A 121896-nucleotide genomic window follows, 5' to 3' on the forward strand; every position below is an offset into this window, starting at 1 on the left:
TCACTCTCATTGTACCAATCAATTACTGGCAGATCTGAAATTTACACCAGAGGTTTCAAGGTTGATATTGCATGTGATTATAATGATATTTTGTATCATATTTATTGTATTATTGGCAGCACAAATACATATACTAGAGCAGATAAAGCAATTCCCAAGGAACTTTGATTTTTATTCATGTCAAATGGAGAACAAAAATTATTTAAAAAATAGTTGAATTGCTAAATATGGAGCCAGACAACCCACCAGCCCATTGGCAAGCACAACTGAAGTTCCATGCCACTTTTCAAGGTCTTTAAAGGGAGGATTTAGATAAGAGAGTACCAAGGACAATGTCTGGGATATGGGAAAGTACTGATAAATGTTAGTTGTTAGTCTCTGTAACTTTTTTTCAGTAGTCACAAAGATGATTTGAATAATGTGTGTTTCCTAATGGTTTTGAATTAGTTTTTGATATGCAGTACTACAATAAAAGAATAGAGGAAGAACACCACACGTCTTACTTCTGATCATTATTCAATAGAGTGGAAAGTCTTCTTCCTGAAAAGTCCCAGTTTATAATTTTTGCAGTGGGACTTAGTTAACCCCCAAATTTGAATCACAACCTAAATTTATTTCAATTTGTCTTCCTTGAACCCAAAATTATGATTTGGGATTTGGAATAGAGTATTATTTATCCTCAAAACATGTTCATGTGTTCCCGTCTAGTTAGAAAGCTGCATGTCAACTCCATTCTCCCCACTCAAACTCTAGCTTTTGTCATGTCCTCAGATGATCCTAAAATTCCGAAATTCTTAACTTTATTTTATCTTCTGGTATTTATCCTCTACACTTTGAACATGATGAACAAAAATTACATCTATATACTGTGTCAGTAAAAATTAATTCATTCTTCAGTAGAATTACTGAAATGTAGAGTGAAAAGAATTCTGAAGCAGTACATCCATGCTCACAAGTGTGCATAGACCTATTAGTGATAAGTTCCATGGGGCATTGGTTGCACCCACACAATGCAAACTCATCATTTTTGTTCCAGGAGTTTTTGATCTAAGAAAATTCTTTTATGAGAGCTAGAAAATATATTTTATTATAATCTATAATAAAATATCTATAAATCATTTTTAACAAATTTACTGTGGGTGTCGATCCCATCAACAAAAACAAGGTTTATTGTACATAGAAACTTAAAATCAGTGCACAGTGAGAAGTGAAGAATATACTTAGTAGCACATAGTCTTCAAGTCAATCAATTCTTTTAGCTACTTATAGAGAAGGAGTTATTTTTGATGGACAATCTACTAACCTGTACTGAAAAGGAAATCTTCAACTAATTAAATATATACTCCCAAAAACTCCAATCCTGTGAACATTTTTATTATATGAAGCCACTGTTTTAATGGGTTGCTTTAAAATTGTTCAGGATGAACAGAAAACATCAGAGATCTCCATGGATTACTCATCTTCAAGAAGTCCCAAGTATTATATTTTAGGAGAATTAACATAAGCATGATTGTAAGAGTGAAAATGCAAGGACAAAAGATACATAGAAGCCAAGGTCTAAACTGACCTTCTACAGTTGATATCTAATATTACAGAAAGGGGAGGTTGTAGATTGAATATATGATCTTTCTGACATTCTAATCAACATCTTGAGTAGATAATACTCAAAACAGTGACTGTAATAAAAGTCAGTATATCACATTTGTTAATAAAGCAATTTCCAAACCTGATGACTCAACTCACGTATAGGATAAAAAAAGTAATTTCATAACCCACATCTGATCTCATGGACCAGAAGTCACTGCCAATTAGCAACCAGTTAAAAGTTGAGAATTCATCAACTTATCCATAAATCCAGAAAAATAAGTAACACCATCATATGTCCTTTATATCTGTCAGTCCCAAGATAGTCATCACTTAAGGAAACTAAGATGGAGAATACATAATACAATTCCTTTCCTGTTCATCTTAAATTCTTTTGAAGAATCTTCTTCCTTTTGTTGATATAATGTGTTTGGAAACCAAAAGGAATGAATAGATGTGAGAATATAGTGGAGGCAGAAACCACATAATATAGCAAAAAATTGGGGGGGTTAAAGAATGTTAAAGAGGAATGTTTTTGGGGGGTTGGGTAGATGGGGAGGCCATTATTGCAATGAATCTCAGAATCGATCACAAGGTGATGATGCAACCATGGAAAATAATACAGAAAGGGGGAAATAAGGGATTAGAGATAGAACATCATCAAATACAGAGGAAAAAAGAAACTTATTTATAAGTTGGTGAATGGGTTTAGGAGAGGTTTTATTACAATAGTGGATGTAGAAACAAAATTGTAGTTGTTTGAAGAATAATGAATAATAAGAAAATAGAGGCTAATATTTCAAGAAATATAAACAAATAGGATGCAAAGGAAGCTTGAGTTTTTTTAATTTTTATCCTTATTGAAGCAGCCTTGTATATGTGTTGGAGTTTTAGGTTCACACCTTTACAAATGTAAGTTATCACACCATACCTACCACCAAAGCACCAATATTCTTCCACTAAATTCCAAGCCCCCACCCACATTTGCTGCCAAGCTCCAACCCACCCTTTTTGGTAACAACCCACCCAGTTCTATGGTCAGATTTCTAGGGTTTGGTTTGGTCTGTTCCTTCCCTTTGTTTTTTATATTCCACATGTGAGTGGAATTATCCAGTATTTTTATCTTTCTCCTTCTGACTTATTTTATTTAAGCATAATCCCTTCAGGTTCTATCCATCTTGTCATAAGTGGCTAGCTTCAGGGTTTTTTGAAGGAGAAATATCTAATCAAATTTGTACATGGAAAAAAGAGATGGTGGAGAGAAGAGTAAAAACGAGACAAACGTGATAGTAAATGGTAGGAAGTCTGAAAGAAGCAGGAGGCTAAAGGATAAAAGGCATGGATCTTTGGCATATCCTTCAAGAAGACATATATTCCTCAGACAGGAATGGAGGGGAAGAGAAAGGAAAGAATGCAAGATAGAGAAAAATAATAGAAGTTTTGTTAAACTGCCCCAATTAACTGGAATAACAGGTAATGTTGCCAGTAATAGTCAATTAAAATACAGAACACCTAGATGAATTTCAGAAAAATAGGGAATAATTTCAATTTTATTTGTATAGGTGTATTCCATGCAAATTTGGAACATACTTATAAAAATGTATTTGTTTTTGTATCAGAAATTCAGATTTTTGCATGGGAGCACACTTATGCTAAAAAGTCATTTTTCTGAAACAAACTTAAACAGACATCTGTGTTTTATCTAGAAAGCTTAAGTTAAGGTTACCTGCTGTGGAAAAAAAGAGTGGTAGGCTTATCAAACAGACACAGAGCCTTTCCACAAATATGAGTTCCCAAGAATACCCTTTAAAAGTAATGGAAAGAAAACCATATTTGGCTTATGTGAAATCTACTTCAGTATGTCTTCTAGTCCTTATGTTTGGGTACAGAGAATTGGCTGGGAAATAGTACAAAGTTCAGGCTTTGTCCCACCTCAAGGTTTTTGCAACTACATCTGTAACAAAGGGGCCATAACTGTAGTCAGTGTGGATTTGAATTCCAGTCCTGCCATTTCTGAACTTTGTAAACTTCAACAAGTTTAGTTTTCAGAAGGAATAAATGTATTTTACCTAAAGTACTATGCATAAAGGCCGCCACAGTTCAAGCAGTTGTAAATATTAGACACTGGTGCGGTGCATGGTGTTATAGTAACTGCAATGGTAGCAGTAAGTAGTTTTATTGATTGTAAATTTTATATAGTAGATAGCACTGTAAGAACTATTTGTAATAATATTGACAGTATCAGTTCAATTTCAGGCTGGTCAGTTCACATTTAAACTAGAAACAATATATTTATAACAAAATACGATAGTGCTTCCTGTGTGCCTTTTATGTGGTTCATGGACTGGTCCGCAGTAACTCTGTGAAGCAACAGTGTCACCTAGTGGTTGTCAAGTCAATAACTAACAATAAAGAACACCTGGAGAAAGGTTGCTAGGACTTCTACCTACAAAAAACTTAATTGAATTTCTATCTGTGATGATTATTGGTGGCAGTTATTATTTTCTATAATATACTACATCAATTTCTCACTATAATGATACATGCTTTCCTTACATGAGGGTATCTGCTCTCTGGGTTTTACCTACCTTCACCTGATGGCCTAACATCCTTTGTCAAAGAAATAAATTCCCACTGCCAAGGATTTTTAATTTTGAAATGACTCAATGGATTTTGGACTTTTCACAGCTTCTCCTAACTCTATTATTCCCTGGAAATCTTGGCAGAAGGGGAGGGGGAGTTAGGAGAGTTGGAAATATGAAGCTTGAGGCTTACTCAATTACCAGCTTCAAATGTTTTCCTTCTATTTAGGTTAAAGGTTTCTGTTTTCTTTCTCATACAATCTATGCTTTTCTTTGGGAAAATAAAAGAGTTATTTTCCCAAAACTCAAATTGAGATATAAATATTTGATTACAAAATTTGATTTTGTTTCTGTATTAATTGGCAACCAATGTCTACTCCAGATATATTCTATAGCTTCTCTCCTGAGGGCCTCTTAGATAAGAGATTTATAGCTCATAGAGTTGAGCAAGTAAGTAAAATTTTCAAAAAGTTATGAATAGTGCAGTTTTGTTCACTTTCAGAACTGTCCAGTGTCCAGAGAAATTAAGATTTCTAAGTAGCCTTTGGGGAAACTTTCACTGTGACCCCATTTAATCTATTTCCTATTAATCTATTTCCTATTAATCTATAGGAGCCTATTATAGAAGTCCCAAACCAGATTCCCATGCCCTGTGGTCAACAGATGGTTAAATTAAATAAACTGGTATTAAAACTGGAAATACATCAACACAGATATGACTCAAAAGTTATTAATCAATGACTGTCAAGATATATTTCCTGAGGGCCTCCTCTGGTGGCACAGGCAGTTGAGTGCTGCGCTGTGAAGCTGTCCGGAGCCTCTGCAGCGCCAGTTCGATCCTGGCCAGCCAGCGAGGGTCCCACATGGCATGGCAGACCTCTCCTGTCTCACCCGCTGCTCCCTTCAGCAGTGTATTTCATCAGTCTGCCTGTTCTGTTCCCTGCTCTGTCTCTGGTGAATCCTCTCACCCTCCCGTGCCTCTGGACTGTACCCCAGTTCTTAAATAAATAAATAAATAAATCTTTTTAAAAAAAGATATATTTCCTGAGTCCATGAGAAATATATATATATATATTTACACACACACATAGACATCAGTGAGGAATCGGTCCTTTTAAAGAACTGGCCTTCTTTTAGATAATTTTTTTTTTTTTTTAGATCTCCAGACAATAATTCTCAGTTACCAAACTACTGTGGCTCCCAGACTTTTCACAGTCCTGTCCTTCACAGTCTCTCCTTCACCCAAAATCTTTCACAAATATTTCATGGCTGTCACTGCTTCACAATGTTCCCCAGCTGGTGGGAATCTGACTTTCTCCTTTTCCTCCTGATAGGAAAGAGTAAGGGTGTGCACAGATGTGATGTCCTAAACATGGCTGAGAATGTATCTCCTAGAATGTTTTTTCCATCTTCTCTACTTCTCCTCCTGATGCTTATTTTTAGCACTTAGGGATCAAGCCCTCCATGACTTGAGATGGAATGTTTAGACAAAATTCTACCCTGCAGAAATGCCAGGCAAAGCAGTAGAAACAAGAGACCCCAGACCTCTGAGGGCCTCCAACTGCTGCCCACTGGGAACCTGCTCACTAACTCGTGCTATGTCTACCTGCGGGCATTAAAGATGCCAATGAACAGCAAAGCTAGTTTTGAAGTACGAGGAGATATTGCACAGTTCATTTGAACTCATTTATGTGATAAGTTCAATGAGAAAAAGAATAACACGCTTTTCCTTGAACTGACTGCTTATCTGAAAAATTAAGTAGCAATACCAATGACTGGCCACAATATATCTTTTGATTGAATGAAAGGATTGTTTTCAGTCACAATCATTTCCCATCTGAAAAAAAAAATAGGGTTCTTATCTAGGTTTGACTGTTCTTTTTTTAAAAAACATCAAATACTTTAAAACTTAGTTTCTTAATGCCATCTTTAGAATTCAGAAAGAGCTGGGTATTTTATGCAGAAGAAAAGAAAGAAAAAAAATCCATGCTTTTTATGGCCAAACTAATTAATGAGGCTTTGGGGTGGAAGGGATCACTCTGAAAAATAATGGATTTAACACTTTGAGTAAAAATGCATAGTGATATGAACAACAGGGTTTGTTAAAAACAATTGTATATATAAATCAATTTATATAAGCAAAATGTATTCTTAACTATCATCCTACACCGCGATATAGTCACTCTATGAAGAACAAGAAAAAAAAGATACCGAAACTTTCAGAGAATTGAGAATTAAACTAGTTGAAAAGAAAATAAGTTAAATACAAAAATGGATTCCAGATTCACAGCAAGCAAGTATTAAACCCATTCTTTTTATCCCAGTCTTCTTCATCTGCCATCTGATCTATTTCAAATAAGCAGATGTTTCCGAAAACTTGAATTTAGAATATTATCCTTAAGGGTTTTGGAGAAGAGAAGAGATAAAGAGGAGATGGGAGGAGAGTGACAGGGCTGGAAGGCAATAAATACATTTAAGTTTATAAAGAATAGTGCTGTGCGTAGCAACAAGGAAATTAAAAAGATAAGGGACTCTGGTTCTCTGGAAGACTCGATGGGCAAGGCATGGGCATAGTTGACATAAAAGACCCTGCACTAAGCAGAGAGCTGAGAATTTAGAATTTTTCACTGACATGCTATGTATGATTTTGCACAAGCTACTTTACCTTTCCAGGTTTTAGGACATACCTGTCTGGAAAATGAGAACATAAAAACATTAATTCTAAAGGACACCTGCATTCCTAAGTTTACTACGCCACTATTTACAATAGTCAAGCTAAGGAAACCACCTCAGTGCCCAAAAACAGAGGAGTAGACCTGTAGATGTCGTATAGCTACATGATGGAATATTAATCAGCAATCAAAAAAGATAAACTCATGCTCTTTGCAGTTACTTTGGTGAAGCTGGAAGGGATCATTGTAAGTGAAATAAGTCAGAAGGACAAAGATAAATACCAGATGGTATCACTTAGATGTGCAATATAGAGAAAACAAACAACAAGTCAGATAAAGAAAAACTTAAGTACTAACGCTGGAAAGCTAACTATCCATTGAGATATGGGGAGTGGAGCACAATGGACTGTGGGTGATGACTAAGGTGCTTTGGTAATTATACCTGAAGGAGGGGATCCTATTCCTCCTATTCCTCCAAGATCCCAACAACAATGTATGCTAATGTTACCTCAATTTATATTTATATATCTTGTGTCTGTTACATGAAAGATCTTCTCAGTTTCTCCAAATCCCTCTCTTAAACATAGTTTATCAAAATTCTGGTTCAAATCAAAACCTGATATAAAATATGTGAACAGATTCTCTTTGTTAGACATAAATAACCTCTGCAAATGCTTAGAGTGAATATAAATTTCATTCCATGCATATTACTATCAGAAAGGTAGTGCTTTATTTATTGCCCATATTACATATATATATATATATATATATATATATATATATATAATAAATCCAAAGGAAAATAACTAACTTCAAATCAGTTTCTTTTCTTTCTTAACTGGTAGTTCTATCCCAAAAGCACTTTTCAGCTTGGAAATCTTGGATAATTGTGTTTCAGTACACTCTTAAAAAATCATACCACATAAAAGGCAAAGATGATGTACACCTAATTTTCTAAAAGGTGGAACAAATATCCAGCACTATGACTAGAATATTTCTATTAGGTCAAAGGAAGGCCACTGTACTAATGCCAAATGCTTCTCTGATCTCCAGTTCCTGCCTAGAAGCCGAAAAAGAATCAAAACAACGAAGATGATGACAACAACACTACACACACACACACACACACACACACAAACTTCCTTGCAACATACAGTACTTGCCTCATGCCTTGAAATCAGGAACCTAGTGGTTACCTAGTGGCTCCATCTTTTCCTCACAGTTTTAAGATTTCAAGTAATCTACCCTAAGCTGCAAATTGAAAGTGCCAGAGTCTTAATCCTTTGGGAAAAAAAGAAAAGAAAGGCGATTTCATCACAACCACAGTCAGACCTTATAAGTGGTCTGCTTTTCAAAGGACTCCTCAGGCATGTCTTTGGCCCTCCTCCACTAAGAAAGCCTTCTCTGTGTGCTCTGTATTTTAGATGACTGTTTGTAATGTGTAAGGAACAGAGTTGTTTACTTCTTAGAATCCCATGGATGTCTAAAAAGATGACTGAGATTTGCAGAACAACAAAGTGCCACCTTTCTGTTGCTTTGAAAACATAGTTGTCAGGTGATAAAAGAATACCATTCATTCCTGATCAGAATCTTTGTCTTTGGTTATAGAGTAGATCGTACTGACAGAACTATATGTAATAATATTGACAATCAGTATCAGTTTGATTTCAGGGTGGTAAATTCAGATAAGATGGCTCCTGTGAAGACTGTGTTCCATGCCACCCCCGTCTGGCACTATCTGCTTCCAACCCAGGCACCAGCCACATTTAACTGCCGGGCTCCCTCACCTCTAGTCCACAGTGATGCTGACTAACCCCATCTCTCCCCTAATGCCCGGCACTTGCCCTTGAATATATATCAAATGTCTCAACTGCCCTTGCATAGCCTGACTTGAGATTACAGATCTGTTGTTTTCCTACCCCACCTGCTAAAGCAGACTTGCTTTCAGCTTTTGTAGTTCACTCACCCACCCCGACCACTTGTTTACTTGTAGTCGTCATATTAGCCATCTTCACTGGCTGCAATCCTACCTAGAATGGAGGATTCCCGTCTCACATGGTTTCTCGGGCCCCTCAGGAATGAAGTTATTGTGAAGGCCCCTCACTGCTGCTGGTGTGCCCAGGTCAGAAGAGAAGTCTCACTTCTGAAGTCCCCTTCTGAACTGCAGGTCAAGCACCCACCCTTTTGGGGTTTGGAGCCCTTGACCTACAGAGGCTCCCAAAGTTCAGGCAGCAGGTTTGCAGATTAAGCCGCCCAGGCATTTTCTCTGAGCCAAGAAGCAAAACAACTCTTTAGCAAGTGCTCGTGATTTCCAGCTATTTATTTTCTCACAGCTGTAGTCCAGAAAATAACCTAGACAACAAAGAACAGGCAAAGAGATATTTTATGAAGAAATGCCAATGTGAGTTCCAAGTTTTATTTTGGTGGTTTTAGGAGCTTTGTCGGGTGAAAAAAAAATTAAATAGACCTTCATTTAAAATGCTCTTATAAAACTCTTTTAACAAATATTAATGTAAATGGAATACTATTAAGCTATGAAAGAAAGATAAAATCTTACCATTTGTGACAATGTGGCTGGAACTGGAGGAAATAATGCTAAGTGAAATAAGTCCAAACAAGAAGGACAAACACCAGATAATGTCACTCCTATGTGGAATATGAAAAAAAACTAAGCAAAGGAATAGTCAAAAGATATAATAAACCCTTGGATTCTGACATCAGTATTGAGGTTACCAGAGGTGTGGGGGCAGGAGGGTGGGAGCAAAGTGTGGAGGCAATCAGTGGACTGTGGTGCAGGGTTATTGGTACTTTGATGGTGGGTGTGGTGTGGTGTGGTAACACACATTTGATGAAGTGTGAACCTGTACTCCTAAAACATATACAGTGTTGAAAACCAGCGCCTAGATCAATTTGTTTACAAGTCAGTGTAAAGTGTTTTTTAACAAAGAACAAAAAAGGCAAATATTCTTAATGGCCTACTACTTTGATTGCAGAAATATATTAGCTATATCTATCGATTATTATTTAGCCACTGGATTCAACTACTATAAGTGTGAAAGTTTGGAAATACTGAGTGAGTAAATGGAGAAAAATTCATCTTGGATTGTGTAAAAAAAGGAGGTACACAAATATAAGTAATCAGATATTATACTTGAAATAGTCATTGGAACTAGGGATATACAGAAAATTAATAGAATTAATGACTGGGAACAAATTAGCCACTGGGGACAAATAGAATTCCTTAATAATGATAAAATAATACATATTCTTCTATTTTAAACTACTTTCCTACAACACTAATGCGAATAGTTTACAAAAAAAAGGAGATTGGGCTTTCTTTTTTTATTCTTCTATGTCCTTCTGAGGCAAATGTGAGTAAATAACACAAATTTCAGAGAGCACCCACAGAAAAGAGAAAAAAGAAAAAAAACTGAATGTAGATAATTCACAAAAAGTTAATGTTCCGATGTTTCAACTTTGCCTAAATAAATAATCATTGGTTGTAACTGTTAGAAAATAAAAATATTTTGCAGTGGTTCAGATTCCAACCATGATGTTTCAGATGGATTACAGAATAGCAGAAGCCACATACAGCCTTGTCTACATGGAGTAAGATTAATTAAACTTCTGATTTAATTAGCCAATGATTCAGAATTTGGGGGCCCCACAGGGCAGTAGCAGATGCACTCTTCCCAGTCTGCTTCCCAGAGTAACACTTGGCTAGATCTCCTGACTTCAGAATCATGATTTTTCTTTAATACACATTTGGTTATTTGCTGCTTTCTAGCATCATCCTGGGCTTTCAGCTTTTCAAACATTCATCTGTTTCTTATTCATTACAACCATAGAGCTCATTCCCTAACTTACCTCAGATCTGCTCAAATATTACCTCCTCAGAAACAGCCCACCTATATAATATTCCTATCCTTTTTAGCTCCTGAATTCTATTTTACTTCTCTTCAAAGTAGGTCACCAAACTATTTGCCTGGGTTTTATTGTTTGTATCCCTGCCTGTTAGAAGGTCAGCTTCCTGAAAGCAACAGTCTTGTCAGCTTTGTTGCTAATAGTGCCCAGGAGATAGTAGTGCCTCAATAAGTATTTGTTTAGTCCATGAACAAGTGGGAAGACAACCATTTGTGCAGAAGAGAATCATCCTATTTTGTATACATTGAAGTTAAGCAGCTTGGAAACATGAGTTAAAAATGGAGAAAGATGTTTAGAAGCTACCCACCCAGGTGTGATAAATGAAGCAAGATGAAACTGTAGGGAGCAGATGTGTTCCTCAAGTAAAATGCACTAAGAAAGAACTAAGTAGAGAAGCTCGGAGATTGTTTTTGAAAGAAGGTATAGGAGAGAATTCACTTAAAAGTATTGGGAAGGGGTGATCAGAGTAAAAAAGAATAAGTCTAAAGCATATAGTTCCAATAGGCAAAAACTGGTCAATTGAGAGGAAAGTCTAGTTAGATGAGGGGTAGATCAAATGTAAGAAGTCACAGAGGACCTGTGAGAGATTAGTCATGGAATGAGGCAGAAATCTGGTTTTGGTACCTTGAGATATGAAGGGGTGAAGAGGTGGAGATAGGGAGTCAAAATTATCTTTTCATGTCACCTGACCTTTGAGTACATTAAATATTTAATGAATAAATGAGTACATAAATAAATGGATGTTCCCTAAAACCAAAATGGCACATAAATTGTGACTAAGGTAATGGGGTTTCAATGTTTAATAAAAAGGGGGGAGGGCGATAGGGGAAGGAAGGGGAATAGAGCATTGGCACAGGAGGTTGGTGGAGGGTGAGTGAAGCATGTGCACATATGGAGGAGTAAAAATGTAGCCCCAAAGTTATATAGACGTGTAAACAACTGACAGATTCAATTTAAAAATAAAATAAAATTGAGTGGAAAAAAAGAAAATGGTAAAAAAATAAAAGGGAGAAAAAAATCTCAACAATAATATTGGCTGCATAAAAATATTTCCCTAATCAAAATATCAGTTTATTGAATGACTTTCCCTCAGTAAATATAGTTTATTCTTGTAACTCATTTTTAAAGTGCTCCTATGACACATTTTGTACTTCATTTTTCATTTTTGTTTAAAATGTTTTCCTAGTTAATGGAGCCTTCACGATGTTACCTTGAGTCCCTGTCTCTATCTCAGTAGGTTCTAATCCTTGTATGCTTTGGAACTGAGGGCCTGTGGGCTATGCTCTATTGACTCAGCTACCCAGGAGTGCCTGAAGCAACTCAGATGCTTAAGGGAGTGTGTCCTGAGGTGAATTAATAAATGGCTTAGTTAGAAAGGTTAACAGATTTTAAGAAATTCATGGAAGATGAGAATTTGCTCAGCTTTCCACCAGAGGACCTTCAAAGTGTTACATAATGAATTGTATTTGGGGGACTTTAAATGTAAACTTATAATATCTTGTTTTACTGAAACCAGAGAAAATTTATCTTAGTGTATTCTTGCGCCCTCATACAAGGGTGTGGATCAAAATCACCAGAAAGATTTGTTAAACTAGACTGCCAGCTCATACTCCCCCAGTTTCTGATTGAAACTGGGACAAGCCCAAATAACTTGTATTCGTAACAAGTTCTCAAGTTAGGTAGAACCACACTTTCAGAACCAATGCTCTATACCCATGCAAGTCATACCATGCATTTTCACAACTTCTTAGTTTTCTGTTGCTCTTCAGAGAAAATGAGTCAAATTCTCATTTCAGCTCTGCTGTCCTGGCTACTTTATTTCTTTCATGAATAACAAAAAAGAAAAGAAAAAATGAACAAAGTAAGTGGTTGGAGTAATCAAGCCTGAGTAATCAAGTCTTCTGCTCATTTTTAAGTGGAATAAAGATTTTATTTTTGTCAAAAAGATGTTAGTGGCTCTTAAGTAGTAAGAACACAACTAAAATTATATAAACGTGATACAGCTGGCAGTGAAAAATGATCATCTTTCAATTGCAAAACATTCATAAAACAAATTTCTATCCCGATCAAAAGCCACTTAATACTTACATAAAAAAAGAGGGAGGTGTTCATAAAATGGCAGAGAAAAATAACACTCACCGCACTGATCTTTATTTTTCCACTTTTTTATTTTGTTTTTAAGTCAAAGGAAAAAAAAGCATACCTAGAGTCTAAAAATCTAAAGGTACATTATAGTGCTTTAATTAAGTTCTTTACCATTAATTTCTTTTTGTTCCTTTGTGTGATGTATTGACAGAGGAGAGACAGAGCATGGCACCAGAGTGGGGCAATACCTGACTGCATGTATCGTCATGCGAGGCTCTAAGTGCACTTCTGCCCTGCTCTACAGTTGAGCAATTCCAAAGAGGTTGGAGCCACGTTGACTGAAACATTTGTAAGAACAAATTAATACTTGAAGAGGTAACAGCTGTAGATTTTTGCTTATCTTCCAGTTCTATAAAGTAAAGATTAAAAATAAAATTAAGGCAGTGTTCAATAAATATTTTTAATAACATATATATGGAAAAATACTAGTTTTCTCAGATTTCCGTTTTCTGAAGGGCACACTGTTCTATTTATGCTTGATTTGTTCTTTCCTATTCCCAAATAAACAAATTACTAGCTAAGAAAAGCATATTAAACATTAAACAAAATCCAAATGATAAGCAATTTTCTATGTTTTTTACACACATATTATATTGTCTAACCATAAAATGTTTGCAAGGAATGTAAACAATCATACAAAATCCACACAAATATGGCCTCTGTGCTACAGAGATATTAACTTCATCAATTAGCAAACATATATTCAGTTCTCCAGTAGACATCTTGTTTTTGCCTGTCTAGCATTCATTTCCCATTGAAATAGAAATTAATCTTTTTAATATTCTTTGTTAACTATCTACAATGTTCATCAAGATCTTTCCTGGCAAGTTATCCAGTACATGATTTAAGTTTTAACACATCAAATATCTTTGATCTTACCTCTCAATGCATAAAATAGACAGTCAAAAATCCTGTTCCCAAACCTAGTACGTGTCCTGACCACTAGTATTTGAAATGATAGCAACTTCAAAAGCTTTATAAACAACTTCTGAAGTCAACACAGCTCTCAGTGAGTTTAATTCATTAATAATGCTACTTAGTTCTATCATGAACCGCTTTGGCCATCATCATCACAATCCACAATAATAGAGCTTTTATTTCTGGGACCTCCCTGGTGGTGCGAGGGGTCAAGTTACAGCACTATGAAGCTATCAGCAGCCACTGCAGCATGAGTTCAATCCCTAGCCAGGGTTGTGACCCACATGGCGCAGCAGACCTCTCCTGTCTCGCCTGCTGGTCCCATCAGCAGTGTATTTCAGTCAATCCTCCTGTTCTGCTCCCCACTCTGTCTCTGGTGAATCCTCTTACCTCCCGCATCTCTGGCCTGTACCCCAGTTCTTGTATGCATACATAAACAAATCTTTAAAAAAAAAAAGGAGAGAGAAAAAAAATTTTTAAATTAAAAAATTTAGAGAGAGAGCTTTTATTTCTTTTCGGTTCATTCTTCCACAAAAGAATTTTGAGGTCCCACTTAAAGTTTCAGGCACCTGAACACAGTTTACCAATCCATCCTTGAGCAAGTAATAGCCCTTCAACCTTGATAAATTAGTGGGGAGCAAAATCATATTTCATATCACCTTCCCATCTGCCTCCAATAGTCCGATGAAGGGCTCAAAGAATAGAAGGTGCTATTCTACCAATTAAGTATTTTGGATGAAGGTGGAAATGGTACAGAATCTTTATAAACTTGGCTTCTTTCCTAGAAGGAATTTATCTGATCAATCAGCAAACATTTACTGAATCCCCCAATGGCATGTTGGTTTTGCCTGACCAGCATCCATTTCCCATTCTGCTGGCACCAAAGCCCATCTCTTTAATTCAGTGCATATGTTATGAGAGAGAGAGAAAAATCCCAGCTCCTAGATCAAGACAGAACCATGTAACCCAGACCCAGTGCATGACCAAGACAGTCCAATAATGCCAATGAGCATCAGCCCCAGAGCATTGCCTGGATCCACTGAGAAACAGAAGCTCTCCCTCTACTGCCAGTGGGCACAATTTAAGGAGCTCCAACCTGAGAGCAAAGCCAAGACAAAGTAAATAGAGAAGGCCAGCTTCCAGATTACTGATGATAAATTTGGGTACCTGATCCAACCAAGATGAAATATTCAGCCAGACACATCCCTGAATCTTTTTCATTACTTGAGTTAATGAATTAGGTCTCTAACTTACAATCAAGATTGCTGACAAATTGAGCAACCTAAAACCTGCACCACATTAGTACCAAAACATGGAGATATATAGCAAACAATCCCTGCCTCTAAGAACCTTTTTAGCATAGAAAAGACATAAACACAATAAATAACTAGAAACATAAGGCCAACTTCATGATGTTTCTGTGTACATGGAGAGGTGGGAGATATCTCCATGGCTGCATGTAAGCCAGAATTCACAACATAAGAAATTGGTTAAGCTAGATTTGGAAGGATGACTAGGATGTGGGTGTCTCAAGTAGATGCAATAGGAAGAAAGGTGAACTATGAGAGCAGAAATTTAAGAATGTGCACATTGGATGGTGAACCAATGAACTGTTGGGGGAAATTCTATGGGGACTACACCTGGGTGGGGTGGGGAGCAAACATTATTTAAAAATGAACAATGATGTAAAATATATATATAAATAAATAAATTTAAAAAAGAATGTGCAGTTTGTATTTGGGAAACAATATAGTATAAATAATAAATAGGCCATAAAACATTGAATGATAGGCTATCAACAACAAATATGTTTGTTTGGGGTAAAAACAAGTCATAAATCATTCTCTAATGACAGGCACATTATGTATAACATTTGAAATTGAGTATGAGGTCACATTGATTAATTAGATATGATGATGGCATGTTCAAACTGTGCTAAAAGAACTAGTGGAGGGCCTCCCTTGGTGGTGCAGGCGATTGAGCGCAGCTCTGTGAAGCAGTCTGCAGCCTCTGCAGTGCCAGTTCAATCCCCACCAGCCGCAGAGCAACCCACATGGCGCAGTAGACCTCTCCTGTCTTGCCCACTGCTCCCCTCAGCAGTGTATTTCTTCAGTCTGCCTGTTCTGTTCCCTGCTCTGTCTCTGGTGAATCCTCTCACCCTCCCCAGCATCTCTCCTGTACCCCAGTTCTTGTATAAATAAATAAATAAATAAATCTTAAATAAAAGAAAAGAAAAGAACTAGTGGAAAAGGGTGTTTTCGCTTGCCTTACAATAGACAACCCTCTCAGCTCAGCTCTACCTACTTCTGTAATATATATCTCATCTAGAACTAGAGGAAAATTGAAAATTAAGCATGCTAATATAGTTCACTCAGCTCCTGTTTTCAAAAATTCAGAGCAAGTGTAGAGCTAGAAACCAAGAGGAAGATACAGAAAGACAAACACAAACCGAGGAAGCAAGTGGGGCATACAATTCTCTTGTTTGCTTAGTCTAGTTTCTCCATGAGGTGAAAAGTTTATAATCGAAACTATTAAAGGCATTTTGTATTTCCACTGTGGTTTTAGCCATCTCCCTTGTGTCATTAAGAAATTGCATGGCCAGAGTTTGGGTTGGCTCTCATTGCTAGCAGGAATGCACAGAGTCTCTGTCCCTTTCCCCTTCTTGGGGGCATGATTGTTTAGTTAATTAAAATAAAATGTTTTGTTTAACTTTTTAGGAACTTATTTTACTAAGGGCCATTATCAATTTTGTACTGAAAATGGAATTTTACTGGTGATTATTCTCTAACTTAATAATGACTATTCCTGATATAATTCTTGGGGCTATGAATTGTTTCCCGGAAATTTTAATGAGAAAAATGAACTCAACATAATTCCTTGGTAACACACTCTTCCAAGTAGAGTCATTGTCCTCAGTAATGTTTGCGTGAAAAAAGAAAGTCTTTAATACCTGGTCTCTTGATGGCCATTTAAATTGCTAGTTCCATTTGTGGCAGCATCACAACAGTTTCTACCAGTATGACATACGTCCATGGGAAATAAGCATGTTACAAAAGAATAATAATACACCCTCTTCTAGAGGACATCTCTTCACAAACCTCAATTAACAAAACCTCACGAATCTGTCAAAGATAATTATGGCTTAGGCCTTTGTTTACAGAAAGGAATTCAAACACAGAAAGAAAGAACTTTTTTGTCAAGTCAAATGCAGAGAAGCGAGTTGGTCTATGATTAGGCATGCTTTTATTTTTGAAAGTATACCTTTTTAGCAAAAAGCTTTAAAAAGTGAAATGCTATACTAAAGTCTAGTTTTGTACTCTATACTATTTACAGTGAAATGCATTATTTCCTAAAGCAATTTAACATATGATTATACCCTTTCCCTTTTTTGAGGAAAAAAATTGATTTCCACTAAGTTTAAATGTGTGTTGTTTACTAAGTTTCATATTTGTTTAATGATGTTTTTTAAAAAATCATTCAACATCATATCCCAGTGACACTCAAGGGCAGATTTTAAAATGTGAGAAATCAAAATTTATTACAACACATTTTTATATCTTCCAGTATAATGTAAGACTTTGAGTAAGTTTCAATATTACATGAAGCACAATAGGGAAAAAAGAATAAGATGGTTTGCTTTTGACTTGGGAAAAGATACAATGCAGGTAAAATGAGCCCCTTCCCTATCTATAAACTCTAAAGCCTGGGATCTGTGAATGTATGTTATCTTACATGGCAAAAGTGACTTTGCAGTTGTGACTAAATTAAGGATCTTGATGTGGAGAGTTTTCCTCAGATTATTCAGCTAGGTCCAAATGTAATCACAGGGAGCACTGACAGTAAAAGACAGCAGCTAAAGAGGGGTATGAATGAAGTGATGTGAGGACTGGATCTGTCAGTGCTGGAATTGAGAATGGAGGAAGGGACCGTGAGCCAGAGTGTGTGGGTGACCTTAAAAAACTGTCAAGAGGGCCTCCCTGGTGACACAAGGGGTTAAGATGCAACCTATGAAGCTCTCCACAGCCACTGCAGCACGGATCCCCGGCCGGCCAGGGAGCAACCCACATGGCGCAGCAGACCTCTCCTGACTTGCCCGCTGCTCCCCTCAGCAGTGTGTTTCAGTCAGTCTGCCTGTTCTGTTCCCCAATCTGTCTCTGGTGAATCCTCACACCCTCCGCACCTCTCTAGTCTGTACCACAGTTCTTGTATACATAAATAAATAAATCCTTAAAAAAAAAAACTGTCAAGGGCCTCCCCGGTGGCGCAGCGGTTGAGCGCTGGGTTGCGAAGCTGCCCGCAGCCTCTGCGACACTGGTTCGATCCCTGGCTGCTCCCCGGCCACCGGAGGAGGGTCCTACATGGCGCACAGACCTCTCCTGCCACCCGCTGCTCCCCTCAGCAGTGTACTTCGGTCCTTCCGCCTGCTCTGCTCCCTGCTCTGGCTCTGGTGAATTCTCTCACCCTCCTGCGCTTCTGACTGTACCCAATGCTTGAAGAAAGAAAGAAAGAAAGAAAGAAAGAAAGAAAGAAAGAAAGAAAGAAAGAAAGAAAGAAAGAAAGAAAGAAAGAAAGAAAGAAAGAAAGAAAGAAAGAAAGAAAGAAAGAAAGAAAGAAAGAAAGAAAGAAAGAAAGAAAGAAAGAAAGAAAGAAAGAAAGAAAGAAAGAAAGAAAGAAAGAAAGAAAGAAAGAAAGAAAGAAAGAAAGAAAGAAAGAAAGAAAGAAAGAAAGAGGAATATTTCATAGAGCCTCTAGAAAGAAGTACCACCCTGCTTGATTTGAGTTCAGCGAAACCCCTGTTGGACTTCTGATCTATTAAACTTTAAGACAATAAATGTTGTTAAGATACTGAGTTAATGGTCATTTGTTAGAGCAGCAATAGAAGACTAATACAGGTGCCATGTTCCAAATGAACTGGACCAGGAAAAGTAAGACTATGACAGTCCTCTCCCCCTTGTGGAATCAACGCACTATGGAGGAGAAGAGACATTAGTCTGATCACTTCGCTGTCCAAATGGAGACGCTAGTTTAGATATCGGGAGAGGGAGGGGATTTACCTTGGGTTTCCTAGTTCAAGGCAGTGACTTAGAACCTCGGTTCACTAAATTCTACATTAGTCAAGTATGCCCCCCGGCCTCTTTCATCAGTGTGAGGTTTTGATTATATTAATAGTTTAAAAATATTTTGCAGTTTTTTTGAAGAATGAACAGTTGTTGGAAAGTGCACATTTTATAATTATGCATACGTAAAAACTTAATAGATAAAAGCAGTTATTTACCAATGTGATTAATCTGTTTTCTTCGCCTCCATATCATTTTCTTCTCCTAAAATATCCTCTCTGCTTGATTCCCTTTCCATATAACTGAATTCTTCCTACTTCAAGGCCCTGTGCAATTTCCAGTGTCTTTCTGGCCCTTCCCAGGCCAGACAGTCCTCAGTGGTTTCCACTTCCACTTTGAAGCCCAAAAGCAATTGGTCTCAATCATTCATTTAACATTTAGCTTTTATTACTTGTGTCATTTACTTCTTTAGATTTTGAATTCTTTGTTTTTAAACCATTTAGGACAAATCAGATCCCCTATGTATTTGTACTGTATTCAGCACGCAGAGCTTTCTGATTTAAAAAAGGTTGTCAAATATTTTCGGAGTGGCTGAAAATAGTTTTTACAATCCAAGATGCACATTCAGATGACAACTACTCATGCCAGCAGTGATAAGTGCTAACATTTTTTCTCTAAAGTTAACTGCTCCATGTCAGGATAACCATACATTTAGATTTGCCCAGGAGAGTCCTGGTTTCCTACTGTTTTTCCAGCTATTAAAAATGTCCACTTTCACTTTCAAAAATATCTTGGCTTAGGTTTTTCTACCCATAGGGCATTTTGGACTGTGGTAAAGTAAGAAACCAGAAAGAAATTCTTGCTCACGTTCCAATCAGCCATCCAGCTAAAAAGCAATTCTCTCCTGTACAGAGTGACCCTGCTCTCTTACACCCTCTCCCACACACCCCTCCACAATCAACTTCCTTTGAATTTCTCATGGGATGTTCAAACATTTTAGTGATATATATCTTCAGATAAAGAACTCACGTGGAATACAAGTTAAGATTCTTTAGAAGAAAAAAAAAATCATAGATACTGAATACAATTGTGACTCTATCCAGCTGTTGAAGAACAAAAGGGAGCATTCTCTAAAGGGAAAAGTGAATTTAGTGAGTTCCCATAGGAACAGAAGTAATAAAGACACAGTGTGTGAGTTCATTTATACTATAATTGTTTTTGTTATATTCTGTTATATACTATAATTGTTTTGTTAAAATAATAAAGAACATTCATAGCATTTCAATTTTTTGAACAATAAATACATATTACTTTCATGACTGTTTAGAATTAGAAATGTGATGCCTTCTGATCCTCTTAGTGCCTAATGTACATTAAATTGACTAACCACTGCATAAATGTTTTAAAACCTACATTCATTTTCACAGTTGACTGGTTGAAATGATCAGTTTCATAAATGAATGTCAGTGGTATCTAAACAGTAATAACTTTTTACTGCAAAGTAAGATTTTGCCCTATAAGTAATGAGTAAAATTATTAAATGTAATCTTATGTTTCATTACTGGCAGCTTGTCATAAAAAAGGAATTAAGGTTGCAAATTTTCATAAAGTGGATCAGCATTTTCACTCATTTGTAGTGAAACCTACTCAATCTAATCTCTTTTGAGGCTAGTTTTAATTACATTACATCATTCAAATCAGGGTTGAGAGTTCATGTTCCAAACTGTTCCCTCCCTAAACTCTTCAACTTTAAAGGAATCTGGGGAGATGTTAAGTTCAACTAATGTAACTATACAAAATGAAAACTATCAAATGCATATCTTGGGCACAGGATCACTCAAGTGTTTAGAAAGGATTTTATGAGACAATTTAGATTACCTCTAAGTCACTAGTTTGAATATGGCCCAGGTTGGTAGTAACTAAAAAGGATTAAATTTTGTTGCTATTTCAAAGATTTATATCATTAGTAGTTAATACTTAAATATCAATTACACTGAAGTTTTTTATAATCTGTAATTACTAAGAACTAGCTGAACTCATATGGCAAGGAGTATAACACTTAGAGAAAGACAAAAATATAGGGGTGAATTATGATAAAGATAATTTCAAGACTGAGTAAATTATTCATGAACTATTTTTCAATCTTCACCTTGCTATTTTTCATATGAAAAGCATGACATAATTTTGCATTTGTCTAAAGAGAAGCAATTACAATTTGCTATTTGGTTGTTTCTAGTTGTTTTATGTCAAGAAGAAAGACCTATTTATCATGGAATGTCTCCCTCATTCAACCATGTATTCAAATGGTAAACCCCACTGGAGATAGAACAGTCTATAAAGTACAACCGGGTAACCAGACGTTGGCATTATCTAATGGGTTCTCCTTTTGAGATAAAGCCTTTACTCTAAATGTCAGCATTCTCTAAGTTTAGTTTCTGAAAAGGTAATTAAGAAAAATTTAATAGGCAAACCAGTGTTTTGTATACTCTCTTACCATGTAACTGATGAAAAAAAAAAACAACATAAAACCCTTAAAATAGATAAAAGCAACTGTTTACTGACATGATTAACCTCATTATCATCCCAATATATTTGGGGTGTGTTTTTACTCTGGAAATAGGAAACTAAAAAACTTTATTATTCAATTCCAAGCTCCTGGTAATATATATCCCATTGCAAATTTTCTTTACCAATTTTTAAATATCCTTTAACTTGCTTAGCATAAGCTATAAATTCATACTATACACTTATAATTCCATTGCTTTCTACTTTTTCATTATCATATGCTTCTAAGTAGTACTAGTTTAACTTTTTCAATTATTATAATAAGATTAGAATTTTCCCAAATTTTCCTTCTTACAATTTTCCAGCACTCTCATGTCTTCTGCCTACCAGTTTATCTAGCCATATATTCCAGATACTGAAGTATTTTCTCTTAGTGTTTTGAAGTTATTGTCATTTTTTTCTGTCTCTGTCTTCAGTCTATGATCATTTCCTTGTAGGAAAGTCATTTTCTTAACATTTTCTTTAGTTATTAATAGCGTTTCTTTGGTAGTTTTTTTTTTTTTTTTTAATACTCTAGTAGAGACTAGAGTATTTGCAAGTGTTGTAGTTTTTTTTTTTTTTAAGATTTGTTTATTTATGCATACAGGCCAGAGGTGTGGGGGTTGAGAGGATTCACCAGAAACAGAGTGGGGAACAGAGCAGCCAAATTGACTGGAATACACCGCTGAAGGGAGCAGCGGGCGAGTCGGGAGAGGTCTGCTGCCCCATGTTGGTGGGTTACTCCCTGGCCAGCCTGGGCTCTAACTCGTGCTGCAGAGGCTGCGACAGCTTCATAGGTTGAGTCTTTTTTTTTTTTTTTAAAGATTTATTTATTTATTTATGTATACAAGCACTGGGTACAGTCAGAAGCGCGGGAGGGTGAGAAAATTCACCCGAGCCAGAGCGGAGAGTAGACCAGGCAGAGTGACGAAGTACACTGCTGCGGGGAGCAGCGGGCAGCAGGAGAGGTCTGCGCGCCAAGTGGGACCCTCCTCCGGTGGCCGGGGAGCAGTCGGGGATGGAATCAGCGCTGCAGAGGCTGCGGGCAGCTTCGCAGCCCAGCGCTCAACCGCTGCGCCACCGGGGAGGCCCCATAGGTTGAGTCTTAACCCCTTGCGCCACCAGGGAGGCCCCACAATGTATTTTTTCAAGGTAAGGGATCATGACTTTCTCCAATATTTGAACATTTTCTGCAGTTAGCAAGGATTCACTCTCAAGTTCTATTTTGCTTTTTTAACCAAATATGATTTTAGTCCATGTATTTTATTATGACACAATTTTTTTAATTCCCTCCGATGTAATTATTAAAAGGTGTTCTTTCTTCCCTTTTACGTTTTTAAATGAAATGGTATAAATACAAAATCTCTTTATTCTTTTCTCTCCTTTCCATCCTTACTGTTTCTTTGGTTTTTTACTAATGTTAACACGTGCATGTGCGCGCGTGTGTGTATAAAGTCCTATAAGAAAATTCTTCCATTTATCTAGTGTGAATACTAAGGGTTCTGTGCTCTACTCAACAAATCAACAGAGCCTCATTTCTTTCCAGAAGACATGAGGAATACATGAAGGCAGGTGTTGTGAATAGTTATATCACCATCAATCATGAATTTATTTGCATGTTCTCTTACGTCTCAAAATGAAAATGTATACATTATAGTGCTGCAAAAAGAGAATTTGAAACCTGTGAACAAGCCACTAAACTTACTTAGTTGCCTCACCTGTGAATGGAGACAATAAAAACCAAATCACAAAGTTAATAGGGAAATTGGGAATTCTTGTTACACAATGTCACCTCTCCAGGAAAGTTTAGCTTGAGCTTGTGTCTTCCCATTTCAACCAAGAGGTTGAAATCCTCTTGCCTAATGTGATAGTTTTAGAATGGGTCCTTTGAGAGGTGATAAGGCACCACTGACATGATTGAGAATAATGCCCTTAATAAAAGAGAACTATAGAACCCCCTCGCCTCTTCCACCAAGTGAAGACACAACAGGAAGTGAATGAACTGAAAGAGGACCTTCACTCAACCATGCTGGCACCTGTCTCTCAGACATCCAGTCTCCAGAACTGTGAGAACTAAATTTTTGTTGCTTAAAAGCCACTCTGTCTGCGGTATTTCATTAACAGCAGCCCAAAGGTACCTCCTAAGTAGCTGTTTACTTTGTCTGTGACTCCCTAGCCATGTGTATATAATACCTTATTAAAATGCTTATAAAATCGTATCTTAATAAATAAACCATGGTCTCCCCAATGTCATCAGCAGTGTCATTCATCTTTGGATCCTGAGAGCCTAGAAAGTGTCTTGTAAGTACCATTAAATATATTGAAGGAGTATTTACATAAAAATCTTTTTGTAAGTGGAACAGTACTACAACTATCATTTTATGGTTCAAAAACCTTCACAGTTCTTCTTTCTGACCTCCTTAGCCCCTTCAGGTGATGGAAAAAATAAGTCTTATCATTGGATAAGAAAGTTCTAGACCTATTAATTCCTTAAGGTAAGTAATACATAATCAAAACATTTAATTCTTTCTGAATTGCTATGCAACACAGACTGATTTCAAGCTTCATCTTCTACTAGCTTCTTCTAAAGCCTACAATTGTGCACCTATTTCCCCATCCTCAAAATCTTCCCTCAAGCCAGCGAGGGTCCTACATGGCACAGCAGACCTCTCCTGTCGCTCCTGCTGCTCCCGCTGCTCCCCTCAGCAATGTATTTCAGTCTGCTGTTCTGTTCCCCACTCTGTCTCTGGTGAATCCTCTCACCTCCCGCACATCTGGCCTGTACCCCGGTTCTTGTATAAAATAAACAAATCTTTAAAAAAAAATGGAGAGCTAGTCCATGTACTGGATCAAAAAAATTTATATCTTCAAAATGCCCATAATGCCCACTATCATCTATATATGCAATGCAATTGAAAAATTCCAATGTTATTTTTCACAGAAATAGAAAATAAATGCAAAAATTTGTATAGAACTGCAAAATACCCCAAATAGCCAAAACAACCCAAAAAAGGAGGGTAAAGGAGGACACTTCAAATTTCCTGATTTTAAACTATACCACAAACTTTAGTAATCAAAACAATATGGTACTGGCAGAGAAACAGATATATAGACTAATAGAAAAGAATTGAGAACCTGGAAATAGACCTTCACACATTTGGCAAGGAAGCCAGGAATATTCAATGGGAAAAGGATAATCTCTTCACAATGGTGCTGTGAAAACTGAATTACCACAAGCAGAAGAATGAAATTAGATGTCTATACCATACACACAAACCAACTCAAAATTGATTAAAGTCTTAAATTCAAGACCTGAAGTGGTAAAACACAGAAGAAAGTGTAGGGGGAAAATTCCTTGACATTAGTCTTGGCAGTGATTTCCTGGGTGTGCTAGCATCAACATATTGTGCACCTTAAACTTATGCAATGTTGGGCCTCTCTGGTGGCACAAGGGGTTAAGACACAACCTATGAAGCTGTCCACAGCCTCTGCAGCACGAGTTTGATCCCCGGCCGGCCAGGGAGCAACCCACATGGCTCAGCAGACCTCTCCTATCTCGCCCACTGCTTCCCTCAGCAGTGTATTTCAGTCAGTCTGTCTGTTCTGTTCCCTACTCTGTCTCTGGTGAATCCTCTCACCCCAACACCTCTGGCCTGTACCCCAGCTCATGTATGCATAAATAAATAAACATTAAAAAAAACTTATGCAATGTTAAATTTCAATTAACATTATAGCAATGTGAAGTGTCAGTTGAATCTCAATAAAAATAATACTATCATTGAAGTCACTTCATGGATAAAAATCTAGTTAATTGATGTTCACAGGTTAGGATAAAGAATCAGAGGAGGTCTTATATGTTTGTATTCACACAGAAAATTACCATTTACCTTATGTGGAGGGACGAACTTTACACATTCCAGCCATACGGTCAAAAAGAACTCTCCACATATTGCACATTTTCTTGCCTTAGAGAGTATGTTCCTGATCTGTGGGTACCACTGAATGGCTTCCGTTAGGATAGGATTATTTCTTGCTAGCTCTTTCATTACATATCTTGATATTATCTCCTAGATTAAAACAAATATGGTGCCTCTGATTATTTTCAAAGTGAATGTTCTGCATTAATTGAACTCTTTCACAAATTTATAATTTTGATTTATTTCTCACAATTTTGTTATATTAATTTTCCATGATACATATTATGAATTATATTATCAATGATTGGCAATATAATTAAGTTTAATTTTCAATAATTTAAGAAAAGCAATTTACTTGTTTTATTATTTCTGTTTCTTACATATAGAAATCCAAGTCATAATAAATTTATGTTACATATTTTAGCAAATTAAATACAGTTTAGGTTAAAATTTTGTACACTTCATTACACTAAGCAAAGACTGCATAAACATTCAAAAACTGAATTTGTCACACTAATGTCTAAATCCTTACTATTTAAATGTTATTCATGGGCCCAGGAGAATCTGCATCACCTTGAAGCTTATTAGAAATGCAAACTCTCAGGTCCACCCGAGCCAACTGAGTCAGAATCTGCAACTTAACACATTTCCTCAGGTAATCTATACATAGGCTTATTAAAATTTGAGAAGCACTGGCCTTAGTTATCTACCACTTTAAGTACTTGAAGAAAGTCATTTTATCAAAAAGCAGTGATTTCCATGAACCAAATCTCTGAATTCAATCTCTATTAAATCCATTCACAGAGGTATGTCTAAAAACTTCATTTTAATAATAATTATTATTACATTATTAGAAGATGTAATGAAGAAATATAAGATGACTTTTAGCATAGACACCAACATCATCATCTTACAGTAAATAATATATATGTACATGTATGAAAAATGCATAAAAAACTTCACAGAACAAGCAAATAAAATAAGCAAAGTAAACTTCACTAAGTGCCCCCATTGTTTGTGCTGATATCACAGAAATTCTGTATAAACATCACACAAACACTACATGAATTTTCATAGTGCATGGGATTGATTTGTTTGGGGCCTTTTTTTCTGTCTAAAGTGAAAAAAATGTGATTAAAACAGTCCACATCAGTCTCTGATAAGAATCTTTGGGAATACACACACACGCACACACGCACACACACATAAATACATACATACATACATACACACACACATTCTCTTTTACTCATTCACAGCAAAATCTTACGAAATAAAAAATACTATAAAATTGCTGTCTCCCTTTTCTTTATTACTCTATCCCTGCCCCTTAACTAACATGCATATGGGAAAGTTGCCTTTATATAGCAAGCAGCACTATTTTCACATGTCTAATCCTTCAACAGTGATTTTATAAGTAAGCTTAATGATACCAGTGATAAGGTCTCACTATAAAGATTCAGAAAACTAATAGACAAAGATTTACTCCCCAAAATGCAGATGGTAAAAGAAATTGCTGAAATACATGGGACCTATAAACAAGTCAAATTCATACATCCACTTTTTCCATTTAAGACTTCTGGACTCAAACATGTTTGTAACACTTGGTATGTCTCTTGACAACTCTTACATTACCCATTATTTATATTCTCCTCCTTGCTGCCAATGTGTTACTTTGGAAGAATGACATATACCATTAAAACATAAGTTATTACTTGGAAATACAAGTATATATGAATGTACCACTGGCATGGTCAATAGAATCTTTTAGGACACCTCTTAGAGATGCAATACAGTCTTTGAAAAAAGTAAAAGTTGCCTTAATTCCAGCATTATTTAAAAGACAAAAAAAACCTATTATGGACAAATAGGTTGTTCCTTTTGAATAGTTTATGTGCTATTTTGTTGGAATATTTATTTGTCAGCTGATATTTGTAGGTCAGAGATTATTCCTATGCTTAATCCATTTTAATTTAACATTAGGGGCCTCCCCGGTGGCACAGTGGGTTGAACACAGTGCTGTGCAGCTGTCCGCAGCCTCTGCAGCGTGGGTTTGATTGATTCCCAGCCGGCCAGGGAGAAACCCACATGGCGTGGCAGACCTCTCCTGCCTTGCCCGCTGCTCCCCTCAGCAGTGTCTTCAGGCTATCTGCCTGTTCTGCCCCCGGTTCTGTCTCTGGTAAATTCTCTCACCCTCCTGCAACTCTGACTGTACCCCAGTTCTTGTATAAATAAAAATAAATCTTTAAAAAATTTTGTTCAAAAAATAATAAAATAAAATTAGCTTCAGGTACATTTTTCATTGCTCCTTATATATGATGACTTAATTTGGATTATAATTATCCACATACAAATTATATTTACAAATTGTTCAAAATTCTAAGTGTGAAAAGAAATATGAATCCCTAGAACGAATGATAAACTTAGAACTGTTATAGAGTCAACTGTTACTTTGTGTGATAAACTAAACATAGCATTAAAAGCAAGGATCATCAGTAGAAGTCAGATAGATAAAAGGTGCAAATTCAGGGCATATGAATTTTTAGCTGTGTGATCCTATTTGAACAAGTCCTTTACTTCTCTAATCTTAGACACCTCACCTGTGAAATAGGGGTTTTTATCATATTATCACCTAGAATTCGGAGAATTAAATTAGATAATACAGGAAAAGTGGTTAGGCTGGCATCTACTAGTGAAGTATATTCTGGCTAACATTTTATTATAATTTAGTTGTCAACATTAAATTTTAGTTCATAGATCTCTGAAGAATTTCTTTTTAATCTTAACCAAGGCATAGCCTGAGTCAAAGCCCTATAATTCCTTTGTAACCCAAACAATTTAATCAGTAATGTTAACCAGACATCCATAGAAATGACCTTTACATTAAATACAAATGTGAAACTTATTATCAATATAAGACAGATTTCAAAGAAAAACTCTTAGAGATACTTTCATAGTTAACCAAATCATTCCACGGTGATAGGAAAACTACTGGTACTACACCTGAAGGAGAAATCAATACTGTCCAAAAATTAACAATTACATAAAAAAAGAAATATAAAAAATTTTTAAAAACAAAAATTACCCAAATCATTTATATAAAAGATTTTTATATAAAAATCTTTAATTCTACTATGTATATAAAAAAATTCTTGTGTTTTTGGATAAAAGTAAGAAAAAAAAAATACTGCTCTTTCACCCTGTATTTTGGTCCCAGCACAGGGCAACAATCCTGCCCTCAAGGGTTTCTGTAAGCCCACTACCACACTGGTTTCATCACTCCCTCCTCCACAAGCCAGAATCTCCTCCAACCTGGGACCGACAACTCATCTTTCATGGAACCCTTATCTGAGGGAATATTACAACATAGAGTTTACTTAGATGGGCAACATCATCCCAACCCTTTTGTTCTGTGAATTTGACAAATTGTATAACTTTGCTGAATATCAATTTATCTATAAAAGGGAGAAATAATGGAGCCTACGTTTTTGGGGTTATTAGAGAACTAAATTAGTTCATTCCTGTTAAGCACTTAGAACAATGCCTTGCCCATAGCAAGTTTAGAAAGCCATAATTAATGTTGTTGTTGTTATTATTATGAAATGCTTGATTCAAGGAGAACAAATAGGCTTAAGGGATTAAACAAATTAAATGCTATAGTTTTTTTAAAGTCATTTATAATTAAATTTCAAATATGAATTATTTTCATAAAAGACTAGGAAAAAATACTGTTTGTGGAACTATAAGATTCATTCTCTGGAAGGGAATGTGGAAAGCGCAAATCAAATATCAAAAGATGCCAGTTCTTTGGCTCATGAATTTCAATAAAAAGGATAATAGGGACATGAGAAATTTGCTATGACAATCATCATTATAGCCTTGTCTTACAGGCCAAAAATCCAGAAAATTATTAGTAATCAAAACAGTCAAAAACAGAGAAGTTGTTAAAAATACAACATGTAATCATGTAACAGAATACCATGTGTTCAGCAAAAATGATGTCACAGGCTTACTTCTAATTGACTGGAAAGAGCTCCACAATATTTTGAGTGAAAAACCAACTCTCTAAATAGTGCATAGTTTGAAATCATCTTTAATTTTTAAAAAAACTGGTAGCATAGAATGTTCTAAAAGAATAAGTATCAATTTTATCGGCTTATTTGTTGCATTTATAATAAACTTTTTAAAATCAATATGGTAGTAAGATTTTTTTTAAAACACTTATTTATTTATGTATAGGAGAACTAAGGTGTAGGGCAGAGGTGTGGGAGGTGAGAGAATTCATCAGAGACGGAGTGGGGAGAAGAACAAATGGATTCACTGAAATACACTGCTAAGGGGAGCAAGAGGCGAGACAAGAGAAAGGTCTGCTCGCCATATGTAGGCTAATTCCCTGAGTGGGGGCCACAGCAGTGATAGAGCTGAAACAACACCTGGGCCACAAGGGAGTCCCTGATTTTTTCTTGCTCCTCTACATTTTTAGTTTTCTATAATTAAATCTATGTGTGCAATAAGAAAAAAAGTTATTTTAAAACAAACTAAACCATTGGATAATGCTGGTTGTCCACTGCATTGAAGCTTGAATCCGATGTGATTTTTGAAAGTCTTAAGACAAACCTGAATATTCAGTTATAGACCTAAATGCACATGAGAAGTTTAATTCATGACATAGACTCATACTCAAATGTGGTGTGATCTCTTTACCTCCTTTATCTCTGTGGGACACCAAAAGAGTCTTCTAATAAGTTTTTCCACTTCTAATACCATCAACTTGCTTGGCTAAAGTGAATATGATTTCTGAATCATATTTACTCATCCATTGGGAATAGAGGTAAATGAAACAGAAGTATAAAAGGCAAAAACCCTAGTAGAACAAGTAATATACATCCTCAGATAATTCTGAAAAAAAAAAAAAAAAAACAGCACGGAAGCATAAAGTGAAAAAAATTCCTCTCTTTTTCTACTCAATGAGATCTTTTCACTTCTCTGAATTTAGTCATTCTGGAAATTAGACAGGATTACATTAGATTTTGTAAGCAAGTCAAAGAGATTAAGTCTGGGACCCACATGCCAGAGGACTGGAGTTACATTAATCATTTGCTGGCTTGGCAAGAATGCTACGAAAAGAAACTCTTTAAAATTTAACTTATGTTATTTTACTCATGTGGGATATAAAGAAACAAAGAAAAAGGCACAAACAAAGCAAAACCAAAACAAAACCTGGGATTGTGACTTTAGAACTGAAGTTACCAGAGGGAAGGACAGATTGGGAAGCAAAGTGTGGAGGTGAACTGTCTTGGAGGGTAATTGATACTTTGGTGGTAAGTGTGATATGGTAACATACATTTGAAGAAGTATGAACCTGTATTCCTAAAACATATACAGTGATGAAACCAATTTTATGGGGAAAAAAAATAGTAAAAGTGAATAAATAGAAGCATAGTATGACATTTGGAAGGTTATTTCGTTAAGTGATAGGTTCCTATTTTAACAGGATATGAAAAAGTAGTGAATTTTCAATAACATTTATGTTGGAAAGATGCTCAAAACCAAGATTTCTGACACAATACCTTGCACGTGTTTTGAAATCAGTTGAAAGGCCTTTATATATTAAAGCAGTTTATCAAATAATGACAAATTCAGCGGGAAGAACGTTTTACCAGGTCCTGCATTTGTTTCAAAATGCACCATAAATATTTTTTTCTCCATCTTTTACTCTACTTATCTATACATTCCAGAGAGGTCTTAAAGTTTATCAATAAAGAATAACACCCATGCCAAATAAATGTTTTTGAAAAGATATTATATCCATTCTATAATAACTAAAAGTATTGTCTGACAAATACATGATGCTACTTTACTTTTGAAATCAAAATATAAATTAATTTTTAAAAACTAAATCATGGCTTTAGTTTGAAGACCTGTGTGGAGTATAGAAGCTTTCACCTGTAGACTCCAGACGGCATACTGGTTTACAGCTTTAACTGGCTCCTTCAGAAACAGTGGGTTTCCCTCACAGTAGAACTCCCTCAACTTTAGATTCTGAAACTTTCAAAATAAAATAAAAACTTTATTGCACAATAAAATAACAAACTTCACTTCTAAAGCTATTTCTTCAATAGAATTAGACTAAAATTGCTTTACGTAATTTTATCAATATTTAACAGCAGAACAAACTCTGGCTGTTGCAAGCATAAAAGCATCGTCATGTTGGTCTGAACGTTTATATCCTTAAGGTCACTGGTGGCATCACACATGCTGGACAGCTGAGAAAATTTGTTCAGGATTAAGGAACTGGTTAGTAATAGAACAAAGGATAAGTAAAATTATGGGAACATTATGCAAATCATATATTTGTTAGAAAATGAAAAATGATGAAAACATAACATCCTGGGCCTCTGAATCACATACAGTGTTAGAACAGTTTTTCTATGCATAAATAAATAAATCTTTTTTAAAAAGTTACCTCAAATAAATAAAAATAAATATTATAGCCCTTCCCAAATAAATGCACTCATATTTTAAACTTTATTTATATAATAATGTATTCTTAGAAACAACCGATTTTTTAACAATGGGATAATGTTTTGAAAATATATATATTTTTTAAAAAGCAACATTGGGGCCTCCCCTGGTGGCGCAGGCGGTTGAGCGCTGCACTCTGAAGCTGTCTGCAGCCTCTGCAGTGCTGGTTCGATCTCAGCCGGCAGGCGAGGGTCCCACATGGCGCAGCAGACCTCTCCTGCCTCGCCTGCTGCTCCCCTCAGCAGTGTATTTCATCAGTCTGCCTGTTTTGTTCCCCACTCTGTCTCTGGTGAGGACTCTCACCCTGCCGTGCATCTGGCCTGTACCCTGGTTCTTGTATAAATAAATAAATAAATCTTTTAAAAAATTAAAAAATAAAAATCAACATTGTACTATATACCAAAATGCAGGTTTCAAAGATTGCCTTAGGACTCATTTATGTTGTATGGAAGGTAAGAGAAACAAAAGAACATTAAAATGTTCCATTATAACCTGTGGTGCAGAGTGAAAATTTAAAAAGGAAAACATACAGTTCACAAGAATATTGAATCTCCTATAGAGAAAACACAGATTCACCTGGGGTATACCTTTTGAGTAGAGAAAATAGGAATTCTCTTTTATTTTATTTTATTTATATAATTCTTACATCATATTTCATTTTTGTACAATGTATGCATTTTCATTTTGGTTATATTCCCCATACAATTCCCACCTCCCTTATTTTGATGCTAACCCCTCCTCTCCTCCCCACCCCCACCCGTGTCTCTGGGTTATAATTGCTTGTTGATTTTGATTTTTTTCTTTATTATATTTAGTCTTTTCCTGGTCCCTTATTTAGGTTTTCTAAATTCCTGCTATGAGTGAGTCCATCCAGTATTTTTCTTCTTCTTCTTTTTTTTTTTTTTTAGAGGCATGTATTTTTATTTATTTATTTATTTGTTTGTTTGTACATGCACTGGGTACAGTCAGAAGCGCGGGAGGGTGAGAGAATTCACCAGAGCCAGAGCGGGGAGCAGAGCAGGCAGAAGGACCGAAGTACACTGCTGAGGGGAGCAGCGGGCGGCAGGAGAGGTCTGCGCGCCATGTGGGACCCTCCTCCGGTGGCCGGGGAGCAGCCGGGGATCGAACCGGCGCCGCAGAGGCCGCGGGCAGCTTCGCAACCCAGCGCTCAACCGCTGCGCCACTGGGGAGGCCCCAGTATTTTTCTTCTTTCTGGCTTATTTCGCTGAGCATGATCCCTTCCAGCTCCATCCATGTTGCTGCAAATGGCATGAGTTTATCTTTTTTGATTGCTGAGTAATATTCCATTGTGTATATATACCACCTCTTCTTGATCCAGTCATCTATTTTGGGGTATTTGGGTTGTTTCCATAGCTTAGCTATTGTAAATAGTGCTGCTATAAACATAGGACTACTGCCTCACAACATGCACAAAAACCAACTCAAAATGGATTAAAGAACTAGACATAAGACCTGAAATCATAAAATATACAGAAGGAAATATAGGCAAAACACTACATGACATGCACCTCAAAAACATTTTTACAGATATATCACCCAAAGCAGTGATAGTGAAGGCAAAGATAAACAGCTGGGACTATATCAAATTAAAGAGTTTCTGTACCGCATAAGAGACAATAACCAAAACAAAGGGAATTATCTTATATTATTATTATGCCACACCTCCAAAGAATGCATGTGATTTTCAAAGTTAAATTCATTTAGGAAGTTACTTGTGAGACTTGTTTCAACTGTTAAGTGGGGGAAACAGGACTTATTTCCAGTAGTGTGCTGGTAATACTGTTCTCTGGAGAGGAAAAAAACTTCTTGTTTGTGATGTGTTTTGATTTGATAGTGTGAATTCCTACCATGGTTGATTCCAGTCACTGAATACAGAGTTGGGAAGAGATATAGAAAACTGGCTGGAATGTGCCAGAGCAAGCTGGCACTATTGCACCACTGCATCTCACATTTATGGGATAATTAGAGATATATCTCTGATTTCATCCCAGAATTTGACACAGCTGGCACTTAACAAATTAAAAATAATTTATTTAATGCATACAGGACATCATGTAATTAACTCTCAAAGTCTCATGAAATTTCTCTAACATAGAGAAGATTCTAAAATAAAATACAGAGCTCAAGGGCCTCCCCTGGTGGAGCAGGCTTTTGAGCTCAGCGTTGTGAAGCTGTCCACAGCCTCAGCAGTGCTTGTTCGATCCCAGCCTGCCAGCGAGGGTCCCACATGGCGCAGCAGATCTCTCCTGTCCTGCCCGCTGCTTCCCTCAGCAGTGTATTTCATCAGACTGCCTGTTCTGTTCCCTGCTCTCTCTTTGGTGAATCCTCTCACTCTCCCACACATCTGGCCTGTACCCCAGTTCTTGTATAAATAAATAAATAAATAAATCTTTTTAAAAAATAAAATAAAATATGGAGCTCAAGCCCATGTTACAATCTCCTTGACTCATGTTCTCACAACAGACATTCTGATAGTCTTAATTCAATTTTCAACACTATCCATCAATGTAGCAACCTAAAGAATTAAGTCCAATGGTAGCCCCAAGTCAGTTCTGGGGTGTTGATGTGAAAAGTAGCATTTCTTATTCTTTATGGTCTATGGTAACATCACTTTTTCCTTTCTATCCTAAAAATGACATTCCATAATTTATATGTGAGTTCACAATCCTTTTTTTCCAAAATTGATAGAAATGTAAAATCATGGCATATGCAAATGCTATTAATATATATTAACCTCATTTCAAATTTGACTATGATTTAAAGGCCATACATTTCTCTTTAGGGGTTGTGTTTCTCTTCCTTCAAAACCTGTCATTATTCTTCCATCAGGACGGCAATTAATTCCCTAGTTTGTTAACTTACTCCATAAAATATATCAGAAAATAGTTATCCTAGTAGCATGAAATTAATTGATGAATGAAATTCAATAGCATGTATTTTGCAGGAGGGAAATTTCAATTCAACCTACAGTCACAATATCTCTCAACATTCATGCTAAACAGTCCCCAGAGCAGCATTTTTTCATATATCTCTATATGCAGGATTCTGCTTACTGTCAGTCTATCGTCTTGATAGAACAGTGTTCTTTGCTATCATCATCACTCCAGTAGCATAACCAGCTTTAGTCTCCTCTACTAGTAAATCATTGTTACAGCTTCTTAAAGTTTCTTGCACATGCCCATTTAAACAACCATTGTTTTGAGTGTTGTTTCAACTGGAACAATTTTGTCCATTTCCCTCCATCGGGGTTTACTGACATATTTGGTTGTCATAACTGTAGGAGGGGGGATCACTACCCGTACCTAATTAGTAAAGAGCACAGGTGCAGCTCAACAATGCATAGAACAGTCCCCCACAACAAAATGTTATCAAGCCCCAAGTAGTTTGAAGTTAGAATAACCTGTTCCTGAGGCACCAGATCAAAAATATTCATGGATGCATCTTAGGGGAGGTAAGGGGAGGGAATTGGTAGCTGGAAGAAAATAAAGGTTTAAATGAGGGTGATTTTTTTTAAGAGGAAGAAGATTCTAGTATGTAGAAGGTAAGTGCCAGGATGGAGAAATTAGGTAGAGGATAAGATAAAGAAATACAAAATGATCTTTGCATATTAATATCTTTCAATTCTTTTCATCTTTCAGGCTTTAATCTCTTTAAAAACTGTATCTTAAGTGACTATATAATACAAGTTCTAAATCTTGTACATGGCTGATGCTCAAATAATTGATAAATAAATAAAACCTCAGGCAGAAACCCCAGATACACATATCCCTTTAGGCACTCAAGATTCACAAGGCCTTCTTCTTTAGACCTGGTTATAAAAAATAAAACCTGTGATTTAGGAATAATGTATAAGTTTAGTAAATACTTCAGTTGTTTCAGCTTAGCCTAAAGTAATGAAGGAGATCAGAAAGGAGATAATTTAACAAGAACATTATTAACATAAACATTATAAATACACATTATTAATATAATATAAATATAAACTATATTAATACAAAGAAAAGAGGCTAAGATTTCACATAATTAAAAAAAGCAACTATAGCAAATCACCATTTACTTTTCAGACCATCTTAAAGCTCACAGGATTGCCCTTTAGCAAGAACTGGAATTTCTAAATAAGGTAAAGATTGACTATGAAGAGGTCAAGATTTTGATAGTGGGAGCTGTGGTATCAAAAACATATGTTAACAATGGGAAATTGAAGAAATTATATGATAAACTTGATATCTAATCAAAATTGTGAAGGGATTAGGCAGATGCTATCATTTGAGCATAAGAAAGCCAAAAACTCTGTTCTGGGAACCTCTCATACATCCTGCATGAGTGGGAGAGAAAATAGACTGAAAGTGATCAATAGAATCCTTCAGCTATCTGCTAGATACTTATCCCAATAGAAGAACTTTAGAGGGAGTAAAGAAAGGAGGCTAAGCACCAAGCCTGAAGAGAAGGCCATAACTGAGTCCCCAGGCTCTAAACACACACACACACACACACATGCACGCATGCATGCACGCACACGCACATACATACACTTCTTCCTCCTTCTGGCCAAGAATAAGCAGTTGAAGACCCCCAAGCCCAGGCCCCTTCCTGCCTTCAATATCCCAGGTCAATTAACTACTCAAAATATTCTCATGAATGTCTCAAATATACATAAAACATTGAACTCATGATCTGTCCTCTAAAGTTCCTTCCCACCCCCCAGTATTTTCTATCTAAGCCATAGAAAGTTTATAACCTATCACCATTTCCAGATTTATCCCTAAATATCACTTGAATTTGTCCAGGTCTTTCCACCCCTACTGTTATTACCTTATATGAAGATGCCATCATTTCTTATCTGGCTCCAGCAAAAAGTCTGCTAGAAGTCCTCCCCATTTCTAGTCTCCTCCCAGTACATCATCTACACTTCAGACAGAGTGATCTTTTCAAAGTACAAATTTGATTATCTCACCCACTACTTAAAGCCCTTTGAGGCTTGAGCTGATCTTCAAATAAAGATCAAAATCCTAAGCACATCATACTTTTCTTGGCAACAGCCCCCTCCACCCAAACTCTGAGTTCCAATCACATTGAAATTCCTTCCAGTTCTCTGAACATCCTTGTTCCCTCCACTACAGAGCTTTTCCAGGACTTTCTACCCTCTCTGGAAGGTGTCTTTCCCCTTTACCTAAATGATTCTTATTCATTATTTAGAACTTAACTTACATCACTTCCTCCAGGAAGCCTTCCCTAAACTACCAGTTTAGTTACGTTCCTATTCTCTTTCACAGACCAATGATCCTTTCTTTTAGTGTATGATTTTAGTTTGTGATTATACATTCATAATATCAATTATTTGACTAATACGTTTTTCCATTACAGTACAGCTCTGAGAAAGCAGACTTCCTCTCTGGTTTTCTCACCATTATAATTCTAGTTCTTAATGCAGGACTTAATATATAATATAAAATATATGGCTTTGGGAAGATAGATTTGGAAGTTGAATTGCCTTGTTATAATTCCAGTTCCAGTAGATATGTACTAAGACTGCCAAATTTTTCCTACTGATGCATCCCCACCAACACAGGGACTGTGCTACCTACAGATTTTATACAGTATGATTCTACTGCTTAGGCATTGAGCAAGGTCTTGATTCAGGCCAAAGAAGCTAATCACAGGCTGAGCCAATTATCTGAAATCCTATAGACTGGCCTAACCATAGACTTTTGGGGAATTTGAACCAAGAAATGTAGAAGTGACTTGCCATTTGCTTTTGGAAACTGAAATGGAACAATTATTGTGGGTTATGTGTATGCTGAAGTTATAGGGGAGCAGAAACAAGGTGTAAGTAGAATAAGCATTTGGAATATGGTGACTTGTCAATAGTACAACGAAATGTGATGTCCTAAAATTCATGCAACTGAGAGTTCCAAATCCTTAAACTGAAAGTTACATGCTAGTTCCAGTAGATCTAGGCTCTACTCAGCCTTACAACATCTCCTGCTTGAATCCCCATGAGATTCTCCTTACTCTCTGCCAAGTAACTTAAATTAAACTCCATTTATGTTGCAACAAAAGAAGCAGAATAAAACATGCATACCAATTTCAGCATGTCACAGAATTCTCTTGTCCATCATGAGTAGAAAGACAAGTTTCTCCAGTGTCTCTGAATTGCTCCAATAACACTTTTTTTTTTTTTAGATTTATTTATTTATTTATACAAGCACTGGGTATAGTCAGAAGTGCAGGAGGGTGAGAGAATTCACCAGAGCCAGAGCGGGGAGCAGAGCAGGCAGAAGGACTGAAGTACACTGCTGAGGGGAGCAGCGGGCGGCAGGAGAGGTCTGCGCGCCATGTGGGACCCTCCTCCGGTGGCCGGGGAGCAGCCAGGGATCGAACCGGCGCTGCAGAGGCTGCGGGCAGCTTCTCAACCCAGTGCTCAACCGCTGCGCCACGGGGGAGGCCCTCCAATAACATGCTTGAGGGTTTTTCTTTGAATCCTCCTTTTAAAACATAAAAATCTACTTCTCCCTTCTCTCAGTCTAAGACTTTCAAATCTTGGCCATACACTCTTTCAAAACTATTTTCAGGTTTTGAAAGCAAATAATATATGTAAGACCTCTCCATTGGACATATAACCAAAGATGCTCTTTCATCCATATTTCTGAACCTCATGGCCTGGTTCCAGAGAAAAGTAAGAATAACCACAGCCAAACTACAAAAAGTACCTTACTCAAGAATAACAAAGAAACCAAAGTCCCCAAACTCTGTCTGGGATAGTCTTCTTTGTAAAGTGAAGAAATTCATTTTAAAATTTATTCAGACCAGGCAACAGTTCAGAGCAGTGAACTAGAAGAAAGATATCCAAATGCTTTGTGAAAGCAATTTATCCTCTGAAAACTAATTGTGAGATTCTTTTTCATTCTGACAGGAAATTAAAATTTGTGCACTCAGATGCATGATGAGAAGTGCAGAAAGAATGCCAGTTTGTAGCTTCCGCCTTGGTTTCCACAACAAACCCCAATATGGCTTTAAATAAAGCATTTCAGAAGACAAAACACCTTTAACTTTACTCAATATATCTTTGTTCTTCTTTATCGAGATTAGATATCAATTTATCAAGAGTCTTGCTTTGCTTCATCTTCCTGAAGTCACTGATATTTTATACAAACACACTTTTAAAAATCTTTTCATGTAACTGAATCTATCTGTTAATAATAGGATAGAGAAAGTGCTGGGCTTCAAAACTAAGGATTGATTCAAATTTATTTCTTCCACACAACCTCTCTGATCATCTTATTTAAAATGCCTGCACCTGTTCTTCATGTTTAAGTGAAAATAATATCCATTTAACTGAATTTTGAGGTCAAACAAGGTATAAAGTATTAGTAAACTTTAAGGTGTTCTAGTTAAATAAGATACTACACCAATATATAGTCCATTGTTGAAAATAAGCAAGTCATATCTATTGTTTTTCTTAATATTCTTTTCTTAATATCTATTCTTTTCTTAATAGAAAAGATTTGTTGGGATCTACCTTTATTTTATCTTCCTTTTTTCCATCACTGCATTTGAGTTCTACCATAAAGGGTGAAGTTACTTTCCTATGCTATACATGTATTAGCAATTTTATACAAGTACTTCCAGTTCTAAGATGGTAAAACTAAGTACACTTAGCAGTCTACTGCTCACATGCCAAATTCTAGAAATAAGAAGATAACTTTAACAATAATAATAGTCACTTAAAAACATGAAGAGGAATCATCATGGGACTAGAAACACCTATAGTTGATATCAAGCAAAGAAGGAAGCATCAACCAAGGATGAATATGAAAGCTCAAGGAAGAATTCCCATAGCAAAAAGGAAGTATACAGAGGGGACTCAAAACACACAGGTAATAGAGCCTCCCTGGTGGCGCAGCGGTTGAGTGCTGGGCTGCGAAGCTGCCTGCAGCCTCTGCAGCGCCAGTTCGATCCCTGGCCTCCTCACATGGCGCGCAGACCTCTCTTGCCACTCCCGCTGCTCCCCTCAGCAGTGTCTTCGCTCCATCTGCCTTTTCTGCTCCCTGCTCTGGCTCTGGCTCTTCACCCTCCCAAGCTTCTGACTGTACCCAGTGCTTGTATAAATAAATTAATTAATTAAAAAAAAAAAACCACAGGTAATAGAGATCTCCAGAGAAGAATGACCGAGGAACAGCAGACATCAAGATTGCCATTTTGTCTCAGAAGCAAGCAGGCACTGTGGACTCACACACCCACACTTACTCCCACAGTCACACTCTGTATCTTCTTTTTCTGAATCCCACACACACATAACTTGGTCAGAGCAGTGCCTTGATTAGAGAGAAGTAAGATGGGGCCCTAAGTGGCTGGCAACAGCAGGGAGGAATGAGGAGCTGTCAGAAAGCATGATGCCTGCTAGAATATTTTAGCTATTATATTTCCACGCTCTCAAAGACCAATGCAAGCTCTTGTAAGAAGTTTCTCTTCTTCCATTTAGTAAATTACAAAGACAGCTGCCAGCTTCAAGGGAATCATGAGTGTCCCAAATTAAAAATAAGTTGAAAGTTTAAAAATAAAATTACCTGATAATCACTGAGTGCCAATACCATTAGAAATAATAAATATAAGAATTTATATGAGGGCCTCCCCGGTGGCGCAGCGGTTGAGCGCTGGGTTGCGAAGCTGCCCGCGGCCTCTGCAGCGCCGGTTCAATCCCCGGCTGCTCCCCAGCCACCGGGGGAGGGTCCCACATGGTGCGCAGACCTCTCCTGCCGCCCGCTGCTCCCCTCAGCAGTGTACCTCGGTCCTTCTGTCTGCTCTGCTCCCCACTCTGGCTCTGGTGAATTCTCTCACCCTCCCACGCTTCTGACTGTACCCAGTGCATGTATAAACAAAATAAACAAACAAATAAATAAATAAATAAAAACATGCAAAAAAAATTAAAAAAAAAAAGAATTTATATGAGAGAAAATAAAGCTAGTAGGACAAGATTCTATGCTACTTAGTATAACTATCATCAAAGAAAGACATGAAATATTGCTTACATAAAGCAAGAATTAGAATCAACTTTAGAATGCAGAAACCTCAAATCAAATATACTTTCTAAAGCAAAATTTGGCAACATTCCATCACATCAGTAAATGTATACATGAATTTTGATACACACAAAATTTCACTTCTAGACATCTTTCCTAAGGGAGTAATTGACAGTATGCACAAAGATTAACTACAATTTTTATTGTGACAAGAACTTTGAAATAGTCTACCTTTCAAAAAATAGGAAACTTCTTCAGTATATCTACACATCAGTGTAATGCAAGCCTTAAAACTACTGATGTGAGGAAATACTTGAAACTATGAAGAAATGTTTACAATAAAGGTTTAAAAGGCATGTTATAAAATATGTGTGTATGAATAACATACTAATATATATGAATATACTAATAATACTAATACATTAACCTGTATGAATAATCCATTTTTAATGCCTACATGTACATGTGCACACATGCATTAATACTTTTTTTAAAAAATTGGAAGAATAGGAAAGAAAAAAAATAATATATTAATGGTGTGCATTTTCTCCCAAATGGTCAGATTATGGGTAATTTTACATTTCTTCTTTTTATTTATCACTATTTTCCAAGTAATCCACAGTGAAAAGAAATTTTGAAATATTTTTCCAGGAATGATTAAACTTGCATCACCCTAATTGTTTACTAATCTGCAAATTCTCAGAAAACAAATTTGGAGGTAATGAAAGCAACAGGGGTTAGACTCCTCTTGTACTGGATTAAAAGACAGAAAATACAGCTTCCCCAAAGTGGATGAAATTTTCCCAGGGCTAAAAATATTTTAAGATTTCAAGAAAGCTATCTCAACATCTATGCTGATTCTAAGATTTTCTCAGAACTTTGAAAACTCTCCCACATATCTGGCTCATGAGGTATAAAAGTAAGAATGTAAGAAATATTTTTTTTCAAGTCCTGTTCTGTTTATGCATCTCAATAGTGGGAGTGAGAACTGTTATCATCCCCAAGAAGGTAAAAATTGGTTTATAGGAAATGCAAAAAAAATCTTACATATTATAATGGTTCGTGACTCTCAAAACTCAATCCTACATGGCAATAGAAACATATACACAATATATCTCTAGTGTTAAAAGTAAGGGTAAAAAACATCTTTTAAAAGGTTCCTGGAGCATGGGAGGGGATAACAACAACACAATGTTGAGAAACACTGGTTCACATACAAGATTATAAAACCCCAATTCGTTTTTTCACCTATCTTCTCTCTCCATTAGCTTGTTCAGAGCCTCACAACTTTTATTGTATTTAATTATACACACACATACACATGTTCCTTTGTGTTGGAAAACTCTCCCAATTAGCTCTTTAATAACTTGTTTCTATATTGAAATTTCTAAAACAAAAAGAATAATATTTGAGAAAGTGCTAGATTTTTTTGGCATTATTTCTGCTTTCAAATGTGTTTGAAGCTTTGAAAAAGTATATACTGAGCTATTAACATTAACCCAAGATTTTAGACTTAAGAGTAGCTATTTTTTTAATTTTACTCTGGATTCAGTCACATTACTACTATTCCTGTTAAAAAGCACAAATTAGGGATTTAAAATAGTTAACTATTCTTTATTACTTATTGGAGCCTTCAAAATATGAGAACATAAGTTAATTATATCATATTATGTAATTATAATATGAGCATTATAAATTATCTTTACGCTTGTCACTTTATAGTCTCAAAACAACTGCTAATTCTTAATCAAATTCTAGCAATAAAATAAAGACCAAGGGAAAAATGATAAAGGAGGTTAGGGAGAACCACATTAGTCTCCCCAATTTTATTGGTAAAATAAAAAAAAAAAAAGGATTTCCTCTTATTTATCTCTACCCAGAAGTAGTTTCAGTTCTACCACTGGAAGTGGTTTAAGAGGGTAGGAGGCTTAAACCAGATCCCCAACACTGCCTGCCACATTTGTTCTTTTGTATCATTCAAGTCTCTTTGATCACCTGTTAAGAGTGTCTTTCTTAGAGCCCCACTTGGGGTAGCAGAGCCCTCCACTACCTCGGATTTGTCTTTGTAATGTTGCAAGCATTGAGGATAGAGCAGTGCATAAAACACACAAAATCGCCCCTTCCCTCTCAAGCTTACAGTGCCCTGTATTTCTCTTGATCACATTACCTACCTACCTAAAATTATATTTTTGCTTACTTTCTTATGATCTTCCTTCCCACTAGAACAAAGCTGAAAGAGGGTCAGAATGCCTCAAACAGTTACTAGCATAAAAAAGTCTTGCAAATATATATTGAATAAATGAACTAAAGAATAAAGAAATGAGACTTGAGGAATTTAAGGATCTCTACTCAAGATAATATAGCTAAAAAGTAGCAAAGTTGATATTTTAAGAATTCCTGACACATTATCTCTTAAAGTTTTATACCAGCGCCTTCCTATCTCAATCAGGGGTGCCGAAGTTATTCTCCTGGTACCAGCTCAGGAGAACCAAGTGTGAGCATTGATCTCCGACCTGGTAATGGTATTGGTAACTTGAAATCGTCCCTGTTGGGAGTATTCATTGCATCGAAAGTGGCAGATGTCACAAGCCAGGTTTTTTCCCCCCAGAGAGCTAGATGTTACACATTTATAAGCAAACTACCTGGTATCGGCCATTCTATTTCCTCATCGCTACCAATGCTGAAAGCACTTACATGAGCTATCCAGGTTCCTTTCCCTAGGAGCGGTTCTTATTTTGCTACTTCAGCTTGATGTCCTCCTCTTGCTTTCTCCACCATTTGGGTCTTGAAATTTTTGAACAAGGATCACAACCCACCAGGGTTGGGACAAATCAGTCACTAAAAATTTTAACTGTTCAGTAGGGCAAGATCGCCAGGATGTAGGTGGGAAGAGAGAGCAGCAGAATTTATAATCAGCTCTGTGCCTGTGAAAATGGGCAGGGGCAGAACCTTTACTGAAAGACAGCGCTTGGTTGGCAGTCCGGAGTTAACTCCAAGGAGACATAAATCCCCTTATTCTTTTTATATGCGAACAGTTAGTACTGGACCAACTCTACTTATTATTCCCCAGGGGACATTCAGTGAAACATGTCCTCTAAAACAATGAACACCTGAATAGAGATTACACGTGAGTGTGTAAAATCATTTCATAAAGCTGCTTCTTCTACTCTAACATTAAACGCAAACTATATGCTTGTTTTATGTTGTTCTTGCTTTACAGCGTAAAGTAATATAAATAAAACAACATAGCTAGGAACATACATTATCATTCCACTTTCTGGCAGAAGGTTGAATAAATTACTAATTTTTTTTTAAAGATTTATTTATTTTTACACAAGAACTGGGATACAGGCCTGAGGCATGGGAGAGTGAGAGCACTCACTAGAGACAGAGCTGGGAGAAGAACAGGCAGACAGACCGAAATACACTGCTGAGGGGAGCAGCGGGCACGAGGGAAAGGTCTGCCGCGCCATGTGGTTATCTCCCTGGCCGGCAGGGAATCAAACCCATGCTGCAGAGGCTACAGACAGCTTCACAGCACTATGCTCAACCCACTGAACCACTGGGGAAGCCCAAATTACTAATATTAATTAGGTTTCTGAGAGTACTCCTCAGGCATTCAGAAATTATATATTTTTTTCTGTTTACTTATCCTCCAACTCTCATGCCCATTCATTCTCTCACAGTCTGGGTCAGATGACCCCAGAGAGTTCCCAGATAGGTAAGGATCACCTAAGGGAAAAAAAGAGGGGGGGGGTTAATAATGATACCTTCAAGCACAGCTACCTGAGGCACTGACATCATGGAAGTCCTGCAAGACTGGAGGGGGGAAGCAGTGCTTGTGCTTTAATGGTGAGAAGAGAAGCTAGGAAATGACTTAACATGACAGCCAGTATCATTTGTATTATCAACCAATGGTTTCAAATACAGGAACTGAAGTTCAAGGACTTTAGAAAATTTTCCCATAATCACAAACTAGGAAGTTGCAAAATTGGAATCCATATAGAGCCCATGAAGTTTATGTATCTTCTACTACACAGTGCTGCCTCCAGGGAAGATAGCACACTAGCTACTCTTCACTCTATTGTGACCCCGCCCCCCAAAAATTGTCACTACCAAAGTTGTGACTCACCACATTTCCTTTGGAAAACTAATTTGTAAAACCTCCAAGCAAACCCTGTCTTCTTTTATGTTTGATGGTCAACTCAGAAATCTCTTGCAGCATGCTGTGATCTGCAGGAATTCAAAATCACTAAGTGTAGAGTCAGAATCCAAATCCCAAGTCAGGATCTATCCAGACTCTATCTGCTGTTTTCAGCTATCATGCTTCTTACATCAATGGGGGAAAAGATCAAAACAGATCCCATATTACACAGAAATGGAAAAACTGCATGTGTTTATAAGTTAGGTGTGTGATTTGATACCATTGTGATTCTTGGGACAGAGATGCACGTGGAAAAATTCTCTGGTCCAAATAAGCATCCAAACACCTGGGAAAAACTATTCACCAAATTATTTTAATAGATGAGCACCAACTCCCTACTTGAAAGCATAGCAAAGTTATGAAACAAAGAACTATAATAACAAAAGCCTCAATGTCTACCCACAGTGACATAATCAGCCTCCTCCAGTGTCACTTCCCCATCTGTGAGTCAGTTCCCTGACATCCACTGCACAGCTGAGTTGTCTAAGTTTTCTGCCACCTCAGTACCTTCTGTTTGGAATTAACTTCCTTAATTTATAACTCTGCTTTCTCGTTAGTGCATCCTCCTACAAAGTCACACCTGTAGTTTCTTTGATGTTCCCCTTTAATTCTGAGCTACAGGAATGCCAGCCACAGACTCTCAGTTACTGTGTCTGAAAAAACTCTCCAATGCCAGTATCCTTTCTTTCCCCGCAACAGTAAGTTTAGATGTTGCTCTTAGAGAGGAACTCCAGATGCTACCCATTGTTCCCCCTCATTACCAAGCACAGAGTCTGTTCAGCAAGGACTTCCAGTTTCAACTGCTTATCTCAATTCCTCATCTCATACGATTCTCTATGAGCAAATAACCCTATCCTTCCTTTCAACAAATGAAGGGGGGTGTTACTTCAGTTTGGGGATCTCCATTTTGAAGATGAGCGGCATTCCTTTTATCGCCTGAATCACTGTCTTTAACTACTTGGCTAGAAAAATAGAATTTCCGAGGTAACTACAGATGGCTAAACACTCTGCCAACCTCCATGCCAAGTGGATAGGTTCCTCTGCAGCACACATGGGCATCCAGACCCAACCTGCCTTTCATTCTGATAAGAGCATACATGGAAGCAGCAAGCAGAACTCAGATTATTCAATTTAATTAAGCAAGGGGAAACAGCTATACTCCCTCACTTAATTGAGTCCTCAATTTTGAACCAGAGTTTTAACAAACCCTCCTTGCTTCCGGGGTAACATTTTATTAATTTTCTCTAAGCTCTTTATTTCCAAAAGTCTATCTCATGAGATTTTAGAATTAGAATGGCGAAAGAAGCAATAACATAATTCAACACCCTTCTCCTTGTCCACCCCCCATATAAGAAACAGCAGAAAACATGATCTCATTCTCATAAAAGTAGCGACAGGCACAGCATTTAGTCAAGTTTTGGAATTCTATATTAGCTAAGCTTACATCACTTACATAAAACCACAGAGCCCACAAGGGGTTTTCATTAGGCAAGCTTTGGCTTATGTCCCATTTTTTTTAAAGGTCACTGAATGTTATTTTAAATGTATATCTCCTAATAAACTGAGCCACTGAAGGCAGCTCTGACAACCGAAGAAAAATATACTATTTTCAAACTGGGGTCAAATTCTAGAAAAACATTTAGTCAGCTTCAAGGATAGGGTAGAGTTTTCCTTAATATCCAATAAAGACAGAATATAAGCCAAAATATGGGAACAAGAACAAAGTGAATCTCTAATATCTATTTGAAAGAAGAAGAAAAACAAAGGGGATGAGGTGGACAACTGGAATTTCTCACACCTCTGAACAAAGTAGATACTTCAAACATATCAAAACTAGATTGTGGAGATCTTCAAAGACGTCCTTGGCCACAGCTTAATGGCTATTTCACTGCATATCATTTATAAACTTTGAGGTTATTTTCTAACCATTTTGCAAAATTTTCAAAAGTTTTAATAGGTTTTTTTTTTTTTGGTTTAATAGAAGTTTTGATACAACGTAAACATCACAATTTCATGTTCTCACAAAGTTTCTTTCCCACAGTTGTATTGTGTTTTTGTTTTTTTTTTGTCAGACACATGCTGAAATTTGAAATAACCATTTTTCAAGTGTCTAGTCAATTTCGCAGAAATATTTCTTTTATTCCAAAATGAAATGGCTTCCCTAGGAATGTGTGTGTGTGTGTGTGCGTGTGCACAAATATTTATTTATAACTGGACATGGGTGGAAATAATTCTCCTGAAGGCAGGGCAGGTGAGATCATTTGGAAATGGAGTCATTTAAAAACAAACTGAACCTCTTCGCTTAACTTTGTACTAAATGCAAAAAGTAACCTAACAAAAGACAATGGGGGATTTCTGAAATACATACATTTTATGAATTAGACAAATACAAGTTGGAAAATGACAGCGACCAGGTCTGTACTGTGCAATATCAAGTAAGTGTCTGGCATCACAGATGTCAGAGCAAGATATGTTAAGCCTGGCATGGATCAAAATCAAGCTCTGACCTAAAAGAGAGAAGTTCTTTTTTTTTTTTTTTAAGATTTATTTATTTATTTATACAAGCACTGGGTACAGTCAGAAGCACGGGAGGGTGAGAGAATTCACCAGAGCCAGAGCCAGGAACAGAACAGGCAGAGTGATGAAATACACTGCTGAGGGGAGCAGCGGGCATGGCAGGAGAGGTCTGTTGTGCCATGTGGGACCCTCACCGGTGGCTGGGGATCGAACTGGCGCTGCAGAGCCTGCAGGCAGCTTCACAGCCCAGCACTCAACCGCTGCGCCACCAGGGGAGGCCCAAGAGAGAAATTCTTTTAAACTAAAAACATCCAAGGGAAGAAGGGAATAGAGTCGAATAGAAGTCAAATAGAGAATCTAAGAAAAACGGATTTCAGTACCAAGGGGTTTAATTTTTAAAGGAGTCAATCTGAAAATCAGAAATCAATTGAGTCAAAGGGAAGGGTAAAGATGAGGCTGGACAAAAAGAAAAAGAAAAATACAGGATGGTCTCACTCATAGCAGGAATCTAGAAAACTTAAATAAGGGACCAGAAAAATGAATAACTATAAGAAAGCGAAAATCAAAATCAACAAAAAACTATGAACCAGAGACACTTTTGGGGGGGGTGAGGGGCGGGAGGGGAGGGATTGGGGTCAGAATGGGGGGGGGTTGTAATTGTATGGGGAATATAAAAATAAAATTTATTATTTAAAAAAAAAAAAGATGAGGCTGGAATAAGGAGAATCAAAAGCAAAGATTCAAGGAAACAGGGACAGCTCCTCCCTTTAGGGAGCTAGTTTATTAGTTCTGTTTTACTGTTTCACCGAGACTGCAAGAATGTGAATGGGTCTGCAGAGCAAAATAACAGCTGTTCAGACAAAGAGCACATGGGGAGCAGGAAGCAGAGGAATACTAAGGACTCTACCTCTGCCCTTTCATGCCTGTATAGGTGAGTGGCTGCAAATAATTGCAAGTTAGAGTCATTTAGGTGCTTTCCTGGTTTTGAAAACCTATGAAGACACCCCTGCATTAGGACAGTTCGAGTGACCATTTAGTTCAGACCAAACATTTTTTTTAAAGATTTATTTATTTATACATACAAGAACTGGGGTACAAGCCAGTTTTTTGGGGGGCGTGAGAGGATTCACCAGAGACAGAGTGGAGAACAGAACAGGAAGATCGACTGAAATATACTGCTGAGGGGAGCAGTGGGCGAGTCAGGAGAGGTCTGCAGCGCCATGTGGGTTACCTCCCTGGCTAGGAATTGAACTTGTGCTGTGGTGGCTGCGGTGAGCCTCCTAGGTTGCATCTTAACCCCTTGTGCCACCAGGGAGGCCCCCTCAGACCAAATCTTAAAATGAAAAGATATCTATTTGTTATCTCTATCATGTGCCAAACACTAATAAAGAAAAATAAATACTGTATGATTTCATTCACAAGAGGTAGATGAGAAAACAAACGGATGAAATAAATCAAGTAAAGATTTTTGGACCAGAAGATCAGTTAGTAGATACCAGAAGGGAGGGGGAAGGTGCTGGGTAAATTGGGAAAAGGGGGACAATGATAGGGTAGGATAGAATTGGATGTTTAGGGGTGCACTTCATATATTATAGACACAGTTTGGGTCTCCGGGATGGGCACCTGAAACTTATATAATGTTATCATGCAATGTTACTCCAATTTAAGAATTTTTATACATTATCTCATTTTATCATTCATTCTATGTTGGCTGAACACCAACTGCTGGGTCAGATATTTTCCCAAGCATGTAATGATATGTGTTATTAATATCCCCAACTTACTGAAGAAAAACAAGACATAGAGTAATTGAGTTATGTGCTCAAGGTCATACAACTGGTAAATTGCTAAACTAGGCATATTTGATTTTTATTTGGGAACAGTGGACTCAAATTTTCTGCTCTCTGGGAAAGTTGCTTACTTTTTTTCCTCCTTTGTTTCTCATATGATAAAAAGGGAGAGTGCTTGCACTAGTCTCAAATTTGATTTATAATAATTCTGAAGGATTCTTGAAGGAAAAAAAAGGAGCAGTGAAGAAACACAACAGATGCTATACTATTATCCACCATGAATAGTCCAAGCATAACTGTTCTCATGGCTGCAGCATTGTAACAAAATTTTTCTCTCCTTATATCATTTTCTTCTTATAAAAACCTCATTTAGGGTCTCCCTGGTGGCACAAGGGGTTAATATGCAATCTATGAAGCTATCTGCAGCCACCACAGCACAAGTTCGATCCCCAGCCAGGGAGCTATCCAAATGGTGAAGCAGACCTCTTCTGTCTTGCCCTCTGCTCCCCTCAGGAGTATATTCCAGTCAACCTGCCTGTTCTGTTCCCCACTCTGTCTCTGGTGAAACCTCTCACCATCTCACACCTCTGGCCTGTACCCCAGTTCTTATATGCATAAGTAAATAAATCTTAAAAATAAAAGTAAATCAAAAAAATAAAAACCTCATATACCTACCAACCTGAGAAACGTAAAAATGTTTAAAATTCTTAATTTTGACATAGAATCTGTTTATGTAGATTCCAATAAATGTTAGTATCATAAATTTGAAAGTGAAAGAAATCACTAAGAGCACCTAAATGACTCTAACTTGAAAAGTGAAGCATTGGTTATGATTTACACTGTTTTAAGCACATTTCTTCAATATCTAGTCTTGGCAATGCACTTTCTCATACACTGTCATATTCATATGTGTCCTTATAAATGTGTTAACTAAATCTGGGTTTCACTTCCAAACTACAAGCACACAGCATAAACGAGGAACTTTCATAAAAACAAAAGTCAAAAATAAAGTTACATGGTGAAGACTTGGCCTCACAAACTTTCCTCAAATAAAATTTGGTGTCTAAAATCATATGCTAAAAATCTTTCCAATGGTTAAATTGGCTGCTGAATAAGTGTGTAAGAAGTTGTGCCAAAGCCATATACACACCAAATACACCCATGGTGTGGCCGTAGAGGAGTAACACATAAAAACTCAGCCTCCAATTTTAGAGGCATTCCTTGTATTCACTAACAAAACCCTAGCTTCTATTTTACAGACTATATAGGAATTCTGTTTTTCAAGGAATGTTCCTTGAGTATCATTTTAGCCCAGGACAAAGGGAAATCTCAGAACCCAAACTCCCAGTGAGATACAAGAAATGTCTTATTTATTGATGTAGCCTGACAGGGACCACCCCTGCCTGTGACTACTGAAATAAAGGATAGATTCCTCAGTACATTTGTCTCTTAGAGGCAGGGGTTCTAATATGGCAGGAGGCCTGCGCTTGAAGCCACTAAATCCTGAGATCAAGTCCAGTCTCTAGTACTGCTCTAACAGTTAGCACTACCTTAGAACTTAATAGAAATGCAAATTCTTGGAGGCCTTCCTGGTGGCACAAGGGGTTAAGAAGCAACCAATGAAGCTATTCACAGCCACTGCAGCACCAGTTCGATCCCCAGAGAGCTATCCACGTGGCACAGCAGACCTCTCCTGACTCTCCTGACTCGCCCACTGCCTCCCCTCAGCAGTGTATTTCAGTCAATCTGCCTGTTCTGTTCCCCACTCTGTCTCTGGTGAATCTTCTCACTCTCCATACCTCTAGACTGAAACTCTAGGGATGGGGCCCAGCCAGTTGGGTTTTAACATCCAGGGAATCCTGATAGAAATTCAAATTTGAGGGCTACTACTGTAGGTACATTACTTCTCTGCATTCTCTATACTCTCAGGTCCAAAGAGGAATAATGATACTGAATCTATCTTCTTCAAAGGGCTATTCAATATCAAATTTCAAATAACAAAAAATTACTTTTGCAAATCTTCAAATTGCTAAATATGCTCAGAGTATTGTGTCAGAAATATAACTTTTACAGCCATTTCTCAATCTGAAGAGAAATGGTAACAGTTCAGTAGTTAGATAGATTGCTAATGGGGGATTCTGATGAAGAGTGTTACAGCAAGAGCAAGTTTTCTGTTCTAAAAAGGTTTGGTACATGATGTTTTGTTATAAACTTCACTTCAGAGATAAACGTCATCATGCCCTCTGGTGAGGATCATTAAAATCTTTTTTTACTTTTGTCAGGTCAGCTTTTTCTTCAAATAATTGAAGTATGAAAAACAACTGGACTCCTGAGGAAAAGAGGAGCCAGAAAAAGTCTTTGCTTAAAAGAGAAAAAAAAAAAATCTAAATTGTTTCAAGGAAACAAAAAACTCGGTAACTTACTTCTCTCCTTGTTGAAAAGGCTGAATCACAACTATATCATAAATTGTTGTCTAGCCTTTATTTTAGAATTTAGAAAGAATGGTAACCCTTTCCTCCCAGAAACCCCATTATAATATCTAATCCAAGGTTCTTCTGCAGCATATAACAGCAATGCAGTGTTTTATTTTTTTTTATTATTGTTAAAGGTTATTTTGAGCTCAATAATGAAATTATCACCTACCAGCCATGCTCCTCTTTCCAAGTCAAAATGTCAGTTTCTTTAACTTTCCTAATTTGAAATTTCTGTAATGATTTCTTTCTTGTGATCGCTCCAGAGCCCACTTCAATTTCTAAAGTTTTCCTCAAACACCAAAACAGAAGTCAGTACAGGGCAGAGTTCCCTAATGGCAGGAAGTCTTTGAAGGTTCCTGCCTACAGCGTACAAGAGCTTTACTTAACAATTTTTCCCACTGAATTGTCATATAACCCTCACACAGGGAGTTTCATCTATTACATAGAGAGATGCTAAAAAGAGTACTAAAACTTATTGTTCCATATCCAAGTATCATGGCTTGAACAGCATCCCTACAAAATTCACATCTCCCTGGAATCACAGAATGTGACCTTATTTAGAGAGTCTTTGCAGATATAATTAGATAAAAAGAGGACATACTGGATTAGGATGGCCCAACTGCCGGGGCTGATGTCCTCATAAGAAGTGAAAATATAGACTTGTTCTTTGAAGTACCAGTTGGTGGTACCTTGTTACAGCAGTCTTCAAAAATCCATTAAAACAAACATCACTGTTTTTTTGCACTATCTGGAAAACTGGCAGTGTTTCCAAATGGGCCACTATCTGTCACAAGTTCTGTTTCAGAAGGGGTAGTATCCCAAGAAGAGATGCAAGTAAAAGACATTTTATTTCACACCATCCTTTTCCTCAAAGGTTTAATAATTCAAAATCCAAGCCTAATTCCAGAAATAAAATAAAAATGTGAGAAAAAGTGAACATATGATAAAGAAAATGTAGAATATTCAGTCATTTAAAAAATTATTTGAAGAATATATATATCATGAAAGTGTGCAATATGTTAAGTGAAAAAGTAAAATGTTAATTTATGCAATGTTTTCAATCATATTTTAAGTGCATTTATAAAAATTAGATACTTGGAAAAAACCAACAGTAAACACTTCATAGGAGGTTAAGTGTAAAAGCAGCATATATTTTTCTCTCTTATATAATATATATAATATACACATATTCACATATTTACTTTCTAGACTTATGGTGAATTGGTTACTTCTATAGCCAAAAAAAAAGCTTTTTATAAAAAGGCATATATGTAGATAAGAGAGCTAGTGGACAGAAAGAAAAGAGTTATCTTAAAATAAATTTTAACAATTCCTAATTATCCAAGAAGCACAGGACACATTGCAAGCTATTAAAATGAATTATTTTAACATGTCTTAGATAGGAATTAGATATCAAATAATTTTCTGAGTCACAGAGAATTTCCTCTAATTATGCCGATAGATCAGATTAAGAAATCAGTCACAGAGTTTTGCTTTCTCTCTACTAATATTTCTACTGCAATGATACTTTTTGATTATTTAGGTTGCACTTCTTGTTTTCCATAGTGAAGAGGAAAGAAAATAGCAAAATGTTCTGATCCCCTCAAATTTGGATTATTATTTCAAATAATATTATGGATTATTATCTCTTTTTTATTTTGTTTTGGGGGAGTTTGTTTTTTTATTATGATCCTTATGATCCTTATTTTTATTGTTATCCAAATAGCAACTGCATTGACAGAAAAAGACATATCTTAAAACAAAGAAAAGAAAAAGTCTCTAAAGTACAAAATAAATTAATAGAAGCAAATTGCATGACCCTGGGAAGTCTTAGGATCCAAACCTAAGAGTTTGGATCAGTGACTCATCTTACAACAATTGCACTTGGAAGAACTGTACAAAGAACAACTACACTTCTGACAGAATGACAAATGAAACTGGGTTTGGAGTAGACCATTTTAAAACTTGTCCATATTAAGAACAAAAGCATTTTTTATAAATAGGATTATAAAAAAAATAAATTCAAAATCCAACTAATGTCATTGTAAACCTTAATAGTTACCATTATTAAGATAATATACAAGGATTAAAGAATGGTAAATTTAACAATTCAGGTGAGGGGACCATCTTTCTAAACATTTCTGATCAAGTTTATTTAATTAATACAATAATCTCTAATTGCCTATGTCTATAATTTAACATTATTTAGACCACTACATTTTATACAAGTATATATTTACATTCATTTTCTCCCCACATACACAGAGTAATCCTTCTCATTTTCAATACTGAGTATATTATTTCTGTTCCTAACTATATTTGAGTTTTCAAGATAGTAGTTGAGATTAGACATTTGAAAATAAATACTTAAAATGTTCATTTTTACAGGAAAGAATAAAATATTTTCCTATATAACTGTGACCACCTTTTCACACTTAAGAAAATTAAGAGTAATTCTGTAACATCCATCCCACAACTGCCCCCCAAATGCCTGAATGCCTGATGTAACCTGCTTGTTATTGGGTTTTTTTGTGGGGAGGGAGGTAAGGTGGGGGACCAATCAAGTTTCACAAGACAGTTATGTATTTTATATCTTTTTAAATAACATTATGTGCTCTCTTTTTTGGTGTCTGCAACAATGATGAAGAAAAGTAGCTCTCATCCAGTGAATACCCTTTTTTTGTGGAAAAAAAAAAAAAGTAGTGTGGGTAAATGGCACTTCTTTAAAAAGAAAAGTCACACCGGGAAATTAAATGAGACAAATCCAGATATAGTATAGTGTTACAAAAAATGCTTTAACAGAATTTTCTTGAAAACTTACATTTAGAGACTTTCGTTATTATTTCATGTTTTTGCTTGAAATTTTGAGAATACAATAAGTACCCAAAATCTTTAAATTAAGGAAAGAAAAAAATGAGATAAATAAACTAGAGTCTCAAAGTACTAGATCTGACTATATGGTAATAAAAGTACCAGTCCACTTCTGAAATAGCTAATTCACTGTGTGTTCATAATAAAATTTTTCTTAACAACTAAGTAATACAGAAACTCTTCTGATTGAACATCTATGAAATAATTATAATAGTACCATTGTCTTACTGCAAATTTCCATTTAATGGGCATTTTATTCAAAAGTCCTGGTGAAAATTCAGTTACAAATATTCAAAAGCCATGTGAATAAAAAATATATACTACTGTGAAATAACTGAATTTTACAAATAGCAAAGGAAATTTTAGATTATAAAATAGAAAACACTGTTGGGCCTCTCTGGTGGCATAGGGGTTAAGTAAGTCTCAGCACTATCAACTTACAGGCAGCCACTGCCCCCTTGGCTAGGGAGCTGACCCACATGGCACAGCAGACCTCTCCTCTCTCACCAGATGCTCCCCTCAGCAGCGTATTTCAGTAGACCTGCCTGTTATGTATGCTTCCCACTCTGTCTCTGGTGAATCTCTTGCTACAACCACCCAAACCTGTGGCCTGCACCCCAGTTCTTCTACCCAAAAATAAATAAACAAATAAATTTTTAAAAAGTAAAAACACTTTCAAATAAAAACTTATTTTTTAAAAAAGAATAATTGAGAGGCAATAACCCAGACAATTATACAGAATAAATTTTCAAATCTATGAGTTAAGACTACAAGTTAGGGCATTGAGTAAATGGAGTTCCTTTTGCTCTTTATTTTTTTGTGTATGTTTGAAAAACTTTAATAAAAAAATAAGTTTTCAAAACTAGTACTTCACAAAGTTGTTGGCTTGTTTCACTAAAGCCAGCAAAGACTAGCACTATGAGTATACTTCTAGGAGGTACATAGAATAGTCAAATTTATAGAAGCAAGAAGTTGAATGATGGTTGTGTGGGGCTAGGTGGGGAGGAGGAATTGAGAGTTAATATTTAATGTGCACAAAGTTTCAGCTGGTAAAAATGAAAAACTACTTTTTTTTTTTTTAATAGAGGCATGTTTTATTTATTTATTTGTTTGTTTTGTTTATACATGCACTGGGTACAGTCAGAAGCGCTGGAGGGTGAGAGAATTCACCAGAGCCAGAGCGGGGAGCAGAGCAGGCAGAAGGACCGAAGTACACTGCTGAGGGGAGCAGCGGGCAGCAGGAGAGGTCTGTGCGCCATGTGGGACCCTCCTCTGGTGGCCGGGGAGCAGCCGGGGATCGAACCGGCGCCGCAGAGGCCGCGGGCAGCTTCGCAACCCAACGCTCAACCGCTGAGCCACCGGGGAGGCCCAAAATGAAAAACTTCTAATAAATGTTTGGCAATATTTTAGAGCAACATGAATTTATTTAGTGTCACAGAACTGTAGACTTAAGATGGTAAAAGGTTATATTTTATGTTATGTGTATTTTGCCACAATAAAAAAGCTCTCATTTTTTTATAAACCTTATTTTTCATATTTCAGTCATTTCATTGTCAAAAAATTCCATAGGGGGTAAAAATATGAAATCTTAAATTAGAATAGGTCAATCAGAAAAATTAATGGATCAACAACTATTTATTGAATGCTTCTAGATTGATGGGTTTCTAATTATTAATCTGCATGTGGAAACATGTTTGCAAAGATATAAAATTACAATATGAATAATTGTATATTCCCCAATGTTACAAGTTGCTAAGACCAACTGCTTCTCAGTTATTTGAAATAAGGCAAGATCAAAATTTATTTCCAAATAGAAAGAAAGTATATTTTTCATTGTTTAAGGCTGAAAAACAACTAATAGAAGTGTCACCTTTGGATTAATTACAATGGATAATAACTGATGCTCTGGAAAGTAATATTTTCATAAAGTGTGAGGTGACCAAGAGCAGTGTACAATACCAGGAAACATTTAACTATAACAATTTTTTTTTTAAGATTTATTTATTTATTTATTTATCTATCTATCTATCTATCTATCTATCTATCTATCTATTTATTTATTTATTTATTTATTTATTTATTTATTTATTTATTTATAGAAGCACTGGGTACAGTCAGAAGCGCGGGAGGGTGAGAGAATTCACCAGAGCCAGAGCGGGGAGCAGAGCAGGCAGAAGGACCCAAGTACACTGCTGAGGCAGGAGAGGTCTGCGCGCCATGTGGGACCCTCCTCCGGGGCCGGGGAGTAGCCGGGGATCGAACCATTACTGCAGAGGCTGCGGGTAGCTTCGCAACCCAACGCTCAACTGCTGTGCCACCCGGGAGGCCCCTAACCATAACAATTTTTAATGGCTGTCCATATTGTTCTAATAGTAATAGCATAACAAAATTATTTTCCATTTATAATGGAAGTTAACTCTACTTACTCTTGGTGGAAATATCTGTATAATATTTCCAGCTATGTCTAGGAGTCTTAGATTTCTAAGATGACAAATTTCCTGTGACAGAAAACAAAAGAGAGACATTTTTTTAATAGAATCCTATTTTAACATTTTTTACCAGAATCCTAAATATTTCTTTTTTAGTTCAGACTTGAAAATCTTTCCTAATTACCTGAGCTATTCTTTAGTACACCCTCCTGAAGGAGATTACTGTGCCCTGGATTGCCAGATTCTGAGTTCTAAATTTCCTCTGACCTCTCTGACAACGTGGCCACCAAGATTTAGACTACTTTTAGGTTCACAGCTTACCTCTGACACTTATAATGTAAGCATAAGTATTTTTTTTTAATTTCTTGGTATCATGTTTTCATTTATAAAATGGAAATGCTAATGAAGCTCCTCCTTCAATGTGGTTGTTGAATATATTAAATGAACTATTAATCAGAAAGTGCATACTAAGGGGCTTACTTAATACATGACCATAAGTAAAATAGAACCTTTAAAAAAACAGAAACAGATGTATTCCTGGAAAGTTGTCTCTATGGACAATTTCACCAGCAATTTTTTTTGGCATCTACCTTTTGTTTAACACTATGCTAACATAACTCTTTCCTTAGAAAGGAAATAAAACCTGTCACTTTTCATCTCTATGCCCAATGTAACATTACATTACCATAGTAACCACGTGGTTATTATACTGTATCTTGGTTCTGATATTTCTCCTAGCTAGCAAAGACTGTAAGATTTTTTTTAATAAGAAACATAAAAAACATTTAAAAATTGAAAACTGAAGGTATGACCTGATGAATGGTTCCCACCACTTGCAGAGATATATTTGAAATGACACTCTTATTTTGAGGATCAAACCTCTCCTCAGGGAGATGATATGACTCTTCAGTCATGACAACTGTCTTTCTTCCTGATCTTCTCACATAAAATCCCAGGTTGGTAGGTGATGAGATGGAGTTTGGTGTAATAGATGTTTACTAGGAATCCATGCTCGAAAAGTAGTTTTGTTCAACAAAGTAGGGTGCTCCAGAGTGGGCACCATCATTCCAAGATGTTCTCCATCCTTGACTGGTCACAGGATATGGAATGCTCTTAGAGTGACCTTGAGCAAGAAAGGAGGTTCTCTGTAACTGAGGCACACTCCCATCAAGTTAACAGAGGCTGTCTGCAGTCCTCACCCCCTACAGCTGGGCAGCAAGACCTTGAATGGGGATCTGCCATGTCATATATATGATCCTCTTGAGTGTCATGTAGTCTTTTATTACCATGATACTCTCCTGATTGCTCTGTTAGCTACAGGAAAATTAATCAAAAAATGCTGGCATTGAGTATGGCTGGTTGTAAGTAATCAATAATGTCATCATCTCTTTCTCTTGTGATTTCATCAAGTCAAACTCTCCTAAAGAAGGGAAACATGAACTCCAGCAGTTCTGAGTTTAAGTTCTTCCAATTTCACAACCTTAGCACAAAGAACATGTTTACATCCCAAAGTCCATCTGTCGGACCTGTGAATTCCTATCCTTGAACAAACAACGATGCAGTTAAACAATTGGTAAAAGACATAGACATATTTCCAAAGATACGCTGAAGTGTTGAACATCATTAATCATTATGGAAATGCAAATCAAAACCATAGTGAGCTATTACTATCAGGAGGACTATTAACAAAAAGGTAAGAAATAACAAGTATGAGTGAGGGGTAAAGAAAAGGAAACTCTTGCACACTGACGGTGGGAAGGTAAATTGGCTGCTATGGTAAGAAAATACAGATTCCTCATAAAATCAAAAATAGAAGTACCATCTGATCCTACAAAGAAATCTCAAAAAGATATTTGCACAGTCATGTTTACTGCAGCATTATTCACAATAGGCAATATATGGAAACAACCTAAGCATCTACCAATGGATGAATGAATAAAGAAATTGGGTTACCGCGGAATCTAATTCAGTCTTTAAATAGAAAAAATCCTGCTATTTGAGACAACACAGATGAAACTGGGAGACTGTATCATAAGTGAAATAAGTCAGTCACAGAAGGACAAATATCACCTTCATATGAAGCATATGAAGTTGCCAAATATATGGAAGTAAACAACGGAGTGGTGGTAACTATGGATGAAGAGAGATTAGTGTGTTCCAGAAATCTGCTGTTCAAATATAGTGTCATATATATCAAGGCTTTGTACTTAAAAATGATTTAAAGAATAAGTCTCACATTAAACATTCTTATTTTTTAAAAAAAGACACAAGGAAATATTTGGAGATGATATGTTAATTACCTTGACAATGGAAATGGTGATATGAATGTATGTATATGTCTAAACTCTCAAACTGCATACATCAATTATGTATAGCTTTTGTATACCAATTATATCTGTAGTGGCAGGAAGGCCACGGAGCAGGTTTTCTAAGATTGAAGCAGAGCTGGGTAAAAGAGGAGTCCTGGAGCCCTCGATGGATTTCTCAGGCTTTTATTGAGCTTTACATGTAGTGTGGTACACAGGTACACAGCAGGCAGGGGTGCTGGGGGGCCAGGAGGCCAGTAGGCCTCTAAGTCCCCAGCAAGTCTTCACTTTGGACTACTCTGGCTTCTTTCTCCCCTTCTCTCGCCAGCCTCTCTCCTGCTTCTGCTCCTCTTGGTGACTACCTTAATACTTCTCCCATGGCCCACAAAAGTAAATAAGATAGCTTACAACAATGTAACAACTGCAGGTGACCCATTAGGCAGGGCAATCCTAATAGTGGAAGGGCAGAAAAGCCTGAAAAACCATTTACCCTACAATATCTCAATGAAATTGGGAGCAGGGAAGAAAGTTCTTTAAAAAAATACATTTTATAAGTGTCAGGTCCATTCTTTCCCCAGTGGATTATTTGCCTATAGCCAAGATCACTTTAGAGATGCAAAATTAAGTATCTGATCTACTAGGAATCAGACATATATATACTTGTACAGAATACATATAATTTATAGCATGCCAGAAAAGGATTAATAATGCAATTATTATTTTTTAAAATGAGTATTTTCTATACTGCCTCATCATTTATAATGCAGACCAAAAAGATCAATGATAGCCTATTATTATCATTTTTTTAGGATTAAAGCTTAAAGATCTTTTAACCTTTTATTAATACTAGATAGAGAGAGAGACTGAATCATATTAAATGTATAAGGACATACATTATCAACATTCTTTACATGAAAATGCATATTAAGACTTATTAGCATTTAAATTTTAAGAAATCTATCTTCTTAGGATTTATAAAATTGTAGTGACAGTATTGATTTGAGGTAAGGAAATTTAAGTCAGACAGATAAGGATTTGAGACCCTTCTCTTATCTTTGCAAATTGTGTACAAGTTATATAACTTCTCTGTTCCTTATTTTAAAATGGGAATAAGAAGTTACATCATAGAGTAGTTATAACAATAATAGAATGCATTACAACAATAATCTTGTTATTGTTGTTTAAATAGATTTAGTCTGTAATCAAGATATTTTCTTATTTATAAAATTCAGGATTTTAAGTAATTTAAAAATAATTTTTAATTTATTTGTTTATTGTTAATTGAGGTAATATTTGGGAGTTGCCACTAAAATACAGGGGATTCATTTAAATTTAGATAATAAATTTAGTAAATTTAGTAGAATGCAGTATTTGGGATATACTTCTACTAAAAAATAATTCATTGCATATCTGATATTCAAATCTAAGCTATGTACCTACAGTTTCATTTATTAACTCTAGCAGCCCTAGCTTTGTGGAATAATCCTCTGTCATTGGGATTTGAGAACTAAATGCATCTAATCTGAGGAAACACAAGTGATGGCTTGCACTTGGATGCCTACATTTATACTATAATCACTCCATATTATAATCATCTCTTCCCTGAAAAAGAAAATTTGACTCCATGTTGTGCTTACCTGTGGTAAAACTTCAATATTGTTCCTGGCCAGATGAAGCTTCTCGAGCTTCTTCAAAAAATTAATCTCTTTGGGTAGGTAAACAATCTGATTGTAGTTAAGTTGAAGTTCAGAAAGATTCTTAAGGAAACAAAGTTCTCTAGGAATGCTGGCTAGCTGGTTATGATTTATACTCAAATGTGTAAGTCTTTTTAACCTAAAAAATAAAGTATATAAATGAAACTCCCAAGATTAAGAATGTCCGTTATACAGATACCACTTATAAAGAAACCATGTGTCAATTTATATTTTTTGTAGCTTTTCTGAGTCTTTTTTTAATTAATTTTCAATATAGGTACTATATTGAAATACCCATCAGGTATTACCAATGTAGCACACCCACCACCATATCAACCATAGTCCATCACCATAGACCATTGTGCTCCTTTCCTCTTTGTATTTACCCCTCTGGCCCCATGCTTCAGTTCTGTAGTCAGCTTTAAAAAGTTAGTTTTTAAGCTTGTCTTTATCTGATCCTTATTTTGGTTTATCTATATTCCACATACTAGTGACATATCCAGTATTTATCTTTCTCCTTCTGACTTATTTCACTTATCATTATCTCCTCCAGCTCCATCCATGTTGCTGCAAATGACATGAGATGATCTTTTCTAATCACTCTTTTGATCATTCATCTGTTTGGGGGCACTTAGGTTGTTTTCATACTTTAGCTATAGCAAATAGCACTGCAGTAAATATGGGAGTGCAAGTTTCCTATGGAATTAGTATTTTTGAATTTGGGGGGCAAATGCCTAGGAATACAATTGGTGAGTCATATGGCAGATCCATATTTAATGTTGTCAGGCACCTCCATATTGCTTTTCTTATGGTCTGGACCAGTCAGCATTCCCACCAACAGTGTAGAAGAGTTCTCTTTTCTCCACATCCTTGCCATCAGTTGTATCTGGTCTTTTCCTATGAGCCACTCCCAATGGTGTGAGGTGATTTCTCATCATGATCTTGATTTGCATATCCCTAATGATAAGTGATGGTGAACATCTGAGTCCTATGTTAGTCAAGTGTTCATAACTGCTGCTTGTTTAAGCATAAAAAATGTTTGTTTTAATTAACTTATGAAGATGCATTATAATCAAATGACTTATGTTCAAAGTATTTTATGTAACCAAAACCCAAATTCAAGGAAAAGAACTCTATTATAATTCCTTGTCTGGATACATTGGCCATATTGAAGAAGTCAAAGGACGAAGGAAATCATATGCATACACAAACATACTATATATGGATGTAGGTAGATCTAGGTATAGACACAGATATACAAATATCGAGCCTGTACCAGATAGGAGAACAACCTAGTTGCTGTGGAAAAAGCAAAGATTGATCAGTCACAAATACTGCCCCCCTTGTGCAGAGCATGATCTAGAAGGAGATAGGAAATAGAGACATAAAATGAGAGAAAATGCCATCATATAGAGAGAAAGGGATTAAGGAAATTTGAATCTATAATTCAAATCTGAAATTTGAATGAAAAAGGCTTTATATAGTACCTGAAGTATATCACAAGCCTTTTGAAAGACTTGAAATTTTCATTTTGGCTCTAAATGATAGAACTTACAAAATAAGGGCAACAGAAGGGCCTGTTATAATAAGCGGAGGCTGATTTAATATTTTAAATAAAAAGCAAAAAGAAATTAACACTACCAAGCACTATTTATGTACCTGTACATTAATTTTAACAATCAATTCATGCCTAAAATAATCAGAAATAATCAGATTATAACTTATCTAAATTATCCACACAGAAGGTAAAGATGCCTTTCAAAAAGATCTATAAATGGTGAATAAGAACATGAAAAAATGCTCAATGTCAATAAGACATCAGGGAAAGGCAAACTAAAACTACAGTGAAATGTGACTTCAGACCCACTAGAATGGTTAAAATTTTTTAAACTGCTGGAATGTAAAATGTACAACTACTTTGCGAAACTATTAGCAGTTCCTTATAAATTATACAGCTACACTCTTACTCTATGACTCAACAACTGACTCCTAGGAATTGAAATGAAAAATAAATTAAGCATGTGTCCACAAAAAGGCTTGTACAAGAATATTCATAATAGCTTAATTTATTATGGTCCCAAATGGGAAACAATAACATAAACCAGAGAAAATAACTTATGTCATATTCACATGATGAAATGTTATTGGGGATAAACAAGACAATAAACTATTGACAAATACAACAATAAGGCAAATCTCAAAATATATGGTGAGCAAAATAAGGTACACACAAAATGGCACATAATGTATAATTTAGTCAGTTCTAGAACAAGTAAAACTAGTTTGTAAAGAAAAGTGTCAGGTTTTGCCTCTGAGGGGTAAGAATTGTGTTTGCCTCTGAGGGGTAAGAATTGACTCTAAGGATATTAGAGAAACTGGATTGAAAGATGTGTTAAATACCTCATTGTGTTAAATACCTTATTGTTGTGTGTGTACAATTGTCAATGCTCTTTGAACTGAACACTTATAATTTTTATATAATTCTTATTCAGCAGAGAGAAGAGGCCATTAGATTTGGTTACCTGAAGAACATTAGTGGCCATTGAAAATGAGTCGTTAGAATGGAGCAAGAAAAAGAGTACTTTAAGGGGTTGAGCAGGAAAGAAAGACACTAAACAGGTGGCACTTTACAGAAGTTTGGTTATAAAGGAAAGGAGAGAGAATAAGGGAGCAAGAGAGAAAAAGCAAAAAGAAGACCTTGTCTTAGGTCTGCTAGAGGCAGGAGACAGGGGAAATAAGGGAGCCCAGATTTCTCAGTAAAATAGGGACAATTTGGAGAGTAATACAGGGCCAAAGAAAGACAACCCCATGTTAAAAAAGTAAAAATGTGTGTGGTAGGTCCTGTGGAGAAAGAGATGGAGAGGTTTCTTCATTAACCATTGATATAATCATTATTTTAATAGACTCCATGTGGACTACTGTATCATGGGAGTTTAGAAAGGTATACTATGAGAAACAGAAAGAAGACCAAAAATAACCACCAAATAATAATAAAAGCAAGCGGGCCTCCCTGGTGGCACAGGGGGTTGAGCGCAGCGCTTTGAAGCTGTCTGCAGCCTCTGCAGCGCAGGTTCGATTCACACCCTACCAGGGAGATACCCACATGGCGTGGCAGACCTCTCCTGTCACCCACTGCTCAGCAGTGCTTTCAGTCCATCTGCCTGTTCTGCTCCCTTCTCTGTCTCTGGTGAATTCTCTCATCCTCCCATGCCTCTGGCTTGTACTCCAGTTCTTGTACAAATAAATCTTTTAAGACATAATAATAATAGGGCCTTGCCTGGTGGCGCAGGCAGTTGAGTGCAGTGCTTTGAAGCTGTCTGCAGCCTCTGCAGCACCGGTTCAATCCTGGCCGCCTGACGAGGGTCGCACATGGCGTGGCAGACCTCTCCTGACGCCCGCTGCTCCCCTCAGCAGTGTATTTCAGTCAATCTGCCTGTTCTGTTCCCTACTCTGTCTCTGGTGAATCCTCACCCTCCCGCGCATCTGGCCTGTACCCCAATTCTTGTATAAATAAATAAATAAATCTCTTTAATAAAAAAAAAGAAATAATAATAATAATAAATGCAAGCATCCCTCGTGCACTTACTATGTTCCAGGCACAACCTTAAATATCTTTTATGAATTATTTAACTATCAAAATAATCTTATAAAGTGGGCACTGATATTATGCTCATTTTGCAGATGAAGACAGTAAGGTAGATGAAAATGAAGAATGATTCCCAGGATCAGAAAATGAAACCCACTTGGGGAGGCAACCAATAAGCTTACATCTAGGGCATAGCCAGAATTAGCTGTAAAACAGCATGCACCTCTATATTTTGCAGACTAACTTTTTTCAGTAAAAGCTTCCACTCACTTTTCTACGATAACACCTTAGATTTTTCTTGTTCCTTCCATATTGTGCTTTTGCTCCAAACAGAGCTAAGTTCATAAGTTGTGAAATCATAATGTGTTTTAGTTGCAAGGATTTTAAAGTTCACCTACTGAAATTTCTCCCTTTGATGATGAAAAAATTAAGGTCCTGGGCAGTTAAATTGCTTGCCAGGGTCATAAAGCTAATTTCACAAAGATAGGACCTGAACCTAGTTGCTGGATGAGCCAAGGGGTCCTTTTTTTCATCTATCACCAATACACAAATCATTTGATAAGTTGAATACATGAAAATGCAAGCAACAACATTGTCATGTTCACTGCTACATATATTCCTCTTCTATAGAAATTAGATCAACTCAAATTTTATGTAGTTGCTCAACTTAAAACATTTCTTGGGCCTCCCCGGTGGCGCAGCGGTTGAGCGCTGGGTTGCGAAGCTGCGCGCAGCCTCTGCGGCGCCGGTTCGATCCCCGGCTGCTCCCTGGCCACCGGAGGAGGGTCCCACATGGCGTGCAGACCTCTCCTGCCGCCCGCTGCTCCCCTCAGCAGTGTACTTCGGTCCTTCTGCCTGCTCTGCTCCCCGCTCTGGCTCTGGTGAATTCTCTCACCCTCCCTCCCGCACTTCTGACTGTACCCAGTGCATGTATAAACAGACCAGCAAACAAATAAATAAAGCATGCCTCTAAAAAAAAAAAAAAAAAAAAAAAAAAATTTAAAAAAAAAAAAAATAAAAAAAAAAATAAAACATTTCTTGCTATGTAAAAATGCTATTTGTGAATCAGGATAGATTGGCTAGAGATATAGAAAATTAAATCGAACTAAACTGTAGGTGCTGCAGAAAGCCCTTTGTTGAGGACTGTTCATAGTTTTGTATCCTCCTCTAAAAATCTGGATGTTCTTACTTTGTAATACATCTGTTTCTGTTCAGCAGGCAATAAAGTAAGTCTCCAAAGTAAATCCAAGTAGGGTTCTCTCTCTCCATCTGTCAGAGGAAAAGCCCAAGAGGGTGTTTTGCTGCAAAAGGACAAGGCCTTCAGCTGGCTCCAGAAAGGCACAGTAACAGCACCCCATCTGTGCAGATGTGCAGGGTAAGTAAAAACAGTATTTTTTTTGTTGTTGTTAATGATAGTAAAATGTAGAGGGTTTTTTTTTTTTTATGAAAATGACATCTTGGTTTTAAATCCTTAGCTTTTATATTACCTTTTCCATCAAGCTGAAAATGGTTTATAATACTCATATGAAATAAAGTTTAATGTCCCCAATTCTGTACTGAGCAAGTTCCAAGAACTGTAGAGTTGGGAATTCAGTCACACAATCAGCATTAGAACTTTGTTTCAAACCTCCACTTTTACACTTAGACTACCAAATCATGCTGTTTCTCATTTCTCTGAAGTGTTTAAGTATCATCTGTTTAAAATTAGTGGCTTGCCTCAGCCCTTCAGATGCCTCCTTGCTATGTATAAATCCCACACAGACTTGAGGCCTAACTGTTCAGATGACCAGGGTGGGGATTGAAGACAGAAGGTAGAGAGTAGCAGAACTGGTGGATGGGGGAACAAAGTCTCTCCAGAAACAAAATTACCTTTTGACTTCTTTAGGAATATCTGTAAGCTGATTGTTGTTCAGATTAAGCAGGGTCAAATTTTGTAAACCATCTGTTAGAAAAAAATTTAGTCACTTTAGCTATGTGTTAGAAATAAATTTTAGCCAATTTTCTATGCACCTTTGTTTTCATGCCTTGGTCAAAGCTCTTTGAGTTGCTGGTAACAGATACCCTCTTAAACTATCTTGAGCAAAAAGGGGGAATTTATCAAAAGTAACAAAGCTAAGTCATGGCGCCTGAGGACAGACGGTCCAGCCAGGCTCACCACAAACTGCAACCAGAAACTAAAAGGCACAAGAACCCAGGAATGTGCTCCGTACTCTCAGGGAATCTCTGCAGCTCAGAATTTAGTTTCTCATTACAGATCCTCTCAGTTTCTAGTATATTCCTACCCCAACCCCCAACCCTCCTACACTCGACACCCCCCACCCCACACACACATACACTTCCTATTCTTTCTTTTTTTGAGCAGATTTTTAAAATTTTTCTATGTTTTTGTAACCAGCCCACAAATTCTGAGTTTGACTGTTCACAGATAGGACAGAGTTCTCAAACTGAAGTGCCTATAGGAACCAAGAAGATATTTCGAAGCATAACAGTGGACCTGGCAGGGAATGTGCTGGATTGGAGAGGTCATGCTTTCTCTAAAAGGGCAATAGTCATTCAATCAGCTCCTAGCATTAGCTGTCAGGTAGGAATATGATTCTAGTGTTGCCTAATATATATATATGTAGGGTAAGGTAAAAGGTATCAGGCTTTACTGCCCTCCCGCCATCAGGATAGATGACGGATCCTCGCGGTCCTGAATGCATGCCTGATGGCGGGCACCTGGAGTAGGGTGGGGCATAGGTAGATGGGATTCACCTGGGCTGAGACTGTGCTTTTTAAGGGCGGCATCACGGGGACGCCAGCGGAAGCCAAAAGAGAAGCCGAGAGAGATGCAGAAGCAGAGATCACCAGAGAGCCCATGTAGAGTGAGGATTTGCTGGGGGATGGGAGGACCGCCAGCCTCCCGGCCCCCCAGCACCCCTGCCTGCCATATGCCTGGTGAACCCCAATAAAAAACCTGCAAAAACCACTGAGGACTCTGACTCCTCCTTCACCCGGTCTGCTGGATCATAGAAAACCTGCACTAGTCCATTCCTGAACTTACTATATATATATATATATATATATATATATATATATATATATATATATATATAGTAAAACAAACAAACAATACCTTGCCACCTAATTCAAATTTTTTAAAGGCAGACCAGACAGAACCAATTTGTGAACCAGACTTGGTCCATGAACCATCAACATGCAACCTTTGCCTTTGTTCATGTGATGCGTTCAGATCAAGTAAACTATTTTAGACTCTATCATGTTACCCAAGAAAGAGAATATGACCGAGCCAGCTTGGTGTACATATCTAGCCCTGGTCAATCTGCTCTGGTCAAGAGGGATAGTGTCACATAATACATGCTGGACAGCATTCAGTTCCCCAAATTACTTCTGCCTTTGGATCTGACAGTATAATTTATGTGAATCACATGGGATTTTCAAATTTCAACAACCCAAAATGAAGAAATGCAGAAACTGCATTCAGGAGCACCATGCAGAAATTACATCTTATAAACCTCAAATTTAAGGGCAAGTAAAAATTTTCTTCCCAAAACCCTAAATTAGCACAAATTAAATTGTTTAATATCTTTTTATATACTTCATGTTCTACCTAAATTTGTTCCCTCAGTATAATTCACGAAACAGTATTGTCTACTTGCTTGTATGACCTTGATTTTTTTTTTATGTGTAAACTGTTTCCTCCCTAAGTAAACTTCAACTGGACCCTGAAACCGTAGCTTTGTATATAGAAAGTGCATAGCATCAATAAGTATTTGTTACAATTCTTATTGTGAGGAAAAATATTTCTCCACATTATGTGATTTTAAAGTACTTTAAAGAGATTGTACGAGAGTCTGTGCTATGTGCCAAATATATCCCTAATTTAGTGCCCCATGTAATAATGCCAATAATATATGCTGCTTGGAAGTGGCAGCAGTACTTATAGATAGCACCATGAGTCAAAGTTTACAGAAACTTATAAATTACATAATATATCTTATTTTACTGCTGGGGACAGACCTGTGAAGTGTCCTGCAATGAACTGATGAAGTTATAAATATCATCTGGATACAGAGAACAGATTGGTAGTTATCAGAGGAGAAAGGGGTTGTAAGGTAAAGTGGATAAAAGGGATCACAGGCTGGTAGTAGATGGAAACTAAACTTTTACTGATAACCATGATGAAGTATATATAGATGTTGACTTATAATGCCGTACTCCTGAAATTTACATAATGTTATAAACCAATCACTTCATTAAAAAAATTTTAGGGGCCTCCCCGGTGGCGCAACGGTTGAGCGCTGGGTTGCGAAGCTGCCCGCGGCCTCTGCGGCGCCGGTTCGATCCCCGGCTGCTCCCCGGCCACCGGAGGAGGGTCCCACATGGCGTGCAGACCTCTCCTGCCGCCCGCTGCTCCCCTCAGCAGTGTACTTCGGTCCTTCTGCCTGCTCTGCTCCCCGCTCTGGCTCTGGTGAATTCTCTCACCCTCCCGCACTTCTGACTGTACCCAGTGCATGTATAAACAAAAACAAACAAACAAACCAGCAAACAAATAAATAAAGCATGCCTCTATAAAAAAAAAAAAAAAAAAAAAAAAAAAAAAAAAAAAATTTTAAGTCATCTGAATCTCTTCATCATCTGCTCTGTCCTTTAGCCCATTCTATCTAAACTGATTAGGAAGAATAGGGAAATTATTATATTAAAGGAAATATGAGGAAAAAAAGTCAGTGTATTTCATATCTTTCTTTAAAATTTTCCCTAAATTAATTTAAACTTAGCATCTTCATCAAAGATCGTGACTTAGTATTGCAGAAAGAATAAAAAATGTAAAGAACAAGGACAGCTATGAGGAGATTTCTTTATTTAACTGTCAACTAGGACTGACTGGCACAGAGCAAGAACCTCTAGATTTGAGAATCAAAATATACACTGATTCTGAAAAGGGGAAAACTCACTGACACTGATGCCTACTTATTTTCTCAGATCTTCATGTAATGAAAAATATAAAATAGTCCCAAAAAAAGTGTTATTCTCAAAATTCTTTAATTACAACAGTAGAGTATAAATATCAAACCAACAACAAAAAAAGATGAAGGCATATAAATTCCTTTCCACTGAAGTCCCAAATTGTTAAGTATAGCGGATTGAAAGTGATACTGTAATGCTGCTCTTTGAATGACTTACCACATGCTTCAGCCTCAAAACTATGAATCTTATTTCCAAATAAATGGAGCTTCTTCAGGGATATAAGGTATTTCATTTCTTTTGGAACTTCCTTTAAAAGGTTGTTTCCCAGATTTAGTGTTGTCAACTGCAAATGCATAGAGGTTTAATAGACTCATATGTTATTGATCTTCAAATAAGTATAAGAAATAATTTAAACTCCTTTGTTGAGATCTGTGCAATCTAGAAAAACTTGGACATAATCTCAAACAAATATTTCACATAAAATAAAATTCACTTGAGTTTCATGTTCAAATAATTTGTTAGTTAAAGCACAACTTAATTTTCAATTAAAGCACTTTAACTTCAGTGTGTTACAAACCATTCCAAGGGTATTTAAAAACTCAATTACTGATCCACTTTAACTCACTTGACCAAATCAAGACTATCCTAACATTGTGACTTGTAGACTAAAAACCATTAAAAGGGGCCTCTCTTGTGGCCCAAGGGGTTAAGTTGCAGCACTGTGAAGTTATTTGCAGCCACTGCAGCTCTAGTTGGATCCCAGAGAGCCAGCCAGAGAGCTGAACCACATGGCACAGCAGACCTCTCCTGTCTTGCCTGCTGCTCTCCTCTGCGGTGTATTTCAGTCAATCTAGCTGTTTTGCTCCCAACTCTGTCTCTGGTGAATCCTCCCAACCCCCCCAGCCCCTACCCACTGCATCTCTGGTCTGTCTTGTATGCATAAATAAATAAATCTTTAAAAATAAATAATTAATTAAAAACCATTAATTTTCTGACATCAGAAATACAGTCAAAGATCTGAGGCCTTCCTTTATTATTACTCCCAAGGAAATGTCTCTCATTTAGGTCAATAACACAGTTCTATTACATGAATACAACTGTTTGTGAGGGCGGTGGGGGGTAAGCAGTTTACAAGAGAAACTAATGACATGATGTGGAAGGGAACAGAAGACCTTCCCACATGAACCTGCCCTAATAATGATGGATTAATCAGTCAGAGGAAGAATTGCAAGTAAGAGGAGTAAGACCCCCGAGCATCTAATCCAATGAATCAATAATATAGGATTGTTCCCTAATATTTTGTCTTTTTGTTTGATTTGAAAATCTAACTGTATCTCCTAATATATGAAACATTTACTTAAAAAAAGAACTACAGGTCCTCCCCAGTGGCGCAGCTGGTTGAGCGCAGCGCTGTGAAGCTGTCCGCGACCTCTGCAGCACCAGTTCAATTCCCGGCCGGCCAGGGAGACACCCACATGGGATAGCAGACCTCTCCTGTCTCGCCCGCTGCTCCCCTCAGCAGTGCATTTCGTCAGTCTGCCTGTTCTGTTTCCTGCTCTGTCTCTGGTGAATCCTCTCATCCTCCCGCACCTCTGGCCTGTACCCCAGTTCTTGTATAAAAATAAATAAATCTTTAAAAAAAAAAAGGAACTAGAGTTAGGAAATTAGGAAATTAAAGTAATTTATTATTTATATTTAAATATCACCTGGTATTTGGTGTGGATGTATGTCAATGATTTAAATTAATATTAGGAGGGTATAGATATATTTACAATAAAATTCCATGTCCTCAGAATCATGGAAAAGGTTTTCTGAACATATATATATCTTTCTCTGAGAAGTACCACTATCCAAAAACAAAGGACAGTATTTCTACTCTTTGGAAGGCCTTATCAATTTTGTAGAAGCTAAAATAAAATATTTTGGCCATTCTAATGAAAAGACAACCGAGATTCTGTGACTGCATTAGTTTCCTATTGCTCCTATAACAAATTACCACAGATTTATTATCTTACAGAATTTGGTCTCACTAACCTAAAACCAAAGGTTGATAGGACTGTGTTCTTTTCTGAAGACTAGAAAAATCCGTTTTCTTGCCTCTTTTAGCTTCCAGCGGCTGCCTGCCCACATTCCTTGGTGTCTGATTCTCCTTTCATATTGAAAGCCAACAATAGTGAGCTGAGTCTCTTTCAAATCACATCATTTTGACACTCTCTTTACCTTTAAAGATCCTCATATAACTACTTCGATTCACCGAGGTAATTCGAGAAAGTCAATACAATGACAAAGTCATCTGATTTCCAACCTTAATTCTACCTGTATCCTTAATTTTTTCCTTCACATTTAGTCCAACACGTTTATAGGTTGTGGGAATTAAGATGTGGGATTTTTTTTTCCAGTAGGAAAGGGCAATTTATTTAATAAAAAGAGGCTGGCACAAGTGGCTACCCATCTAGAATAGAATTATTTTTAACTCTAATACTCCACTTTTTTTTTTAAGATTTTATTTATTTATACAAGAACTGGGGTACAGGCCAGATGCGTGGGAGGGTGAGAGGACTCACCAGAGACAGAGTGAGGAACAGAACAGGCAGACTGACGAAATACACTGTTGAGGGGAGCAGTGGGTGAGACAGGAGAGATCTGCAGAGCCTTGCGGGACCCTCGCCCTCCAGCTGGGATTGAGCTGGCCGCTGCAGAGGCTGCGGACAGCTTCTCAGAATGGCGCTCAACTGCCCGCGCCACCAGGGGAGGCCCAAACACTCCACTTTTTTTTAAAGTAAATCTGAGTCATAAAAAATATAAATTTGAAAAATAAAACAAGAAAAATTACAAGAACTAATTTTAGGCAATATATGCCTAACCTAATGATTTTGGAAATCTTTTTTTTTCTTTTTTTTTTTTTTGAGGTAACACTGGTTTACAACACTATGTGATTCAAAGGCAAAGAATCACGCCTTTCAGATACATGTTTATACCACACCCTCCACCAAGGCACGCTCAGCCCTCCACCACAACCTCCATCGTGTTGCCTCCCTTCTTTATTTATCCTTCTCCTCCTCCCATCTCGTTGTCTCAATTCCACAGTCAAATTTGTAATTTGTTATTGATTTTTGTCTGACACTTTGGTTTGTTTCTCTATATTAGGATGTGGGCATCTTTGAGAGACCACTATTTGCCTACCACAGTGACTATTTGAAATCCCTTTTCCAAAAAGGAGGTAATTTTATTCTTTCATTTACTATTAGTGAAAAATTCACAGTAGCCAAGTTGAGAGCTCAACAAAATCTCTGTGAGTACTGGTGAGGAATATAAGAGTATTCGAATCTGTAAAAGATATGAAATTTTACCCAACTTGTCAGCTAACAGTTCATTGTCACAATTTCATAGATAATGGTAACATGAGACCCCTGGGGAAGAGAAAAAGGATGGTTTATTATTTACAGAAATAGCAGTGCTCAGAATACTGCTATTTTTATACCAAGAATGCAAAAAAGAGACAGATGATAACCTGGATGTGCAGTGGGTGTGTTCCAGAAGAGCCATCATCCTACAGAAACTGAATCATTTATCTTGGCAGTAACCACCCTTGCTATGGAAGCACACACTATGTCGCTAAATATATATAAATATATATCTTTTATATAAGCATCCTTGAGAAGTCAGTCCAGAACAAAGACAGGCAGTGCTCCTGCTCATGAGATTGCAACGGCATGAGAGACTCATGGAGAATTACCTCCAACAAAGAGAAGGTAGCATATATTTTTAAAGTAAACAGGTAACAAGGAATAGAGCTGGTAATTTCCTGCACCATAGATGCTTTCCAGGTATTTTTGAGGACACAGATATGCTCATTTTATATGTTATGCCATCAATGCTCATCTATGAGTTATATTTTTGACATTGTGATTTACAGAATATAAAAATATGACCCCAATACATGAAAACTGATTTCATTGCATAGCAAAGGGAAATCACAGGATTTAATCAACTTTGACTATAACATGAAATTTGGCAGGGGGATGCTTGGGATTATATCCACATGCAAACCATGAAAAAAAAAAGTCTAAATTGTCCATATAACTATCTCTAAGGAAGGAGGTGGGTCAATATTCATTTAAAAATCAGCTTTAAATACTTATTTTGAGCTGCCATTTCCAGGTGCTGAATAAACAAAAGTGAGTATGACTATAAGATCTTTACCTTTAAGGCAAATAGCAAGAAAGGAACCATCAAATGAACAAATGAATGAATGAACAAATAAGAATAAAGCATACAATATTAAATACTCTGTAGAAAATTTTAAAAATGAGGAGATGGTGATCAGTTGATGAAGGAAACTTGTCTTAGAAGTTGATATTTAAACTGAGATCTGAGCAACAATAAGAAAAACATGGCCAAAATATGGTTGAGGAGCTGAGAGATGTGGCTGATAGAGCTAAGAATAGTGTGTAGAAGAAGCCAAGCAAAAAAAAAATAAATAAAATGAGACTGTGATGGCATTTTTAGGCCCATTATACATGGTTTAGACCACAGTAAGGGATCAGGATCTCACTCTAAGTAAATGAGAGATGACTGCAGGGTTGTGAGCAGAGATTTAGTGTTACTTCATTTGTGTTTTAACAGAACAGCTATACAAAGAATAGCCTTTGGGTAGAGCAAGAAGTACGCCACAGGATCTCCCCTGATGTCATAGTCGGTTGAGTGCCCCACTGTGAAGCTGTCCGCAGTCTCTGCAGTGCTGGTTCAATCCCCGGCCCCCGGCAAGGGTCCCATATGGCGTGGCAGACCTCTCCTGTCTCACCCGCTGCTCCCCTCAGCAGTGTATTTCGTCAGTCTGCCTATTCTGTTCCACGTGCTGTCTCTGGTGAGTCCTCTCACCCTCCCGCGCATCTGGCCTGTATCCCAGTTCTTGTATAAATAAATAAATCTTAAAAAAAAATTAAAAAATAAAAAGAAGTATGCCACATCAATAGCATGGAAACATGGCCACATGGTCCAGGTGAGAGATGATGATGGCTTGGGCTAGAATGGCAGTTGTAGAGGTGGAAAGAAGTCGATGGGATTGAGATATGCTTTGGATGTACAGCCAGTGGTTGTGATTTGTAAGAAAAAGAGAAGACTCAAGGATAGGAACAATTTTTGGAGCTTGTATACCTGAAATGAAGAAAACTGGAACCAGCGCACAGTTTCAAGAAAAGAAAAGAATTAAGAGTTGTTTTATATATATATTAAATTCAGATGCATCTTAGACGAATAAGTAGGCAGGATAGTAGGAATAAGTAGGAAATTTCAAGTAGGCAGTTGCAAATACAGATCTAGAGTTTTCTGACGTCAAGACCAGGGTAAATCTATGAGCCTTCATCAAGTTAATGTTTCATGTGGGATTGAAAGCAATCACTGAGGATGAGAGTGTGGGGAGAGAATGGGGTCTGGTAGAGAAAGAGAAGAAATGGCTGGTAAAGCAGGATGGAAATTTGTATTACTTATAGCATTTGGTTCAACAGCCCCCCTTTATTAAGCCAGGGCTCAACCCTTGACTACTGTGGACTTTTCCCACTGGATGTTCTCTTGTGTCCCTCTCTGTAAAGTTTCCTTTGCTTACTGGAAACACTTTACCTGAATATGATTGGAAGTTTATGACTTTAACTTCCCAGGGTGGCCTACTTGTGAATGTGAAATGATGATGACAGTTGAAAGGATAGAACAACCAGCCCTTTTGCCTCTGTGGCACAAGGCGTGCTCCAGAACTCTAGTAGCACAGAATTGAGACTACATTTCTCCTGAAATAACTTCCTTGCCTAGATTCTTTCCATGTTCTGTTCTGCTTCCCTCACACCCTGATAGGTTTCTCCTGAGAGCACAACCTAACTGAATTACAAAAAGCTATGACTCAGGCTATCCAAGATAAACAGTATCACAGAAGCCAAGGGGAAAGAAAAGGAAAAGAATGCTATTTTAAGAAGGAAGATGTGGGTCAAACCCCAAAGGAAGATTAAGTTAAATAAAAGCAAAAAAAAACACTGGATTTAGCAACATGAAAGTCATTAGTGACCTTGACAACAGGGGCAAAGTGTCAGAGAAGAAACTGATTGAAGTGGACTGTGAAGAGAATGTGAAATTGAAGACAATGACTCAGACAATTCTTTTGAGAATTTTTGCTATGAAGAGAATTTAGAAAGTGAGGAGGGAATTAAAGGGTTTGTTTCCCCCTAAAATGAAAGATAGTGCAGGTTATTTATATGTTGACTGAAAGAATCCTGTAGATAATGAGAAACTAATGATATAAGGCGAGAGATCACAATAGAATCAAGATATTTAGAAGATGAGAGTGGAATAGGATCAAAAGTATAAGCGGGTGCTGGCATGTTGGGTAAGTGATGCTCAGGCTTTTGCGCAGTTGGCCTCTGTGGCTATCACCTGTGGCCTTGAATGCAGGAGGAGCTTGGGAGCCTGAGCGTGGGTACAAGTGCCTGATTGTGGACACCTGAAGCATGGTGTGCGCATGCGTGAGTGGGTACATCTGCACCTGGAGGCTGAGACTGTAAGGATGGCGTCACACAGAGAACGGCTAGAGCAGTAGAGAATAGCTTTGAGAGGACGAGTGACTATAGAGAGCCCAAAGAGAAAGAGTAAAGATCCTGCTAGAAGTTGGGATCTCCCGGCCGCCTGCCCCACCCCTGCCCACTCTGCCCTGCTGCTTGCCCGCGTTACATGGCATTAGATGAAAATCGGACTCAGGCCATCGGGCTAATAGCAAGGAATGTAGAGGTAGGTTCAGATCAGGTAAGTGAGCTCTTGGCTGATAGTGTCTGTTTTGTCAATGAAATATGAAACAAAGTCATCTGCTGGGAAGAGAAAATGTCAGAGGTTTGATTGAACAAGATAGCCAAAGGAAGATTCCTTTGGTTAAGAGACCTTAAAAATGGTGAAGTTTTTTTCAAAGTGGTTATCCTATGTCACCATGGCAAATATCTCAGAACTTCAGCCTACATAACAAATTACAGAAATGTCCAGGGACACTGGTAGCAAAGATTGAGTTATCTTTGAGAAATACCTCAACCCCAACCTAATGTGTAATTAATTCTATTATATTTATTAGCTATCTATTATGTGCCTCGTACTATTCTGAATGTAAAAGAAAAAGACATATAAGACCCCCCACATTAGATAATGCTTATCTAATGGGAAGTGAGACAGACAAAAAATTAGTGCACAAGTCATTTCTGTTATTGTTAATTACCACACATGATGGTAGGAAGATAGAATGCAATGAAACTAACTTGGGGCTAACTTGGGTCATTATGAAAGACCTCTCTCAGGAGGTTACATCTGAGGTAAGATACTTGGGATGCCTTGACAAGTTGTTCCAAATGCTATTTTACTGACAAATGATTTCAGAGATAGATGCATGTAGCATAAGCACACGCAGTGTTTTTTAGTAAGTCTCTGAGGTTATGCGCTTCTGAGGAAAGGCTTTTAGTCAAATGAAAGACAACTTCTTGATAATTTGAAAACATATTATTTCAAGAATTATCTATAGTTAAGTTCATTGGTATTTGCAGAGCATAACTCTTCTGTCCCTTGGAAATGAGCATATTGTTACTGAAAGCTACTGTTGCTGCTAAATGGTTTCTCATGGACCCTTGATCCAGGGAATTTTAGCAGCTTACAATGAAAAAGAAGTTTCATAAATCACCTAGTGCACCAGATAAAATGCAAGGAGGCGATTATATACCTTCCTCTTGAACACATCAGTAATGGTAGCTTTTTTATCTTACCAGAAATTTTTATTTTTTTACTTATTTACATATTTCTATGCTTAGACTCTCTGTAACGTCTACACAGTGCTTCCCACAGCAATCATAAAAAGTAGTTTTCTTCCCCTCCCTCTCCCTCACAAAACAATCTTTCAAATTTTTGAAGATTGCTATCATATTCACCCTGAATTTGTTCCATTCTTCCTTAACCATTTCCCTCAGGATGTAATTTGCAGACCCCTCACCATCTGGTCACTGTCTCAATTTTTTGTAAGTTACCCTTCTCTGAAAACATGGTGCCTATGGTGAGACAGGAAATGTGATCTCAAATTTTTTTAAATAAATAAATAAATAAATAAACAAATAAAGGAAATGTGATCTTATAGCAGAGATGCTGGTGGGACCATGAAATATCCCTCAGGCAGATGACTCCACTTCATTTAATGCAGCCTACCATGGCATGTGCTCTTTCAGCATCAGGGTACATTGTTGGTACATAATTAATTTTGTCTGTGGCCAACAAAACCCCCTAAGTTAACTGTCAATAAGATAACCCACATCCTGGGTTTGTGCAATTGAATTCTTTTCTTAATTTAAATGTAGGAATTTACAGTTATCCCTTAAAAATTGCATGTTGTTGGTTTTGGCTCAAAAGATATCTCAAGTGGATGTGATGTTGTCACTCTAAATCTAAAGTCTAAAACTGGACAACCTCAATGGACAAACCAGATATGTTTTTTTCACCCACCCACCCCTTTTTTGGTGAATATACCCACCATTCTTGTAATGATTTGGAATCATCTAGAACTTCTTTTTCTCCCTCTCTAACTAATAGTCACCAAGTCCTATTCTCAAAATTCCTTTTAGATGCATCTTTTCAGTTCTATTCCATTGTAATCACCCTAATACTAATAGTTATTATTGCCTACCTACAGCATTGTATAAAGAAAGAATGCAAAGAATGGGAGGTGTTAGCACTTAAATTCCCTTTATCCAGTTCTACTAGATTATATATAAACAGCTACCAAATAATCAGCCCATGAGGATTTCCCTACCCTAAGTGTTTCCAGCCTTGTCATAGCCTTTTCTACATCTTTATACACTTTCCTTAAATATCAGAGTGCCTACTCCCTATAGGCAGACATAAATATTTAACATAGGAGAACAAGGAAGAGAGGGAAGGAAGTTGTTTGAGTTAGAGGTCATCAAGGAGATCAGTAAAACTATGAAAAGGTGAGACAGGGACACAATGTCAAATTTACAAACTACCCAACTCTGCTTAGATTTGACCTTATTTACTGTCAGTTGTTTGTGGTCAAATAAAAAGGTATGACAGAACTTATCTTAGTCCTGGGCAAGCACACATGTGAGCCACTTAAGGGGAACTTGTATAGCCACTGGATCTTATGATCCGTGTCTACTTTGCTGCACACAATTAGGTTAATTGTTTATTTATGGGGGTTTAAGAGTCTAGCTGATTTACCTACAAAGCACCTTTGTTCCTATATGACACTTTGATAACACTGTGCTTGATTAAGCCGAATTCTGAAAATAGCTTCCATTCCATTGCACTCAAGCCAACAGTACAAGGAACTTGGGACAAGATAAGGTCTCCCCACCTCAAAGGTTCTAAAGTGCTTCTTTGAAATTTGTTAATATATCATAACTTGATCAGTCACAAGCCAAATGCATTCTTCACAAATTATAGAACAGTAACACCTTTTTTTGTGTCATTAGAAGTGATTAAAATTTTCCAGAATTTCAGTAATCAAACAAACAAAAATAAAAAGAGATAGGATCCATACTCTCTAGAGAACTTCCTTCCATCTCATCATTGTTGCAAGTTATGCAATAATGATAATATCAATCATAACAACAGTTAAAATTTACTGAAAGTTCTTAGTGCAAGGTATTAAGCTTTACATATACAAACATTTAACTTGGTCCCCGAGCATGAAGACAGGGACCATGCTTTTTACATACATATCCTTAGGAACAGCACAGACCACAGGATGTTGAATGGCAAATATTTGTAAAAAGAATGAGTATAGAAAAATATATGGAAAATATGGGGACAATCCATGTAGTGTCATCTCTAGGCAATCCAGTTGGGGTTTTTTTGTTTTAGAAATTTATATTTATATTCAAGTAACTTTGGTTTACAGCACTGTATGATTCTAGGGTATTTGTTATCAAACATGCTTCTACACAATGCCCACCACCGAAGAACCAATAATCCTCACCATAGTCCAGTTTTTGTTTTTAGAAATTATAAACTGAACAGCACACTATGGTAAATTTCACAATACAAGAGAACTGAAAGACACCCCCCCCAAACACATACACACACAAAAATAAAGACCTCATTTTATAGATGTGTTTATTGGTTGAGTGACCTTGATAAGTTACTTAACCTCTTCCTGAACCATAAACATTTTAAATATGAGGATAATAACATCCTTGAATATGAGCAAAAAGTTCCTAGCATTGTGCCTGGCTCTCAATAAATGGTTGATGTTATTATTCTATTTAACACCATTTTGTGAGTACCAAAATTTGAGAGTATTACTCTTAAGAGCTGTTTTTAGGGGCCTCCCCGGTGGCGCAGGGGTTAAAGTCTCAGCACTATCAAGCTATCGCCAGCCTGAATTCAATCCCCAGCCAGGGAGCTAGCCCACATGGTGCAGCAGACCTTGCCTGTCTTGCCCACTACTCTCCTCAGCTGTGTATTTCAGTAGATCCGCCTGTTCTGCTCCCCACTCAGTCCATGGTGAGTCTTCTCATCAACCCCTGCACCTCTGGCCTACACCCCAGTTCTTGTATGCACAAATAAATAAAAAATAAATCTTAAAAAAAGGAACTGTTTTTAATGTTTTACATTGTGTCAGAAGAGTAAAGAAGGCAACCCTTGGCAGTTCTAGGAATCCCAGGAAATCTTGGGAACCTCCAGAGGAGAGGAATTTACCCAAAGATGCAAGTATAATGGCGAAATCTGATGGTGAGATGTTGGTGTGCTCTGGAGCCCGGAGAGGCTGACCATGTAAGGACTATCAATTTGAGATTCCTCATAAAATATTTCGGCAAAGTAAATTTTATAATTCTATATGGTTATTTCTAAATTCTTGCTGAATTTATGCAAATGGTCAGATCTATGAACACTAGAGTTAATTTTATTATAACTATTTGGTAAAATTGGGTGAAGGTGGAGAAAAGTTTCAATAATATATCTTTTTGTGAACATCAAATTCTAGTCCTCTCAATCATTTTTGATATTTTTGTTTCTTTTTTATCCTGCAAACTGGACAGGATCTTGAATTTTTCTAATAATTGACTATGATATTTTAAACTAAAATTTTCTAGTTTTGTTTTTTTGCCTAATCTTTTTGACTTGGGTTGACTGAAAAACAGACTGAACTTTTCTGAAGCTGCACCAACTACAAATGAAGAATTTGATATCAACTTCAGAGAAATTTACTATAATGATGATGCATAAGCAATCCTTAGTTTTGGATACTAATCCTGCTTTAGAACAAGGAATGAAAAATTTTAATTATGTGGAACATATTCAAGAAATTTTTAGCTTTTGTACATAATTTTGCTCTTCCCAGATTTGCTTGCCCTCCTGACCAGCACTTACACTCCTTTAAAGCGAGGGTGTGTGCTTCTAAAAACATGGAGATCTGGAGATGCTCAATCACAGCCAAGTGAGCAATAATGAGTCTCATATGATGGGCCAAATCTCTCACCAGATTCAACGATTTTTTCAAGACAATTGACTAAATTTTTTCTCTTTTCCTTTTTTTTTTTTTTTTTAATTGTTCCCTTCATAGTAAGGGGAACTGCTCTTATCAAAATGTCACAAAGCGTGATTATAGGGGGAAACCTTATTGACTGCCAGATTTGCTCGATAGATCTGTACCCTGGTAGCTTATTTGAGGCTAATAATCCCATGACCTTTTTCAACAAGCCTCCCACCAGCCTATCCTTTCAGGTATAGCAAACATGACACTAAGGTGATGCTCCTTACCTCCAGCTTGCTTCTATAATCTATGGCCAGCATGGTCCTGCAGCCCAGGGCCCTCTAGGTCCATCCCTTATCTGCCTGAGAGAGGCCACAAACTCACACTGATGAATCCTCTGAAAAGGTACCCCCATAAGGCCACCAGCTCCATCTGTTGTTCATTACCCAAGTGGATTTCAGAAAGCCTGAATTAACATCTCAGACCCATGGTATTCTTGCATCATTGACAAATTATTCATAAATCAAACTATTTTTTTCCTCTGGAGTGGGGTCTGACCACCTTCTGTAGGGTGTCCTCAAATGCATAGATAACCAGAGGTTTGAAGGATTTTGCACTAAACAGATCATTTCACCAATGAATTTGTGCTGGGCTTTTCCTGTTGTCAAAAGATGCAAAGGGTTCAGTTCAACCTTACTTTTAAGGACGAAATCACATTTTTTCCCCAACACCCTTCCTTGTAAAGCAGATTTTAACTGAATTTCTTGTGTTTTATAGATAGTAATCAGCTTTGACTGGGACAGGGAATGAAGGCTCCTCGAAGGAAGTCATTCAAGGAAAAAGCACATTTGACAGAAATGTAGTACAGTCAAGTTTGGGGGGAAAAAAAGGCCATGATAAAGGCAAATGCACAAGAATAAAGGAAAGGAATTTAAAAACTCCAAGGGAACAAAAATGGTATATAAGGAAGAAAATATAATCATAGTGTATTTATCAACCCTGCTTAAATGATAGTAACTTATTAACAAAATTCATTTTAGAAATTTCAAAATTCTTCTAGAGACAAGATACTCAACCATGGTTATAACTGAATAGAATGTAAACACTATCCATTTTATAAAAGTAAGACATTTAGAATTTGTGAAGGAAAAGAAGGAAGGAGAGCTGAAGATGTCATCTTACAAAATATGGGGGTGGGGACTCAAAGGAGACTGATGAAAGAAAGCTGCAACAATATTAAGAGATAACTATGTAGAAACTGTATTACTCTAATTGTACTTGGAAGGTAGAGATATCTAAAGTAGACAAACTCAAGAAAAAAGTTAAAACAGATTGTTGGGGAGAGGGAGAGCAGGACAGGAGATAGCTTTATATAGTTTCATGTAGTATTCAATTTTATTAAAACAATGCACTACATTACTTTGATGCAAAGATTTCAAGCAGAGGGCCTCCCCGGTGGCGCAGCGGTTGAGCGCTGGGTTGCGAAGCTGCCTGCGGCCTCTGCGGCGCCGGTTCGATCCCCGGCTGCTCCCCGGCCACCGGAGGAGGATCCCACATGGTGCGCAGACCTCTCCTGCCACCCGCTGCTCCCCTCAGCAGTGTACTTCAGTCCCTCTGCCTGCTCTGCTCCCCACTCTGGCTCTGGTGAATTCTCTCACCCTCCCGCGCTTCTGACTGTACCCAGCGCATGTATAAATAAAACAAACAAACAAATATAATAAATAAAAACATGCCTCTATAAAAAAAAAAAGTTTAAAAAAAAAAAAAAGATTTCAAGCAGAGAGGGAGAATGGCTCATGATTTAGTCACATCCTAAATTCTTTTGCATATAAACTACTCACGCAATTAATTAAGTCCAAATCCCTGCTGGTTTATGATTATAATGGATTGAGGAGTTACTTTTTTGGGGGGAAGGAGGGAGTGTAGTTTGTATAGCTGAACTTCTCACAGACATTTCTGAGGTGCAGACTAAAACTCAGATAATTTGAAAATCTAAAAGAAAATGAGGTGGGAGAAGGAAAGAAGAGATTTTTTTGTTTGTTTGTTATTCTGAGCTCATAACTGATGAACTGCAGTGACTTTGTTGGTTGTATAGGTTTTTTTCAGTGTTGATGACAGTTTAGGAGTGGACCAAAAGAAAAGTTAATATCCCTTGCCTTCTCCAAAGTTAATATCCCTTGCCTTCTCCAACCTCAAGATTTTTAGCAGTTGGAGCTTCACATTGTTCTGCATATATGTTCAACCCAAACATATGGGATTCATTCATGTCAACTGTTGCTCTTTAAGAAGGTTATTCTTTATTTAAAATACTAAACTCTTTAAAAGCCTACTTCAGAAGAAATAAAAGTCCTTTCCATTCCCTGCCAACACTCCTCAAAATTCTGCCTGCTCTAAGAAATTGAAAAGGAACCGCCTTCCTACATCCCAAATATCTCTTCATTCCATATGCAAAAGCTTCAGGGTACTCCCAGAATGAATAGCAACTCTTGAGATCCTAAAGCTCAATTCCAGATGGAGCCTCAAGGTAGACAAGCAGATCCAGTTCCCAACCCTTTTCCGGATAACAGTCTCCAGAAAAATGAGTAGAGGCCTAATCTTATGATTCCAGATGTGGGCCAAAGAACACATAGCTATTTAAAACATCCTTTCCCTCTACCATATGTAATCAGTCCCCTAGGGGAGAAGGTCTTCTGATGCTTCTCCAACAACACTCACCAGTTAGCTCCCTAGGGAACTAAGTTTCCAGAGATCAAAACTTTACTGTTCTCTCTTTATTCTTCCTATTTTCTGTGCCCAATCCAAAAAAGATATGCTGCTCCTCACCTGAGTCAAGGCGCTCACCTCTGGGCAGACTTTGGGAATTAGGTTATTCTGAAGGTTTAGAGTCTTCAGATGAGTCAGTTTTTCCAATGCTGAGGGCATCTTTTTCATCTTCTTCCCATTCAAGGTAATGATCCTAGTACTTTTACCACCCTTCAATGCTCTTATTAACAACTTCTCAGCCATGGGTTTATAGGAAAAGTAGAAAAGGGAGATGGGAACCACTAGAGATTAAGTTCTATATTATATAGCCTTAGAACCTTTAATCACAGAATTGGGAAGTCACGGAAACAAAAACATTCTGATCTCTATTGTGTTAAAGCTGGGGGATGGGGGCATCAGTTTCATGTGTAAAAGGAAGGGAGGGAAGGTAGTGTAAACAACCAAACTGGGTCTTTCATTCACCTTCAGAAAGCCATACAATGAACCAAAAGAATGTCTTTGCACAAAGGAGTTTATTCTGATGTAGCCACCCAAGAAGTCAGCAGGGTTAACCTAAAAGAAGCCAGTTCCCCTAAGGGTAGCAGTACAGTGATTGCACAGGGTGAAAGGAGTGTGAGGATGTTGCTGGACATGAATGGAGTGAGGAGCTTTGCATTCAGATTCTGAGGAGGTGTGGGCAGTATAGACTCATGAGTTAGTGTTTACCTGCAGCAGAGAGTATTCCTTTAGCCTAGGAGATGCCTGCTCTTACATTATCCACTTCATAGGGCACAAAGAATTTTGTTAGAGATGTCACACAGTCAGTTTTCAAGGTTCCTGGGAATGCAATTGCAGAAAATATCACAAGGAGTAGTGGGAGTTGAGAGAGGAGGGAGAACAAAGGGTACTTAGTATTTAATTACATTTAGTTTAACTTTCCTAACAAAAAGTATAAGCTATAGGTTGGTGGGGGCGGGAGGGGGAGAGGGGAGGGGGTACAATAGCTAATTCCAAGTCTGGGGCAGGAAATGTACAAAATGAGTCTAGGATGTCTCTGCCAGTTATCAAAGATTAATGAAACCACATCCAAAGGGCATAAAATTCAACTTCTAGGGGCTAATTCTGATTTAAAATGGGAAAATTTGAAAATTAGAGTGGACTGAAATACATTAAAATCTAAGCATTCATAATGGTATTTTGAAAATAAAATACCATAAACTTGTTGATTACATTGGCACTTGCTTCCATACCAGCTCCTTAGTCCGAAAATTGATAAAGGAAAAAAATCAAGCAATTATTCTCCTTTTCTAGCACTCGTGAATTAATATGAAATCTAATAATGAATATAAAATTCTTATTCAGGGCCTCCCCGGTGGCGCAGCAGTTGAGCGCTGGGTTGCGAAGCTGCCCGCAGCCGCAGTGCCGGTTTGATCCCCAGCTGCTCCCCGGCCCCAGAGGAGGGTCCCACATGGCGCGCAGACCTCTCCTGCCGCCCGCTGCTCCCCTCAGCAGTGTGTTTCGTCAGTCTGCCTGCTCTGCTCCCCGCTCTGGCTCTGGTGAATTCTCTCACCCTCCCGCACTTCTGACTATACCCAGTGCTTGTATAAATAAAAATAAAAATAAATCTTGAAAAAAAAAAGCACATTTCAGAATTTAAAAAATAAATAAATAAATAAAATTCTTATTCATAGAAAAACTGAAGCTAATAAATGAAAAAAGGAAGTATACTTAGAAAAAAATCACCATTTTTCCAAATCCTAATAAAATAATGGATCTACAAAGATCATAATTAGATGATAAAAGTATTAAGCAAAAAACTGTAAAGGAACTCTGTCAGAAATCAAGCTAATAACTCACTAATCAATTTTAGCATCATTAAAATTGAGACAATCACAAGTTTTAAGTCTCACAATGTGATGAAATAAAATGGATCGTACCACCTACAAAAAATCCTTCCTTGAAAATCTAATCTGAACCCAATCATGCTTCTAGACCTAACTACCATTTACAGAAAATATGAGGGCTAAAGAACAAGCTAAATTTATCTCAGGAAAGCAGTCAGCCAAATCTAGAACATCAGAAATTCTACAGGGCAAATGACCCATGGTTTCACCAACACATCAATGCATCGATAAAGAGAAAGGGAGATTTATAGGATAAATGAGACTTAAGAAAAATAATAGCCAAATACATTGTGCACCTTGTTTAGTTCCTGATTTTAATAGAAATTTTATGGAGTCAATTGAGGAAATTTGATCATGCTTGGGCATTAGGTGATAGGAATTCCTAATTCTGTGTGTGTATAAAGCCACAATAGTAGTGTTTTTTAAAAAGTATACTTAACATATTGAAAAACATCAAAAGCTATAAGGTGATGGGCCTTCCCAGTGGTACAGCAGGTTAAGCGCAGTGCTGTGAAGCTGTCTGCAGCCCAGCCTCTCCAGTGTGGGTTTGATTCCCAGCCTGGTCAGGGAGATTCCCACATGGCACAGCAGACCTCTCCTGTCATGCCTGCTGCTCCCCTCAGCAGTGTATTTCAGTCAGTCTGCCTGTTCTGTTCCCTACTCTGTCTCTGGTGCATCCTCTTACCCTCCCGCGCCTCTGGCCTGTACCCCTGCTCTTATGTAAAAATAAATAAATCTTAAAAAAAAAATACTATAAGGTGAAATTACATGATGTTTGTTTTAATTTAGAGGGAAAAAATAGATGAAACATTCTAAATAAGGTTAATAAACTAATGTCAATTACTGATGTTCAACAATAAACAATAGTTACATAGGAGTTCATTATACTATTCCCATTTTGTGTATATTTTAAATTTTCAAAATATAAAGACAATGGCAAAATGAAGGGGAAGGATTTGATGCCAGTGATATTTATTACTCTTAGTATCTCACAGGTGTCCAGTTATGAGGCTGCTAGGCATTAGGGTTACATATGTATGTGCCACATTTAGATTGCAGATTTCCAAAGACTTGCAGACTAGTATTACATACAGGATTGAAAGTATTCAGATCACAATTTAATTCTTTGTCAAGTGATTAAAAGATCACTTTATTCATTTATTCATCAAATAATTTAGGAACACCTTCTATAGACAAGTGTCTCAATTAAATTAAACTCTAGTAGGGAGAAAAAAAACAATCAAAATAAGTAAATCTACTATGCTATGTGATGTTATTACTAAGGAAGACAAAAATGAAGCAGGTAAGGAAAACCATGTGTGGGGACTGAGGAGTTGGCAATGTTAGATGGGATGACCAGAGAAGACCTTGTTTCTATAGCAAGACCTTCTCCAGTAAGAGAGTAAAGCAGTATCAAACTGAAAGAAAAATCATTAAATTTATAAGGGATATTGTAATAAATAGCACTGACATCCTAACAGTAAAATAAGAAGTGCTGATTAACACTGATTGCTAATTGCTAAAATGGTCACTTCCAACTACTTAATCACTGTTTTTTGTCTTAGTTTTTTCAACTGCTTCACTCTGACATTTTTTTAGTTTTCTGAGATGCTGTTATTATCTAAATAAAATGACCATAAGACTTTTTTTTTTAATCTCACAAACACTTATCTCTTCTGTGGCCAGCATCCCAGTTGACACTCTCCAAACACTGATTATTTGTTTCTGACTTAAGTGTGTAAACTGGCCATTACAATTTGATATTATTTCCTATTAATTTGCATAACCTAGAAAATCTGGTAAACACTCATGATTTCCTCTTTCTTTCTTCCAATATCTGATTAGTCCTATTAACATTGCCTGCTCCAGCTATCTGTGGCTGGGTACATAAAGGCTGGGTACATAACATTTATTTTAATCACAAATCTAGTGTTTGAGCAGGGCTCTGGGAGGACTGCTTGTCATTGCTCCTCTTGGCATTAGTTGGGGTGATTTGAAGGTTACAACAGAAATCACCTAAAGGTTCTTTCACTCAGATGTGGTGGTAGGTGGAGAGTATTGATTGGGGCCCCAGGGAGTCAGCCAGAGGCTACAAGTGGCATCTCCTGCATGCCTTGGGCTTCCTTCCTTCACCGAGGCTTAGTTCTAAGGGCAAACATCCCAAGAGAGAAAGCGGGAATGTAAGTTACACCACTGTTGTGAGCTAGCTTCAGAAGTCCTGAAGTTATCACTTCTGCCACATTATCTGTCATTAAAAACAAGTCATGATGATACAGGGCTGCAAGGGGAACTAAAACTGGCCACGGACATTGCCCAAATAGTATACAGGTCACCCTCTGAGTTCTTCAACCACGCGTGCAATTGCAAGACTACTCAGGTTCAGAGAACAACAATAATGGGTTTACTTAACAAACCAGGGAAAACAAAGGGTTACTGAGGTAAAATGGCCTTTACCTCACCCGAAGCAGTGGCTAGTGTCTTAAGGTCCTATACACAAAGCCTCCCAAGATGGCATCTTCCTGACACTGTGAACCTGGAGCACATAGCAGCCAGACTCTAGGCCAGGATCCAACTCACAGAGACAACAGAAGACCAACAGGAGATGCTCACCAGAGCTGCTGAGATGTGGCAGTGCACCACCAGACAAGCGACACTCAAAACAGCAGCTGCAGCAGCCAAATGACCAGACCAGAGGTCACACTCACAGCTCAGCAAGGCACCTGGCTCCAGGTCTTTGCCCTCCCTGCCAGGCTGTAACTGCAGTAAAATGGGGAACAGTTTCAGTCACTTGACTACTTACTTGCAAAGCCTCTGAACTTTTCCTTTCTGAGCTTGGCTGCTGGAAGCCTTGCCACGTTCTTCAGAGGCCCACAACAGCCTTCTGGAAGATCAGCATGGTGGGGGGTAAAAAATCGCTGACCCCTGAATTGCTGAAGATCGAAAACGCTGAATACCAAATGCTCGAAGCTGCTTCTGCAGTCCCTTATCAGAGTCTCCACCCTAAATGCGATACTTTGTTCACATTTTCCCTGGGTCTATCTATCTTCTTCATCAGCACTCCTGTCCAGGGGGCACCACCTGTGACAGTCTTTGGCTTCAGCGGCCAGTGACAATGAGACCAGCCTTATTTAGAGGAAGAGGGATTAATCCCCCCCACACCACCCCCCTTGACGGTAAGTGAACATGTCTTAAAACCCACCACAGTTATTCACATTCTTCCAACTAGAAAAGTAAATGCTCTTTCCCAAGCACCCTCTCCTCCAAAAGTTTCACCTACTTAAGAGATTTGGATCCCTAAATCTTGTAATCTAAATCAAGTAAAAAGCTTCAATTCCTTTTTACTTACTGCCCTCAAGGGCAGTTCCTGAGCACAGCTCAAGTACAGGTCATCTTGACCTGAAGCTAGTGAACTGAAAAGTTATCTATGTCTACATGCACTGACTATCACAATGGGTGAAATATCAGATGGGCAATAGACAGTCCCCCTCAAAACAAGAGAAAATTAGGGGCATGAAGCAGTCACTGGTTCAGAGTAATTCTGGAATTCAACCAGGTTCATGTTATCACTTCTTTGACTAGGGTACAGCCCTACTGCCTGGGACTGGCTCTGGATTCCCCTCTTTCTCTGGGCTCTTCAATGATCTTTTCTTTTCATTAGGCACATCCCATGTTTGCTGAGTAGTTTCCTCAGATTGTTTCCATTCCATAAAAGTCCAAGTGTCCAAAGGCCTCTTCTCATTTTTTTCTCTTCTGGTAATAACTTTACTGTTTTAATTCATACACCATATAATTTACACATTTTAAAGTACACACTTCAATGGTTTAAGTAATTTCTGTGTTGCACAACTCTCACCACAATCCATTTTAGAATGTTCTTATCACCTGCAAAAAAAATACTGTACCCTTTAGCAACCTCTCATTCCTCCCATTCACCAGTCTGCTTTCCGTCACTACACACCTGTCTACTTCACTTTCCATTGCTACTGTCATAGTCCAAAGTAGTTGATCACCTTCATATCAAATTCTTCAGCTCTCTTCGGGGCTCTGAATAACCTCTTGCAGAATTGAAATCCTAACATATGAGGCTAAACTTAGGAAGTTCAATATTCTTTAGATTTGGAGGAATCCACCATGACAGAGTGGTCTATTACGTCCAGCAAGTGAAGGTGGAGAACTCAGCCCAGGGAAGGCTCCTGCAGTCACTGACCACAGTGACCCTCAGGCTGGAAATCAAGTACTCAAGCATTTTATCATCACCATCATCTCTTTTTATTTTCAGTGTTTGGATCTTCAGCTCTTGAGGAAGTTGAGGAAGTTCATTCCTCCATCAACATCAAGTTGGTCCTCTTCAACTTTGTGTACAAGTTGTGTACAAGTCTGTGAAGCAGGGTATATTTAATAACTCTTCTTCCACTCATTTTCTAAAGATGTCTCAATCCATTGTTTACTCCTTTTTAGTAGTGCTAAGCATGTCAATAAGTTGGCATTTCTCCTCAATCCCTTTAACCAGTGATTGTGAGCTGCTTTTCACAACTTACATAAAATTAACTTTTAAAAGATTTATTTATTTATGCATACAAGAACTGGGGTGTAAGCCAGAGGTGCAGGTGGTAAGAGGATTCACCAAAGACAGAGTGGAGAGCAGAATAGGCAGATCTACTGACATATACTGCTGAAGGGAGCAGCAGGTAAGACAGGAGAGGTCTGCTGTGCCATGTGTGTTGCTCCCTGGCCGGCTGGGGATGGAACTCATGCTGCAGTGGCTGGCAATAGCTTGATAGCGCAGTCTTTAACCCCTGCGCCACCAGGGAGGCCCTAAAATTGACTTCTGAAAGACTGAACAAGGCTAAGTATAACTATCAGGTCCACCAATAAGCTTAGGACAGGGAGACACACTATCATGTCCCACTGACGCTGTGGGAATTAAGTTCATGGACTTGGATAACTAGGGAGCAGCTCCGCTACCACCGTAGCCAGCTTCCAAAGGCTCAGCCCAAAGCCAAGCTGCAGAGAGGATCTCTGGCCCACCATGGAACTCTGCCCAACCACAACACACCCTGGGAACACCTCAACATTCCACCTGGAACCCAGACAACAACAGGCAGTATGAAATGGTCAGTTGTTTGGTCAGTGTTAGGACTGACTAATAAAATGTTAAAAAAGTTTCATTATCTCTACCTCTTTCCTGTATACACTCTAGCATCCACTTATATACATTGCAATTGTTATCAATCATCTTCCTGTAATAAATCTATAACTCTAACATGAAACTATTTAATGGCCTCTTCTTGCTTATAAGTTAAAATCCCAGCTACTAGGTTGGGACTCAAAAACTCATCAATTTAGTCCCAGCCTCCGCACATCATTTTTTTTTCTCTACAAACCCTACACTCAGCCTTTAAGAGACCACTTGCTATTCCTCATTAGCATCAAGTACTCATTAGCAAAAGTAACTCTTTTGCTCATTTTATCTTTATGCCTTTTCCACCTGTTTACCTGTCTAAAAGTTCCTAACCCTTTGAAGAATCTGTCAGATATTTCCTCTATCATTTTCCTTGAACCATGACATTCTCTCCAGGAAGAATTATTCTCACACCTGTTTCAGGACTTCATACAATTCCATTTTAGCATTTAATATTTTGTATTATTGTTCTTTTTATATTTCACCCTTGCTACATATTTGAACTGCTATTTGTAACAGACTGCTTGACACAGAGCAGGTATTCACAAAATGTTCATTAAACCAAACTGACAATTTAAGGTTAGTTGCTGTCTGAAAGAACATCATATATAAAGTCCATCAGTAACATAAATTAAAGTTCATGCAAATACAGGAAATAATAAATGAGATTATCAAAAAAACATTGAGTAACATTTGTCAGGCACTGTCCAAGATGCCCAGCATACAAATATGAGTTATAGTCATTGCCCTCAAGAAGCCTGGAATCTAGATGGAAGTTATAAATAAGAGTAAGTCATTCATTCATCAAATATTTATTAAGTTGCCATAACATTGAGATGCCATATCACTGAAGCATGACTAAGATAGATTAAGTCATTCTTCCTATAAAGTCAACATGTCAATACATTAAATGTTAGTTTAAGTATACAAAGTGGCAAAGAACTTGATATTGTTGGTGCAACTATTATTATTCCTACTCTTGACTGTTCAGTCTAGTCACATTGAGTAACAAGAATTAACCAGCTGATGAAATAAATATGAGGAAGGAAAGTACTTAAATAAAAGCAGCATGGAAAAAAGAAAAGGTTCAGAGACATGAAATACACAGGGCCCTTGAGTATAAATAACTCTAGTGTATAAATCTATGGAAAGGAATAATGGAAGGTGATACAGAAAGGTAGATAGAACCAGTCAAGAAGGACTTCTCTGAAATGTCACAATGAAGAGTCGACTTCATCCCACAGGATGGGAAGCCACTGAAATGTACAGGTTAGGAACGCAGTAGTCATATCTGCATTTCTAGCAGTTTAGCAACATGAAGAAAGGGGGAGTTGAAGGCAATAAGACTGAAGGCAGGGACAGCAATTATGAGGCTTCTATATTAATCTAAGTGAAAAAAAGGTGGGATAGAGACAATGATAGGCTATAACATGGGCAAGACTGACTAGAACCTGGGCTCACTGGTACATTAGATGGAATGAACCCAATTTAACTTGTGGAGAAACAAGAGGTAAGTAGTCTTTGGCAGAATAGGCTGTGGCATAGACCCAGGTTTATGAAGACATTAGAAACCTAGGAGGAGAAATATAAAAAAAAGACAGGGTTTGCTATTTCAAAATTTTGAGTTTCAACATGCCACTCTCTGTGAACACCCAGTTGAAAGTGTGGTAATCTCTCTGCTATATGGGTTAGTCCCATGGAATGTCAGTATCGGGAGCTTTCCCAGCAACCAGAAACCCATCCATTTGGCAGGAAAATGGACAAAATCACTAGGTTTTTGTTTTTGTTTTTGTTTTTGTTTTTGAAAGCATCAGTCTGTGAGCTCAGCATAGGAACTAGGAACTTAAATGTTAATCCAGACAGAGCTATTGACTTACGTAAACTTAAGTCAGTCAAACTAGCTCTCTCTTTTCATCAGTAAAACAACAAGAAAGAATACCAATCCAGTCTACCGACATTGTGTGGGAAACATCTAACCAATGATTATAAACTGCTTGGAAGTATCAAGTGCTGTAAGAATGCTAAAATATATAGCACCCTATAATCTCAAGAACCTAAAAGTAAAAATCACCATTTTACTAAGAGGTTTGTTCCATTTATTAACACTTCATCATACAAAAGAACCTGGCTAATTCCTACTATACCAGGGACCCCATGACTAGTTAAAGGATTTTGAGAGTTGCAAAAATGCATGAAAAATAGGAGTTCATGAACACAAGTTACACAGGTTTCATAAATACAGAAACCAATGTACTTATTTGACTTGTTTTGGCAAGTTTATCTTGTGATTAAAACATAGTCTGAGACTGGGGATTAATGTTTTCAAACGTGAATAGATGCTTCATGCACTAGAAAACTAACACAGAAAGCCTCCTATAATAAAGGAGAATAAAAAATATTGGATTTCTTCGGGTTTTTTTTTAAATATGGAAATGGAAGGTTTGATTTAGGGATTTTAGTTCTCAAAGGCTTGCCTTTCAGAGCAGCCTCACCATTTATTAGCTGTGTGGCTTACCAAATTCTTCACTCTCAACTTCAATTTCCTATAAAACAGGGATGAAAATACCAACAACTTCTATCTTCTATGAGGACTAAATAAGCCCACTTATGTGAAGCATTTAGCACACTGCCTGGCACATAGTATATGCTCAATAAAAGGCAATTATGTTTTATTTTGGACAATCTCACATATATTTTAAGATCTCTACCTTTTGTAACAAACCCCAAGGTGCAAACAAGACTCCTGGGACTGATACAGATGCTAGAATGCCTACCATGCCAATGACCTGTCTCCTTGATGCCGCCTGCGTCCTACTATCCTCCTCTTTATCTACTATTTCAAATTTTTACTTAGGTATCTGGGTGCATGCTCAGTAGAGGGTCCAAATGAGGAGCCAGGTGAGGAACTGTCAGAAATGTTCCAAGAATTCTTATTTTGGTAATAAGATTAGAAATGCTAGTGGCTCACAGACTAAAACAGGAAGCAGTTTATGAGAAATACTGTTGTCAACTTTTTTTTTAAAGATTTATTTATTTATTTATTTATTTATACAAGCACTGGGTACAGTCAGAAGTGCGGGAGGGTGAGAAAATTCACCAGAGCCAGAGTGGGGAGCAGAGCAGGCAGAAGGACCCAAGCACACTGCTGAGGGGAGCAGCGGGCGGCAGGAGAGGTCTGCACGCCATGTGGGACCCTCCTCCGGTGGACAGGGAGCAGCTGGGGATCAAACCAGTGCTGCAGAGGCTGCAGGCAGCTTCGCAACCCAGGGCTCAACCTCTGCGCCACCGGGGAGGCCCTGTTGTCAACTCTTAATCTTGCCAAGTCCTCTTCAAAAGTTGGCTGTCATCAACACCACCATAATTTCATAAGAGTGAGTTTGCTTTTTTTTTTTAAAGATTTATTTGTTTATTTATACAAGAACCAGGGTACAGGCCAGATGCACGGGAGGGTGAGAAGATTCACCAGAGACAGAGTGGGGAACAGAACAGGCAGACTGACGAAATACACTGCTTGCGGGGAGCGGCGGGCGAGACAGGTGAGGTCTGCCACGCCGTGTGGGACCCTCGCCAGCTGGCAGGGATTGAACCTGCGCTGCAGAGGCTACGGACAGCTTCACAGTGCGGCGCTTAACCACTTGCGCCACCAGGGGAGGCCCAAAAGAAAGAATATTTTAAAACCTTCTAGTAAAAGGATATAACCTATAAATGTATTTAAATGAAAACTTGCTTTATGAAAAACTCACTATCTTACACTACATTTTTTTTTGCCCACGGTATCAGTTTTAAAGACCTGCATTTGATTACCATTACATTGCATAAACCTCTCAGATTCTACTTTAAAAAATACACAAATACATACACATATTTTTGGAAGCTTCTACCAAAAGTTAAACACATAGAAAACAGAAGGAACAAATTAAAATAAATAGACATGAATAAATTAGAAAATAGAACACAGAGATAAACCAAGTCAAATGAAATCTAAACATCTAAACTAATAATTACAATAATAAACAACTAGATACAAATAATTAATTACAAGTTCATAGTTACTAGAAACAAACAAGCATGAACTGGAATGAGAGAAGTCAGACTCTTGCTTAGGCAAGTGCTGTGCCAGGACAGTAAGCTAGGTAGAGTGGGTTGGGTAAAGCATCAACTCTGAATGACAGTTCAAAGGCCTTCAAAAATGAGGGAACAAGGGTAGATAAAAAACAAGGGAAAAATCCTTCCTAAAAATTACTGTTAAAGAAGAATTAGAGGGCCTCCCCGGTGGCGCAGCGGTTAAATGCTGGGTTGCTAAGCTGCCCGCAGCCTCTGAGGCACCAGTTCGATCCCCGGCTGCTCCCCGGCCACCGGAGAAGGGTCCCACATGGCGCGCAGACCTCTCCTGCCGCCCGCTGCTCCCCTCAGCAGTGTACTTCAATCCTTCTGCCTGCTCTGCTCCCCGCTCTGGCTCTGGTGAATTTTCTCACCCTCTCGCGCTTCTGACTGTACCCAGTGCTTATATAAATAAATAAATAAATCTTAAAAAAAAAAAAAAAGAATTAGAAACTCCATGAGTTCTAATTTTTTCAGAAGATGAAGAAATTATTTCAGAGATTCAAGGTAGGAGAAAAGAATAACTATATTTGGAAACATCAGCAGGAAGAAAAGCTACTCTGATTTGTTCAATAAAAGTAAAAACAATCTGAAATTAACAACTAATTTCTCAGGGAAATTCAGCTGTTTCAGGTAGTTCTTGACAACTTCTTCCAAGACAATGTATAAACTATTGTATTTGCAGCATTAATCTGCACAAACTAACTTCTTACTGCTTTATAATCTTGCACACAGATGTTTATTCATTTTTCTTCTTTAACAACTTCAAGTCTTAGAACATTCTTCTAATTCATTTGCCCTAAATAAATTTTCATTATTCTAAAATATTCTAAGCTTCCACCAAATTTCTGTATTTTTTTTTTACAACCTTACTTCTAAAAGCCAATACTTACATGGCTATTACTTTATTATCTCCCTCTATTCTGTCTCAGGCTAATGTTAATCTATGCTCTCATCTTTATTCCAGATCTCCAAGATGCAAGAATCTGATTCTATTATTTTAATTCTATGTGAAGACAAAACAAAGGCTAGAGAAAATTCTAAACCAAAATGAGCTTTTTCCTCCATTTCTTAATTCTAAAATTGTTAAAGGAATAACAATTTGAACAAACAAGTATTGATTTAATTCAACTTTTATTTTCCTTTTGGCAAATGTCAAATAATGTGAGCAAAACTATCTTGCTCACTATAGTCACACATTCTTTTTTGCTTTCTACAAGTTGTAAACATATTTAAAGTGAATAAAATTCTTGGCTAAAAACATATTCCAGAACTCTGACATATATTTTTCTGAATTAGGACAAAACAAAGCTTATGAAACCTCGATTAGACCATCATCATTCAGCAAACTAACTTAGTATATCTTACTTTAAAATAACACCAATCATCTTGTAAAGATTCCAATATCAGGTTACAGTCAAAATTATTTTTATCTGAAGCTTTATGAAAGAAGAATTGACCACATAAATCTTCATAACCATATTGACCATTAAAAAATAAAAAATAATAATAAACATATAATCAAAAAAAATTTCATTCATCTTGTTAGGAAAAAAATAGCTACCAATAAGTTATTTTAGAATACTCTAAATATAGATGGAATTTATTATAACTAGATTTCATGTCTTGTTTATTACTTAATGTTTATCCTTTAAAGTGATAGTACCTCAAAATAGTCAAGGTGTTTAGCTTTTTATAACCTCATTCTTAAATAAATTTCAGAATTACCCAAAAATTCAAATCAAGAACTACAAAACAGGCTTCAGAATATATTTTGCTTGGCAGGCAGAATGGTTTTTAGTCTCTTGAATTGGAGTAACTTTATGACTTATTTCCCCTAGGTGACCGCAGTCCCTATTAGCTTTCCACACTGTCACCTGACTACTGACCTCATTTTTAATATTACAAATCTAATAGTTAGTTACAAAACATAGTTGCATCCCTGAAGCAAAACCTTAAATATTATAAACTAGATACTAATTGTTACTAGTGGTTTCTCATTGGGCAAAAACAGGTCAAATCACATTTTCATAATACTTCCTTACATAACAGATTATCAGACACATTCATATGCATGGATACTCTCTTCTTAGAATACTGTTAGGAGTAACCTGAAATATGAGCAGTTTAAATCAGTTTGACAAGTATTATATACTGATTTTACTATGCAGTCATGGTTCCTAAACAGTGGTTTTCAACTTTATTCATATATATAACATAAAAATTCTCAAATATCTGAGTTAAAGGAAAGATGACATTAATAAGGATAACAAAACAACAATAAAGGTGTTTTAATACTAGAGAATGAAGCAAACTGAAAAAGAGGGAGACTATGAAGTAAATGTGGCCTTGAACCATTTTACATTACTATTCCTTCAATTTAAAACAGTTAAAGAAGACAGGCCACAAACAGTTTCTCAGTGGAAAAAGCTGCAAGAAAAGCAACACAGCTGAGTGGTGACAGAGAAAATATAAGGAACATGAACATTTGTAGCTTTAATCTGAAATGATGGTATTAATTCTAGTCAGAAGTTTAAGAAACAGCAAGGAATAACAAATGAATTAGTAAAACTATAATCTGTTGGGGTTTTTTAATTACATTAATTTTTAATTCTTTAAAATATTTAAATCTGATAGAGAATGCCTATTTACCTTTGTATTTGTCTCATTTCTTAAAACTTAACAATTTGAGTAAATACTTTAAAATTCTTAATTATTAAAGCAAACTTCAATGGAGTTATTTAATGAGCTTCAGAGCATCAATCCCAATCCCCTCAATACCAAGATAGCTATATTCAAGTTCATTTGTAGCATTAGTTAAATCTGCCATTACCATCACCACATTGTGTAATGACAGAGACTGAGTCACTTCATTTCTTCAAGAAAAATTACATTGAAATCATTACTGAAAGCTTTTAGTAATGGGGAGAAAAGCATATATGATGTTCTACACAGTGAACTCGAAAGTGTTTTAAAAAATAAGAGGATACCAGTTAAGGTTTGTCTGACTCATTTTTTAAAAACCTATCAATAAGCTTTCCATTGAACTGATTTAAGGTAGTTGTGTTATTCAGTGATGCTAAAACAACCCAACACTTGGTAAGTATACTCAGATCGGCACACTGTACTAAAACACATAATTGTACAACAGTTTATAAACTAGCTGCAGTTTTCAGTAGCTGTGTTCACCAACTGTGTAACAGAATTGTAATGTTCCCCTAGGCCATATGCATGTCTCATATATCTGAAATGAAAAAAGAAGAAATGAGTAGTTTTGAAGAAAGTAAATCATTGTATATAAATATTTATATATATAGGTATAATACCCAGCATCCCAGAGACTACATTGACATATTAGAAATTCAACAGTATTTGAAAAGCATTACTAGCAGTCAGTAAGATATAGCTCAAGATTCCTGTCTGCTGAGGCTAAGTCAGGTAAAACAAAATAACTGGAGGGGAAAAAGAAAGACTGAACTGCTTAATATTCAATAAGCTATATTTTTACCTAAACCTAAGCCATTAATAGCCTATCGTAGCAGTGAATTTTGTTTCAGAGATTTCTTAATTGTGTAAAATACTTGAACAATGTGAAAAAACATATCAAAGAAACTATCACTAAGCACTAATAATTTATTTCAGCTTTTATACTTGTTGAAACTTTTGACACTATTGATATCAAGCCAGAACAATATGCAAACTAATTCTAAAACTTTGGAGCCTTTAAAAATGACTTTATTCTTAACTCATACACTAGAATAAATTAGAAGTTTAAACATTTATCTAAAGAACATATTTTGACAATATGTTCTAATTGCCTTTAATATAATTACCTTTCACATAAGTCAAAGATTTTTTTTTATTAAACACCATATACAACCTAAAATCTCTTAATAATCATCTTAAATATAAAAAATACAACAGTAGAAATGTCTAAGTACTTACACAAGAATTAATGGTTTTTTGGGATATTCTTCGCCCACTACTATAGGAGGAGACTCTGCCTGTATTATCTCTATAGGTGTTTGTAAAATGTGAGACAGAGCTCTCAGCTATAGGAAAGAAAATGTATTAGTAAGGGAAATAAAAATGTAAATCCCAAATCCCACTCAAATAGCAAACTACTGAGCTATGCAACCAGTCAGATCAGGGATCAATTCTATTTCTTACTGTAAACAGAGAACTTGGAACATAATGGGTGCTTATTACATATCTGTTGAATAAACAAATAAGTACAATATTTGTTAAATTGCATAGAAATGTTTCAAGTTCTGGCTGCAGGTCAGTTTTTAAGAAATATCACTGTCACAGTTAATGAAGTGAGGGAATGAATAGATTGCGTACACTAGTCTATCTACTTTTGAATATGCTTGAAAATTTCCATAATAAATAGGATTTTAAATTTTAAAATAAAAGCTATTTAAATACCTCAAGCTACAGACAAAATCAATTATAATTTGGGAGGGGAAGGGGGAAGATGAGTAAGAACAGGGCAGAATAGTCTTTTTTTTTTTTAAAGTTTTTCAGATGATTCTAATGTATAACTAGTGTTGATAATCACTGCTCTATAATTCTCAAGCAGGAGCAGAATGACATATACATATAATTTGTACTATACTTTCAAGAAATTTCCATTTGACTAATGCTTAAATTATATACCCTATAATATAAAATCATAAAGTTGGATGAATAGTAGTTAAAAGTAAATACTGGGTAGTAATAATCTTTGGACTTATTATGACCAAGTACTTTAAGCACTTTACGCAGATCAAGTTAATTCATTCAATGCTCATAACATCTTAAGTGGAGGGTAGTACTGTTATACTTATTTTAAAGACTGGAACCTAAGGAGAAAAAAATGTCAAAAGGTCTACCTGAAATTCAAGAAAATAAAGTGACATGCAATTAAACTAAGAAAGTCTAACACTATAGTTCATAAACAAATCAGTCATTAATAATCTTCAATCATTATACCCTGATCTGTGCATTTGCTCCATAATCAGAACATGCCAGTTTCAAACAAATATGAGAAATTATATTAGAAACAGGAACAAGCTTTATCATCTCTTAGACCACTGCACAAAGGCAAACTTAATCCCATACACTTATCTCACACAATGTTCCTTGGAGGAATTGTTTTCTTACAACCAAAATAACATATTTTAAAAGCTAGCAAGGAATGGAGGGTATGAAGCAAGTCTGGAAATCTCAACTTCCCTTCTACGTCTTCAAAATCTAATATAAAGATTTTCTCTTTAATAATTTAAATTTATCCCATTGTGAGCACAGCTTTTATTTCAAATGAATTTTCAGAAGAATAATTTATGCTTAAATATCTTTCAAAATGTTTTGAAAGATTTTTTTTTGCCACTTTAAGAAGAGTAGCCTAGGTGTCTAATAGTCATATTAATCTGCAATTCTTATAAGAAACTTCAACCATCTTTAGTTACTCCTAATGTGGTCACAAAGGTGCAATGAAAACTTATTGAGTTTCAGAGACTCATGAGAGGCATACAAAAGGAATGGACAGAGTTCCCTCTGCTGGCTCAGAAGGGGTACAAATATATAACTGCTGAGAAAAAGATTTTGAAGAAACTGTCATGCTATATATATTCAAACATGCATCTTAAAGTAAAATACTCAAAAGTCACAAACTATGCAAAATGACTAATCATCATTACGCAATAAGGAGTAATAATAATACTAGATTCATGCCTCTGGCACTTTAGCTTACAAACTTAATGTCCACAAATGACCTACTAAATATACATAGGAGTTTTATTACCTCTATTTAATCATTAAGAAACTCGGGCTTGGGAAGTGGCCTAACTCCCCGGAGTCAAAATATCGGTAAGTAGGAGGGAAAGATAGAACCTAAACCTGGATTTTCTCTCTTATCCTCTGACTTTCCAATACCCCAACTAGCTTTATCATCTCTTAGACCACTTTAAGTGCTTTATTTATGGTGTTTTAGTGAAACAAAGTTAACAGTAAGATAAATATTTAAAAGTTAAACAGAATAGTGGTTAACTCCCTACAAGTGACTGGACATATTGTTTTCCGACATGTGAATTTTAACGCATTAAATATTGCTCTCAAGTCAGTCGGTCAGTACCAAGGAATTTAAGACAAAAATAACAGATGCCTTGTGATCAGATTTGACCTGCAATTGCACATAAAGTTTTATTTTCTATTTCTGATGTAATGAGTTAATACTTTTCCAATCATGATTTTCATCAACACAGTATTTGAGTAAAATCTTCACTTTCAGAAGTATAGAAAATCAAGTATATTGCCAGTAACAGAATCACAGTTGGAAAGTTATGTAGATGGGCCACTAGCTTCACCAACCCACAGAGTAAACAATCCATTATTCAAAATGAAATAGTGCTTCACTTCCCTAAAGTGTGTACTTAAGTCAAAGGCCTAGGCATGTTTAACTCCCTATTTCAAGGTTTTGTGAGTACAGAAATAGGAAATATATAAAGAAAAGGAATCTTCAAAGAGAAATCAGGATCATCTGAAAAATATGTCTCAAAAGTACAGATGGGATTTAGAAATAATTTATCAATCCACAATCACTATAAATAATTACAAACTTACCTCAAGCTGACCTCCCCATGCAGCTGTGTTTACAATATCATCACAGTACTTTCCAAACTCCTCTGCAGAGAATAGATCAGAAAATAGCACTTAGTATTTTTCATAACTCATGTCATAAGAACCCTTTTTTTATGGCTCCCACGATTCCTGATGGAACTGCCTGAGTTATGAATTTCCTCCTTCTGTACCTGTACTTTCCAGAATTTAATCCACTTCCCAGATCCAAACTTATACCGACTCCAACTTTCCACCACCTTTTCATCCAAGAGTATAGCAATCCATTTCTACTTATCTCCCTCAGTCTCAACTCCACGGACCTTAATTATATGAACAAGTCTAGTTTCTCTCTTTATTCCAAGCAATGGACCCCCAAATTGCCAACATATTCACTGCCTTGACATGTTCTTCAAAGCCTAAATCTACATCTGAAAGAATACACTGTAAGAATAAAAAATGCAGATCCTATAAAATCAGGTTCATTACAAGATGCCATAAGAAATATAAGAAGAGAATCAGGGTAAAACTGCAAATGAATTGAAGTTTCTTTCCACATGACAGCATCAAATAGTGCCTCCACTCATCATTCTGGAAGTGTTTATCCTATTTGCATCAATTATCAGTTCTAGCTAAAGAAGGGTTTTGTGTACCAGCCCTGGGATGAGATAAACAAACTAATTTCAGAGTTTTAATGGCATATCTTGAGCACATACACTCTTTTTTTTTTTTATGAAATTTTTTTTTAAATAATAAATTTTATTTTTATATTCCCCATACAATTGCAACCCCCTCATTCTGACCCCAATCCCTCCCCTCCCGCCACCCACTCCCTCAAAAGTGTCTCTGGTTCATAGTTATTTGTTGATTTTGATTTTCACTTTCTTATAGTTATTCATTTTCCTGGTCCCTTATTTAAGTTTTCTAGATTCCTGCTATGAGTGAGACCATCCGGTATTTTTCTTTTTCTTTCTGGCTTATTTCGCTGAGCATGATCCCTTCCAGTGCCATCCATGTTGCTGCAAATTGCATGTGTTTATCTTTTTTGAATGCTGAGTAATATTCCATGGTATATATGTACCACATCTTCTTGATCCAGTCATCTATTTTTGGGCATTTGGGCTGTTTCCAAAGCTTAGCTATTGTAAATAGGAGCACATACACTCTTATACAGAAAATTAAAATGGAAACTAACACCAATACTATTTAAAGAAAGGGAAAAGAATTATGGGAATCTAGGAAAAAGTATGTCCCATGTGTTTGTCTCATTCATTCACTGCTTTATCTCTAGGGCTCACAGTAGTACCTAGTTAGTTCCTGGCATGCAGTTGTCAATAAATATTGATTGAGTGAACGAAGATGATTAAATCGATTGTGTTTTCCTCTGATTCAGCATGCTGAGTTACCATCTCCTCTCGACTGCCCTACTGCTAATAATGAATTGAGGAGTTTGAATGATGTTACTTCTCGTGTGTGATACATCATAGCCAATTCTGGTTATCAAGAAAATAGCAATTATCTAAAACAAAGTAAATAGATATTAACATTCCCAATATGGCATCTATGGGAAATAAGTTGGCATCAGAATGAGGTGTTCACATACGTACTTGATATCTATCAATAGATGCCTTAGGCCTAATTCATTGCTAGAGCTTATTCTCATCTATTCTGCATTGTGCTGGATGTTCGTTCCATGGAGTATAGACTCAGTAAGAGAAAGTCAACAATAGAGTTCCCCAACTCCCTCCTGAACTCATTCAGACCACATGACTTACTCCCAATGTATACTACCACATCTGCCACTAACTTTCCGCTCTTATGCCCCTTGCCCCCTGAAACTTACAGATTTTCACTTGCTTTCTCCATTTTATCACCCCCCCTAAATATTTTATCTTAATTATCAAAGATAAAGAGAAATAAGGTGGGTTATAACACATTTGTTTTTGATTTTCAAAGCCAAGTCAAATTTTGCCTGAATATTATAGCCTATGAGAATAAAATTAACTCTCCCATAGTATAGGAGAAACGACAGAACTGGTAAGAACTGGTGTTCCTAAACTTTGTCTGCTTCAAGTCCAGGCCCTATACTTTCAGAGGGTGGTCAAAGCCTATCTTCCCCTAAATTTAACTTCATGAAATATGAACTTAAGAATACACTTTTTAACGATGATGATGATGAGTCCTAATCTCATTTTTATCTTATATAGAATGATTAACATTTTAACTATGAAAGACTAAGTATTTAAAAAATATTAAAGTCAAATGTACCAGTAGCTGGTAAAATACAGGGAAGAAAATCTGCATATATTCAATATTTAAAACTTTCTATCCCCATAAGGACTATATGAGTTTTAATTATCCTCAGTCACAGGAGCACTTGATTTAACAACCAGAGCTATGACAGCAACAACAAAACATAGTAAAGAAAATAAATTACCTGGAGTGTACATATCTCCTGTATTAGGATTTGTTAAAAATGGCAGAAAGTCTTCCACATGGCTCTGCATGTATTCAGCAGCCTGACTCCTTAAGGCAGCCACAGTCAGAGGGCTTTCCTGTCCTTGCAGTTGATCTTCAATGGCTCTATACATACAGTGACCATCGGATTGGATCTGTTTAATTTCCAACTGCCTCGCTGCCAATATTTGAGTAAGTTTTTCACTTTCTACATGTCGAGCTCCAGATAAGTTCTCAATTTCAGCTTCAGCTATCCTTTCTTCCCGTTCCTTTTCCAATGCAGCTTTCTTTTCCTAAGGGGACAATGTAGGAAAATTAATTCATAAATATTAATTTACATTTATTAAGAAGATAAAAATGTAAGCTGCTCAAAACTTTTTGGCCTTTTTTCCTCTTCTGTCACAAATGTTATCATAGTGATCACATCACTTGTAGAGTTTTCTACACTGTGAACTCTTTTAAAGGGCGCCTATCTTGGGCCTCCCCGGTGGCGCAGTGGTTGAGTGCTGGGTTGCGAAGCTGCCCGCAGCCTCTACAGCGCCGGTTCAATCCCCAGCTGCTCCCAGGCCACTGGAGGAGGGTCCCACATGGCGAGCAGACCTCTCCTGCCGCCCGCTGCTCCCCTCAGCAGTGTGCTTTGGTCCTTCTGCCTGCTCTGCTGCCCGTTCTGGCTCTGGTGAACTCTCTCACCCTCCCATGCTTCTGATTGTACCCAGTGCTTATATAAACAAACAAACAAACAAATAAATATTTATAAATAAATAAATAAAATAAAGGGCACCTATCTTACCTTATCTGTCCCTGACACTTAGCTCTATATTGAGACAAAGAAAAATTATTCATTGAGGTTTGTTTAAAAACTATACATCAAGTTTCTAAAAAGTTTACTTACTAATTTCATATCACTTCCTTATGACTGGATTGTCCTAGGCTTTTTTTTTTAATTTTATTTTTATATTCCCCATACAATTGCAACCCCCTTATTTTGACCCCAAGCCCTCCTTTCCCCGTTCCCCCCACCCCCATAGTGTGTCTCTGATTCATAGTTATTTGTTGATTTTGATTTTTTCTTTCTTATAGTTATTCATTTTCCTGGTCCCTTATTTAAGTTTTCTAGATTCCTGCTATGAGTGAGACCATCCGGTATTTTTCTTTTTCTTTCTGGCTTATTTCGCTGAGCATGATCCCTTCCAGCGCCATCCATGTTGCTGCAAATTGCATGTGTTTATCTTTTTTGAATGCTGAGTAATATTCCATGGTATATATGTACCACATCTTCTTGATCCAGTCATCTATTTTTGGGCATTTGGGTTGTTTCCAAAGCTTAGCGATTGTAAACAGTGCTGCTATAAACATAGGGGTGCAGGTGCTCTTTGGAATTGATGTTTCTGTGTCCTTTCAAGCACAGCATTAAAAAATTTAATTCCAGGCTAATTCAAGTTTCTTCATTTATCCCTAATAAGGCATTAATATGCTAAATTGCCCGAGAGGCATCAATGTGCTGAAACCTTTAAAAGGAACTATCTGTCTTTTAAAAAGGTGTGTATATACTCACACATTTAATTAAATTAACAGATAAAAACATTCTTTATTAAAAAAAAACTATTACAAATAAAGTTCCCCTAAGAATCACTGCCAATCCAGTGCCAGCCCCCTAGAGATCTGGTGTGTATCCTTGTTTTTTTCCTATGCATTTTAAAAATATAGGTGTACAAAGAGAAAATGTATAGAAAAATATTATAACAAAAATGGAATCACCCAATATTACCTCAGTGAAAAAGTAAATTTTAAAAAATGGAATTAAACATTCTATTTTGCAACTTGCTTTCCTTATTCAATATGAGCTTTTCCTACGGTAGCATATGCCAGTAAGGGGGAAGGGACAGTCAATAAGAGGTATATGACCTGAAGGATGGATAGCAGGTAGAATGGAAAGTTTGGAAAAGAGAAAAATTTCTGAATCAAAAAAGACAAGAAAGAATCAAAAGCCAGAAAGCACTACATGTTTCATAGTTGCAAACAGTTCAAACTGCTAGAGTACAGAGAAAAGTGTCAAAGGTGAGGTTGGTGAAAATAGGGTGAGGGAAAGGGAACACTGGACTATTGTGAAGGACTATGGGTGCTCTGGTGGCGGGAGAACTACGGTGACCACACATGAGGAGAGAAATCCTATACTATCAAAAATGAACAAGGATATAAGAAAAAAAAAATTCATTAAAAAAAGAGAAAGAGAGATGAGGTTGGGGGTTACAAAGAAAGGTTAAATATTAAGTCAGTTTGCATACATAATTTAAAAAAGAATAACACTCTAAAAAGATATAGACAGAACAGTACTTTTCTCTGGGTGGTAGAATTACAAAATTCTATTACAAAATTTAAATTTTGGAGCGTGTGTGTGTGTGTGTGTGTGTGTGTAAGCACATCCATACTAATTATCTGTCTCTTTCTAATTCTCTACTGTGAGTATAGTTAAACATGTATAATCAACAGGGATATGCTGTTCAATTTAAGAGAATAAAAACAATTAAGTACAGTAAAGGATTTGGTAACACAAGAAAATAAATAGGAAAAAATAAAGATTTTCATGCCCAACTAACTCCTCCTTAACACAGAAGTGGTGACGGGAAAGGCAATTTTCTATTTAAATTAATGCCACATAGTGTACTGCATGCCTTTATGTGCCAAGGGAGATGAACCTAAAGTGATTTCTAAGTTATGTGAATCAAAAGCAGTATTACCTCCCCAATAAAACATAAGCCTACTTAAGTTTTTTTCCTCAAGTCACACAAGAAGTAGCATGAACACATTATTTTACTGCATACATACAAATGTGGTTACAGCATGATAAAACCCTAAACCACAAGATGGCACTATTTCTTTATAAAAGACTAACCGTTTCAGAGGGGAGAGGGAGAATAAGCACCTTAGATATCATCTAATCCAAACCCTCACTTCCCCTTCTGAGGAAACAGCATGCAGAAAGATTTCCAAAGGCCATACAGCTGGTTAGAAGCAGAGCAGGGACCAAGCACAACACAGAGTTCCTTCTATCCAGGCACCTAAATCAGAATAAAAGTTGGGGTAGATGGGAGCTGAAGTTAATGATGTCATATACTAGTTACTGGAAAGTGGAACTTTATATTATTTGCAAAACTATATATGCCTCTAAAATACTAATGTAATCATTTCCTTTTTTCTTTCTCCCCACATGTTCTGCTTTAATATTCTGCAGCAAATGACTTTCCTTTCCAGGGCACTAGGTGGGAAATCCACTAACTTCTTTTCCCAATAATGTATAGTTTTGGGGAATGTACAGTTTTCCAATGGTCTATAACCATTATACTAGAGTTGATATGGTATTAAATTATAAAATTTAATGACTATCTCTGTAGAATAGCACACAACTCATAACTATAATGTCAATAAAACTGTAGTCATGTTGATATGGTAATATAACCAAAACAACTCTGAAGAGGAATCTTAAACCTATCAAACCAGATTTCATTCCGGATCTCAGACAGTTCTTGGAATACAGTTCTGCTAAATTCTATTTTGATTTAAAATAGATACCTAAAGGTTTCCACCACACCTAACAGTTTCCACTTAAGCTTTTCATTTAAATAAAATACTCCTGGTTTTCTAGATTAGAGAAAAAGAAATTTGCTCTACAACATTCAGCAATATTCCCATAATGAAAACTTTATAAAATTTTATGTTTTTCTACCAGAGACTACTATTTTCCCCAAAGATAAACACCATTACTGGCTTTTTAATAAGTGTATCTCTGGCAAAATATAGGTTTGAAATAGCTTAATACCCAATTGCTCACCCTCTCTTCAGGCTTCATTTTCTTTAGCATTTTGAACTCTTTATTTTTTTAAGATTTATTTATTTATGCATACAAGAACTGGGGTACAGGCCAGAGGTGTGGGGGGGGGGGTGAGAGGATTCACCAGAGACAGAGTGGGGAACAGAACAGGCAGACTGACTGAAATACACTGCTGAGGGGAGCAGCAGGCGAGACAGAAGAGATCTGCTGCACCATGTGGGTAGCTCCCTGGCTGGCGTGGGCTCGAACTCCTGCTGCAGAGGCTGTGAATAGCTTCACAGTGCTGTGCTTAACCTCTGTGCCACCAGGGAGGCCCAGCATTATGAACTTTTAGTGTTCTCTGTTCCAGAATTTTTATTACTGTAACAAAATAAGAAACTCTGGACATTATTTGTTCTCTGCCAAGTACTAAAGCATAAAAGATGTTTTGAGGGTACAGCTGAAAAAGGTACTCATTTCAAGTAAGCATATTTCAGGAAAAAGTCACAAAATGTTTGAGAAAGGTAAGGAGTTTTATTTTGTTGCCTAAAGGTACAGGTAGAAATGAGTAATTAGTAAACATAGGTAGGAGTTATGTCCTTATGTTTTCCAGATACTCTAAATGTATCTAAGTGGAAGCAATTCCAACAAATTCTTTATTATGCAATTGCTAAGCAAAAAATTCTGTCCTTCACCTTTGATCTCTAGAAGCTAGATGACAATTACAAGGCTATTACAAAAACATGCCTTTAAATAGATAAACTAGATAACCTCAAAGATATCATGAAATCTAAATTCATAATCATAATATTTACTTAAGAATGAAATTTTATACAGGAATGAAATTTTGTACAGGTATGAAAAATGATTCACTATTTGCCATTTCATTTGCCTTTCAAATAAACAAAAAACACCACTGCCCTTAGGTGGAATTTTTAAAGAGGCATATTATGCACTTCTTAACACAGTAAACAACACTATCATTTGTTGACCACTAGATCTCAGGCTTTGTGTTAAGGGCTTTGTAAAAAAATATATTTAACATTCACAATAATTCTGTGAAGTATATATCTCCCCCACTTAATACATGTGAAAGAGTTAAGAATCTTAACAAAGTCACAACAGTAAGTGGAATTAAATTCCTCCATTCATCTAACACTAAACTTCATTAAATTATGTACTACTAAATTGTGAAAGACAAAGCTAGCTTAAAAATAAGTATGTAAATCCTCAAATGCATTGTTAGTAATACAATCTTTGAGACTATAGAGATTGAATTTAAACTCATTATGTGCACTATATATTTTGTTTAATTTCTAGGTTTAAATCTTTGTTTCACTACTTAATACCACAGTTTTTAACCAAAGTTATTCATCAGAATCACCTGGTGCATCACTTTGAAGTTTCTGAATTATCAAATCTAGAATAATACATTGTGTAAAAAAATATCCTTTGCACACCCCCTTTCTGTCCCTACCCTCCTATGAGAATCGCAAACTGCACAAGTTATTTTATATTTCATTAAGTCTATTTTCTTCTCTATAAAATGGGGATGTGAAGTCCTATTTTATAGGATTATTATCAGGACTAAGTAAGATTTCACATCATCTATTAACCCAGCATAGTATCTGGCACATTGCAAGTAAACATTATTTAAAGTCCATTTTTTTTCTGTTTCCTTCCTATATAACTCCTAAGATAGTACTGAGCACAGCAGTAGCTTAAATACTTGTTGACATGACTTTCATACCCGTCTCTTCTGTGCTTTAGAAATCCGAGGCACATGATTTTCAAGAACCAAGTTTGAAAAGTCAACGGCAACACAATCTATCTGAAGGAAACAAAAAAAGTATTAACAAGTTAATGAAACACATTTCTAAATTATTATTCAAAGTAACAGATCATGAAATTATTCATAAAAATCACAAAGGTGTAATCTCACAATATTCAAATTTGAGTAATAGCATTAGATACCATATTAGATGAGATGATTTATCTCCTTTTCCATTTTTAAGGAAAAAATGGTCAGGTTACCAGGAAGTTTCCTTACAGCTTTTCAAGACAGTGTTTATGCCTGTATGCTTTCCTTCCTTTTTAGAATGCCTATTCCATTAATCTACACACTTCCTTGTAAATGCCAATGCATACAGCACTCAAGCCTTCCCTTCCAGTGATGACACTAATTAGAGGATCTCTAAGATCCTGTGCTGATACAGTTCATTATTAATTTTATAACCTCAAATATGGCAGCAGAGACCTTTCCCTCTTAGACACAACCTGAATAGCACTGTTTCTTGACTTTACTAACAACAGAGCTTTATCCATCCTTTCCCATCTACAAAGTGATAGCTATAGGTAGAAAATTCAACATAATTATTGGTAAAATAGTACAACCAATGTTAATAATCAAATGGCTATTAAGTATTTGCTGAAGAAAAACAGATGTTAAGACTTAAAACAATGAGTATTAGCTAGTATTTTATTATTGCAACAATAAGTTAAGCTAGCTTTTAGTGTGATATATATAAAATACACTGAAGCTTCTAACAATAGAGTAACAACATCCAAAGCTATGACCCAAATGATCAAAATACCGAAATCAGATTAAGACTTCAAAGAATGTTTATCAACTTTGAAAATTAGGATTTTTACAAATTTTGGAGAAATCTGCTAAAATCTACAAACTGCCTATAGACAAAATACAGAAAAGTATCTGAAAAACAAAAGAAAGCAATGACATAAAAATTCACGTAGCTTTCAGAAAAAAAACAAGTTAGTTAATGATAAGATTGTAGTCAATGTAGATATAGAGAGTAAGTTTGCATATCAACAGGTAGACAAGATGTAGCTTAAGAATCAAACATTTTTGTCCTAGAAAACCTGGACAGAATCTCAAAATTGAAAGGCCTAAGAAAGCAAACAAAGCAATCTTGCTAATAGAGAAAATAGAGAGACAATCAGGAATAGCATGATTATGACAATAATATTAAACTCCTGGAGACTCAAGGCTTTATTACCTGCAAATAAAATATGTTAATAGCATGCAAAGCCTGAATGTTGATGACTAGATAAAAAAGTTAAAGAAAATGAGACTGGGGCCTCCCTGGTGGTGCAGGGGTTAAAGTCTCAGCGTTATCAAGCTATCACCAGTCACTGTGGCATGAGTTTGAACCCCGATCACAGAGCTAACCCACATGGTGCAACAGACCTCTCCTGTTTCACCAACTGCTCCCCTTAGCAGTGTATTTCAGTAGATCTGTCTGTTCTGCTCCCCACTCTGTCTCTGGTGAATCTTCTCAACCCCCACCACCCCCCACACCTCTGGCCTACACACCAGTTCTTGTATGCATAAATAAAATAAATCTAAAAAAAAAAAGAGACTATACCTAATAAAACTACCATTGCAAATTAGTACAGACAAGCTATTTCCCTGTCAACAACAAACCAAAAAAGAACAAAATAAAATTTAATTATGGTAGATAAAATTTTGCATTAATATAAAAGCATTCTAATTATCAAAAACAGAGTGAGGTTATGGAGTCCATAATCCTTGATATCAAAATGCAGGTGATAAACTATCACACCATACAAAGTTATCAAAGAATTCAGTATTCACATGCTGGCATAAGAGAACTCTGATTTCAAATTATGGCTCTGACATTTAAAAGTTGTTAACTAATTCATGATAAAGTTCTTAATCTGAGTTTGTTTCTCACCTGAAAAATGGAATTAGTTACACTTACTTCATACGTAATACTTCATAGTGTGTTACTCTGAGAATTCTATAAGATAGTAAATTGTAATATGCCAAAGTGCTTGGCATACTCTTAATATTAACTACAATGACAAATTAAGTATTAGTTAAAATTAACTAATTCCATTTACCCAAGAAACATCAGTATAATACCCAAGAAACATCAGTATAATTACATTTACCCAAGAAACATCAGTAAATTTTCATTCATTACAACTTGTTTATAAAGCACTTGTACAACATAAAAATTACACAGGTTGTCCCATTTGATTTTTAAAAATCTTGTACATTTTTAAATAGCAGAAGTATTTGCATGATATTACATGTGGAGAAATTTAAGTTCAGGAAGTTTAATTTACCCAGGTGCCAATCCTATTGTAATGGCAATTATGGGAGCAGCAGTCTGGTGTTGCAACTTTGATTTGGTGGATGGAACAGATTTGGTGATTTGGAACAGATTTCCTCTGTTCCACTTTATCAACCGGTTCATCTGCAAGTTAGCAGTTAAATACATAGGTCTTTGCCGACCTCCCTTACAAAAATACACTACCAAGTAAACCTAATCACAAAAAAAGTTAATGAAAGATGATGTATGAGCAGACTGAGTACCCTCATTTTCTTCCAATTAGATGATTCATATAGTAAACAGTTCAACGGAAGAGGCCAACTGCCTACAAACGCTAAAGGCAAAGACAAACATTACTTCACATACCTTACTCTCCTTAGATGCTAATTTAAATTGCTCTAGTTCTTCTCTATGTTTCTGTTCCATTTCAGCTTCCAACTTTGCAACATCTTCAGTGAGTTGCTTCCTCCTCTTTTTGTCATTCTTGGGAACAGCATTTTTCATACCCTGAATTTTGGCTGAAAAGCCACGAAAATTACTGTCAAAACCCAGCGAGTAAGAGAAACAGGAACCGTGGGGCTTGGTTTGGAGAGAAGGAAGAAGTGATAATGGAAGCAAGAAAAGTCATTTATATCAGATTACAGAAAAGGGTCCAGATGAAGCTGAGACTCCCCCCCAAATATATTTTTATATATATATATTCATTTACATAAGCGTGAATTTGCCTAATGTGGTAGGAGGATGAAAAAGAAAATAACTGCCTGCAACAAGTTTTATATAAAATCTTTCAAGCATCCTTTCTGAGTCCTCAAGGTAAAGACAAGGCATTTCAAAACGTGCCCAGCGAGGCCAAGCATCAGAATCGGGGGCGGGCTGGTAAAGGGGCGGGGAGTGGGGCGGAGAGGGGGGCGGGCGGGGTCCGAGGCGAGGCAGGGGAGGGCGCTCGGACACCAGCACCGTGCGGCGGCTCAGGGGGTGCGCGGCAATACCCACAAGCTCTGAAACTCTAGGTGACTGAGGGGTCCCCGGGGCAGAAGCGTCGGGATGGAAGACACTGGCTTTCCTGGGGGAATCCTAGGAGGAGCCACACCAGCAGCCCTTCCAAGATGCCCCAGGAGCGACCCGCCACGCGCCCTGGGTTGGGGTCGGGCTCCTGGAAGTGCCCACCCTGCCCTCACCTTGCAGCTCCTTCTTCTCTCTACGGTGCCGTCGCATCAGCTGCTCTTCCTCATCAAGCTCCTCGGTGGGGACAGCCTCCATGACGACCAGGTAGCTCAGCACACGCGCTACCACAAACCCGCACCACCGGCGAGCCAGCACCTTCCACCCCTCAACCCTCACCCGCAGCTCCATTGGCCGCGGCCGAGCCCCAGCCCCGCCTTCAAGGCGGCACCGGATCTTAGCCGAGTCATTGGAGCGAGAAAGGAGCATGGACTGCTGCGCATGCGCTCTCCCTCGACTCCCGCCGCTTAATGGGGCGGGGCGGCGGGGGGAGGAGCCATAAAGGAGCTCGGGGGTGGGGCTTGGCCAGCGGGAGTTTGCAGCCTCGCGATTGATAGCGCCCTCGTATTGATAGAGCCCCTTCCCCAGCAGCGGTACGTGCCCGGTTTTTGGCGCTGGCGTGGGCGCGCGGAGATGACGTGAGAGGAGCCATTTTGGCTGTTTGGTCGAGGTGAAGGGCTTTCGTCTTCACTTTTGATTTCGTTTGGTGGGAAGAGCTGTTGGAAAGGTAAGAAAGAGACGTAAAACTTTCATGGGAAACCGTTGATAATTTTCAGGGGGAAACTTTGAGCTGAATTAAACTTTAGCGTATTAAATTTTTGTTTACTGTTTTCAAGGTTTTAATACTGCAGTGGAGAAGAAACAGCAAAGTAGTAAGAGAAAATGCCGCCTCTTGAAACGGATATAGCGGTGGAAACAGAAGAGAGAGTAAGGATTGAGTACCATGTGGTTCAGGAGCTGAAAGAGCTATGCGCAATGATAAAGAGGTTAATGTCAGAGCGCTTGAGAAATTTTGAGGAATTAAGAGCGTTGGCAGAAATAGGCGCACCTGAAGGTGCGGAGGATGGGATGGCTGAAGTAAACGCCAAACAAGATTTCCCAGAGCTTGAAGAAAAAGGGGAAGAGAAATGAAGAAAACGAGAGTCCTGTTGTGCAGATCCAGCAGATAGAATCCACGTGTACTCTGAATACCCGAAACAGGAAAAATCAAAGTTGAAACAATAAGAACTGAAGCAAGTTTTCCAGAATTGAAGACCAAACTAGATCTGCAAATAGAAAACACGCACGGGTTGTTCCAAAAATTTAACAAAAAGTAACCAAAGCAACACTTAACAAAAGAAAGACATTCTGGTTAAGATATATCCTGTTCACGTTTTCAAAATTGAAAGAAGTTCTACAAATAGCTGACCTTAGATCTTTCTCATGCAACTCTGTATGACAAGAATATGGAACAGTATCTACAAAATTTTCAGGACAAATAATCACATACTCGGTCAGGTTATCATTTCTTTATGAAGGCAACTGGAAGACGTTCACAGATATGCAGGGATTTCAAAAGTGTATCACCCAAGTACCATCCTTGAAAATATTGCTAAATGATTGACTCTAGCCAACAGAGAACATGAGTTAAAAATAGGGAAGCGATTGTATGAAAAAATTAGTGATAAAACATTAAAACTACCTAAAAGCATTAAGAATAAATTACCGCATATAGTATTATAAGACGAGTTGTAAAAAAGTAGATTTGTAAGTTGGATCAAAACTTCAGTTTATGTCATTTCAAACTGAAAAAGCATGCTAAATGTTTGATAGATAGAGAATAAATACTGTTGTTTTTTATCCTGAGCGTAGTGTGAAAGTATGCATATTCTTAAGCTACATGTAAGACCTTGTCACTGGACAAGCATTCCAAATGTTAATTTGTTAATTTGACAAAATGGGAAACAGGTCAGTACAGTTTTATTTTCCCTGCTTTTAGTTGGGGGAGGGGGTTTGTAATGTTATTATGGATCGTATTAAAAACTTCAAATCACTGGTAGCGAGGCACTGTAAACGCCTTTATATTATGCACATCTTGCCTAGGGAAGATAACTAGGTACTGCTTTATGTAGTTAAATTGTAAGTGAATCTGACATTGAGGTTAAGTAACATAAAAATATAAAGTGAAAAAATGAAAAAAAAACAGCATTGAATTCAGCATAAAATAGAGGTACAGATGAGTTGACACACTCATAAAACTGGTTAAATATCCCTATGAAAAAATTCAAATTGGGTCAAAAGTCAGTCTTAATGCCTGGATACTCAGGTCTGTGTAAAACAAGGGATAAAAGAGTTTAAAGGCAGTGGAAACCCTGAGTTATAGTAACATTTTTTTAAGAATGCAAAAACTACTTTCAAAACACCATACAGATGTAACTTAAGAGACTTTATGTGGTACATTATGTAGTATTTTAATGTAAATGTTCATACCTTGATGTGGGTGGTAGTTTTGCTAATATATGTATATATATATATATATATATATAGGATTGTTAGAAAAGTCATGACATTTTTTTCTGGTTTTCAAGCAAAAATGCGTCATGACTTTTCCGACAACCCAATATTTTAAAAATTGTACATTTAAAATTAGTACCTTTTATACACATAAAATTAATAAATAATCCTTTAGTAAAAGAATAGGTATGACAGACTATTAAACTCTTGACTTCAGCACTTAAGGTTTTTAATAAGGTAAAAGGTAAAGTGGAGATATAGTTAATAGGGGTATGTGTATATAACGTTACTTTATTTGCACTCTTTTCTAATGCTTCTGAAACATTTCTAAATGATCTTATGTTAGGATACAGAGTAAAAGTAATTTTCCAAAGCACAAGTCACCACACTGAAAAAGTACCTTGAGATTGAATTCAAACATTCAAAAATCACATACTTGGAATTTTTGAAATGTTCTTCAAAACCTTTTAGGTCAAAGCAGAAATTATAGCAAACACTGATAACTTAGTGTAACGGCCAGGGAACTATTATGTGGACGGATGTAGGAAAGGCAAGGAATACAGAATACAAGCAATGAAGAATGGGATATATTTCTAGGAAAGACCTAGCAACTGGATTTTCTAAATTTCGCTACCTTGCAATCCTAAATAGACAATTTCCTAAATATAGACTATTCTAAGCACCACAATAAACTTCCTCATGACAGCATTCTCCCAATTAAGGTTAAACAAATTCTAAGCAGCTGGCAACAGTTGTTTCAAAGGAGAAGTCAGACTTTTCACCTTCCCATCGTTGTTCTCAGATGCCAGAATAATACTTGCTGTGTGATCTTTTTATTGAAAAGTATGGTCCTCAAAAACAGTATTAACATTGCTTCACTCATAAAACTGACACACTAATAAAACTGGTTAAATATCCCTATTGAAAAATTCAAATTGGGTCAAAAGTCAGTCTAACCCCAAGATACTCAGGAGCTTGTTAGAAATGCAGTGTCTCAGGTATTTAACAGCATGGATTAGATCACATGTATTATGGAGCAGCTACAAGCTGCCTCACTTAACACACCTAATGAGTGTACCTAATAAGAGTTTGATAAATGACTATTACTAGAATTCAGAAATTAGCAGTGTCTGTAAGAGTTCCGGTGCTTATATTACAAGCTGTTGTAAAATCCCAATTTGAGGCAAAGATGAGGTAACATTTTCCAAATATTTCAAGTGAGGATTGGTGCTTTGTTTTTCTCCTCTCTTGGAAATGTTCAAGGAGTGCAGTTAAAAATGGTAAAGAATGAGTCTGTCTCTAGTGAATAAAATCACATTGAGATAGATTTAAACTCAGTTCATGTCCAAGTATTTCAACAATTCTGGACAAAGTCAAACTCTATAAAAGCTGTTAAAGACCTGAATCAACTACCTAATTGGTGACAGGAGTATTGGCAACAGTTGGAACAGCAGTTTTAGCAAATTGAAGAGAGGGTAAATTTCATTTTCCAATGAGCTAAGTAAGCCCTTGAAGGTGATGACTTTGTATTGGTGTGGGTTAGACCAGTGCTGTTCACATTTGAATATGCAGACTAGTTGCCTGGAGATCATATTAAGATACAGATTTCCTGTATTTGGGGGTGAGACTGAGATTCTATTTTTTACACTTTCTTATTGTAACGGCAGAACAGGACACGGAGCAGGTTTTCTATGATTCTATGCAGACGGGGTAAAGGAGGAGAGTCTTGGAGGCCTCTGGCTTTTGCAGGCTTTTATTGGGATTTACCAGGTACACAGCAGGCAGGGGTGCTGTGGGGCAGGGAGGCTAGTAGGCCTCCCAGCCCCCAGCAAGTCTTTGCTCTTTCTGGGCTCTCTAGCCTTCTCTCCCATTCTCTTTGCTTCTGTCATTGTTCTTCTCATTTGTTCTTCTCTCAGCTTCTGCTGGTGTCCCCGTGACGCTGCACTTAAAAGCCCAGTCTTAGCCCAGGTGAATCCCATCTACAATATGTCCACACCCTATCCAGGTGCCTGCCATCAGGCATGCATTCAGGACCGCAGGGTTCTGTCTTCTATCCTAATGTCAGGAGGGCAGAAAAGCCTGATAATTTTGGCCTCCCCGGTGGCGCAGTGGTTGAGCGCTGGGTTGTGAAGCTGCCCGCAGCCTCCGCAGCACCGGTTCGATCCCCTGCTGCTCCCCGGCCACCAGAGGAGGGTCCCACATGGCGCGCAGACCTCTCCTGCCGCCCGCTGCTCCCCTCTGCAGTGTACTTCTGCCCTTCTGCCTGCTCTGGTCTGGTGAATTCTCTCACCCTCCCGCGCTTCTGACTGTACCCAGTGCATGTATAAACAAACAAATAAATAAACAAATAAAAATACATGCCTCTTTAAAAAAAAAAAAGAAAAGCCTGATACTTTTACCTTACTCTACACTTACGTGTTGCTGATACTATTCATCTGGGTACCTGCCACACTTGAAAGTAAAATAATTAAAAACTACACTGTATTTACTAATGGTGAAAGTGAAACAAACATAATTGTCTTAAAGCCACTCAGTAAATATTAGAATCAAATCTGATTGCAGGATTATTTTCTATGTAATGCTGCCTGTTACCCATACTACAGCACCCACTAAAAAGATTGACAAGAAAGTTCATTACTTCAGGTAAAGTTCATATCCAGGACAGAATGGCTGTGGAGTGGGTGGGATGACTTTTGTTTGTAATGTGACAAGCATGATTTGTGACAGGGATATCTGTAAATAGATCAGACGTGTGTTTGGAAGTTCAGAGTCAGAAAACTGGAAATTGAGGTTTGGGTTTTCTGAGTTGAAGGTTGTAGGGCAGGAAGGACACAGTGCAGGTTTTCTGATCCAGCAGACCAGGTAAAGAAGGAGTCCTAGAGAGTCCTCGGTGGCTTTTCAGACTTTTATTGGGATTTACCGGGTACGTGGCAGCCTTCTCTCACGTCTTCTCTGCTCTTCTCATGGCTCTGCTACTCTCTCGGCTTCTGCTCCTCTGCTTCCCTCTCGGCTTCTCTTCGCCTGTCCGTGACAGCGGCCTTAAAAAGTCGAGTCTTAGGGGGCCTCCCCGGTAGCGCAGTGGTTGAGCGCTGGGTTGCGAAGCTGCCCGCAGCCTCTGCAGCGCCGGTTCGATCCCCGGCCACCGGAGGAGGGTCACACATGGCGCACAGACCTCCCCTGCCGCCCGCTGCTCCCCTCAGCAGTGTACTTCGTCACTCTGCCTGTTCTGTTCTCCGCTCTGGCTCTGGTGAATTCTCTCACCCTCCTGTGCTTCTGACTGTACCCAGTGCTTGAATAAATAAATCTTAAAAAAAAAAAAAAAGCCCAGTCTTAGTCCAGGTGAATCCCATCTACAAATGCCCACACCCTACTCCAGGTGCCCGCCATCAGACATGCGTTCAGGACCTTAGGGTTCCGTCATCTATCCTCATGGCGGAAGGGCAGAAAAGCCTGGTACTTTTTACCTTACCCTACAAAGGTGATCTTTGAGATCATGAGAAAACACCCTGGACAGAGTAATAGGAAATAGAAGTAAAATGGAAAGGAGATTAAACAGGAAGGAACACCTTTATGCAATGGCATAGGGTAAGGAAAAATGTCAGGCTTTTCTGCCCTCCCGCCATCAGGATAGATGATGGATCCTTGCTGTCCTGAATGCATGCCTGATGGCGGACACCTGGAGTGGGGTGTGGGCATAGGTAGATGGGATTCACCTGGGCTGAGACTGTGCTTTTAAGGGCGGCGTCACGAGGATGCCAGCAGAAGCCGAGAAGAGCAGGAGAAGCCGAAAGAGAAGCCAAGAAAGAAGCAGCAGAAGCCGAGAGAGAAGCAGAGAAGGCCGGAGAGCCTGGATAGAGTGAAGACTTGCTGGGGGTTGGGAGACTGCCAGCCTTCCGTTCCCCACAGCACCCCTGCCTGCCATATGCCTGGTGAACCTCAATAAAAGACCTGCAAAAGCCACTAAGGACTCTGACTCCTCCTTTACCCGGTCTGCTGGATCCTAGAAAACCTGCACTGTGTCCTGTCCTGCCCTTTACAAATGGGTAGGTATTAAATATTATTTGTAAGCTTCAAAAATAATCCCATTATAAATTCTGACTTGTAGTTCACAACTACATATCTTAGGTAGTTGAGTTTAAATTAAATGGCTAGGAGAAATACAAGTTTGGGTCCCTGTAATCCTCTGGTCACATTACTTTTGTCCACTGATACATAAGCCTGTTTTAAGATACCTCGTTTAATGTACATTGTTGATTCACTAACATTAAGCCCATGACCAACAGCACTATCATTCATGGTCTTAATGAATTTTATCCACATTATATTTTCTCTGTAAAGCCTGTCACAGCCTTGCACTTAGGAACATGACACAGCATTATTCTCGGGGGCCATTTTATACCTCAAAATCACCAAGAAATTTTAGCACTATTAGTGTAAAGTGCACTTGATTTTAGTGTGAGCATTGAGATACGACAGAGTGACACCTCTTTGCACTTCAACTGGAACCCTGTCTGCCAAGTGACTCAAATTTGCTCCTCTATATATGCACATGCACATGAAAAAATCTTTAGTATTGATTGGGGTGTTAAAAATTTAGGGAGTAAACAAATTCACAAAGAATCCACAAAAATGACTAATTCATTCAACATTTTTGTTCAGTGTTAATTCTCATGTTTGGGAGCCATTTCTCTAATGAGATTTGAAGATGGTGATTTTCCTTGAGATACTATAACACTGACAATTCCCAGTGAATTAAGGATCACTTGAAAAATTCAAAAGGAATCCATGGTTACCATGAATTGCTCGGCTGACTTTTGCTGCTTTTCTCATATTTATACTGAGCCAGGAAATCTGAATATCCAGCAGTCATTAGTTTGCTGTCCTCTCTGGCACAACAAAAAAAGAATGTTTCCAGTATATATAGAACAGACCAAGATGAAATGTTGAAATCTAGAATACCTGTCCCAAATGTTAATTTTAAAGAACTCTTAACAAGACTAAATGATTATATGCCAAAAAAAAAAAAAATACAGAAAATAGAGGTTTTTCTTTGTGTGTGTAATTAACCAGACAGCATATTTGATATGCAACCAGGTATAAAATGAGATTGATATTTGAGTCATACTCAACCAGCTACAAATCTCTGCAGGTTATATACACAGCTAAGGAAACTGGGCCTTAGTTTTCATTAATTAACAATTTTATCACCTCATGCTAAAACTCTCACAATGATTGTGAGCGTGTGGTAGTCTTCTTGACTGTATGTGTGTGTATATGTGTGTTAGTGTACTTCGAGTGCCATAACAAGATACCATAGACTGAGTAGCTTTGTAACAGGGTGGTCCCCAGGAACACAAAGATCTTCACAAAGCCCAAGCCAGTTTTTCAACAGCAAATCGACATATGAAACAAACACACTAGAGAAACCAAAAATCACATTTGCGCTTATGGTAGCCAGTGCCATAGGGAAGCCCAATTTCCCCATGGGGCTGACTAACCACGGATGGCTCTGTCCTAAATCATGTTGGGCGCCAAATCTGTTATAGGACAAGGAGAGGGGCAGCCCAAACCCCTCAAACCTGCCTGTTCTAAATGGGTTCTGCCATCCGCCGCATCAACACAAAACATATGAGACTTTAATGGGAAGGAACTTTAATAAAACTAGGAAACAATACAGGTAAGGCAAAGAGTCTAGTTTCTAAATGAAGCACCCAAAGTTACCCGTCCCCTCGTGGGTACAAGTCCATCCATATGGGAATGGCTCAGAGCAAGGCCCCAAAGCCTGCCACAAGTCTAAAGCATCTTCCAGTGGGGACCCACAGAAAAGGGTCAGAAACAACCAGACAAGCCCGGAAGGAAAAGAGCAAAATCAACATCAAGATAAAAGCTGCCATTGTCACCTCCCCACGGGTCTCACCCACATCTGTGTCACCCAGTCCACGACCAAAAAGACAAGCTGTTTCTTCACGTGTCTCTAGGCTCCATGCACCTCCTCCAGGTCTCCTGGCTCCATCCTGCTCCTTCCTTCCTCAGTCTCTTCTGCAGCTTCTCTCCCTGCTCAGCTCCACCCTCCCTTGGGAGGGGCAGGGAATCTGGAACTTCCCCCTTTCCTGGGGACCACCCTGTTACAGCTTGACATAGTCCTCACAGTACTGGAAACTGGAAGTTCAACATCAAGGTAGCAGCCAATTACATTTCTGACTAGAGCTCTCTGCCTGACGTGGAGACAGCACCTTTTCACTGTATCCTCATGTGACAAAAG

General features: G+C 37.3%; 2 protein-coding genes across 3 annotated transcripts; both read right to left on the minus strand.

Moving 5' to 3' along the window:
* Positions 1–13145: 13145 nt before the first annotated feature.
* LRRC69 (leucine rich repeat containing 69) lies at positions 13146–84275 on the minus strand (the record flags this gene model as incomplete). The annotated part of the gene is made up of 8 exons (XM_084230539.1): positions 84072–84275; positions 69965–70091; positions 66650–66722; positions 61138–61333; positions 57192–57263; positions 31290–31391; positions 25314–25493; positions 13146–13256 (listed from the first exon to the last, which is right to left on the minus strand). The coding sequence occupies exons 1-8, from the start codon at positions 84252–84254 to the stop codon at positions 13146–13148; spliced, it is 1044 nt and encodes a 347-aa protein (XP_084086665.1). The 5' UTR covers positions 84255–84275.
* Positions 84276–98336: 14061 nt separating this feature from the next.
* On the minus strand, positions 98337–113399 carry OTUD6B (OTU deubiquitinase 6B; the record flags this gene model as incomplete). 2 transcript variants are annotated; one of them, XM_084229792.1, is made up of 7 exons in its annotated part: positions 98337–98421; positions 99123–99229; positions 101781–101842; positions 104212–104524; positions 109790–109870; positions 112506–112657; positions 113318–113399. In XM_084229792.1, 7 exons carry the CDS (start codon positions 113397–113399, stop codon positions 98337–98339), a joined length of 882 nt encoding a protein of 293 aa, XP_084085918.1. The 2 variants fall into 2 exon arrangements, with proteins under 2 accessions (XP_084085918.1, XP_084085919.1); XM_084229793.1 differs by lacking the exon at positions 109790–109870.
* Between the last annotated feature and the right edge of the window lie 8497 nt (positions 113400–121896).

Source organism: Talpa europaea (genome assembly GCF_964194135.1).
Source record: "Talpa europaea genome assembly, chromosome: 3".
Classification (NCBI taxonomy): Eukaryota; Metazoa; Chordata; class Mammalia; order Eulipotyphla; family Talpidae; genus Talpa; species Talpa europaea.